Raw genomic sequence first — 140557 nt, forward strand, 5'->3', positions numbered from 1 at the left:
CTAGTACGTAAATAGTTATATTAGTTTGCTAGGGCTGCTGTAACAAAGTACCACCAACTAGGTGTCTTAAAAATAACAACCAGAAATGTATTGTCTCATATTCTGGAGTCTAGAGGTCTGAAACCAGGTGTTGGCAGATTTGGTTCCTGGCTATGAGGGAGAATGCTTTTCTCCTAGCTTCTGGTGGCTTGCTGACAGTCTTTGGTGTTCCTTGACTGTGGCAGCGTAACTCCTGTCTTCACATGTGCCACTGTCTCTGAGTCCAAATTTCCCCTTTTTATAAGTTCACCAGCCAGACTGGATTAGGGGCCCACCCTAATGAACTCATTTTAACTTGATCATCTGCAATAACAATATTTCCAAATAAGGCCACATTCATGGGTAATGGGGATTTGAACTTCAACATCTTTTGGGAAGACAGAATTCAACCCACAGCAGTAGTGGAACTGAGATTTGAATGTATAGTGTTGGTTGGAATTGGTAAGATTCATGGCTGTACACTGGAATCACTGGAAAAGGTTTTAAAAACTACCATTGCCACCCCGCCAGGCGTGGCTCGGCAGATGAGCATCATCGTAGGATCCAGGAGATCACGGTTTGATTCCAGGTCAGGGCACATGCCCGGGTTGCGGGCTCGATCAATGACTCTCTCATCATTGATGTTTCTATCTCTCTCTCTCCGTCTCCCTTCCTCTCTCTGAATCAATAAAGATATACTTAAAAACAAAACAAAACAAAAACTGCCATTGCCTGGGACCCACCTGCAGAGATTTGAACTCAGTTGCTCCAGGGACGTGCCCAAATATGATGGGTATTTTTTCAAAAGCTCCTCCAGGTGATTCTAATGTACAATTAGTGTTGAGAACTATTGAAATTACTGAATTGCCATCCCTATTTTACAGAAGAGTTAATCAAGGCCAAGAAAGTCAAGGTGACTAGCTCCAAAGGGGTTCAGTCCAGTTTAGCAAATATTTACTGGGCTTCTTGACACAGCTTTGTGTTGGGCTCTGGCAACACAGAGATAAGACATGGGGAGGAGGGAAGTGGAAGTGATTGGGAGGGGGCACAAAGTGGGCACAGTGAGGGCTTCTAGGATGCTGATAATGTCCTATTTCTTTTTTTCTTTTCTTTTTTTAAATATATCTTTATTGATTTCAGAGAGAGGAAAGGAGAGGGAGAGGGAGAGATAGAAACATCAATGATGAGAGAGTCATTGATCTGCTGCAGCCCACAACCCAGGCATGTGCCCTGACCAGGAATCGAACCCGATCGCCCGGATCCTAGGTCGACGCTCAACCGCTGAGCCACGCCTGGCCAGGCTGTACTATTTCTTTACTGGACAGTGGTAACAAAGGTTATACAGATGTAGTTGTTTTATGATAACTCATCGAACACTATATGCACTATATGATTTGTATTCTTAAGATATGCTATCCTTTCACGAAAAGGTATATTAAATTAATAGAGTGATGTGGTAGTGACTGAAGGTGCCAACATTAAACTGAATTCTCTGTACCTCATATTCTCCTGACACAGGCCCAGCCACTTGAGAGATGACAGAAGAGTCTAGAGGAACCTTCAGAGAAAGCCAAGGGCCTTGTGTCACCTGGGAACAGGTGAAAGGAGAACATCAGCTATACTGGAAATAACGAAAAAGAGGAACAGCACTTAGGGCAAGGATCAGAATAATGGTGGTAATTCCTCACAATGGTTCAGTCATTTATAGTTCACAACCAAATGCCCCAGGTTTATCAATGACCCAAGTCCTGGTGCATAGAGAGGGCTCAATAGATAGTAGCCATCTGGCCAAGGTCACACAACTATTAGGTAGCAGATCCAGAACTCAAGTCAGCTTTCTAACGTCTGAATCCAGAACTCTTTAAAAACACCACAGGTTTAATGTTGAAAAAGAAGAGAGGAACAGGGTGGGGCTAGGAGAGGAACTTTCCATAGGTGACATGGGGCCAGAACCCTGAGACCTCTAGTCCTTTCCAGTCTTGACTTTTCCAGTTTTGAGGACAATGTTCACTGTTGTGCTCCTGTCCTCCCTACATCCTGACTCTCCCTCACTCCATTCTCAGTGATTCCTTGGGAGGTAGCAGATCCAATGAAGGTCAGCCCTGAGATCCTCCATAGCCTGGAGAAGGTTGTAACATCATGACAGAACCAGAAAAGAGCCCTTGGGAGAAACTGTCTGGGACAGCCCATGGCCAAGATCCAGCCCAGATCAGGCAGTATAGCATAAGAGTTAAGTACAGGCGTGGCCTAATGTAGATAGCCATATTATCTAGGTTCAAATCCCAGCACCCTCACTTACTAGTTGCAAGACCTTAGGTAAAACAGTCTACCCCCCTGTTCCATAGTTTCTGCCTCCATAATGTGGGGGGCATGCCAATCTCATGGTGCTGTTATGAGGATATTAGCCAATGCACTTAGAGCAGCACCCAGCAAATACCACATATGTTTACCTGATTATCTATCATGAATGTAATGTATGTCACTTCTATCAATGACAGGCAACCTCTATCATGTGTGTAATGTATTATTTTGACACTTTAGTACCAATGTCTTCACCTCACACTCCCTTTCAGTTGCTGCCAAAAACGTGAGAGAATTGTCTTTAATGCCTGCATCATTTCTCTCCTCCCAGTCGCTCTAATCGAGTCCAATTAGGCTTTTATACCCATATACTGCACCTAATTTGCTCTTGTCAATGTCACTAACAACCTCCGTAGGGGAGGAAAAGTCTCTGCCTCCACCCATCTTAGGTTCTCCATCTGGGGCCCTTGCTATTGATTTTTCAGACACTCGGGGTTTACTGTTTCCTCAGAGCCTTTGACCTTGCTGTTCCCTCTGACAGGATTACCCCTAAGATATCTGGTTACCCCTAAGATATCTGCATGGTGTCTTGCTTTACTTCCTTAGGGATTTTGTTCAGATGTTATCTCTCAGTGAGGCCTTCCCTGACCCCCAAGCCCCTCTACGAGATGTAATACCCCCACCCCACACTTCCTTTTCTTTTCCTTCTTAATTTTCCTCCATAGCTCTCTCACTGCCTGACATACTACCTATTTTTCTGACCTGCCTTGCCCACACTAGAATGTAAGCTCCACAACAGCAGGGATTCAAGGCAGAGAGCACAATGGTTGGTAGGACAGACTTAGAGGCAGGCTGCCTGGATTTGAATGCTGTCTACCACTGCCTAGCCGTGTGACCCTAGGCGACGTACTTAACTTCACTGCACCTCAGTGTCTTCATCTATAAGATGGGGGTAATAAGAGAGTCTATGTCAAGATTACTATGAGGCTTAAATAAGATAATGCAGGTAAGTGAAGTGCTTAGAATTATACCTGTTATAGAGTAAATGCTACATGTGCTTGCTATTATTATTATTACTGAACGCTTGACTCATAGTAAGTCCTATACAATTGTTAGTTTTTATTGTTCTGTATCCTGAAAGTATATCTGCTGTATCCTCAGAACTGAAGATAGCACTTGGCACATAGTAAGTCATTCAAGAATGACCTGTTATATGAACGAATTAGGATACAGGTATACATAAACAATATATAGTATTTTTGAGTGTCGTTTAAATTTATATTAATGCCATATCATATACATCCTTCATATTTACTTTTTCACTAAATATTATATTTTTACATCTAGTCATGGTGATATATACAGATCTCATTTTTTCCTTCTAACTGCTCTATAGTAAATATTCCATCATATTAATATATCCCAATTTTAAAATCTCTTTCCCTATGGATAGACATTTGAGTTGTTTCAATTTTATGTTGTTGTAAACAGTACTATATCAAACGCCCTTATACATATCTCTTAGTGCACGTGTGTAAGAATTTTTCTCCCACTATATTTGAAAATGGAATTTCAAGTAGGGTTTGTACATTTTCTACTTTCCTAGACTAAATTGTTTCCCTAAAGTACCTTTTGCCCTCCTACCTGCAGGTATGAGAGAACCATTTTTCCATTATCTCCCTTAATACTTGTTTGAGCCAGACTTTTTATTCTTTGTTAATTTGATGGGTAGAAAATAGTATCTCATCTTTTTGTTGTTGTTGTTTTTTGTTAATCCTCACCTGAGGATATTTTTCCCATTGGTTTTTAGGAAGAATGGGAGGGAGGGAGGGAGGGAGGGAGGGAGGGAGGGAGGGAGGGAGGGAGGAGAGAGAGAAAGGGAGAGAAACATTGATGTGAGAGAGAGACATTGATCGGTTGCCTCCTGCACTCACCCTGACTTGGGGCTGGGGAATCAAACCTGCAACCCAAGTACATGCCCTTGACCGGGAATCAAACCCGCAACCCTTTGGTGCGTGGGCCGACGCTCTAGCCACTGAGCCACACCCACCAGGGCAGTATTTCATCATTTCTTATTTTTTATTTTTTAATGTATTTTCTTGATTTCAGAGAGAGGAAGGGAGAGGGAGAGAGAGAGATAGAAACATCAATAATGAGAGTCATTGATTGGCTGCCTCTTGCACAACCCCAATTGGGGATCGAGCCCACAACCTGGGCATGTGCCCTCAGCAGGGATTGAATCTTGATCTCCTGGATCATAGGTTGATGCTCAACTGCTGACCCATGCTGGCTGGGCTCATCATTTTTTAAAATAAACATTTTACTTTGGAATCTCTTTGGATCTACAGAAAAGTTACAGAAATTAAGAGAGTTCCCATATCTCACTCAACTTCCCCCAATGTTAACATTTTATATTACCATGATAGATTTGCCAAAACGAAAAAGCCAATATTAGCTTATTACTATTAATTAATCTTCAGCCTTTATTCAGATTTCACTAATTTCAGTTTTCCAGGATCCTATCCAGGATACTACATTGCAGTTAGTCCTCATGACTCCTTAGTCACCTCTGGTCTGGGACAGCTCCTCAGGCTTTCCTTAGTCCTATGACCTTGATAGTGTTGAAGAGCACTAGTCAGGATTTGTGCAGAATGACCCTCGATTTGGACTTATTTGATGTTTTCCTCATGACTGGGCTGGAGCTATGGGCTTAGGGGAAGAACAGCACAGAGGTGAAGCACCCTTCCCATCACATCTTATCAGGGGGCACGTGCTACCCACAGAACTTATTATTGGTGATGTTATCACCCTCAAACACTCAGTTAATGTGGTGTTTCCAGGTTTCACCACTGTAAAGTTACTATTTCTCCTTTTTCCCTACTCTGTTCTTTGGAGGTGGTATCTAATCATTTTAATTTGCATTTCCCTGCTGTTGAGAATTCCTCTTACGAGAATTGCCTGTTCATATCCTTGCCTATGTTTCAACTTGTTTGCTTGTCTTTAGTACTTACCGATATCTAGGTGTTATTTATATATAAATTACAATTATCTTCTCCCAGGGAATCATTTAGTATTTTAATTTTGTTTATAATGCCTTTTGCCATGTAGAAGTTTTTTATTTTAATTTAATCATACTTGCATATTATTTCCTTTATTCTTTGTGCTTTTGGAACCACCTTGTAGCACCCAGCCGTGACTCAGCAATCACCCTAATAACTATTGGTTCTAGTGACTATTCACATTACCCTTTTGCCTGAATGCCTTCCCTCCCTTTCCCTTCCAGGTAAGCTCCTACTTATCTTTAATGCCCTAAACCTAATGAAACCTCTTCTGCAAAGTCCCCCCCCCCCCAGTTCCCCGGGTAGAATGAAGTGGTTGCTCTCTCCACAGTGCTCCCACCTCTTGGCCCTATCTTTATTACAGCACATATCATATGCTATTATTTTTTCCTTTGCTTAATTGTTTGTGTGCCTTCTGTCCCACTAGATTGTTATTGCTTGAGGAGAGGAACGCCATGCAGTTCATCTCAGTAACCGAGCACTGGGCTTGATGCTGTCAGTGTTGACTGGATAAACGAATGAGGCTGTAATCTGCATCAGTAGTCTTCAAGTTTTTTACTCTTGTGCCCCCTTTAAGATTTTTTTAAAACTCTGCACCCTCTCTGTATTGTGAAGATTTCAGCAGGAGGCAAATGGCACACTCGAGACAATTGAACAAGGTTATATATACAAAGGAGCTAATTTAGAAGGTGCGGTCAAAGTGTAGGAAAATTACAAGGGATTATGCAGGAAGCTGGGATAAGCAGCAGCCAGGCTGTTACCACACGATTCCTTTGCCTTAAGAGCATTAACTTTCTGTCCAGGGACAGAGCCAGACTGACTAGAACTCCAGAGTTGGGAACCAGGGAAATAAAGACCCTGACCTCACTTTCTTCCCTCCCTCCAGCTCCTGCTAAGACTCCCCACTGGCCAAACCCACGCCAAGGCCAAAAAACACATCCAAGTCAGCCACCAGAGGAGAGTCAGGATGAAGGAAGGCAGAGACGGAATATGCATGTTCACATGCAGGGTATTTGGCATATTTTTAAATTGGCAGCTAAAATGTATACCATTACAAAGGATATGCTTCCTAGCATATTATAAATATTAATATTTTAAGTAGAACTGTTCCTTCATCAACTGAATGTAAGTATCATTGTGATTCGATACTCTCATTCATTTCAAGAAAATACTGGGACAAGCTCTACTTTAATCAACAGAAATGCTATGTTGTTATTTGTTTTCTTCTAAATGTGGAGTTACATTTTGCTTCTTCTCACAGAATGTTATTCTAGGATGATATATTTTATTCCTTTTTAAAAATTTTTTTATTGATTGATTTTAGAGAGGAGAAGGGAGTGAGAGAAACATCTATGTGTTGTTCCACTTAGTTGTACATTCATTGGTTGGTTCTTTTTTTTTTTTAATACATCTTTATTGATTTCAGAAAGAGGAAAGAGAGAGAGACAGAAACATCAATGATGAGAGTCATTGATTGGCTGCCTCCTGCACGCCCCCAACTGGGGATCAAGCCCACAACCCGGGCATGTGCCCTGACTGGGAATCGAACTGGGATCTCCTGGATCCTAGGTCGATGCTCAACTGCTGAGCCACACCCGGCTGGGCAATTCATGGATTGATTCTTGTATTTACCTTGACAGGAGATCAAACCCGAAACCTTGGTGAATCAGGATGATGCTCTAACCAACTGAGCTATCCGGCCAGGGCTATTTTATTCTTGAAAGTCTGTTATTGGTTAGCTAATTCATACTTCAACAGAAAATTTTATATATAGTTGAAATGTTAAAGTTTTGAAATTTAAAAAATTTTAGATTTCAATTGATTCTAAAGCTTGATGTCTTTAAATTTTCTTCTGGATTAAAGTATCACCAGTATTATTCTTATATTAGCATACAATTGACCAAAGCAACATAACATATATTTTTTGTTAAATAATTATTAAACAAAGAGTAAAATATAATTGGAAATTCCTTACTGAAATAGGTATTTTGCAATTAGTTTATATATTTATGGATAAATATTATTTATTGCTGGAATGAGGCTGGATTCAGCATCAATTTTAAGTTCATTTTGTATTTTTATAAATAGGATCACTGACAAACCATGTTCACATAAATAAGTAGATGAAAATGGAGGAAGTTTTGTTACAATAATATAAATTATTTTAATTCCTTTTGCGTTACAAGCCATAAAATCACATAGCAACCTATTATTAAAAGTTATTTTTAATGACAACAAAATTAGAATGTTCTTCAACTTTATTGAAAGCAAAGTACTAGTAGCTGCTAACTTGCAAAATGCTTTATTGTCCAGTTATTAGAGTCCTTCACCTTTGGTTGATGCCCTGAGGTTTCTACCTCTGGGGTAATGCTGGAGGAAACTGGGTAAGAGGTATACAGGAACTCTCTTGATTACCTTTGCCACTTTTCTATAAATCTAAAATTCCAAAGGAAAAGCTTTTTTTTATCTATCACGTATAATATATGATATGTGATACGTATGTGTATATTGTCAATGTAAGAACATCCAAACTTGTAGAGAACTTTTATAGGAGTTTATTTGAGCCGTACTGAAGCATATGCCAGGGAGCAGAATCTCAAATGCTCCAGAGAGTCACAGTTGTGCAGCTTCTTTTATGCATTTCAAATTAAGGAAGATTGGAGAAATCGTGGTGGGGATTGGATTAACAAGACCATGTGCTCTCTTGAGGGTTAATACCTCTTTCTAGGGGTATTACTTCTGGTATTTCAAAGGTGTGTTAACCTAGATGCACAAGGCCGATGGAGAGGCTTACTTAAGGCAAAGGTAAATCTTCTACTCAAGGAGTTATATGCCTGAGGCATGACTAGCCACCATGACCTGCCCAGTTAGGAACTTATGATCAGATCACCCTGCGCTTACTTTCCATAGAACCCCTTTTTTCTTCCACAACATATATGAAACCTAGGGGAGAAAGGCATCAAAAAAAGAAAAGGAAGTCTTGCTATTCCAAGCCGAGGCCTCTGATGAGGCTGCGTTGCAGGAAGCTTGGGCAAGGGATGGGGTAGAGTAGCAGGCCCAACCGAAATTGTAGGTTGGGTCCAGGTTAAGCCTATGGGACTTTATCCTGTGGCAGTAGCCTTCCTTTGAAGGCTATTGAGCAAGGGTGTGGCTGATTGCACAGTGATTCAGCCAAGGTCACATAGTTCAGCTTCCAGAAGCTCTCTACCCCAAAGCCCCTTCCTTCTTTGCCTGCAGAGGCCAAGCTCTGGCATGAATCTAAGTCACTAGCACAGAGATAATCACCTCTATTGCCCACCCTGACACCCACATCCCATCCTGGTTCAGTGGTCTTCAGAGGCTCAACATTTAGAATCTCAACATGCCACACCTGGTAAGGGCTGGAGCCACTCACCTGACAGAGATAGGAAGTTAAGGGGGAGCTTATGTAAAAGTCAACATGTTCTTCTAGGTTGAGTCATTTCTTCCACTCATTCCTTCCTCCCATAATGGAATGAAAGCAGTCCATTGGTGGGGGAAGAGAACTTGGAGGCAGAACAAGAGGAGGCTTCAAGATTGAACCTGGGATATGCCTCCAGGAAAATTCTCCATTATTGATCTCTCTTTAGCAGGCCTGCTTGAAACACAAATATGTCCAGGTGAGAAGCTGGGGGAAGGAATAGAGTGGAGAGAAAAAGGAGGTGAAGGAATGTATGGAATGTACCAGCAGTTGAGGCAATGAGAGTTCAATGCTGGAATGTATCAGATTCTCACACCTCAATTAAACCAGTTTCCTCCATTCTGTATCTTTTATCTTCCCATGGGAAAAAGAAAAGATTAACACTATTGAGCAATCTCCTCAACAGCAACTCTGTATTAGTATACCCATTTTATAGACGAGAACACTAAGGCTCAGAGACATAAGTGGCATGCCAAAGGTTATGCAGCTGGTAAGTGGCAGGGCTGGAAGAGAGCAAAGCCTGTTCAAGTCTTTAGAAGCATGGGCTCAAAAGATGATCTCAGGGAATTTTACCTTTTAGGGGAAGAGGAAATGGTTTTATGGTAAAATTCAATTTTTTTACTGGGTATTCAGCTCCCATATCTGACCTCACCCTCTGCCATGAGTAGAGTGGCCACAGCCTACAGAGACCCTCTCCTCCAATCCTTGCCCTTCGTTTTGCCCAGGAGGGTGTCCCCCCATATTCCTCCCTCTCCTCATTTGGGCCTCTGCCTAAAAATCCGAGAAGCCTTCCCTGATCACCCATATCCAAACGGCAGCCTCTGTCACCCACATCCCCTGACTCTGTCTCATTTGTCTTCATAGCACCTACCACATCTTGATATATTTATATACAGTTGACCCTTCACCAACACGGGTTTGAACTCTGTGGGTCCACTGGTACACAGATTTAAACTGTATTGATTTTTCTGCATATTGTTTGTCTCCACCTACTAGACCTTAAACTCCAGGAGGACAAGGATCTGGTCTATTTGGTTCACTGCTATAATCCTAGCGTCTGACACATAGTAGGTCCCAAACATGCTGAAAGAATAAAAAGGGGGAATTCTACTTTCTTCCACTGAGAGTACTTTACCTCTAACCCCATCAGCTGCTAAATTCCTCTCACCCTTAGAAGCCTCACTCCTTTACTCCCCCTTCAGAGATTGTTTCTCCTTCATCTTCCCCAGCCCCAGGATTGACACAGCTACCTAAGCAGCTGCTCCAGCCAGAAATCCGAAATCATCCTCAACTCCTTTCTTTCTGCCTGCCCCACCACCCCCCGTTTCCAATTAATCAGCTCCAGTCCATTTCTGCCTCTTAAATTGTCTCCCAAACCTGCCATGTTTCCCAATCCCTGCTCCGTCCCCTCCACCAGGCAGCTCTCCTTTCTTGCCTGGGCTGCAGCATCAGCTTCCTCACCAGTCTCTGCCTCCAGTCTGGCCCCTGTCGTTCAGTCTCCACCTTGCAATCAGAGCAATTGGTCTAAAGCTCAAATTGTCTGGATAAACACCCCATTGAGTTTTCAGTGGCCTGATATAAAGTCCAAGATCTTAATGTGGCTTATAAGGCCCTTCTCCGCCTGGCCACAGTCTCACTTTGAACCACACTCTAGAGGGTCCTGCCTGGTTGAACAGTGCTCATGTCTTCAAATGTGCTCGTGAGATTTCTTTTGCCTGAGAGCTCTGGCCAACTCCTGCTCATCACTCTGGGCTTAGACTAGATGCCACTTGACTTTGGGAAGCCCTCCACCCTCATCTGTCCCACCAGGCTGGGTTCGGAATCCAGTGCATAGAATCAGGACAGTCTCCCAGTAGAGGGAGCCCAGTGGTCATCTGGTCTCATTTCCCACCCTTTTCCTTTGCATCCCTGATGGGTATTACTGCTTGAAGAGCCTCCCTTGCTTCTCCAATACCTCTCACCCTTCAAGACCCAGCTCAAGTCCAGACTCATCCAAAAACCTTGGGAGTGAAAAAAAGGCTGCCTCTGAGTCAGAATGCCTCTAGCTCAAGTCCCACCTTTTCCACTGCCTAGTGCAACCTTGGGCATGTTATTTGGCCTCTGAGAGCCTCTGTTCCCTCTGTAAAATGGAGATGATAACATTAATATTCACCTCTGGGTTGTTATAAGTAAAATTATAGATGTTAAAGGACAGTGTAAACACTGAAATGTTATGTAGACAGGAGGATGGTTATTATTTTTCCTGGCACTGTGATCCTGCAGCACTCACAGGCCACGACCCACCATTTTACACTTAATTATATGCTGCCTCCAATGATCTGCTCTTGCTTCTGTGTGGCAGCCTGCTGTTGACAATCATCACAGAAGCTAGCTGGTATCACGTCTTCTACAGCTCTTCTGCATCCCCTAGAGTTTAGAAATCACTGCCGAGCAAATAGAAGGTATACACTATTACTGTGATTATAACCGACTACTATTTATTGACCACCTATTATGCACTAAGGACTTTCCATATTCTTTTTTTTTTTTTTAAACAAATTTCTTTTAAAAAAAATATGTATCTTTATTGATTTCAGAGAGAGGAAAGGAGAGGGAGAGAGAGAGATAGAAACATCAATGATGAATCATTGATCGAGCCCACACAACCGGGGCATGTTCCCTGACCGGGAATCAAACCCCATCGCCTGGATCCTAGGTCTACGCTCAACCGCTGAGTCATGCCCGGCCGGGCTCCATATTATTTCTAATTCTCAAAACTATCCAAGAGATAGGTATTTTTATCTCCACTATCTCCACCTTGTCCAAGGTCACAGAGCCTTGGGGACAGGGGCCTTGAGAACCTAGCACTGTCCCCCATAGATGTTAAGGAGCTTATGGCTTTCTGCCTACTGGCGCTTCTCTGGGTGATCAGCTGAGTTAAGTTGAGACAATAAGGGGGGGGGGGAATCAAACGGGGGCCTGGGCAGAGGTGGTGGCTGCCATGCCACCGATCAGACACAGACAGGGACATGAGACTTTTGACGTGTAAATTAAGTATGCCTCTACTTAGAGCACAGTCCCAAAGCCTTGGTCCTCTGGATGCAAAGAGTGAGAGACAATCAGGAAAAGCCCTGGGACATCTAGCAGCGTTAGCACTGAGCTGCTGCCCAAGTCTGTGTGAGGAGAGTAGATGGGAGTGGGATCTGATGGCCAAATCACTCACAGTAAGGGCGTGGTCAGCTCACTGGAGTTTTCATTCTCCTTGGCCAGGAGGAGGAAATGTTGGGGGGGGGAGGGTCCACAGTTCACCACTAGGTGGCACTATAAAAGGAAGAAACAAATTATCCAATGAGAGCAGTACCACACTAATAATCAGAAGGGGTTTTAAAGCAAGCAAACAGTAAAACGCCTCCCTTTACAGAAGCGATGTGAGGCCCAAAGGAGTTATCCAAGTTGTCCAGTTTCATGGATGGGTCAGCATCAGAGACCCAAGTCTGTCTGTTTCTAAGTTCAGTGCACTTCACCTTTAATGCTCATCAAATCACACCTAGATTGCCATCTACTCATGGTGTGATCTTACTCAAGTCGCTGACATTTTTCTGAGCTTCAGTCTTTCTGTCCATAGATTAGAGGATTAGTCTAGATCTGTGATGTCAATATGGTAGCCTCTGGCCACATAGGGCTATTTAAATTTAAGTTAATTAAAAGTAAAACTTAAAATTCCATTCTCAGTCACACTAGACATGTTTCAAGTGCTCAATAGTTATGAATAGTGCCTAGCATACTGGACAGAAGAGATATAGAACATTTCCATTATCACAGGTAGTTCTAATAGACAGTATTGGGTGGTACTTCCAGCTTTAGTATTCTGTGGCTCTTCTGTGAGAGCACTGGAGGTTGTAGGATTAAGTGCATGAGTTTTCCCAGCTCTCAGCCTGAGATTTTCTTATACAGGCAGAAGAAAATAAGATGTGGGAAAAGTCTTCCCTTCATGGAGTTGACATTCTAATGGGCCTAAAGCACTAAGTCCAAAAAACCACAGCTTCTGCAGTCAAGGTACCTTAGAACAGTGTGTCTTAAATTTTAATATATAATTTAAATGCAGTTGCTGAATCAGTAGGTCTGTGGTGAAGCCTATGAACCTGCATTTCTAACAAGCTCTTTGTTGACAATAATATTGCTGGTCCCATAGCACATTTGAAGTAGAAGGACTTGGAGAATTTTTTTTTAATGTATCTTTATTGATCTCAGAGAGAGGAAGGGAGAGGGAGGGAGAGAGAGAGAAACATGAATGATGAGAGAGTCATCATTGATCGGCTGCCTCCTGCATGTCCCTGACTGGGGATCAAGCCTGCAACCTGGGCATGTGCCCTGAGCAGGAACTGAGCCGTGATCTCCTGGATCCTAGGTCGATGCTCAACCACTGAGCCATGCCTGGCCAGGCAATTTGGAGAATTTTGTGAAAGACAAAATTGGTATGTGTGAGTCAACTAAAATAATGTGTTTATATTGTGGATCTTCCTGGGAGGCCTGAGTTCAAATCTCACTCTTGAGTGGCCCTTTCTTCATGATCCTCAAAACTAGGTTAGCAAGGCTCCTGTGGGCCACTATCATTCCTCATACTTTCCCTAGCCGGGGGGTTTCATGCTACATTGCCTTTCCTTTTAAAATCTTTGTCTCAGCCTTTCTCATGGAGCCACAACCTGTGTCAATCTCATTTACTATTATACCCCCAGCACCTAGCACAGTGCCTGCAATTTAGGTTTTCAGAGTTATTTGTATATCTTCTTTATATGTTTTCAATAAAAGTGCTTTATCAGATATGTGATTAGCAAATATTTTCTCCACCTGTGACTTGTCTGTTCATGTCACAGTAACTTTATAAGGCCAGAAGTTTTTAATTTCGATGAAGTCCAATTTATCAATGTTTTTCATTATGGATTATACTTTTGTTGCCATATCTAAGAAACCATTGCCTAACTCAGTCATAAAACTTTTTTCTTTCATTTTCTCCTAGAAATGTGTAGTTTTAGGTATTACATTTAAATTTATGATCCATTTTGAGTTAATTCTTATATATGGTACAAAGTTAGAGATTAGGATTCATATTTTTGGATATGAAATTCAATTGTCCTAGCGCCATTGGTTGAAAAGACTACCCTCTCTCCATTGAATCGTCTTTGCTCCTTTGTCAATGATAGTGAAATATAGTCAGTTGACTATATCTGTGTAGGTCTATTTCTAGGTCCTCTCTCTGTTGCATTGATCTATTTCATCAATACCACATTGTCTTGATTATTGCAGCTTTACAGTAAGTCTTGAGGTTTCATAGTCAGTTCTCTGATTCATTTGTGTTTTAAAATTTGAATTTCGTAATTTCAGTGTGTTCCATATGCATAGTACTGATTTCTACTTATAACTCTTGTCAAGTCGATGGTGGCATATGGTATACTCTATTTACAGAGCCATAAAGAGGCTAAATAACCTGCTCATCCAACAGGTCATGGAATCTTGGCTTTTCGGTGCCGGTATGCACGAAGCTGCTCCTTGGGGAAGAAACTTTGCTATAGTGTCTGCAAGGTTAACAACTATTCCCTGTTACGTTAAAACACTAGAATTCTATTTGATCTGTCTTTTGTGAATTTAATTAGCAGAAGTCATCTCCCTGACTTTGATTAATAGTAGGAATTCTGGCACCACTGAAAGTCTAACCATATGGACTGGGTTTAGCCCCTGGACTCTGAGTTCTGCCCAAAACTATCACCGTGAAAGGTTCTATGACAGATTACTCCTGGTTGGCTAGCCCAATATCTATTCATTAATCTCTTTTCCTTTGCAGTACAGACTGGAAATACTAAATAATCACTTTTCAGACTTTTCCAGACCTACCATTTAGGTGGTTATAAGACATAGCTCTGGCTGGTGAGATACAAGCAGAAATCTTTTAGGGGCTTCTAAAAAGTTTTTGCTTTCTTAATAAAAGGCAGCTAGTGCTGCTCCCTCCTCCCTATTCTTCATGCCTTGAACATAAATATGATGCTTGGTGCTGTAGCAGCCATTTCATTACTACAGTGAAAAACTAAAGGGTGCCGGAGCAGAAAAAAATAGAAATGAATTATGTTGAACAGCTGAACTAATTACAACAATCACCTTCCTCCGGACTTCTTGTCATGTGAGAAAACTCAACCTCATGTGTCAAAGCCCCTGCTGGTCAGGTTATGTATTACTTGCAGCTAAAAACAGTCCCAACCGATCTGCTAACTATTCTAATGGGGCCATCATCTCGTAGACGTTTCTGGAATGCTTCTTTTGGGAGTGCCATAGAATTCCTTGACACAGTCTCTTGCACATTCCCACTAGTGCCAATCAATCTTTGCCCCTTTTTTGGTACAATTTAAAAGAGGCGGAGACCTTTCATTTAGGAAAGAGAAGACAGTGGGGATATGAGAGCTGTATTCATTATCTGAAGTTTTTTAAGGGCAAAAGGGATCATTATGACTACCACTCCTGCTACCTCTCACCAGGGTGGCTCAGACCTTTACAGTTTACACAAATATCACCTCATTTAATACACAAATCTATGTTGCCACAGAGAACAGAGTTGAGACAAATAAGTGTAATATCTTTATTATTAAGAACTGCCTAATGATCAGAGTACAAGAAAGTGTGTTGCCCTGTGAGACAGAGAACTTGTTTTCCTGAGAAGGGCTGAACAGAGAACTGAGGGTGGTGAGCAGAGAGCAGATTAGGACCCACTTGATTCTAAATTTCAGACCCAAGTTTGGGGAGTGAGACTGGCTAATTCTTTCTTAGACTAGCTAAGTCAAAGTTTAGAGAAGGAACAAAAGATCAGTAAGATAAATGAGGGTAAGAGAGTGATTCCAAGTGGAGGCAACAGCTTGAACACAGGTGCTGTGTGTTTAAGACGATTTGGATACTCAGGTGTTTTTTTTAAATATGTTTTTATTGATCTCAGAGAGAGGAAGGGAGAGGGAGAAGGAGATAGAAACATCAGTGATGAGAGAGAATCAGTCGCTGCCTCCTGCACGCCCCGCACTGGGGATCGAGCCCTCAACCTGGGCATGTGCCCTGATGGGGAATCGAACTGCGATATTCTGGATCCTAGGTGGGTGCTCCACTGCTGAGCCACGCCAGGCCGGGCATCTTTCTATTTTTTTTAAGCTTCCAAGTTTTCAGCAATGAACATAGACACAGGCTACAGGAGTAAGTGTGTTTACTGTAGCAGTATATGAAATAGCAAATAATAATAATAGTAGAGACGATCTACTGGAGAATGGGGAAATTAGCTGTGATATATTCATAATATAAAATACTACAAAACAGTTAAAGTGATTAAACCAAAGGACAGGTATCAGCATGGATAAAACAAAATGTGAAAAAAGTTGCGGAAGGTTATATACAGCTTGATACCATGTCTATAAAATTTTTAAATAAGACAGACAACATTATATGCTATTTAAGGATTCATACATACATAGTTTTAAAAAATCATGTGGAAATAAAACCTTCAGGCAAGCAATTATGTCTGAGGAGAGAGGAAAAGGAATGGGTGAAAGGAGGGATACACTGGGGCTTAGAACATATCTCTGATGTTTTATTTCTTGAAAAAAATTGTAAGAAAATAAGGCAAGCCTGGCCAGGCGTGGCTCAGCGGTTGAGCATGGACCTAGGATCCAGGAGATCAAGGTTTGATTCCCGCTCAGGGCACATGCCCAGGTTGGGGGGCTTGATCTCCAGTGGGGGCAGTGCAGGAGGCAGCCAATCAATGATTTTCCTATAATTGATGTTTTTATCTATCTCTCTCCCTCTCCCTTCCCCTCCCCAATATATATATATGTGTATATATATATGTAAATTTTCATTCTGACAACAAATATTTACTGTCTGCTCTTTGCCAAAGACTGTGCTAGGAGTCACAGAAATCTCACCCACACTTCTGTTGGTATTTCTAAGATCCTCTGTGATAATGCCAGCATAGAACAAGGGTTTTAAATGAGGGTTGTGGATTCAAATAACCTGGGTTTTTATCCCAACTGTACCACTTTCTAGCTATGTGATTTGTGAGAGTATTACTTAATTCACTGAGAAGCACTTATCTCCCATGGTAAATATTCAATAAGTGTTAGCTAGTATTCAGTTTAATTGATCCAGTGACCATAACCAGGGTTTCAGCCTGAACCTGGGGGGGGTTTATGGATAAATGATCTCAAAGCTTTCTTCTTGTCCCAAAGTTTATGATTTTGTTATATTCAGTGGGACGTATGTGGAGGAGAGATCAGGAGGAATGACCCACAACATTTTCAGGAGAAAGGCATTTCACAAAGCTGATTTCACCAGGGTAAGTTCTAACTCCTCCAAATAGGACAAAATCACCCCTTGGGAGCTACAGACCAATTCATAATCTTCTTTAAGGATTAAAAAATGTTTTAAAATTTTTATTGATTTTAGAGGGAGAGAAAGAGAGAAACATCGATTTTTTGGTTCCACTTATTTATGCATTCATTGGTTGATTCTTATATGTGCCCTCACCAGGGAATGAACCCACAACCTTGATGTATGGGGACTACACTCTAACCAACTGAGCTACCCAGCCAGGCATAATCTTTTTTTAAAATCAAATAATATTAATCAAGTTAACAGTAAGCAGTAAAAGCGCAGTTACAGGAAAAGCCTCATGTTTTACATGTTTAAATTGTTCTTCATTGTCTTTATTTGTAGGGTGTTGAAGGGGGGACCCACTCCTGAATCTTCTTTCTGGTGGCAAAATAAGGTACATATTTTCTGGAGTGCCATTCATGTTGAATTTATGGTTTGTCCAAATGAACTTACTAGCAGTAGGCGGTTTTGTTGTTAGCAGATGATCGGTCATACAGTGAAGCCAAGGTACCATTCGGGGGCACCATGCTTCCACCCTAGAATGTGTTTTTGCCATCCATTTTAGTAGCATAGACAAACCCTCCAGACGGCCAAGAACTGCTTCTTGTCTTCATAGTATTTGTTTCCATATTTGTCTTCCCCCACTAATGTACCAACTCTCCCATCATTTGCCCTGAAGAGAATTCATCGATGGCCTCCGAGGCCACGGTGGCCACTGACCTGCTGTGGTCCGAGACTCAGGACCTGCAGGAGCTCCATCTCGTCCCACAGGCCCAGCTCGCGGTTTCACCCTGCAGAATGCACGGGGAGGCAGCGAACGCTCAGCTGCAGGAATTCTGGATGTGAGCAGCAGAAGAAAAAACCGAGCAACTCATGGAATGATAAACATGGGGCAAACACCATAAATACGAAATATGGACAGTCATGAGCCACATAACGACATTTTGGTCAACAATGGACCCCATACATGACAGTGGTTTCCTAAGATTATAATGGAGCTGAAAAATTCCTATTGCCTGGCGAGGTCGTAGCCGGCAGAAAATTTGTAGCACAGTGCATTACTCATGAGTCTGTGGTGATGCTGGTGTAAACAAGCCTATTGCACTGCCAGTAATATAAAAGTATAGTGCACACAGTTATGTACAGTACATAATACTTGATAATGATAGTAAACAACTGTCAGAGGTTTATGTATTTACTATACTATACTTTTTATTATTATTTAAGAGTGTACTCTTTCTATTTATAAAAAACAAGTATGCTGTAAACAGTATGTCATGTTGCTCTGGTAGTAGCAGCCTCATACATCTCATGCTTACCGCATCTGTTGATTATTTCCTCTTATGCTTGATTTAATCTCGTGCTTTTTGTATAGTAACACGTTGTACAGGCTTATAACCTAGGAGCAATAGGCTATACATTGCAGCCTAGGTGTGTAAACTGTACCAAATAGGTCTGTGATGTTGGAACAATGACAAAATCAGATAACGATGTATTTCTCAATACGTATTCCTATTGAGACAGGGCAGTAAGCCAGGACAAGTGGAATAGGGAAACTGAGACAGATAGCTGAACAAATTGACAGAGCACTTTACAGCAGATATAGGTCACCTCCCTAGAAAGAACATCTAGCCTCAGTTGTATTTCAGCTTCAGACTCAGAAAAGCAGTGAAACCAGATGGGCGACACCAGGACCAGCTTTGATGACTGACGACCCCTCCTGCCCTAACACTGATGAATCAGTGAAGATCACAACCCTAAAGTAGCACACCTAGGAAACTGATGAATATCCTGTTGACACCCTCTCCTAAGACTCCCACCTGCAAGAGAGAAATAAAAGCCTCAAGACAAAGGACCCAGCTGTGCTCTCTGGGGAGCAGGCCCCCCCTCATTCCCTTTCCCCTCTTCCTCCCCCACAGGCAGGCAGGCATCTCCTAAACCCTAAGGAGCCCCATGAAACTTCTAAACTGGGGAGCAATGAGCAGCAGCAACTCCTTGAAGGCTAGTCCCCTGAACCTGTTCCCAAGGTCCCCTTTTCTCTGACTTCCCAGAGAGCTAGGGCAGCCCAGCCTAGACTCTCCTGTTGCTTCTTCTGTGCTAAGCCCTTTCTTGTTTTACATCCCCAGCTTTTTATTTTATTTTGTATTTTTATTGATTTCAGAGAGTGGAAGGGAGAGGGGGAGAGAGATAGAAACATCAATGATGAGAGTCATTGATTGACTGCCTCCTGCATGCCCCCTACTGGTGATCCAGCCCGCAACCAGCGCATGTGCCCTGACCCAGAATCGAACTGCGATCTCCTGGTTCATAGGTCCATGCTCAACTGCTGAGCCACGCTGGCTGGGTCATCCCCATCTTTAATAAATGTTCCCTCGTCATCTGGACTCGTGTTGTGAAATTTTTCCTCCACGAAGTCAAGAACCCACACACTACTGGCTGGTCCTAGACAGAACTGCCAAGGGTGAGGTCCTCTTCCAGTAACACTATCATTAAGTATCTCAGGACTGTATATTCAGTCCTTCCTGAGGATGGGTGCAGCTTGGTTTTCACGGGAGGGAGAAGTAGTGTTCAAAAGCTCCAACTCTGGGGTCAGGCAGATCTGGGTTTGAAGCTCTACTTGGTTCCTTATCAGCTATGTGACCCTAGGCAAGTGGCTTTTAACGTCTTTATGCATCAATTTCATCTTCTGCAAAACACGTATAGTAACAGTACCTATCTAAGGAACTGTACTCAAAAGAGTGCTGACATAGTAAATGCTCAATAAAAACAAAGTATTGTTATCTAACAAATGGCACCCTATGGGTGAGTGACAAGTTTCCATTCTCAGAAGATGACACTGACTTCCTTTTCTGACTTGAGGCTCCTTATGGGTGGGGCCTGGTATCTGCCTTCAGAAGTTAAGCATAATTCCCGCCTTGTCCCCTTGGGAACTTCCTTAGAAAGGAGGTAAAAAGGCTCGAACTGCTTCTCTACCTCAGAAATGGGAACGGCAGTGCCTCCACCAGTCTCAAATGTATCTTGTGTCTCGCATCAGCCTGAGGGCTCCCAGAGTGTGTTGGCTGGCTCTCCTTCAGGCCATTCCGTGTAGAACTGATCCCTTTTTATTGTCTTCGTTCAGGCCCGGGAGAGTGAGGAATGTGCAGCCTCCCAGAGCAGAAAGGAAGATGCTGAGCCTTGCTGTGGGGAACCCTGAGGATCTAGCCTGAGGGTCCTGCAATTCTGGGACTCTGCGAAAGTCATAAGGAGGCTTTTAAAAGACTGTGTCGAGCTCAGCGGAGCAAAGGGTGAGTGCCAGGTTTCTCTCAGAAGCGACGTGAGGGAGCAGTTTACGTGGATGTAGGGTGGGAGGTGCGTCTGGGTAACTAATGGCAACTGGGCGGGGTGGGCCCACTCTGTGGGAGCGCTTAGACAGAGGAAAAACTACGACTCCCAAGATGCCCCAGGGCTGAGTCCGGCTTTCCCGCCCGCCCACTGGCTGCCGGTCCGGCGAGCGGCAAAGCGGATTGGTCGCGGCAGTGCGGGGGCTCCCACACTAGCAGGTTAGTGGGCGCCGCCGGCAGCAGACGTTGACCGGGCTCGAGTGGAGGGGAACCCGGCTCGCCATTCTGGAAACGGCCTGGCGCTCTCTTCGTAGCGTAGCCGCCGGCAGTGAGGCGCGGGGTGGGGGCGGAGACTACGTGGCGCAGGCGCGTTGCTGGGCTTCTCCTGGGTCCCCAGACAGCTGGAGGAGATAAACAGAGCAGGAGGAGGGAGGGGAGTGCGTGTGTGAGAGCGCGCGAGGGAGTGTGAGTGTGTGTGAGCGCGGGTGTGAGACGGTGCGCAGGGGCGGGCGGAGGCGCTGTCCGGCCCCGGCCAGGCGCCGGGCGGAGAGCATGGGAAGGGGCTAGAGCTGCCTGGGCCCCCGAGCCCTCTCCCCGGGATCCGCGCTCCCCCTCCCGGGAGAGGGGCCGGGCCCCCCGACGGACATGGGCTCCTGAAGTTGCACCGCCGCCGGTCCTGGGAAGAGGCCTGACAGGTACGGGTAGCTGCCGCCCCCTTCCCTGGACTGGCTCCCGCAGCCCCGGCACTCGGGCCGCTCGCTCTGGGCCGGCCCCAACCTAGCCGGCCCGGGAGCCTGAGCTCGCCTACCTCGGGGCTCCGGGGTGTCCCGAGACGGGTTCAGGCCTCGCTGGGGCGAAGGGCAGAGTGGGCCGGGGGCGGGCTGGACACGGAGGGCTGGCTGGGACGTCGGGGGAAGGCTCTGGGAGTCCGGAGAGGCTCTGCCGTGGGAGAGGTGAAAGTCGTCCCATCACGGGACTTTTTTTGCGGAGTTTTTGTTTGACACCTGATCTGGCGCGGCTCTCAGGAAGAAATGGGCAGGTGGAAGTGCCTAGAGGGCAACGTTTACCTTGCCCTCTTAGTTTCTTTCTTTCTCTCTCTCTCTCTTCTTTCCTTTCCTTTCCTTTCCTTTCCTTTCCTTTCCTTTCCTTTCCTTTCCTTTCCTTTCCTTTCTCCTTTCCTTTCCTTCCCCTTCCTTCCTTCCTTCCTTTCTTCCTTCCTTCCTTCCTTCCTTCCTTCCTTCCTTCCTTCCTTCCTTCCTCCTTCCTTCCTCCCTCCCTGCCTCCCTTCCCTTCCTTCCCTTCTTCCCTTCTTCTCTCCCTTTCTCCCTTTCTCTCTCTCTCTCTCTCTTTCTTTCTTTCTTTCTTTCTTTCTTTCTTTCTTTCTTTCTTTCTTTCTTTCTTTCTTTCTTTCTCCCTTTCTCCCTTTCTCTCTTTCTTTTCTTTCTTCTTTCCCTCTTTCTTTCTTTCTTTCTTTCTTTCTTTCTTTCTTTCTTTCTTTCTTCCTTCCTTCCTTCCTTCCTTCCTTCCTTCCTTCCTTCCTTCCTTTCTTCCTTTCTTCCTTTCTCTCTCTCTCTTTCTTTCTTTCTTTCTCTCTCTCTCTCTCTCTCTTTCTTTCTTTCTTTCTTTCTTTCTTTCTTTCTCTCTCTCTCTCTCTCTCTCTCTCTCTCTCTCTTTCTTTCTTCCTTTCTTTCTTTTTCTTTCTCGTCCTTTCTTGATTTCTTTCTTTCCTTCTTTCTCTTTCTTTCTCCCCCCCCCTGCTTTTCTCTCTGTTCGAGTCGGTCGGTGTGTCCCTGACCAGGCTCTGCCAGTCGCAGATGCCTTCAGTGACCTATCCTGGCACCAAACTGAACTCTGCCAAAGTATTTCCACCAGGCAACTGTATTGCCGGTACAAAGGGCCTTTACTTGGGACGGGGCAGGCTATTCAGTAGTAACTTCAAAGAGTAAATAGAAAGTGTGGAGTTGAAGAGAGCGAACCTGCAGGATCCAATTCTTGTTACTGAAAGCTGCAGTGGGACGCCCCTTTGCCAGCCAGGTTGAATTTGCTTAGTGCCCTCCCGCTCTCCTCTGCAGGTGTACTAACAGGGTCTCTTGAAAAGAGGTATGGGAACTTATGACTAATGTCTAACAGCCTCATTTGACTATATCCCCCAAAGTCCTTTTCTTCTGTGACTTTCTTTAGCTTCTTGAGGTAGAGGCGTTGCAACTTTAAAGTTTTCCTCTCAAGTTTGTGAGCGTAGAAGCCTGGCAGGTTGGCTGTAGCTTCCCCATTCTTCCCAAGGATGGGGTAGATGATCAGAGTAAAGTGACAGTTAAGAGTTTCTTTTTAATAAAGCCTGAAACAGTTTTGAGAATAAAACTATTCTGAGGGCACGTCTTGACTTACAGACATGAAATCCCTACCTAGGTAGGGCACAGGTATTCCCAATGGCCCACACTAAGCTTTTCTGTTCCTTACAGTCCTTCTTGAGTGGTCAGTCTCTGTTCACTAGATGAAGGACCTACTTAAGGCTGTTTCTGGTTTGTTCTGGCTTATTCTTCCTTATGATTTTTATTTTTTTTACCATTATTATTTTTTAATCTTCACCCGAGAATATTTTTCCATTGATTTTTTAGAGAGAGTGGAAAGGTGAGAGGAGGAGGGAGAGGGAATGAGAGAGAGAAACATCTACGTGAGGGAGACACATCGATTGGTTGCCTCCCACACGTGCCCGACTGGGGCTGGAGATCGAACCTGCAACCATAGTATATGCCCTTTACCAGAAATTGAACCTGCGACCCTTTGATCCATGGGCCAATGCTCTAACCACTGACCCAAACTGGCCAAGTTTGTAATTTTTATTTTTTTTTGTTTTTTTACTCCTCACCCAAGGATATGTTTTTCATTGATTCTAGGGAGAGAAGAAGGGAGAGAAAGAGAGAGAGAGAAACATCAATGTGAGATGAGAGAGAAACATGGATTAGTTGCCTCCTGTACACGCCCTGACCCAGGATCAAACCTGCAACCTGGGTATGTGCCCTGACCAGGAATCAAACATGTGACCCTTTGGTGCACAGGCTGACGCTCTAACTGACCGGGACATACTGGCCTGGGCTGTAATTTTTACATTTTTAAAGGAATTGAACTGAATCTTGGCTGTTGATAGATCCTCTGTGACAGACTAAGGGGTAACTGTTGGGGCTTCTTTGGGCTGAATCTGAAACTAACAATGGATTTCCTTATTACAGATTGTTTGTATTTCATTGGCAGGTAGGAAATTACCTTTCCTGCCATAGTTTGTGATCATGCTGCTTGAATAATTCTGGGGTCCTACTATCCTTCTTTCTTTTTTTTTTTTAAGAGATTTAAAAAATATATGTTTTTATTGATTTCAGAGAGAGGAAGGGAGAGGGAGATAGAAACATCAATGATGAGAGAGAATCATCCATCAGCTGCCTCCTGCATGCCCCCTACTGGGGATCAAGCTTGAAACCTAGGCATGTACCCTGACCAGGAATCGAACCATCATCTCCTGGTTCATGGGTCAGTGCTTAACCACTGAGCCACACCAGCTAGGCTATCCTTCTTTTGACCTATTGGGGGGCACTTATGTTCAAGTCACATCTCAGTTTGTAATAGCAGTGCTTTGGGTCAACGCTGCAGAATAATTGAACAATCCATATTTCTACCTGGGACTCCTTCCCTTAGGATTACTGAAGGAAAGAGAATATGTGTAGATTATGGTGGTGGTGTTAACATTTATGATTAGCAAGTTTTGAGTTTTAGAATTGTCACACAGCTGACAATTTTTCTAGCTGAAAGGAACTCAGTATTGAGTCCTGGGACATCCTATGTAGGGTATTTTCACACACCTGAACTTCAGGATCTTAAAGGATACAACTGAAGATCCTCATTAAACATCTGTGGACCTTGAGGGACCAACTACTGGGAAGACCCAGAACTGTGATTTTCATTATTTTTATTTTCTTCTCTCCTTTTTTTTTAAAAACATATCTTTATTGATTTCAGAGAGAGGAAAGGAGAGGGAGAGAGAGATAGAAACATCAATGATGAGAGAGTCATTGATAGGCCACCTCCCGCACACCCCCAACTGGGGACCAAGCCCGCAACCCGGGCATGTTCCCTGACCAGGAATCGAACCCTGATTGCCTGGATCCTAGGTCAGCGCTCAACCGCTGAGCCATGCCTGGCCGGGCTTGTCTCTCCTTTTTGAATTAGGAAATGTGGCTCACATGTGGAGTCCTGGGTCTAAGGGAGGAAGTAATAGACAACTTGTAATACGGTGATACTTACCTTTTCTTTTGGGTCACTGGTTTAATGATACGTCCCTTTTTCTTCTTTCATCCTCACCTTTCCAGATTCTCCACTGCATCTTTGGGCTGCCATTGCAGATGGCCCACGTAACTCCTAGGCTGTGCTTTCTTCATAGACAGCTCTTCAAAAACCCAAACCCTGGCACTTGCTGTCAGAAACCAATCCCATGGTGTTACATTTAATTCTTGAGTAATTTACTTGAGAGATATATACTAATTGACATACATCCTGAAAAGTGACTGTTTTATATTGGGCTCTGTCCTAAGTAGTGTTCTTCCTTTAACTAATTTAATTCTCATGACTGCCCTGTGAGGTTAAAATCATTTTCTGTATTATACATATGAAGATACAGGTTCAGAGATGTTAAATAACTTGCTTATGGTCACACAGCTAGTAAAGTCAAGGATCAGAATTCAGACCAAGGTCTGACTCTTCAGGGACTGTGACACATGAGGAAGAGCTGCAAGGACCAAAGCTAAGAGCCTGGGGAACATGATACCTGGCTTCAAATACTTGAAGAACAGTCATGTGGAAAGGGAACTGGACTTTCTCTGTGTGATTCTGAAGGCAGTGCTAGGATCAAAGGATGGAAATTCCAAGAGGGTAGACAGCTTGATAGGAGAGAATTTGACTTTCTAAAAACAAAATGGGCTGCCTTGTGAGAGAGTGAGTTACCCATTACTGGAGGTATTCAAGGAGAGTTTACCATTTCTTATCAAGGATATGTAGAGGAGTTCATACTTATGTAGGTAATTGAACTAAATTATTTTTTAGTACTTTAAATTCTGTTATGTGAAAATTATGTCAAAATCCTGTCATTGTCATCTGTAAAAAACTAACAGGCAGCCCTAGCCAGTTTTGCTCAGTGGTTAGAGCATCAGCCTGCAAGCTGAAGGGTCGCAGGTTTGATTCCTGCCAAGGTCACAAAACTCGGTTGCAGGCTTGATCCCCAGCCCCAGTTGGGGAGAATGTGGGAGGCAACCAATTGATGTATCTCTCTCACATTGATATTTCTCTCTCTCTGTCCTTCCACTCTCTCTGAAAAGCAATGGAAAAAATATCCTCAGGTAAGGATTAAAAAACAAACAAACAAACACACACACACACACACACACACAAATACCAACATGCACTTAATACTTACTTTGTGCCAGGCACTTGCTAGACACTTTTCCTGTAATATCTCACTTAATCCTCAGAAATCCCCTAGGAGGTAGGTATTATCATTATCTTCACTTTACAAATGAGAAAACAGATTCCAGAAAGTTAAAAAAATGTACTGGAGGTTACACAGCTAGTAGTAGTAAGGCTGATATTTGAGTCTATGTCTGCACTTTTTTAGCTCTGTGACCTAGGGTAAATCATGTCCTTGCTGAGCTAGTTTTCTCTGAAATGAGACTTGTGACAGCACCCTTTTACAATGGGTTTATGAGGACGAAATTATCTAATATACACTTTTTACTAGATCTCACTGGTTGCCCTCAAGAGTCCAGGCTTAGGTGTAAAGGGGTACCCCTTTGGCTTCTTCAGGGTAAATTCAGACCTGACTGAAACCCTGAGAGCTCTGGGGTTCATTCTTTGTGCTATTAGTAATAGCTGCTGACTCCTCGAAGGGCTTTGTGGCATTAGTGACTAATACCTTAGAAACTTAAGGCCTGAATAAGAGGAGGTTTCAGTCAACAGGTTGGAATATAGGAGACAGTGCCAGAGGCCTTGTAGAAAGAAAATTCTCACCCTACTGTAGAGTAAGATTGAGGGATCACTGTTTGTATTTTTATATTTAATGTCTTATTTTAGGATGAACAAGGTCACAATTGCTAGAGCTGTGACAGAGTTAGATGCCAAGAATAATAACCCTTAATCTTCCCTGTAGCCATCTGGGGAGGTATTAACTCCATTTCTTGGGGTGGGAGTGGGGGCACAGAACAGGATCAGACCTTGCCTAGGTAGCTACTTAGGGGCTCTTTGGAGGCAGTGTCAGGATCAGGACCTTGGTAGAATTTTGTTCTTGTTCATAACCTCCAGATTCTATTTTCAGAAAGCATAAAGCTGTGCTTGTCCCAGAACCTTTTAGAGAGCCTTTCTCAGAATGGGAGTCAGGCATTTCCGGTCAGGTAACTTCATCAGTTGAGGCCTGTTTGGGTGCGGATGACATACCTGTTCCCTCTTGAGCCAGACATTCGTGTGTAACAACAGCTACAACTGAATTAGAAGGAAGCATTTCCAAATTGATTGGCTTAGTTTTCCTTGACCTTTCAGCTAGGAGTAAAGTTGGAGGGTGAAACTTCAAAGGCTTTTTTATGAGAAGTACTTTGAATCATGGCAGGATAAAGATGCAAGCTAAAGGCAAAATTCAAGACTATGGATGTTCTTAAATTCAGTGAGAGGACAGCATTATCAAAATATGCTCCCTTTTCTCTTTCTGTTCTCTTCCACTATCATAAGGTAATTGTGGCCCTAGGAGGAAGCAGGTAAATTAGCTATGATCACTGAAAAGCAAACTTCTGAAAACATTAAGGAAATTAATTTCACAAAGCTCAAATGGCAGACCAGAACCTGTTCAGGCAGAGAAGACATCAAGGTTAGTTTTCATCCAGAGTTTCCCACAAAGTGAAGGATTTCTTAGGATGGACTTCCACAGAAAAAGCTTGTCGGCCCCATATGCACTCATTTGAGCCTGGAGCTTCAAAGATGGCAGAGAACTTTTCCAGTGATGCTTTGCTGTTGGGCCTGTCCTAGCAAACACACATTATTTAAATGCTGTCCTTGTGCCAGCTTAGTCCATGACCCTGAAATGCAGTCTTTAAATTTGTGTTTGATACCAGCAGAGTCAAGGTGTTTGTGATTCCTTAGCTTAACCCTAACGAATTGTAGGAGGCAATTTTTTTTTTTTTAATATATCTTTATTCAGTTCAGAAAGGAAAGGAGAGGGAGAGAGAGAGAGATAGAAACATCAATGATGAGAGAGTCATTGATCGAGCCCGCAACCCGGGCATGTGCCCTGATTGGGAATCGAACCCTGATCGCCTGGATCCTAGGTCGACGCTTAACCACTGAGCCATGCCCGGCTGGGCAGGAGGCAAAATTTCTATGCAAGACTACTTGGACGTGGTCTGATTACAGATAGTAACTATTTTTTAATGGCCAACAGTGTGGGTCTTACAATTAAACTATCTAGTTTGACTCTCCATTTAATGACTCTAACTTTGGGGAAATGAATTCTCTGTGCCTCAGATCCTTCATTTGTAAAATGAGGATAATAGTACCTGTTTCATAGGGTTGTTATGAGTAGTCATCAGATAACACTTCTAAAATGCTTAGAATGTTCAATAAATATTTACCAGGCTCAGTGGCAGGTATTTTACATGTATGGCTCTTCCATTTCTTAGCACTCTGCAAAGGTAGGCATTACTATCTCTGTTTTATAGATTAGGAAACCAAGGTTTAGAAATGCTGTCACACAGAAAGTAGGTGGCAGAACTTGAATTTGAACCTTCGGACTTCACAGCCCAACTCTTTTTATTTTATTTTGCTAGTTCCAATGACCTTTAGGCATTGGAAGTGCATTTATTTTTCTTTACTTTAGGAATGCTCCAATAGGAAAACCACTACAAATAGAGTGGAAGGAAACTTGCATACATCTTTTGCATAATTCAGAATGTTGAAAAGGGGTCAGTTGTCACTCCTGCTTGGGGCAATTCCCTGCAGTGGGAGGCAGCATGTCCAGAGGAAAGAGACTACAGATGATGTGGGTTCCATCTCCACTCTACTGCTATCTAGTAGTGTGTCCTTAGAATCATAGGATAGTGGCATTGAAAGGGGTTTTGTAGCTCATCTCAGAGTCTGCCTCTCATTTTACAGATGGGGAAATGGGCTGACAGAATGAAATGCCTCACTGAGGGTCATACAGCCAGTTAGAGGCAGAGCCTGGCCTGGAGCACAAGATTGTAGGTCCCAGTCCAGTACTTCTTCCTCAGTACCACATAACATTGTGCTTCAGTTCTCACTAGTTAAATGGGGATGATAATAGCTTTCAAGCTTTTTCACAGGATTGTTGTAAAGCTCAAATTAAAAGCATGAACAAAAGTACTCTGATAGGTATAAAACACTATATATATGTAAGCTAGTCGTGCTATTATTCAGTAAGTATTTATTGGCATCCTTTAAGCCCATATTACTCCTTGGAGACGTGGGAGGGGTAAATAGATGAATCAGGTGAAGAGATGGCACACAGGATGCTGTTAGTCTTTTAAGAAAGAGAAGTTAGGAGACAAAGAAAGGAAAGGGAGAAAAGAAAGGGTTTGGTGACTTCTTTATAATTGAGATATAATTCACATACCGTAAAATCTAGCCTTTTAATGCATACAATTCTTCAGTTTTTAATATATCCACAAAGTTGTGCAACCATCACCACTATCTAATTCCAGAATATTTTCATCACCTAAGAAACCTATACCCTTGAGCTATCACCGTCCACCCCATTTACTCCCATCTTCTCCCTCAACCCTAGGCAGCCACTGATCTACTTTCTGTCTCTATAACTTTTCCTATTCTTGGCATTTAATATAAATGGATTCATATAATATGTGTCCTTTTGTGACTTGCTTCTTCCAGTTAACATAATGTTTTCAAGTTTCATCCATGTTGTAACATGAATCAGAACTCATTCCTTTTTTTAGCTGAATAATATTCCATTACATGGATATACAACATTTTATTTATCTTTTGATGGACATGGACACTTGGGTTGTTTCTACTTTTGAGCTATTAGAAACAATGCTGCTATGAACATTCATGTGCAAGTTTTCATGTGGACATATGTTTTCTTTGGGGTGTATATCTAGGAGTGAAATTTTTGGTTCATGTGGTAACTAACTATCTTAAACTTTTTGAGAGGGAGGAGAGAGAGAGAGAGAGAGAGAGAAAGAGAGAGATTTGTTTTACTTATTTATGCATTCATTGGTTGCTTCTGGTATGTACCCTGACCAGGAATAGAGCCCACAACCTTGGCGTATCCAGACGACACTAACCAACTGAGCTACCACAGTAGCCAGGGCCAAGAGGAGACTTTCTTTTCATTTTTAATAGTTTATTGATTTTTAGAGAGAGAAGAAGGGAGAGAGAGAAACATCAATGTGAGAGTGGAACATTGATCGGCTGCCTCCTGCATGCCCCCTCCCTGGGATTAAGCCCGCAACCCAGGCATGTATCCTTGATCGGGAATCAAATCAGCAACCTCCTGGTGCATGGGTCGACTCCCAGGCAACTGAGCCACACGGGCCAGGGCAAGAGGAGGCTTTCTTAAGCAGTTTTTTTCTTCTTGGGAATAATACTGTCACTCACATTTAGTAAATTATCCAGTTGTCCTATGTAATTCTTACAACAGCACTATAGGTACTATTATCTTCATGTAATAGGTGAAGAAATAGCCGTTGTTTCTTGAACACTTACCACATGTCAGGTACTGTACTATTTTACAATGTATTATCTCATTAATGTTCCCAATAACTCTATGAGAGATATTATTACATGTATCTATGTGACAGGTTCAAAACAACAACAACCCAGGAGCTTAAAGCTAAATAGTTTTGCCCAGGATCACACACCCTATTGTATAGTAGAGCCAGATTCAAACTCAAGTTTCTTTCGGTCCAAAGCTGGTTCCTAACAGCTATTTCTATATTATTATAAAAGTAGCAAATGTTTACAGTGGAATACTTGGAAAATACAGAGGAACAGAGAGAGAAAAATCACCTGTTGTCCTACCAGAGAGCTAACATTTTTGGTGCATATCCTTCCTGTTAGAGCATTACAGATATATGTGTACTTTTTGGTTTGTCTTCCCCCCCCCCCCCAAGGCTGGAATGGCCATATATATGTCTTGAACCTAATTCTTGAACTATATATGATTAATGATTGTCCATTTCATTAATTACTCTTCCATGTTTTGAATGAGTCTATGAAATAAACATTTTTAAAAGGACTTTATTAGAGAGAATTCCAAATATATACAAAGTAAACAGAATAGAACAGAATAATAAACCCCTGTGCACCCATCACCCTATATCAGTAACTTAATATTCTGCCATTCTTGTTTCCTCTATACTTCCCCTGCTTTCTACCTAGCCCTTTCCATTTTTTAGGTAAAATTTACAAACATTAAAATTCACTAATCTTGATTGTACAATTTTGACAAATGGACATACCCATGTAACCCATCCATTCAGTACTCATATAACCATACTCCCATAAATATAGAACCTTGCCCGGCTGCCGTGGCTCAGCAGTTGAACACCAACCTATGATCCAGGAGATCGTGGTTTGATTCCTGGTCAGGGCATATGCCTGGGTTGTGGGCTTGATCCCCAGTAGGGGGCATGCAGGAGGCAACCGATCAGTGACTGTCATCATTGATGTTTCTATCTCTTTCTCTCCCTCTCCCTTCCTCTCTCTGATATCAATAAAGACATATTTTATATACATATATATATATATACCTATATCTATCTATCTATCAATCATCTATCATCTATCTATAAAACCTTTCTGTTATCCTAGAAAGTTCTCAGGTGTCCTTTCCTTGTTCATCTCCATGCTCCTAGGTAACACACTTCTGATTTTTTTTTTTTTACTACAGTTTTGCCTGTTCTAGACTTTCATATAAATGGAATCATATAGTACATACTTTTTTATGTCTGGCTTTTGTTGCTCAGCATCTGTGAGATTTATCCATATCTTTGCCTGTGTCAGTAGTTCCTTTTTTTTTTTTTTAAATATAGTAACTATTAGGATACAATTTACATATCATACAGTTCACCTATTTTAAATGTATAATTCAGTTGTTTTTAGTATACTCACAGATATGTGAAACAATTACCATGGTCAATTTTAAAACATCACTTCAAAAAGAAACATTGGACTGCAATGAAATACTACTTTATACCCTTTAAGATAGGTATAATTAAAAAAAAAAAAAGCAAGTGCTGGTGAGAATGTGGAGAAATTAGAACTCTTGTACATTGCTGGTGTGATTGTAAAATGGTGCAGCTGCTGTGGAAATCAGTTTGTCCATTCCTCAAAGAGTTAAACATAGAATTGTCATATGACGCAGCAATTACACTCCTAGGTATATACCCAAAATAATTGAAAACAGGTATTCAAACAGATACTTGTACATGAATGTTCATAGCAACACTATTCACCACAGCCAATGGATGAATGTATAAATACAAAGTGGCATAGCAATAATACAGCCATAAAAAGTAATGAAGTGCTGATACATGCTACAACATGGATGAACCTTAAAACATTATGCTAAGTGAAAGAAGCCAGACACAAAAGGTCAGATGTTGTAGTATTCTCTTCATATGAAAAACCTAGAATAGGTAAATCCATAGATACAGAAAGCAAATTGGTGGTTGCCAGGTACTGGTAGGAAGAGGAAATAGGGACTGCTTAATGGGTACGGAGTTTTCTTTTGGGGTGATAAAAATGTTTTGGAACTAGTTAGAGGTGATGGTTGTACAACATTGTGAATGTGCTAAATACTACTGAACTGTACACTTTAAAATGATTAATTTTTTTTAATGTGAATTTCACTTCAAAGGAAACACACATTCTTTAGCTATGACCTCTCTATCCCCCATTCCCTCCAGCACCAAGAAACCAGAAATCTTCTATTTCTATAGATTTGCCTATTCTGGATATTTCATATAAATGGAATTATATAATAATGTGGGCTTCCTCGCTTAGCATAATGTCTTCAAGGTTCATCCATGATGTAGCATGTATTTGTACTTCATTCTTTTTTATGGCCAAATAATGTTCCATTGTATGGATATACCATATTTTGTTTATCCATTCATCAGTTGATAGGCATTTGGGTTGTTTCTACTTTTAGCTATTATGAATAACGCTGCTATATATTTTGTACATATTTTTGTATGGAGTTCCTTTGTTTCCAACAAAGTCACTTCTTTTTTCCTAATCTTGATTTCAAAGCTAGCAGAGGTGGTAAAGACATCGTACTCTCTGTGCCCCACCATCCTACAATGGAATCCCCAATGTTAGCTTTGTCTCTCTGGTAGGGAAAAAAGAAAGGGAGAAATGTTGCAACCATGCCACTGAGCATAGATAATAGGAGTTATCAGGTCTTAGGAGAATTCAGATTTAGCTGCCATCTGTTGAGCACCTACTGTGATCCAAGTACTATTTTGTACTTTCATATATATTTCATAATTTATTCCTCAAAACAACCCATTGAAATAGGTTAGCATCCCCATTTTACAAATGAGAAAATTGAAGCCCTGGTCGGGTAGTCAGTTGGTTAGAGCATTGTCCCAATATGGCAAGGCCGTGGGTTCATTCCCTGGTCAGGGCACACGTAAGCATCAACCAATGAATGCATAAGGAAGTAGAACAACAAATCAATCTCTCTCTCTCTCTCTCCTTCCCTCTCCCTCCCCTATCTCTCCCTCTCTCAAACCAATTTTTAAAAATTCGAAAATTGAAACTCAGAAGGGTTAAGTAACTTGACTGAGAATGTACCAATTGGCACAATGAGGGGGATGGAATTCAGGCCTGAGTATTTTAAGTCTGTTTTTCTTTCTGCCACCTTATCCAAATCCCAAACAGGGACATGGCACACCTGAAATAGGTGGTTCCTGATATTTGTTTGGATATTAGCGTTCAGTCCCTGGTTCCAGATGAGTATTCACCAGTTATAGTTTGTTCTAAGTCTGGTTGACCTCAGGCTATAGTACTGGTACCCTTTGCATTATGAAGTAGATTAATTCCTCCAAATTGAACTGTTAATTGAATTTTATTTTATTTATTTATTCTTGTTGTTAATCCTCACCTGAGGATATTTTTTCATTGATTTTTAGAGAAAGTGGAAGGGAGGGAAGGGGAAAGAGAGAAAGAGAAGAGAGAGAGAGATGAGACACATTGGTTGGTTGCCTCCCCATGTGCCTGAACCAGGGCCAGAGATCGAACCTACAACCCAGGTATGTGCCCTTGATCTAGAATCAAACCTGTGACCCTTCAATGTGTGCCCAACACTTGAACCACTGAGCAACACCATCCAGGGTGAATTTTCTTTAATTAGCTCCCTTTATAATAGCAGAGATATGTCTATGGAAAAAAAGTTTCCCAGTAGCCTGAGCTAAAAGTTTGTAGAAGGGATGGAGTTAACTGGTGACATGCTAGGCATTTTAGAGCTCCAGGAATAGAATACCTTTTGGGAGGTGTAACATCTGCATCACAGCTCATACTTTCTTTATAGCATTATGTCATATGTTTTCCTCTGTGCCTTAGGAATTTTTGTATTTTTCATATTCCCAGCTCACAGAAACTGGCTTTCTTCTTTTTCCTTTTCACTGAGTACCTACAAGAGCTGGCCTGCAATATCCTAAATTACAGCAGATGCCGTTCTTAAACCTTTGTACTCTAGCTAGAGAAAGTTTTTATGGAGCTTTCATGATCTGCCAACAAATTAGCCCTCAATGTTATTAGAGCTGTGTTTGTGAATAAGGGTATATTCAGTTATATACTATTCTTAGAATGAAGAATATACATTAAAAGTTGCTTGTGGTCTGTTAAAATCCTTATTTTTCATTAGTTATTTCCAAATTTTTTCTTGCTCTACTGTCATACGTTTAGTTTATTTCCCCCATTGTCATTTTTGTGCTTTCTTCTAAGATGTATGAATAAAGACAAGATTTAATTTGTCATTCCATGTTGTTCCTTTTGAATTTACTATCCTAGTTATTAATTTTGGTCATTCAGTTAAATTATCCTTTTTCAGTCCCTCTGTGGAGCTCCGATTATACCAATAGTCTTGGTGCCATTGATATTCAATTAATGACAACTGTATTGTGTGTTCTTGAAGAGAAGAGTCTGTGTTTGGCTTGTTCTTTGCCATATTTTCAAAGTTAAGCAGAGTAACTGGCTTAGTAGGCTTTGAAAATTTTATTTTATGGATCCTTGAAGTCACTTATTTCAGTCTTTTTGCCTCTTGGCAGAACTGAACATTGTGTACTTTGCTGCACCAGATTGAAATCCCCTTGATGTAGCCCTTTTTAGTGTTTAATCATATATATAACTTCCTTTTGTCAATTCCAAGTCATTCATTCATATCATTCCATATCTATGAGTTAGTTCTTTACTCTGTAGAATTGACTGTTTCAGAGCCCTCCTTAAAATAATGCTTTTAAAATTTGACCCCGATTAGCCCTAGCCGGTTGTCCAGTGGTTAGAGCATCGGCCTGCAGACTGAACAGTGTGGGGTTTGATTTCCCAAGCCCCAGTTGGGGTGCGTGCAGGAGACAACCAGTTGATGTTTCTCACATTAATGTGTCTCTCTCTCCCTCTCTCTCTCTGTCTCTCCCTTCCACTCTCTCTGAAAAACAGTGGAAAAAATATCCTTGGGTGAGGAATAAAAAATAAATAAATAAAATAAAATAAAATTTGACCATGATTAAATCTTCTCATATTCAAATAACCATTTATTGATCTGATTATTTATATTTGAGAGACTTTTGGACTGAAGTATGACACTAGTTATGTTTCTTGGTAGATATGAGGGTATTCTCTCCTGATGTTAACCTTTTAAATAATCCCTACTTACAAGTATTTCCACTTGTGCTTGTCAGCCTATAAATGTTTGTGGAAAGGCACTGAATTCCTGTTTCCTTGTAAGGGGTGGGCTGTGACCCAGAATGAGCTATCTGCCAGTATGCTATCATTTCTTCTCAGGATGTGAACATAAGTGTTTACCAAAATGCCAACTGAGCTTTTAAATTTGATGTTTGGTTTTTGAAACCTCTGCATACTAGTCTGATATTATTTTATTTTAATCCTCACTGGAGGATAGTTTTTCCATCGCTTTTCAGAGAGAGTGAAAGGGAAAGAGAGAGAAACATCGATGCAAGAGAGACACATCGATTGGTTGCCTCCCTCTCACGCCAACCAGGGCGGGCACTGAGCCTGCAACTGAGGTACGTGTCCTTGGCTGTAATTGAATCCAGGACCTTTCATTCTCAGGCTGATGCTCTAACCGCTGAGCTAAACCGGCTAGGGCTAGTCTTAATATTATTTTAAAATTCCAGTTTCCATTTTACCATTTATCTACATTACAGTAGTTTTTTGCTTGTCTGCTTTTTCCTTCTAATATTTCCAAGCTACACACCAATCTTAGCTAAAGCCCATTGCCTTTGCCTTAGTATAGGTACTATGTCTTTCAGTACTGCCCCATGTCTAGTACAGTGCTTGATACTTGGTAAATTCTTAGTTAATGTATTTTATTTGTTGTTTTTTAAAAATCTTAGTGGTTTCTTTTTTTTCTTCTTAATATGTCTTTATTGATTTCAGAGAGAGGAAGGGAGAGGGAGAGAGAGATAGAAACATCAATGATGAGAGAGTCATTGATTGGCTGTGTCCTGCACACCCTCTACTGGGGATCAAGCCCGCAACCCAGGCATGTGCCCTGACCAGGAATCAAGCCACAATCTCCTGATTCATAGGTCGATGTTCAGCCACTGAGCCACACCAGCTGGGCTTAGGTAATGTTTTAGGAAAATTAATGAATGAGTAGTGACAATGTAGTTAGCTCTTTTGGTGGATTCTCATAGTGGTCATTACTCTAGGAAATTACATACCATAGTAGTTAAGAGTATGCATACAATTCTGAGTTTGAGTCCCTGCTCCAGCTCCAGTTTATTAGCTGTGTAGTATTGTGAAAATTATGTCATGTCCATTACCCTGTTTCATCATCTGTAAAATGATAGTAATAGCATCTACAATACAAGCTTTTTGAACCAGTCTTCATCTGTGGCCGTAGCACTAGTTCTCTCTCCTAGGAAGTGTCCTCCCCTAGTTGTTTGCGACTTCTTGTCATTCATGTTTCAGCTTAAATGTTATCTTCTCAGAGACCCTCTCTGTACTAGGTAGGATTTGTAGTTGTAAGCAACAGAAACCAACTCTGGCTGATTAATGAAAGGATATTAGGGAAACTTTACAAAATATCATGGAAGGCCACAAAGCCAGGCTTGAAGAATGGGCTAGAACAAGGGAAACTGGGTAGCAGCCAGGACCCACAGCCAGAATCATTCACAGAACCAGTTCATGAGATCACTGCTGCCACTTATATAGCTTACACCACTACCACCAGATGACTGGACCTTCATGGCCATTATAGCTGTCCCTTGCTGCCAGCATGGACTCTCTGTGTCCTCTGACTCTTTGACACCAGATCCCAATTAAGGTCTGGGGCTAATGTGCCAGGTTGGGAAAACCAGGGCAGTGTTCACACACTCTAGTTTCAAGGGAGCCTCAGAAAGAGAATTTCCGCCATTTTCACTTGATAGTAAGAGGGTGCTCTGCCTCCCACCAGACTCATTAAATGGGGAATTACCAAAATATAGGAAGGGGTTCAAATGCTAGCAGCCAGAAACCTCGACAAATGTGTACTGCATCTTCTTTGACCTCAAGTGTAAAAGTAGCCAATCAGTCTCTCATATCAACTTGTTTTGTTTTCATCATAGCACTTATCACTACTGGATATATTCTTATTTTATTTGTATTATTGTTTATTATATATCCTCTCCTGCTAGAATGCAAGTACCATGAGAGTAAGGAACTTGCCTGTTTTAGTCACTGCTGTATTCCCTGGGCCTGGAATAGTAGCTGGCATATAACAAAGCTTCTTGTGCTCATTTCTTGAGTGAATGAATAAATATAAAGCACTTAGCACAATTCCTGGTATATAATAAGTGCATAATATTAATTATTGTATTATTTTCCATATGAACAACTGTAAACCTACATTTGCCCCACCCTGTATTTCCTTTTTCCCCCCATTGCTTTTTCAGAGAGAGTGGAAGAGAGAGAGAGAGAGAGAAACATCAGTGTGAGAGACACATCAATTGTTTGCCTCCTCCACATACCCCAACCAGAGCCAGGATCAAGCCTGCAACCAAGGCACATGCCCCTGGCTGGAATTAAACCAAGGACCCTTCAGTCCATGGGCTGGTGCTCTAACCACTGAGCCAAACCGGCTAGGGCTGTATTTCCTTTTTAAAAATTAACTGTCATCACAAAAAGAGAGGCAAAGGATGGTATATGACTACTGATAAGATGTAATAAGTACACAGCATCCACTATGAGTAGTCTTGCCAAAAAACTGAACCTGCATCCTACCATCCCAGTTTACAGGAAATATAATATAGGGGATAGAGAGACATGTTAAAGGACTTCATAGAGGCGCAGTCAGTGGATCCAGAATGTGGGAAATTCTTCAGACCAAGTGACATGATTTCTCCAGCAAGTAAGTGACAGAAAAAATGAAGAAGAAGGAAGAATTGTCATGGACTAAAAGAGATTTAAGAGATAAATCAACACAACGAATGGACATTATTTGGATCCTAATTCAAACACAACCACTATAAAAATCATTTTTAAGCAAGTGGGGAAATTTGAACATTGACTGAATATTTATTTAATGCTACCAAGGAATAATTGTTAATTTTTTAGGTGTGATAATGGCATTATGGTTACTTTTATAAAACTGTCCTTGCCCTGGCAGGTTTGGCTCAGTGGTCCGAGTGTCAGCCCATGGACTGAAGGGTCCCAGGTTTGATTCCCGATCAAGGGCATGTATCTTGGTTGCAGGCTCGATCCCCAGCCCCGGTCGGGGCATGTGCAGGAAGCAACCACTCGATGCGGCTCTCTCTTTCTTTCTCTCATTCCCCTCCTCCCTCCCCTTCACTCTCTCTAAAAAAATTAATGGAAAAAAGTATCCTTGAATGAGGATTAAAAAAAACCTCCTTATTTCTCAGAGATATACACTGAACTGTCTATGGATGAAATACTATGTTTGAGAATTGCTTTGAAATAATACTTCAGGGGGAAACTTGGATGGAGTATAGGTAAAACCTGATCAGCTAGATGTTTATAATTACCAAAACTGGTGATGGGAATTTGGCAAGTCATTATACTTGTTATTCTAGTTTGTTTATGCTTGAAATTTTCCATAAGAAAAAGTTTACAAGAGAGAGAGATGACAATGAACAAAAAGATAACTGATAATATTATTTATTGAAAGAGCATGTTATTACGTAAACATTTGATGTGATTGATATAAGCATTTTTCTTTCATAGGTAGCATTTCTAATGCTGTATAATATAACATGGCTGCACATTGTTTAACCCTCTATCAATGGAAACTTGTAAAAGCAAAATTATTTTGCTTTTATAAAATATGATGAATATGCTTGGATATGGAACTTTTTTATTACATTTTGTGTTTTCTTATAGTAAATTATCACAAATGAGATTACTAGGTCTTTCTAGCCATCAGAATTGTAGAACAGGAACAAGTTGCTTCAAGAAGTTGTAAGATTGAAAGCATACCTATTGGGATATTGAAGAGGGATTTCTTTTTTTTTAATTTTAAAAAATATATCTTTATTGATTTCAGGGAGAGGGGTGGAGAGAGAAACATTAATGATGAGAGAGTCACTGATCGGCTGCCTCCTGCACACCCCCACCTGGGAATTGAGCCCGCAACCCTGGCATGTACCCTGACCGGGAATCAAACCTCGATCCCCTAGATCCCAGGCTGATGCTCAACTGCTAAGCCACGCATGGCCAGGTTGAAGAGGGATTTCTTTATCAGATTGGATCTTGGACATGGTGCCATTACAACTCCTGTCCTCTCTTTGATTCTGTGAATCTGTTAGAGGGTTCTGTGTTCTGTGTATGATACTAATTTGGTTTTGGTGAGAGCCAAGCTGAGGGTCAGAGATTTGAAGCATAATTAAAAGTTTCAGACTGGTTGCCACAGATGCATACTGAGCATGTGAAACTTGACATCATCTTTCTTGCTGTGTACCTTGTTCTTATTTTCAGGATATGCTTCCATCTTCCTTCATACTCATATCCAAACCCTCCTTTTCTGGTGAAGCATACATGACTTATTCAGTGTTTGTTCCAATACTTTCTGTGGCTGTGAGTCATTGTCTCCCCTCTCCCCTATGCCCTTTGCCCTCCAGAGGTTCTTCAATACTGTGTCATAAATCACAGGCAATAGCCAGTTCACCAAGTAGGCTGAGGGGCTGTTTTAGAAGTGAAATTGGGACTCTGAAGCCACCTTATTCCATCCTCCAAGGTTTGATGATTTTTTTTCTCCCCAGGTAATTAAATGTGTGTCGTGTGGACCTGGGCTTTGCTGGAATGCGCAAGGGTTCTGAAGATCTTTATATAGCTTCCTTCTGTTGAATCCATTAAGAGAAGATGGCAAAAGTCAACATAACTAGAGACCTCATTCATAGGCAGATCAAGGTAAGCAACCCAGACCTCTGAACCAGAGCATGAGATCCTTTCTTCCTCACAGGTTCAGTTTACAGACAAGGAAACTGAGGTTTAGAGTTGGTGACTTGCCTAAAGTCACATAGCTAATTAGTGACAGACTGGACTCGAACTAATGTCCCTTGGCTCCCACATTTTTACTCAAGAACATAGAATTCATGGAGACTCCTCTGTTCAAGTGTTTGTGCCCAGGCCACTGAGATTAATAGAGGCTGATGAGAGAGGGGAGCCATTAGTATGTTGTGCATGTGTGTGTACATTTGTGTATGTGTGTTTGTGTTTGCAGGTGCTTGGGCACGTGCGTATGTGTGTGTGAGGGGTTGTGCAGGAGTAAATGTAGCTTCGTGTTGCTCCAGCTGCTAAATTGAACATATAACAGAACCTGGGAGAGTCTTAGTCCCAGTTCAGCTTAGACTCCTTTTCTTCGTGGGTCTCCTGTACCAAACAAAGCCCGTACCCATCCTCTGCAGGATGTACATAGAAGACACTCCAGTACTGTGAGATGAGTGGATGACTGGGTAGTCAAGGTCATTTAGCGAGGTAGCCCAGACTTTGTCAGGGAAGCCCTCAGTAAAGGAGCACAGGAATTTAATGGAAGAGATTCAACCAAGACATGATGTGCTTCTCTATTAAGAACCCTAAGCTGGCGTCAGGAGCTTAACCTCACCACTGCCCTAATTAACTACCTGGAAGACTTTAGTCATTTACCTCCTTGGCCTCAGTTTTCTGTTGTTAAATGATAATAATGTCTGTCGCCTGCAGGCTGATCTTGAGAATGAAATCCAAAAGAACATGAGAAAGTTCTTTGAAAAGATTAAGTGCTAAAATATTCTTTTAATTAAAAATCTTTTAAAAAATAAGTGGCATGGCCATAACCAGTTTGGTTCAGTGGTTAGAGCATTAGCCCACAGACTGAAGGGTCCTGGGTTCGATTTTGGCCAGGGGCACATACCTTGGCTGCAGGCTCAACCCCCAGCCCAGGTCTGTGGAGGGGGGGCAGCACCAATCAATGTGTCTCACATCAATGTTTCTATCTCTCTCTTTCTTCCCCTTCTTCTCTTTGAAAAGCGATGGAAAAAATATCCTGGGGTGAGGATTAAAAAATAATAATATTGATGATAAGGAAAAAAAAGTGGCATGTAACATAAGCTGTGGTCACCATCCAGAAAGATTGAGTGTATGCCTCTGTGTGAGCCATGTACTTTGTGCATGTTAGTCTGTGTTTTATATAGTATTTTTCTTTGCATCCCTGAATCTTTTTGGAACTTTGTTCATTTGTGGGGGTGGTTTGTGATTTCATTAAACTGATAGCCCTCAAGGGCAAGGACCATTACCTAGAGACACAGAATCATAGAATTGGAGGGACCATGAGAGTTATTTTTTCCTTCACATATCTCACACAGTATGTGTCCTAAAGATGATGTTCATCTTCTCCAGCCTAATATGGAAACATTCCCTATTTTTTGTTTCCAATGTTTTTCTTTCCTTTTTTTTAATCCAGCAAGCACAATTTACTACTACTTACATACTCTCTTCTATTATTCTCTAATCCCTGCCTAAGTGTAGTGCAGGTCCCCACAAGCTGATTTCTTGTTATCTTTTTTAACTCCTGTGGTGCCAAGCACAAGTGTTGGATATATAATAGGCACATAATAAATCATGTTGAATTAAATCAGTGAAATTATGTGTTCATTTCTGCCCCCAGGAGCGGGGTGCCCTGAGCTTTGAGAGGCACTACCATGTCACTGACCCCTTTATCAGACGGCTGGGCCTGGAAGCAGAGCTGCAGGTAAGAGATCCAGTTTGCTTCCCTAAATACAGATGGCTGGCTCTCCTTTCTTTGCCTGCAGAGAATCCTCTTGGCATTATTCAAGTCATAAACAAGTTTTTCTCTGCAGGTCATACCTAAAGGTTACCTCTCCTTTCCAGCAGTTTTATTAGGTAGGTAAATCTGAATCAAGATTAGTTATTTACATGGTCATGCAGAAATTATTTTTGGGTCATATTATTTGCTTTGTGCTTGGAAATATTTTTTAATTGCATACCACTGTTTTTACTGTTGGCTTAAGACAATAATGATTCTTACCTTTATACAGGAATTAGAGTTTACAGAGTGTTTTCATACACACACACATGCACACACTTTCTCATTTTAGCTTCAAAGAAACTCTGTGGGAAGGTAGATAGGGACTAGGTATTACAAAAAAAATTAAAATAAAATAAAATAATAATAAAAACAAGTTTAGAAAGGCCAAGCACCTTGTCTAGTGTTGTCCTGTCCAGTCCATGGAGATCTAGGCTTTTTCAGTCAAGAATTTCTTCTTTTGCCCAGCCGGGCGTGGCTCAGTGGTTGAGCGTTGACCTAGGATCCAGGCGATCAGGGTTCGATTCCCGGTCAGGGCACATGCCCAGGTTGTGGGCTCAGTCAATGACTCTCTCATCATTGATGTTTCTCTCTCTCTCTCTCTCTCCCTCTCCTTTCCTCTCTCTGACATCAATAAAGATATATTTTAAAAAAAAAGAATTTCTTCTTTTCCACTGTGTCTGACAGAGACACTCCATAATGTTAGTTTCATTCCCTTTCTTGCTCAAGATCATGTTTTGAATCCAACTTTTAACTGTCCTATCCAACTTAGTGTTATCTGCAGGTTGAGTAAGAATTCTCTTTAGTTTCTTCAGATTAGTGTTTGTAAGTGATCATGTTGGTCTTAGAAAAAGACTAGAAAGAAATTTATTGAATGTTAACATTGTGTTATCTTAAGGTAGTGAGATTATAGATGATTGTGATTGCTTTCTTTTAATTATAAACTTTTATCCATTATAAAATATAACTACATTAATAGTAATATGGAAAAGATAAGTAAAAATTACTTCTTAGTCCTCCCTCCATAATACAGTTACTATTAGCATTTCATGTACTTTGTTTTATCTCCTGTATACTTTACATTGAATTTAAAAAAAAATAGTTTTATTGATTTTTAAAGAGAGAGGAAGCAAGAGGGAGAGAGAAAGAGAAACATCGATGTGAGAGCACAACATTGATTAGCTGCCTCCTGCACGCCCCCCACCAGGGATCGAGCCCACAACCCAGGCATGTGCCCTGACCGGAAATCGAACCAGCAACCTTTTGGTGCATGGGACAACGCTCAGCCGACTATGCCACACCAGCCAGGGCTGCATTGAATTTTTTTTAAGTTAACATATAATAATTCTTTTCTTCATGTTACCAAGTAGGCTTCACAACTTTTACTTATTTTTTTTTTCTGATTATAGAAGAAATATAGTAGCAAATATGGAATAGACAGGAAAATGTAGAGAAGAAAACAAAATCACGTTTAATTCTGTCATCTAGAGATAAACATTGTTAACGTTTGGTGTACTGTCTTTGTGTATTATGAAACAGAATACTCATTAAGAGATGGGCATTGGATGCCCGGCCAGGCGTGGCTCAGCGGTTGAGCATCGACCTAGGATCCAGGCGATTGGGGTTTGATTCCCGGTCAGGGCACATGGCTGGGTTGCGGGCTTGATCCCCAGTTGGGGGTGTGCAGGAGGCAGCCGATCAATGACTCTCATCATTGATGTTTCTATCTCTCTCTCCCTCTCCCTTCCTCTCTATGAAATCAATAAAAATATATTAAAAAAAAAAAAAAGAGAGAGATTGGCATTGGAGCCTCATAAATTTATTTTCAAGACCTATCTTCTCCACAGCTATATAGCCTTGTGCAAGTTACCCCTAGTTTCCTGATCAGTAAAATAGAGCAATAACTGAGAATTGTTTTGATGATTAAATTAGAAGGTTTGTGTGAAGCACTTGACAGTGTCTGGATCATAGCAAGCTAATTCAATAAAATAGCAGTTATGATTCTTAAATCTTCTAGTTTTTTTCCATGCTTATGTAATTTTTTTCCCTACAAACAGGGCTTGTACCGTTTACACAGTTTGAGAAAACCTTTTATACTTTTATATTATGATTGTTTTCCCATATCTCTAAAAATTATTTGAAAACATAATTTTTTATGTATTTTATTATTTATCCTTTTTTTTTTAAGTTTCTCTCCATGTTTCCTTTAGAACAAAGCTCAGTGCAGTTGGTGATGGGGCATGGGAGATTTTACCTCCAAGGGAACATTTGGCAATGTCCAGAAACAATTATGATGGTCAAAACTAGAAGGGTACTGCAGACAGATAGTGGGTAGAGGCTCAGGATGCTGCTAAACATCCTACAATATATAGGACAGCAAAGAAAGTGCCACAAAGAATTATGCAGCCCCAAATGCCAATAATGCTGAGGTTGAGATACCCTGCTCTGGTGGATGCTGAATAGACAGTGACCCCTCGCTGGCTGGGCTTCTCCTTTTAGCTGTGCCTCCACCCATCCCATATTATCTTTACCATCTCTTCCTGGTTTAATAACTTTGTCCAGAATAGATTGGAAACTTCTATGACTACAAAACAGGATCCCATCTATTGTTTTCCAAGGTCTGGAACTCAAAAACAATTATGTTAAGGTGAACTGTTCCAGTTTGCACTTGCTTAAAGGCCACCTTGCCCAGGACCTGTAAGTAACAGTGCATAGTATGAAGGAATGTACAGCTTTGCCTCTTATGAGACTTAGAGAAGTGAGAGCAGGTGGAAAGAATTGCAGGTTTGATACCCAGTCAGGACACATACCTAGGTTGTGGGTTCAATCCCCAGTCAGGGCGTGTATGGGAGGCAACTGATGAGTGTTTCTCTTGCACATCAATCTCTCTCTCTCTCTCTCTCTCTCACTCTAAAAATCAATAAAGATAAAAAACTAAAAAATAAAAATTTAAAAGTATTATATTTATTATATATTAACATTGATATATTTATCTCAACAGCACTGATATAGTTACTCATTTACTCAGTTTTACAGTATACACAAAATAGTTACAGAATTGCTACAGCAATATCACTACAAATGACAAATCTACTAATTAGGGTTCAATCAAGATTTCCTTAAAGTTTATTTTGTCTTTAAAATATACACGGTTGAAGAATATATAGTCAAAGTACTGTGTAAAAAAATTACTTGGGTTAGTTAGCATCCCATCCTCAGCTTTGTCAGGTATGTTAGTTTTACTTTTTTTTTTTTTTACTTTACTTTTTGCATGTGCAAAACCTCAACTTTGTTCTAAAAGTAAAAAATCTACAAAAAGGTCCAGAGCAGAATTACTCATACCCTTTCTCTACTCTTCACCCTATATCTTCCACCCCCTAGAGGGGACCAACTTCATTAGTTTCTGCTTATCCATTCTGTACTTGTGTTTGCAAAAATATGCAGGTACATATGTAAATTCTTATTTTTCCCTCCTTTGTTATACCAAAATGACAAAAATTATATTAAAATAGCCTTTAAACATATGGAAAAGATATTCAATTTCACTCATAAGAGAAATGTAACTTAAAACTATGTTGAGATGCCATTTTTCATCTGTCAGAATGGTAAAAAATTCAAAAGCTTAACCACACTGTCTGTTGGTGAGTTGTAGAGAAACAGGTACTCTCATGCATTGCTACTGGGAAAGCAAAATGGTGTAACTCCCAGTGACGGAAATTTGGCAATATCTAACAAAAACCACATATACATTTACTCTTTGGCCAGCACTCCCACTTCTGGGTTTTTAACCTGAAGATACATCTCCAGCAATAATAAAAGAAATGTGCACAAGATTATTTATTATGGTATTGCTATAATTGCAAACTATCAGAAACAACTCTTAAGAATCCATACATGAGAAATTCATTGAATAAATATTGGTTCATCTACACAATAAAGTGCTATGCAGCTATGAAAAAGAACTCTATGAACTGATATGAGAGATTTCCAAGATATATTGGTAAGTGAAAAAAAGGTATATAAGTCTATCATGCCGCAATGATTCTACATCCTCAACAAGTCCTCTTACATGCCACCTTATGTCTTTACTCCCTTCCCTATCCCCTTAAGAATCCATGACTCATTACTACAGTCATTCTCTTGCAACATTCATCTGATAAAACCCCAACCCCAGATGATCCTTTAGCTTTCCTGTATCTTTAACTTTCCCTTTCTCTATTGATTCTTTCCCCTTGCAATTAAATATGTTCAAGCTTTTCCAATCTAAGAAAGTCTTCCTTGATGCCAAAGCCATATCTAGCTATAGCCTTCCATTTCTCTTTCCCCTGAAAGACTGGAAGAGTAGCCTATATTCAGTATTTTCACTTCCTCACTTCCTAATACAGTCATGGGCTGCTTAATTACAGGGATACATTCTGAAAAATTCATCATTAGGTGATTTTGTCATTGTGCAACATCTTACAGTGTGCATACACGAAAGTAAATGGTACAGCCTATTACACACCTAAGCTACCTGGTATATCATAGTGTAGCGCGTGACTGTAAATCCTCAACCCCCTTCTATTTATCTGCACTACATACCACAAAACTGGCTCTTGCCAAGGTTACCATTGTAGCTTCCTTGCCCTAAGTCAATGGACACTTCTTAATCCTTACCTTGCTTGATCCAGCAGTATTTCGTAGCACGGGACACTTCCTCAGTGAAACTTTCTCCATCTGGGTTCTGAGGCATCACCCTCTCTGTTTTCCTTCCTACTCCTCTAGTGTCTTTCTTGATACCCTTTGCATGCTCTTTGTCCACCTGTCCCTTATGTTGGTCTTCCTTATGGCTCTATCCTAGGCTTTGTTCTCACTCTTCTGTAGGAAAGGAACCTCACTTTACAAATGAGAATAAAACTGCATTTCCAAGGTCACATAAGTGGAAGAAGATTAATATTTATATCAGGCCTGTCTGGCTCCATAGTTCATATTCTTTTTACTTCAACCATGTGTCTACTTTTTTTTAAAGTGTCTTGTATTGATTTGAGAGAGAGAGAGAGAGAGAGAGAGAGAAACATCAATGATGAGAGTCATTGATCGGCTGCCTCCTGCACACCCTCCCCTGGGGATCGAGCCCGCAACCTGGGCATGTGCCCTGACCAGGAATCGAACCGTGATCTACTGGATCCTAGGTCGATGCTCAACTGCTGAGCCATGTCAGTTGGGCATGTCTACTTTTTTAAAAGACTTAACAAATAGTTCTTGGCTTGGTGGTCTTATTCTCTTGCCTTATTTGTTTTCTTAATATTTTCCTTAAACAAGTTGCAAACATTATATATCTTACCTTCACAATCTAGTTTGATTGCTTTTGTTTCTAATATAATTTGAATATAAATTCACTGGAAACAAGTCATATCAAACTAGATTGGTTTCTTTCTTTTCTAAGGTTGGTAGATCAGAGCAGTTTCACATTGTAACCTGATTCTAACAGACTTGTCAGAGTTTTTTTTACATTATTAGTTTAGAGAAGTAAATTAGATACCAAGTTTATTAAATAATCACCCTCAAAGAAGAATATAGAGGGGAGACCTAACTTCATGAGAGATTTAAAGGACTATCCTTTAAATCAGGGGTCAGCAAATTATGGCCTGCAGGCCAAATCCAGCCTGCTACCTGTTTGTTGGCTTGTTTCTCAAGTTTATTTTTTATTTTATATAAGTATACAACTAATTCGTTTTTAGTATATTTACAAAGTTGTGGGACCATCACCACTCTAATTCCAGACATTTTCATCACCCCCAAAAGAAATCCTTTACCCATATTAGCAGTTATTCCCCATCCCCTACCCCCAACCCCGGCGCTAGCAATCTCTAATCTACTTTTTGTCCCTGGATTTTCCTATTCTGGATATCTCATATAAATGGAATCATACAATATGTGACATTTTTGTATCTGGCTTCTTTCACTTAGCATGATGTTTTCAAGATTCATCCATGATGTACCATGAATCAGTACTTCATCCTTTTGCATGTAGATATCCAGTTGTCCCCGCACCTTTGTCATAAAGACTATTCTTTCCCCCTTTGAATTGTCTTGGCACTCTTGTTGGAAATCAGTTGACCCTAAATGTAAGGATTTATTTATGAGCTCTCAACTCTATTCCATTTACCTAACTGTTTGTCCTAATGTCAGTACCATGCTGTTATAGAAAAAAAAAAAAAAAAAAAGATTACTTTAGCTTTTGTAGTAAGTTTTGAAATTAGGAAATGTGAGTCTTCCAACTTTGTTTTTCTTTTTCAGGATTGTATTGGCTCTTCTGGTCTCTTGTATTTACACATGAGTTTTAGGGTCAGCTTGTGAATTTCCATAGAGAAGGCAGATAGGATTTTATAGGAATTAGGTTGAAAATATCGCCACCTATTTTTATAAATAAAATTTTATTGGAACACAGCCATGCTCATTTATGTATTGTCTAAGGCTGTCTTAATGATTCAGCAGCAGAATTGCGTAGTTCTTAAGAGCCCATATGGCCTGCGAAGCTTAAAATATTCACTATCTGGCTCTTTACAGGAAAAAGTGCCAACCTCTGCTTTAGATGATGGAGTAAATTCATGCTCTGAAGCACCAAAGGGCAGAACTAGGAGTCATTCATTAATTCAGTCATATGTTCAAGCAAATACTGAGTGCCTACAATATGCCAAGAATGTTCTAGACCGTGGGAGATGAATACAGCAATGAAAGACCAACACAATTCCTGGCCTCATGAAGCTTCTTGCTGTGGTCTGTATGACCTCAGAATCTGGTCTCTACTCACCTTCCTGAGCTCATTTTGCCTTAGCCTGCCCCCTTCATCACTGTGCTCTAGCCACACTGCCTTCATTTCTGCTTCTCCAGCATACCAAACCTATCTTTGCACTTGTTCTTCCCTATGCCTGGCATGCTTTTCCTTTTGATCTTTGTTACTTTCTCCTTCTCAGTATTCAAGTTTTATTTCGAACATTACTTCATCAGAGTGGCTTTCCCTGACCACTGTATCTAAAATATATTCCATGACCATGGTTTATTTTCTCTTTGAGCTCACCTTACTGATTCACATGTTTATTTTTTCTTTGTCACCACTACTAGAGTTCTCTGTCTTATTTACCATGATAGCCTTTGCATGCAAAAGAGTGCCTAGCATATAGTAGATGCTCAAATTAAAAAAAATGAATGAATAAAGAGAATTTTCGGGGATAGATAGCAGATATAGACTCTGTATAAGGAAAAACTTTCTAATGTGAATTATGGTTGTGTGCTTGCCCCACTCTAGTTAGATTTTTAGGTAAAACATATAGAAATTGAAATATGTTTTAAATTGCTCCTTTTCATGACTTCTCGGAGGATTTTTTCCTTCCCCAGAAATCTTAGTTCACATCAGGCTGTATTATAAGTCTTGAATTATGGTGCAATTGAAAGAACATTCTTGGATTTGATTTTCAGCTCTGCCACTCAGCAATTAAAGCGACTAAAGTGCTTTGCAAACATTGATTCATTTTCTACAACTCTATGAGGTTACTTATAATTATTATTTCCTTTTTCATAGATGTAGAACCTGAGGTACAGAGAGGTTAAAGAACTTGCTCAAGGAAACACAGCTTATACACTTAAAACCACATTTACTGTACTTTATGGACAATTTAACATATTTTCAAGGGTGATTATGTGAAGAGGACAGGGCCTGACAGATAGTAAGCTAAGTTTAGTTATTCTTATTACTATTACTGTTCCATATAGTAATTCTTAGGCACAATAAAATTTGAGGAACCATTGAGACAGGTTAAAAAGCAACAAAAGGAAAGGTTTTATGGAGATACCTGGATATTCAGATCATTCTGCCTCTAAGATAAGTATCAAATCCTTACGTGAACAGAAGGTAAATGAAGAATTCTCGAGAGTTTTGTTTGCTTTCAGGACTCCTTCCATTCTGTTATAGTAATACACCTATATTATCTTAATACCTGGTAATAAACATGTACTGTGAAGTTATAGTGAACTGATATATGCGAAAGCTTAGCACTTACCCTGATATTGAGTAGGTGCTCAATTAATGTTTGCTGGATTTTAATCTAAATCTTGCTTGTTCAGACTCCTAGTCACGCTGTTAAGGAGTTATAGAGATGTCCATCTGCTTCCTGTCTTTCCTGGTTGGCATTTCTTGTGGAGGCTCCACTGAAATCTCTCTCAGGCTCTTTGACATTGAACTTTTAAGTAGAGTTTCGTTATACAAGGGTTTAGGTCTGAAGTCAGTGGATAAGTTAAATGTGTATATTATTGGGTTGCAATTAAGAGAGGGTCCTTACATGTATGCAAACTGGGTCACAGGCTTGGTCTGCAAGCCAGACGGTGTCCTCAAAGGTCCTTTAAATTTGTTCCTGGAGCCTGGAATTCCTATCTTCTTCTAGGATACCTTTCTCCTTCCCCTATTATGGTAGAACTTTGTCTCATGTTGCCATAAACATAGACCAGTCTTTGTTCATCCTGCTATTTATTCCCTTTTCTCCCAATACCTTATACATATGGGTATTGAATAAATGAATTTTCTGTTTGATCAGAGTCTAGAATAGCATGTTAATAGCTGCAGAAATAACCCTTTTTTAACAAGTAAGTAAATAGGAAGGAATCCAATTGTTTAAGACGCGTACCCTTTGTAAGTACCCTAGCCACGTGAAGGGGGTCTTTGAGAGTAGGATCTGGAAGAACATACAGGTTGGCAAAAGAAGATACCTTAGGACTAGTTCCAGGGAGCCAGCATTTACCAAAGTGTGCTGGGCACTTAGCATATATTGCATCATTTGATCTTCACAATGATCTTGTCAGGTGACATTATCACCATCCCCATTTCCAAATGAAAAATCTGAAGCTCTGGGAATCTTAAGAAACTACCCACATACTTAGGAAGAGGCCAAGCCAAAGTTGAACCCAGACAGCTCTTTCACTTTACAATTCTGCTTTTCACTGACCAGCCTCATAGCCTCAGTTTCCTCTTGTAAAAAGTAAATTTGGACAAAAGGATCCCAAGTTCTTTGGGCTATACCAGGATACACATTGATTTGCAGACTTCCTAGCTCTTTGCTTCTCTTTTTTTTCTTTTTCTTTTTTAAAGTATGTCTTTATTCATTTCAGAGAGCAGAAGGGAGCGGGAGAGAGAAACATCAATGATGAGAGAGAATCATTGATCGGCTGCCTCCTGCATGCTCCCTACTGGGGATCAAGCCTGCAACCCGGGCATGTGCCCTGACCAAGAATTGAACTGTGATCACCTGGATCATAGGTCTGTGCTCAACCTATGAGTCACGCCAGCTGGGCTACTTCTCTTTTCTTATTTACTTAATGCAGTGGGTCCCAACTTTTTCCCCTAGCAAGAATGACTTCTTATTTTACCCCTGTGGATCCCACATTTTGATAGATTGTTGTCTACTAAATCATATTTATTAATTTTTTCCATTTTAATGGATTTTTCCACACTGACCGCACATCTGAGCTCCTGAGTAGCATGAGATATACATAAGGTTACAACACAGATTTTGTATATTTCCAGTCAAATGCAAAAAGCCATGACATTGTTCCTAGTCTGGGCCACCCAGTCACCTGTAAATGTTTTAGTCCCACAGGACTTTTGAAACACATCAACTCAGCAATATTGGAACTAACCTAAGGCAGAAATAAATATGGTTTAACCTCTGGAGGAATATTCTATAGTTATTTGAAGTGATGCTTACAAGGAGATCATGATAACATGGGGAAAGGCTAATGTTCTATAGGTTTGGAGAAGAGGAGGGGAAAACAAAACCTCATCAGTTCTGTGAGGACTGGAGATGTATCTGTCTGACTCACTCTGTGAGCCCAGTACAATGCTGGCAGGCACATAGCAGGGATATAAGTTTTAAGAGAGACAGCCTAGAATTTTAAAAGGCAGTGTGACATCGTAAGAGCCAAGCTCTAGAATCTGTCAGACATGGCGTCACATTCCAGCCGTACTGTTTACACAATACGAGGTGTTAACCTTTTTCTCATCTGAAAACTAAGAATAGTAATGGTGTTTTCATCACAAGGTAGTTGTAAAGATTAACTAAAAGCATACATAAAGGGCACAATATTGTCCCTGTACGTGGTGAGAAAGTGCTTAGTGTATATTAGCTACTATTATTGCTATTATTACCTTTTTTCTCTTTCTTTATTGAGGTGTGATTTACATAAAAATAAACTGCACATGTCTCAAGTATTGCGTTAGATGAGTTTTGACACTTGTGTAACTGCCATTCACAACAAGATAGAAAATACGTACATCTCCCTAAAAGTTCCCCTGGTATCCTTTACAGTGACCCCTCCTATCTCAGAGCAACCCCATTTTGGCTTCTGTCTCCATAGATTAGTTTTGCCTGTTCTTATACTTTATGTAAATACAGTTCTATAGTACGTGTTTTTGTGTGTTTGATTTCTTTTGCTTAGCATGTTGTTTGAGCTTCATCCCTGTTGCGCGTATCTATAGTGTGTTCCTTTGTATTGACGAGTGGTGATACACGGGATGGATGCGATGCATTTTGTTTATCCATTCTCCCCTTGATGACCATTTGGGTTATTTCCAGTTTGGGGCTTTTAAAAATAAAGCATCCATGGATATTTTTAAACCAGTTTTTGTGAGACAAATGTTTTCATTTCCCTCGAGTAAATACCTACAAGTGGAATTACTGGGTCATAGTGTAGATAGATACAAGCTCAACTTTATCTGAAACTACCAAACAGTTCTCTAAGGTGATGGTAGCAATGAGATGTTTTTTTTTAATATAGGCAGTAATAGGGTGACATTTGAGGTAGTCCAACATAGCCACAGACTTTGGAGTTACATTGACCTGGGTTCCCATCTGGGCTCTGATATTTACCATTTGTGTGAACTTGGGTAAGTTATTTAATGTGTGAGACTCAGTTTTACCTGTAAAAAGAGAGTGATAATGAGACTGTGTATATTAATACCTAGTATTCTACCTAGCAGTAGAATACTAATGTGAGGACAGTGCAGGCTATAAGGGGGTACATAGTCTGTACAGAATTTAAAAGCAGTAATAAAACCAACTAAAAGTTCACTTTTTATCATCATTATGCACCTACAGTTCTACACAATGTCAGTGATAAAATGCTCCTCTTTGCCTCCTTCTCCTGTATACCATGCTACCTAGCAGAGTACAGGGACATATATAGTAATTATAATGAATATTTAATAAAGTTAAGCAGGAACTAAGAATTAGGTTGGAATTTGGAACTTAAGTGAGATTTGGAGCTTTTATTGCAGGATATTTTTCTGTGCACTTTGTTTCCTCCAGGTCCCTGATGTGCAAGGCTCACTCTAAGTACAAATATTTCTAGGATTCCAGGGAGGCACACAGAAGTCTATTCCTCTCTGGGAGCCCTTTCTAAACAGTCTCTCCTCTCAATTCCTTGAAAATTTGAGGTTTTATCCCCTTCTTTTTACCCACTTTTTAATTCTGATATGTCATAGGCATATTTTCTTCCATTGTATTCTTCAACATAATCATAAATCATGCACCTATATGTTATCCAGCCTTATCAAGGCCAAAATAACTCCTCTTAAACACTCTATTTCCCATAAAGTAGCTTCCCAAACACATGTTCTAACTTATAAAACCCTTTATTAATATTTTTTGTCAGTACAGTTGACCCTTGAACAACACAAGGGATTAAGGGCACCAACCCCCACACACAGTCAAAAATCTGTGTTTAACTTTTTGATTCCCCAAAACTTAACTACCCTCAGTATCTGCAGGAGATTGGTTTCAGGACCCCCACAGATACAGAAATTTGTGGATGCTTAAGTCGCTTATATAAAATGGTATTGATCAGTTCATATAGTCTACCCTCCACATCCATAGACTCTCAACCACAGATCGAAAGCAGTACAGGTACTTATTGATTTTACTTACTAGGTTACCACTTTATTATAAAACAATATAATTCGAGAACAGCCACATAGAGATGCATAGAGCAAGGTATGTGGGAAGGAGCACAAAACTTCCATGCTCTCTCTGCGTATGCCACTCCCCCCAAATCTCCACAAGTTTATCAACCCAGAAGCTCTCTGAACCCTATCTTTTTGGGTTTTTATAGAGGACTCATTACATGGACACAATTGATTAAATCATTGGCCATTGGTGATCTGTTCAACGTCCATGGAGGTCAGGGGGATGGAGCTGAAAGTTCCAATCATCCAATTATGTGGTTGGTTCCCCTAGCAGCCAGCCCCCATCCTTTGGTGCTTTCCAGAAATCACTTTATTAATAAACTCAGGTGTGGTTGAAAGGGGTTTGTTATGAATATCAAGACACCTTTATCGCTCTTACTAGGAAGTTACAAGGGTTTTAGGAGCTTTGTGCCAGTAACAGGGATAAAGACCAAATATATCTTATTATAAATCACAGTATCACAGTAGTTCAACCTCTCTGAACATTGTTTTTCTTTTTTGTGTGTGTTTTTTTGGTTCTTTTAATCCTCACCCGAGGATATTTTTTCTGTTGCTTTTCAGAGAGTGGAAGGGACAGAGAGAGAGAAACATCAATGTGAGAGAGAAACACCGATCAGTTGCCTCCCACACGAGCCCCTACCGGGCCAGGGATCAAGCCTGCAACTGAGGTACATGCCATTGGCCGAAATTGAACCTGGGACCCTTCAGTCCACAGGCTAACGCTCTATCCACTGAGCCAAACCAGCTAGGGCTGAACATTGTTTTTCTTAAAATGAGTTACAATACCTGTTTCTTAAACAAGATAATGGATACAGAGTGCTGTATTAGTTTCCTATTGCTGCCATAACAAATTACCACAAACTTAGTGGTTTAAAACAACGCAAATTTATTATCTTACAGTTCTGTTGATCAGAAGTCTAACAAGGGTCTCACCAGGCTAAAAGCAAGGACTTCACAGGGCTATGTTGCAGTTCCCAGCTTCTACAGGCTGCTACATTTCTAGGCTCATGACTCCCTTTTCCATCTTCAAAGCCAGCAGGTCAAGTCCCTTTCACATGTCCCTCTATTCTCTGCAGCCAAGAAAGTTCTGATTTTAAGGACTTGTGTGATTATATTGGGCCCACTTGGATAATCTGGGACAGTCTTCCCATCTCAAGGACTTTGACCTTAATTACATCTGCAAAATCCCTTTTGCCACCTAACAGAACATATTCATAGGTTCCAGAGGATCAGAACATGGACATCTGTAAGGGCCATTGTTCTGCTTACCTCAAGCACTTAGCACTGTGCCTAGCTCTTTGTAAGCCCTCACTTAGGAGCAATCTCTCAAAGCCTTTGGTACTCTGGGAAATTGCAAACTGAAGATGTGACCCCTAGGCACAAGTAATTTATAGCCTGGTGAAAAAAAATGAGAGGGCCAAGGACAGAAATTATTCTGACCCAGAAAGAGTGACCAAAGCCATGGGTGGAGTTTCAACCAAGTGCCGCAGGGAAGTGAGAGGCCTCAGGAGAGGAGTCAGGTCAGCAAGTACTCTGACAAGTTTGGATGGAGTAAATGTGTCTGCAGTGTGTGTAAGTGCAGAACCTGGAAATAAATGAGGTTCAACCCAGATGAAAATCTTTATAGAACAAAGGGTAAGAGGGAAAGAGAAGGAGAGGAAAATCCTTTTCTGACTGATAGGGAATTAGATTTGTTCATATCTCTTCATTCTTCCCATTAGTCCCACTGGTCTCATTTGTTCATTTATGCAACAGATATGTGGCAGGGACTGTAGCTGGCCTTGGAGATGCAGTGAACACAATACACAAAAGCCTGCTTTCTCAGGACTCAGTCCAGTGAAGCAAACAACCATGTCAACACAAAGCCATGGTACAGTGTGACAGCAGGAGCCCACAGGAAGGGTATGCCTCCCTCCCAAATTTACACGACAGGAAAGGCATCTTGAAGGAAGTGCCCATAAACTGAAACCTGAAGAATGAGTTGGAGTTTATCAGTTAGGATGCTCTGGGCCACAAGTAACAACCCAACTCAAATGGCCTTAAACAGTAATGAACTGATTGGCTTAAGCGGAAGTCCAGGAGTAGAGTAGGCATCTGGCTTGCTTACTGTGGTCATTCTGGCTCCATTTTGCTATGATTCCCTCATCTGGGCTTTTCTTTCTATATCAGTTTCATTCTCTGGCTGGCTTCCCTCATGGTGGCAATCCCAGGTGTCACATCAGTATTCCCAGCATCCAGAAGAAGAAAGGCATCTCTTTCATAGACTCTCTCCTGAATGAGAAAACTCCTTTCCTAGAAGCTCCCAGCAACTGTTCCCCTTGCACCTGATTGGGGTCACAGGCTCATTTCTAAGCCAATTCCTGTGCCCAAGTGAATGCCATGTCTAATTTGGCTTAGGCCTAAGTTTCTGAACCTATCACTGTGGAACGAACAACGGGTTTACCCTTCCTGCAACACATGGTCTCATTTGGGCAGGGAGATAATTCAGTGAAAATCAAGGTACCATTAGGAATGAGGGAGTGTGAGGGAACGGAAAGAACAGTGTGTAGGAATGCCTACTGACTTGTTTTCTCCTTTTCCCATGTAACACGTTTCTGACGCTTCATACCTTCTGCTTTCATGGATTCTGTTTCCTCGTAATTCTAGCTTTGCCATGATTTCTCTCTCTGCATGTTTTCAACTTCAGCATCTGTTAACTGCCTCACTGTCCATGTTTCTTAATTCAAATCCCCAAGCTCAAGACACTGACCCAATGTACCTTACTATACCAGGCTCCCCCTACTGGAAGTAAGCTCCAGAAGATCAGGGACTTTTATTTATACACTGCTGTACCCCAGCATCTGAACAGTAGCTGGCATGCAGTGAGTGCTCGATAAATTAAATATATGTCAAATGAATGAACGATCAGCCTTCTAGTTAATTGGCTGCCCTTGGATCAGATGCTTCTCTGGGCAAATTTTCTGTCGTCAAGAGGCTATTCCTTGAAGGGACTGTTGACATGTCGCTTCTAGTGGTAGGAGTAGAAATTTGGTTGGATCTCACTTTTGTTACTTATTATTATCTGAACTTCAGTTTACTTTTCTGCAAAATGTTATCAATGAAACCTGCCCTTTATCACTCAGGGGTACTTGGTATCAAGTAAGATCATGACAGTGAAAGTACTTTATATATTGTAAGATGCCAGGCAGTTTAATTCAATTCTGGTCACTCACATGCACCTAGAAAACATTGATGATGGAAAGGTTAGTTCACCTGTTCAGTTCTACTTTTTGGTGTTGAATTCTACTTGGTGTTGAGTTCCCCAAAAGAACCTCTAACTGGCTTTTTTATTGTCCCTTTCCATTTGCTCCCCCAGGGTCACTCAGGATGTGTCAACTGTCTGGAGTGGAATGAGAAAGGAGAGTAAGTATGAGCTAGAGCACCTAGGGGGTGCTAAAGAATGAGAGTGGGAGGCTGGGAGATCCTCTTCCTAGATGTAAGGAGAAGAATGGACCCAAGTGAAAAGAGACTGCTGCTCTCTGCCACGTACTTTAGTCCATCATCGTCGATACACAGTTAAACAGTGAAGCCCAGAGAGATGGAAGGTTGGATGACCATCCAAACCCTGTTTTTTGATAAACTAATGCAAAGTTTATGGAATAATGGCAAATTCTCAGGACAAATAGAAGAGAATCAACCAGTGTTTACAAGATAGCCTTAAATTCTATGGCATATACTGTTATTTAAGTCCTGTGCGGCCTAACTCCTTATCTGGGAACGTGGGTTAGGGGAAAATTGCCCAGGAACTTGATGTCAGAACCCCTCACTCTGCTTGCAGCTTGCTGGCCTCTGGTTCCGATGACCAGCACACGATTGTGTGGGACCCGCTGCACCACAAAAAGCTGCTCTCCATGCACACGGGACACACTGCAAATATCTTCTCTGTCAAGGTGAGCAGGATAAGCCACAGAGCAAGTGAACAGGGTGACTGGGCTGTGCACATGGTCATGTTTGCATATGTGTGTACCCCTTGGGGTCACATACACCTTTGTGATCTGAGCATCTGATGGTGATTCCTAAAACCCCACCTGTTTCCATATTCTGCTTTCTCTCTTAGAGCCAGGAGACAAATTCTAGATGAATTTATATTTATGTGCGTGGTGATGGTGGGAGATACCATTCTGAGGATGAATTTATATAGGAGGAATACCTGTGTGACTCCCTTATTTGCCTTTTATTTGTTTTTGTTTTTTAAAAAATATGTCTTTATTGATTTCAGAGAGAGGAAGGGAGAGGGAGAGAGAGAGTTGAAACATCAGTGATGAGAGAGTCATCATTGATCGGCTGCCTCCCGCACTCCCCCTACTGGGGATCAAGCCCACAACCTGGGCATGTGCCCTGACCAGGAATTGAACCGTGATCCCCTGGATCCTAGGTCGACACTCAACCGCTGAGCCGCGCCCAGCCGGGCTTACCTGCCTTTTGGAAGCTTTGTGAACTAGGCAAATCACCTGAGCGTGTTTGCTCATCTATAAAAAGGTAGTAGCTAAGGAAAATCCCTGATTCATGAATAAATGAGTGAATAAATAATTTAATTTTTAAAAAGGAAGTAGCAATCCACAGGGTTGAAGTTACTTGGCACAGGTGCTTTTAACTGTTCTAGCTTTTGTAGGAAATGGGTCTGCTGATTTGTTGGTGGAGCGGAGTTAAGCTGAGGACAGGTGGGAAAGGGACTTAGAAGTGTCCTCCGACCTCTGGAGACCTATTATGTGGAAGTGGCATGAAACTTTTCCCTTTTGATCCCAGAGAACAGACCTAGGATAACGGCTGTAAGTCCACAGAAGCAAATGCAGGCCTGATGAAGGAAAGAACTGTCTAAGGCTTAGAGCAATTTGAGAAAAGTAGAATGGGCCCTCTGAAGATGTAGTAAATATACTAGCACTGAGGTATTCTGCTTGTTGGGAACTTTATCTGCCAGGTTTAAAGTTGGAGGAAATGACCTTTAAGGACCTTTCCAGCTCTGAAATTCTATAATGGATGGATGTGAGAGTGAGGTTGTCCTTTCCTAATTAATATCAAGAGGAATTATAACATACCGGAAGAAGGCAGATTCAAGAGCTCAAAACCCACTTATTTCCCTAAACCCTACCTTTTTCCCAGGCTGCGATTCTCATCCCTGTCTGACCAGTCCTAGGTGAAGTTCTGCTATTTTAGAGACAGAACAGGAGAACCCTTGCTGATTCACCTCTTTCATGGCAAACAGAGACTGCTTTCTGCCCCTGAAAAGCGTTAGGTCCAGTTTGAGTCTGTGGGGTCAGATCTGGGGAAGGGACCTAAGCCATCAGTTTGGCATCATAGAGCACAAAACATTGAGTTCAGAGACCAGACTTTGACAACGGCCTTGATACTAGCTAATGGTAAGACTTAGAGCAAGGCAATTATATTCCAGACCCTCAGCCTTCTCTTCTGTTAAAAAAAAAAAAAAAAGTATGGAAAAGGATTCTTCTCTCTTCTGTTAGTAAAACACTAGATATACTTACAAGGGTGGCAGAGTAGGTTTACAGTTGTTCATATGGAAAACAATGCAATAATTAATAAATAATAATACAAGAATAAACGGCTTCATGTACTCATAACTGTAAACCTACTTTTGCTCACCCCTGTATTTAACCCACGAGTTCCCCCTGGTGGCTGCTACAGTGTATGACAAGTGTGGCAGCAGTCACAAGTTCTTCCCAAGAGTTCTCCTGTTACTTCTTTTGTGCATGGAGTACATGCTGTCTCCAGACAGGATTAAAGACTACTGGTTGTCCCTCAAAATTACTAAATTCCATCTATTTCATCTAGCCCTTGTCCTAGTGAGCCATTAGAGAAGCATATGTTGGAAGAGTGAATTGTTGCTTTTGTGTGAACATTTAAGCCAGGTGGGACTTTAGTTGTTTAAATGCAGAGTATTGCACTCCCCCCAGCACCCATTCAGCCTTGTTGTGGGTTGTGAGAAACTTTTCAATTCAGAAAAAAAGATAATTCAATCTTTTGAACCTAAGAGAGAAGAGAACTCAAGACCACACCTCAAAAATTTTCTTCCTCAAAACTGGTGATAGAATAGCATACTTTTAAAAATTACTATTCAGTCCTGGCTGGTGTGGTTCAATTGGTTGGAGCATCGTCCACTACACTAAAAGGTCATGGGTTCGATTCCCGGTCAGGGCACATACCTAGGTTGTGGGTTTTTGGGCATGTATGGAAGGCAACCGACTATGTTTCTTTCTCACATTGATGTTTCTCTCTCTCTCTCCCTCTCCCTATCCCTCTCTCCTCCCCTTCCCCCTTCTCTCTTACATATCCTTGGGTGAGGATTTATATATATATATCTTTATTGATTTCAGAGAGAGGAAAGGAGAAGGAGAGAGAGAGATAGAAACATCAATGATGAGAGAGTCATTGATCGAGCCCACAACCCGGGCATGTGCCCTGACTGGGAATCGAACCCCGATTGCCTAGATCCCAGGTCAACGCTCAGCCGCTGAGCCACTCCCGACTGGGCGAGGATTTTTTTTAAAATTACTATTATTTAAACTATGTGGCTGTTTTGTTCTTACTATTATGTCACCTAGAGTGTTTTGTTCTCCACCTCATCAGAATGGTGGGATTCTCATTCTTTCTTTTTAATTTTAGAGAGAGGAAGGGAAGGGAAAGAGAGAGAAAAAAACACCATAGATATGAGAAAGAAACGTCAATTGGCTGCCACCCACATGCACCCCAGTTGGGGATCAAACCTATAACCTGGCTATGTGCCCTTACCAGGAATCAAACTCACAACCTTTTGTTGTACAGGACAATGCTCCAACCGACTGAGCCGCACCAGCCAGGGTTCTTGCCTCAAAGAGATGTATCCTCTAGGTGCTCAGCCCTTCTTCTTTCCCCAAGGTCTGACATTTGAGCTTGTTCCAGCTTTTGTCATTATAATGAGTTCCATTTTTGCATAGATCCCTTTTTATTTTGGAATTATTTCTCAGAAGTAGAAGTTTTGGATCAAAAGATAGAAAGTTTTTCAAAAGATAGAAGTTTTTATCTTTGCTACCTATTGCCAGGTTGTTCTCCGGAAATACTTGAACCAATTTTAAATACCCACTCCCTTAAGACACTGAAAGTCCTTTTCAACTTAAGACTAATTTATTACTTAACCTCCAGGCTCTTAAGTAGTGGTCATGAGGCAGTATGGCATAAGGGAGTCAGACAGTCCTACTGAATGTTAATGCCAAACCTGAGTTGTTAATGGGATTATTTTATTTTAACTATCAATAAGATAAAGTACCTGCCCTGTTGTCTAGCACTTGGTAAATGCTTAGTACATGGTAACAGCTATGATTTTCATTCACTTAGCTCTTACCTGTGGAAGAATCAGAGGAAAATGTTTCCTTAGGTAGTCCAGCTTGGCATAGGTCAGGACTCTTCTGAAAAGCAAAGGTGAAGCCTTGATTTTGACCTTTAGGCCTGAGGACCAATGTTTGAGGTCCAAAGTTTTCCTGGTGGGTTATCTTAGATAGACTCATTTTCTTATCTGATACTGAAAGAGAAAGAGGGCGCTAATATGCAGGGCAGTCTCCTTCCGTGGCCAGCCCTACCTCCACTGCCTGCCAATGTCTTCTTCAATCTCTCCGGAGCAGTTCCTGCCTCATGCTGGGGACCGCATCTTGATTACGGGGGCAGCTGACTCCAAGGTGCATGTCCATGACCTGACAGTAAAGGAGACGATCCACATGTTTGGAGACCACACGAACAGGGTGAAACGCATTGCCACAGCACCCATGTGGCCCAACACATTCTGGAGTGCCGCTGAGGATGGGCTTATCCGGTAAGGGCCTGAAGCATTGATGGGGCCTGTACCTCTCACTGCATGTTGGCTCTTCCCTCCTGCCTGCCCATACCACTTCCTTCCACAGGCTTGACTCCTTCCTTCCAGCAGAGTTCCAGCCTCATTAGTCTGCCCAGAGCAGTCGTCTGTGGACAAGCTCACCTGGGAACATTTGCTTCCCCTACTCTCACCTTCCCCACTCTTTTCCCTTTCCTGTATTGCCTCCAGGCCTGCCGGCCTCCCACCACCTCAGATGCAGTCTGCCTCCTCTGGGCTTTCACACTGCTGTTCCCTCTACCTGGTTTTCTCTGTACCCAGCTCTTTCCGTGTATGACTCTTTCTTATCCTAAAGTGATCTGCTTAAGAATCACCTTCTCAGAAGAACCTTCTCTGACCATCCTAAAGTAGACCCTCCCTCATTATTCTTTGTCTCAGCACCCTATTGTATCCTCTATAACTCTAGTCATCACCTGTAGTTACTTTATTTACTTGTTGGTTCACTTTTTTGTCTGTATCCCTCCTCACTGAATAGTAAACTCTCTCAGAGCAGCTCCATGTCTGTCTTGTCCTTGGGTTGTATCCCTAGGGCCCAGCACAGTGCCTGGCACATAGATACACTTGATACATTTCTCTTGAATGGTTGGTCAGTGGGCATGTGCCTGTAAGGGGGAGAGTCATCCAGAAATGGTAGACTGTCCCTTTTTCCAGTGGCCAGTATTGTCACACCTTTGCCTCTGCTTCCCTTCATCCTAAAATGGTCTCATTGTCCTTCTTTAACTTGTCTCTTCAGATATGACTTTAGACATTTTTCCTTATCTCCCTAACCTGCCTTAACTGCCTCCCTTAAGAACCTATAGGATCTTGTGCCCTCTCCCCCATTACAAAGGAGGAGAGGTAGCTAAGTCATGTATAAACTGTAACACAGCAATTAGAAGCAGGGCACTGAAGTCAGACAGATCTGGGGTCAAGTCCTGCCTTTGTCACTCAGTGTTTGACTGGGGCAAGTCACTTAACTCCTGAACCTCAGTTTCCTCATCTATAAAATGTATCTCCCTTGTTGGCCTGAGCATTGAAATTGAGATAGTGCCAGTAAAACCTTAGCATAGTACATTAAGTCCTCACTTAATGTCATCCATAGGTTCTGTGACTTTAAGTGAAACGACACATAATGAAACCAGTTTCACCATAGGCTCATTGATATAAACAAGAGTTAAGTTCCAATGCATCTCATCAACATTATAATGAAAAACATTGAATGACAAAAAGACATTATTCAGGGACCTGCTGTACTTAGAAAACAGAAAGCACTGGGTTAGTGGCGAGTACAACTCTATGTTGCACTTGCTGACCTTGACTGACCAGACTGTCAGGGCAACAGGTAGAAGCTGAACATCAAGGGCCTTGGGTAGGAGCCTGAGCACTTCAACGCAAGCAGTCAGGGAAGGTGTCCTAGTTGAAGGTAAGCATAAACTGGCCTTCCAGAATAGACAGGATTTGGATGGGCAAAGAAAAGCAGAGGGGATTCCCAGCTTGAGCAGAGTTTTTAAAGGCAGGGGTAAACGTGGCATGTAAGGATAGAGAGTTCTGTAGTTGTAATTGACCCACGTTTAGAAAACTGAGGAACAAGGTTGGAGAGGGATGTGAAATCAGATCTTGAAAACCAGACTGAGGAGTTTGGTAAAAGTAAACTAAAAGTACATTCATGCTGAAAATATCGAGGAATTGCTGCAGTTTTGAGCTAGAGAGTTAGTTAGAAAGATAAGGCAAACAGTGAAGAGATCGTTGCAGATGTCTAGGCAACAGGTAGGTGAGCACAGGATGATGTACCTCCCACTCTCTGCTTGTGCCTGTGTTTGGGCAGCCAAAAAGCTCCCCAGGCTGCAGTGATGGGTGCGTGCTGCTGCCAGGTGGATGTTTGGCATGACCTTTGCCACCTAGATGGGACTCTTGGGCTTCTGTTGGCACTGGTGTTTCTAGGTAGCTCTTAGATGATCTCCAAATACTCTTTTTTTGTCACCTCCATACTTCTTTTGTTTCCTATAAGAAACGAGATTTACAATAAGAATTAGAATTAAGGAGCAGAGCAGTCTTAGGAAGCTATCCCAGCTCTGCATTTACTAGCAGTGTTGTCCCAGGCAAGTTATTTAACTGCTTTGAACCTCAATGTTCTAATGGTACCTAGGGATGGTGTGAGGATTTAATTAGGTAACATACACGCAACACTTAGGGACAGTACTGGACACAAAGCAATTTCTTACTGTGTTAGTAATCAGTAGTAATAATACTTAGTAGCAATAATACTGACATCTGTGTGGGTTTTTTTAAAAAGGTACAGTAGTGTTTACATTAAGGAGTTATGTTAGAATAAAACACTGAGATGCCTGCTACAGGGGCCTGGCACACAGTGGGCACTCAAGAAATGAGAGTGGTTTTTGACATTCTTATTATTTACAACAGGTCTAAGAGCCCCTCCCAATCACCTTGTATAACAGGGCTTTGGCTTCTCCCCTGCCTTCAACACAGGGGTCTGGCCCCCAGTCCCCTAACTCTGCCCTCTCTCACAGACAGTATGACCTTCGGGAAAACAGCAAACACTCGGAAGTGCTGATTGACCTGACAGAGTACTGTGGCCAGCTGGTGGAGGCCAAGTGCCTCACTGTCAACCCCCAGGACAACAACTGTCTGGCAGTAGGGGCCAGTGGGCCCTTCGTGAGACTCTACGACATTCGCATGATCCATAACCACAGGTATGAACAGCTCAGCCTCCTGCGGGCAAGTCCCCAGGAATCTGCTGCCCCTTTCCCTCATTACCATGCCCTCTTCTTTTCAAGGTGGGTTTTTAAATTTTTGTGATTTTTTTAAAATAATTTTTCTTTTTTATTGAATTTATTGGAGTGACATTGGTTAACACAATTAATAGAGGTTAATTTTTGTGATGTTTAAAAAACTGTAATTCATGCTTGTTTTGGAAATATGAAAAGTATAAATTAAAAATTACCCATAATCCATCACCTGAAAGAAATCACCATCTATAATATTTTCTGCTTATTCTTTTACTATGAGTGTTTGTACAGGGTTATAATCTTGTACATAATTGCTTTTTTGTACATGTAGTTTTATTTTGTTCTTTTTTTTTTCTTCAAAAACAAAAGTAAGATATACTAGAACCTCCACAGAAGTCCCAGACCTGAGCAGCTCTGCTAGCCTGGGTTTTATGGACTCCTGAGGGAGGTGCAAGAACGTCTGGCCTGCTTTACCTTCATTCATGGGTTTGGGCAACCACTGTTGCTCCTCACACGTTACAACTTGGATTAGGCCTTGGGCCCTAGCTTCCTCATCTGTAAAATGAGGGTAATGGGGTGGTCACAAAATGAAACATTGCGCAGGACCTGCTTGTTAGGTACTGTAATGTATGTGTCCACAGCTGTCTAGTTGGTAGACCTGTGGGGGTGTTGACATAAAGAAGAAAGGTACTTTCTGTTTCTCTCAGGGATACAAACTTAGATTTTCCTCTAGGGAGTGTAGTCTGATCTAGCCAGGGGTAGTGCTAAGCATTGTAACCTATATGGTTTGCCTTTCCACCAGAAAGAGCATGAAGCAGAGCCCTTCAGCAGGTGTGCACACCTTCTGTGACCGGCAGAAGCCCCTTCCGGATGGTGCAGCCCAGTATTACGTAGCAGGTAGGGCTCAGCCCAGCTCTGGCCCCAAACTCTTGGTGGGGTACTGGCTCACTCTGGGGCAGTGCAGGGAGGTGGCGTGGCACAGTGGTCAAGAGCAAGGGTTTTAGAGTCAGAAATACCTGGGCTTTAATTGACTGCCATTAATCAGCCGTCATGACCATTGGCAAATTACTGACCCTTGATGAATCTTAATTTCTATAAAATGGGGTTATAATGACTAAATGATATAAAGCATATAAAGCAGCCCAACACATGTAAGGGCTCAACACTTGTAGCTCTTTTTATGATGAAGATGATTGCTATCATCGTTTATATGGCTGACTTCACACAACTCCGTGTCCCTTTTTGGGGGCCCTGGGAGCCTCACACTAGGGTGACTGGACTGTTCCCTGCAGGTCATCTGCCAGTGAAGCTGCCTGACTACAACAACCGTCTGAGAGTGCTGGTTGCCACCTATGTGACCTTCAGCCCCAATGGCACAGAGCTGCTGGTGAACATGGGAGGGGAGCAGGTACGTATGACTGACTAAGTTGGCTCTGCCCCACCACCACCCCATACCCAGCAGCCAGGGCTGTGTACCTCATGTCCACTGCCATGATGCAGACAAGAAGCCTTATAGTAAATGATGTTATAGTGAAATGTGGGAGTCACATGGCATCACTGGAGGTCCCAGAGACGTGCCCTGGCCTGGTCTTTTTTTTTTTTAGCATAAGTTTTAGAACTGAGAGACCTGCCTTCAAATCCTGAACTTCTATTTACTAGCTGTGCACTCTGACTTTGAACAAGTCTCTTCTGAGTGTACGTTTCTGTAAAAGGGGTGATGATAATAGTACCTCTTCGTGGGATGGTTTTGAGGATGAAATGAGATACATCATATAAAACACTAAACAGAGCTCCTGGAGCAAAGTAGGAATTCAATAAATGTTAAGTAATAATAGATAATATTTACAGGGAAGTAACTAGCAGTGTTATTTTAGGTAAATTGTTTCTCTTCTCTGAGGCTTCAGTTTTCCCATCTGTAAAATGAGACATTTCTTTGTGACCTCCAAGGACCTTTTCAGCTTAAACATGTGATTCTAATTGATGACAGCATTTCCAGCAGGAACTGGGAAGATTTCTCTACTTGAGATTTGCTCCATAGAAACCACTCCTGGCCTTGCTCGATGGTTCCCTGCCCAACACTCACTGTGTTCCTGAGAGCCAACCCAGGCCTTACTCAGCCACATGCTTACTTCACAGCCCTCATTTCTTCTTGACCCCTCTACTCTAGGTCTATTTATTTGACCTGACTTACAAGCAGCGGCCGTACACGTTCCTGTTGCCTAGAAAATGCCACTCCTCAGGGGGTAAGTTCTCCATTAGGATGTCCTTTAGAGTATCTCTTCTGAGGAGCTTGAGTGTGCGCCACCTCTGCTGAGAAACCTTACCTTGGGCTGTGGCGTGATCCTCCAAAATGAGTATATTTTCTGAAATACACTGTCTATACAGTGAAAAAGAAGATAACAGTAGATCCCAGAAATCTGTCAGAAGGATTTAAACCACAGCCCTTTGCACTTCCCTCTGAAAAAGTAGGTTCTTCCCATGGGTTGGCTCTTGAGGACCTGAAGGAGTTGCCCTTCCTGCATTTTCCTGGATCAGTCTCCTCACTCATTTCTAACTGGGGCCTTAAGTTGATTTAGGCACCTCCTCACCCCCCCTCCCATCCCCATACCAGCTCCAGCTGAGGGTAATGCCAAGTTGAAGCCGTGTCCTTCTTCAGCCAGCAGAGGGCGCACAGGTTTTCTTTATGCCCTTGCCTGCTGGTCCGAACTTGCTTTCTGGGAATGGATCTTACTCTGGGAGGATGGCCTCACAATGGAACCATCAGACCCTCTGATGGAAGCTGAAGGGCTGCCGAGGAGATGTGAGGACCTCTCCCTGAGTTGTTGCTCTTCCCCTCTCCTCATCCTCCACCAGAAGTTCAAAATGGCAAGATGTCCACCAATGGTGTGTCCAACGGTGTGTCCAATGGCCTGCACCTTCACAGCAACGGCTTCCGGCTGCCGGAGAGTAGGGGACATGTCAGGTGAGGCCAGCCTCACTTGTCCAACCCTCCCAGTCCCAATTGCATCTCTAGACCAGAGGGTGAAGCATATCTTATAACCCTTCCTCCTGACTCCCCACCCAGGCACATACCCCAGAGTCAGGGGACTGGAACAAAGAATTTTCTGGAGGGTGATTAGTGGTCCCAATGCCATTCCTACCTGGTAGGACTCCAGTCATGCTCAGACTGAAGCTCTGGTCCCTTGGACCAGAAGCTGTGGTCAGGACCCAGAGGCTAAGTGCCTCTTATCACTGAGCTCCTTCCTAAAGGGTTCCACACAGATGGGCCTCTTTCATTATATTTTTCTCCATCACATAGCACCTTTTGGCCTCTATTCTCTGTCAGGCCCATGTGCTGGGCTTTCGATACAGAGGTGTTCAAATCCTCTAGCCCTTGAGAAAAACAGAATTCTCTCTAGAGAGATCCATGGGAGGGACTTGGGTGGTCACAAGATTTAGCTCACCGTGGAGGCAGGTGGTGTCAGCTACTATCATGCTCAGGAGTTTGGTTAAGAATGGCCTTAAACCTATCCAGGACAGCTTCATTTCTGCCTCTCTTGTTTTTTACTGGCTCAGAGTATCTAGAATTGTATCTATTACCTATCACAGTAACTCAGGCCAAGAATAGGAGTGGTCCCCTCTTCTAGATGACAGTACAGATCCCAAAGGCCAAGAAAGCCTGGGTGACCCTCAGACAAGGCTACAGACTTCTTGAGGGGCTGCTCTGACCTTCTTTGGCTGGCCTGACTTGGCTTTGCCTCCTCTATAGCCCCCAGGTAGAGCTGCCCCCATACCTGGAGCGTGTGAAACAGCAAGCCAATGAAGCTTTTGCCTGCCAGCAGTGGACCCAGGCCATTCAGCTTTACAGCAAGGCCGTGCAGAGGGCCCCTCACAATGCCATGCTGTATGGGAACCGAGCTGCTGCCTACATGAAGCGCAAGTGGTGAGTGGGTCTGGGCCAGGGTGAGGAATGAAGGCAATGAGCCTGACGGAGCCATGTTACTGAGGCATCCAAGGAAGGTGGTAGTGACATGCTGCAACCCCTTAGGGCTTCTTGGGCCCAGGCCTCTCCTCCTCACCTCTAGGCTGGTGGTGGGCAGGCACCTGACCTATTAGTCAGGATGTCTCAAGCACCAGGAAAGCTCACAGTTAAGTGGAACATGTGCACGAGTAGCTTCAACATGGTGCTTTGTTATTAGTGCTGTGGCCACTGGGGAAGTAGGAATTGAGAGAATGGTTAATCTAAACTGTTGGAGAATTGGGCCTTGAATTGGACTTTGAAGGAGCAGCAGAATCTTGCTAGATGGAAATGAGGCGTTTGGTGAATTCAGTTAATATTTGTCTGAAACAATTCTGCAGCTCCTTGACCTTGGGGAGTGCTTTCCTATGCTTTTAGACCCTTTGGACCAGGCACAAGCAAAATCCCAGATGTCTGAAGCTGGCTGTGGGTTGTGCTAGGTTGTAGTGGCCAGTAATAAAGGAGTAGGTCCATATCGTGAAGAACCCTTTATCTTTGGGGAACCTCAGGGCCCCCAGCTTTTCTGCCTGCAGCACCAGCAGGCAAGCAGACAGGCAGACCCCATCCCCCAGCCAGGGCCAGGACTAGAGATGGATAGAGCTGGGCCCACAGCCATTTCTGCTCCGTCTGGCATCCGTCGGCTCTGCCCAGACAGACAGGCCAGCTGGTGTGCCATCGTCTGGCTGCAAGTAGGCAGGCCAGAGAGGGAAGCTTAAGAAACCCACCCAAGTCAGCAGGATGGTGGATGGGGGTTTGGGAATATGCTATTCTCACAGGCCTTAGCTTAGGCAACAGGAGTTTGCCAAGGGCTCAGATGGCAGCCAGACCCAGGAGATGATGGTTTGTGGGGGGGGGGGGGGTCCTGAAGTGTGTTGCCTCTTTTCCCCAGTAGTTGGGTGGTTCTCATCAGGCTTTAGCCTGAGAGCTGTTTCACACCTGCATTCTTGCTGAGAGAGGCTGATAAATTCCTAACCAATGGGTGCCCCTGACATGTTCTCTGTTCTCCTCCTGTGCACAAAGTTCTGTCACTCTGAGTTCTTGTGCTCTGGAGTCCCCAGCCTCTGGACAGGGGACAAAGACAGGGACATGGTCTGTCATCAAAGAGGCAGGAAGCAGTAGATCTTTTTGAATGGTCAGGTGAAGTGCTGACCAGTCAAAGAAAAGTTGGGTCACTATAGTTTGGGATCGATCAGGAAAGCATCCGGAAGATATGGTGCTGCATGGGCTTTAAGTGTAGGCAGGCTTAGACAAGGAGATGAAAAGGAGGAGGGGACTGTGGGGGAAGGACATTCCCAGGGAGATGAAATGGTGTGAACAAAGGCATGGGGGTGGGGAACTGAATGAAGAGCTTGTTTGCAGAACAACAAATCCATTTGGCTGGAGCAGAGGGTTCGGGAAGGGACTGGCAGGAGATGAGTCTGTGAGGTAGCCTGGGGCCGGCCTGGGAAGGACTTGGAATGCGGAGCGGTGGCAGTGTTTTGGCCTTGATTCAGTGGATGATGGGCAGCTACTGAAGAGTTTTGAGTTTTGAGCAGGAGAGGGATGTGCTGAGGGCTGTCCTTTCAGGGAGATTGATCTGGCAGTGAGTCTGGATGGGTGAGCCCTGGGGCCAGTCTGCTCTCTCCTCATTCTCTCTCACATGCCTGCCAGTGACCCCTAGAATGTCACATTCTGTCCCAGGCCAGTCTCCCCAAGGCTGCCATCTGCTCCTGGATGCAGTGGGAGCTGTCACCCTCTGGCTTCTGGCTGGTCTCTGGTCTGGCTCTCCCCAGGAGCTCTGAGGGGCACCTTGCAGGCGGTAATTGAGTTTCCTAACAGCGCCTGCTCCCTCATCACAGCCACTCGTTCTGACACTGGCCATGCCATGGAAGCACTCTGCCTCCTGCCTGTCCCCACACTGGCTGAGCTGCTTCTTCTTGGTCTGAGCATGGCTGCTCCAAGGGCTGGGTACACCCTCAAAGCGTTGTAGGAGAGGAGGGTCAGGAGGACATTTCCCATGTCAGGCCTGCTTTGGCCCTGTTCAGGAGAGTTGTGAGCTTTGCTTTGGTGGAGGGGCCACCAGCTCTGGGTGTGCTGCTTGGCATAGTTGGGTCTTAAGCCCAGAAGGATGAAAAACAGCTCCCAAAGAAGTGGCTCCTGTGATGTCTGGGTCCAGATGAGAGGTGAGAACCAGTCTATTGGTGCTGGGGGAGTGCGTATCTTATATTCTAGCACAGGGTGGGAGGAGGGGCTTCTCCTTTGACCCTCCCCACTTACTCCCCCACAAAGAAACATTTCCACTTCCCTTCACCCATGCTTTGGGAGATTGGAGAAGTAAGCAGGGACGATTTGGAGCTCCTGGTGTGCAAGCCGCCACCCCCCTTCACCATCAGCTTCCAGAGAGCTGACTCTGCCAGTCTGCCAGGCCCCATCCTCCAGCCCCGGAGGTAGAGGCCACAGATGCTGTGGATCAGTCAGCCAGGACAGAGGGGGGTCTGGCTGAGGGCTTGCTGCCTGCTGGTCAGACCCTAAGTCTCCAGCCTGGCACTTCTGGCTTCCCCAGACCACAGAAGTGTCTTTGAGGGCCCCCTGCCTCGGACATGGCTTTGAAGGCCAGTCAGGGGGATTTGAGGAGGTGGATGGAGGAAGAGAGAAGGAGGGCTTGGGGAGCCTGAGATGGGCAAGATGCCAGGCCTTCTGCTGCAGAGCTGCGGGTGCCTGGGGTGAACGGGTATGCAGTTACATGCTATATCCAGCAGAGGGCAGCCTAACACTGGGTTTTGCTACACACCCACCTCCCACCCCACCCCCAAGACCTCAAGGTTCCTGGCTTGCCTCTTGAATATACTCTGGTCTCCTGGGGAGCAAGACCTGGGCTGAGCCAAGACTCTGTTCATCCCCAAGTACCATTGCTCTGAGACTGTCAGAGGTGGGCTGGGGTGGCCACAGAAAGCAGGGACTGAGTGAGGACAACTCTTTGCTTGCCATGTGGCCCCACCTCCAAGCCACACTCTCCTACCTTATCCAGGGATGGTGACCACTACGATGCCCTGAGGGACTGCCTCAAGGCCATCTCCCTAAATCCATGCCATCTGAAGGCACATTTCCGCCTGGCCCGCTGCCTCTTTGAGCTCAAGTACGTGGCTGAGGCCCTGGAGTGCCTGGATGACTTCAAAGGGAAGTTCCCGGAGCAGGCCCACAGCAGCGCCTGTGATGCATTGGGCCGTGACATCACTGCCGCCCTCTTCTCCAAAAATGATAGTGGTGAGTGGGCACTGAGGAAGGGCTGCCCTCACTCTTTCTATTTGAGGTGCTACATGACATTCTGGGGAGGACATGGTTCTGGGATTGGAGAGTCCTGGGTTCAGAGGCTGATTCAGAAACCATGTGACCTTGAGACACTCCTTTGGTTTCTTTGAGACTCAATTTCCTGATCTGAAAATGAGGAAGGATAGCACTTCCCATTCAGTTTCTATGAAGGTTAGCAGTAGTCTGTTTAGAGCACCTGTGTGATGCCCGGGAATCAGGATAAGAGGAAGCTGAGCCCACTCAGGCCATGTGGCTTGCAGGACACACTCACCCTCTCACAGACAGGGCCTTGGGCAGCTGGGGTTGTGCTTGTTCCCATTGGCACCCTTGCAACAGACAGCAGCAGAGGGCAGTAGAAATGCCTTGGGTGCGGGGTGTGGAGCCTCAGGTTCCAATATCAGCTCTGCCATGTAGTGAGCATATGACCTTGGTAAAGCGCAGCCTCTGTGAACCTGCTGCCTTACCGCACAGAGAACATTCAAAGTCCTGCCCAGCTCACCTCGTTAGCTTTGGAGAAAAAGCTGGGTGATTGTAGTGTGGGCTATAAACATGAAAGGTGAGCTCACTGGAGGCAGACATGGACTCCTATCTCTCTCCTTTGCAATTTACTAACCATGCAGTGATTCGTTTGTTCGAAGTTATCAAGCTTCTACCATGTGCCAGGCACTGTGCTGGGTCCTGGGAATACAGCTGTGAACAAGTGAGATGGGATTTCTGTAGTCATGGAGTTTACAGCCTAGTGAAGGAACCAAGGGATGAAGGAGAAACTAAGAGCATGAGGAGTGCCATGGCGACCTGATATGGTATAGGTGTATGGGGGAGGGCTTGACAGCAGTCTGGGGTTCTTGAGGGAGACATTTAAGCTGAGATCTCAAGGGTGAGAAAGAAGAGTTGACCAGATACAGAGTGTAGCTATGGGAAGTGAATAGTTCCTGGCATAGGGACCAGCACATGCAAAGGCCCTGAAGCAGGCAGGAACAAGGCACTTTTAAGGCACTGAGAAAACTGGTGTGATTTAACCCAAGGCCCTTAGCCCATCAGTGCTTCACTTGGTATCCATGATAACTTGTCTTCCAGAAAGGAAGGGCTTGGACCTCACTGCCTTCGGAGCTATGGATCTATTTAGAAAAATCACCCCTTCAAGCTTTCTTGGTAGTGCTTCTCACCTCCATAGAAACAGACCTTGGGTCTGTGTATCCTTGGGGCCTCAGGGACCTGAGCCAATGCCTTCCTGGCATCAGAGGTCACCTCTTGAATATCCTGAAGGGTTAGGTCCAAAAAAGCTTCTCTCCCAGTCATTCCCAGTTTTCCAGGTTAGGGGTAGAGGGCAGGTAGCCTACATTGCTAGTACTTGGGCTGAAAACAGGACTAAGGGAAGGGGACAGATGGGGGAGGGGAAAGAGAGACAGGACTCTTACATTTCCTTGCTCTCTGCCCCCAGAGGAGAAGAAGGGAGCTGGTGGTGGCGGTGGCGGCCCAGTCCGCCTCCGCAGCACGAGCCGCAAGGATTCCATCTCCGAAGATGAGATGGTGCTGCGGGAACGAAGCTACGACTATCAGTTCCGCTACTGTGGCCACTGCAACACCACCACGGATATCAAGGAGGCCAATTTCTTTGGCAGGTCCGAGGCCCTGAAGAGGAGCAGGGCACAGCCTGGTTGGGCAGCAGGAGGTTGGGGGACATGAGGGCACACTTTTTCTAGAAAAGTCTCAAATCCCAGCTCTGCCTCTGTACACTTGGGCAAATGGCTTCACCTCTGTCGGCCTCAGTTTCTTCATGTATAAAATGAAACCCTAACCCCCACTCATGGAGCCATAGTGAGCAGGACTAATGGGATAATTCATAAGAGCATCTAGTGCAGTACCTGGACTATTCCTCCATTCCCCACCTCCTCCCTCTGTCTCCATGTATGAAGCTTGGTTTCTTTATCTGGGTGCTTGGAGTCTCCCTCTGGAGGTATGAGGCAAGGGCCCTGAGAAGCTGGCAGTCTTGGCACACCTATCATGTGCCCCATGGTACTGACGCAGAGCCTGTGTCCCAGATACCATCATCCCCAACCCTCCTTTGTAGATGTTGCACTTTCTTTGGTAGGTAAGACACATGAACATGGATTGAGAATCTCTCCACCAAGATCCACCTAAATGTTCACGGTGTATGTAGGATTTGGGCATCTCGATCCAGTAGGCTAGGACTACTGAAGGAACGCTTAGACCAGGGCGTTCCCAGAGACACAAGACCCAATCCTGACACCCAAGAAGCTTAGGATGTACTCTGAGGGATAGTAACTTGGAGGGACCCAGGCAGTCCCTGACCCTGAGTTTAAGAGAACAGTTAAACAGTAACTGGAGCTCTGCAGTATGGAGAGAACTACCATGTGCTGAGTCAAGTGAAGACCCTAGAGTTTGGGGTGCTGAACGGATACAGAATTCCCTACTCCCCCTTGCCCTAAGCCACACAGCCTCTCCTTGAGGCTGTAGGGCAGTACCCCACCTGATCTCCCTGCCCTTTGCCCCTCCCGCCAGCAATGCTCAGTACATCGTCAGTGGCTCTGACGATGGCTCCTTCTTCATCTGGGAAAAGGAGACCACCAACCTAGTCCGCGTACTCCAGGGGGATGAGTCCATCGTCAACTGCCTGCAGCCGCACCCCAGCTACTGCTTCCTGGCCACCAGCGGCATCGACCCTGTTGTACGGCTGTGGAATCCTCGGCCAGAGGTGAGGGTGTAGACAAGGTGGCCGAAGCTAGACATGGACCCTGTCCATGGGTAGGGATGGACCCTATGCTGGGCCTCTGGCTGAACCTGTGAGGGTTGGGAAGGGAAATGCATCACACAGAGGGTAGAAGCTGCTAGGGTGAGTTCTCCCTCGAGGGCCCAAGGCTATGTGAAGGTGGGAGCCATTGAGTTCTGACAGTTCCAGATGCAGTGAGAAGTCCCAGAGCCAAGAGTTGGCTCCTGCCTTTGAGGGCCATAGTTTTGAGCAAGCTGTGAAGATGTGTCTCACATACAGGACACAGTATCCAAGGGCAGGGCAGAGAGGGAACCAGACCAGCTCCAGCATGTCATGAGAATGGGCATTCAGGCTCCCGGGGTACCCTTCCCCTCATATACCACTGTGGTGTGTTCCCAGACGCCGTATAGAGGCCTCTCCCTCCGTCACGCGGAAGTGTTCAGGCTTTAGAGTCTGGTGGGCCTAAGTTTGAACCCTGGTCCCTTCACTCACTGCCTCAGGAACTTAACCATCTCTGACCCAGGTTTTTATCATCTCCACACTGGCATGGGAGTGACAGCACCTCTTCAGAAGGTTGCTTTAAGGATTAAAGAAGTGATGCCTGTGTGGTGTCACTCAGAACAGTGTGGTCCCTTCCACTTCCAGGGTAGGTAGCCACGTGGGCCAGCCTGAGGCTTCCAGTGCCCTCTGCCCCACCTCCTCCCTCTTCCCAGCTGGCAAAACAGAAGGCAGGTGGTGTATCTAATTCCAAAGTCAATTTTCTTCAAATTGTAGAGAGCCCCAGGGCCCTTCCTTCAGGGGGGAGGAAGAGAAGGGCAAAGGGAGGGCTATTGGGAATGGCAACAGCAAACGGGGGTGGGGCAGTTGTGTCTGTCCTCCCTCACACATGCCCATGTGTGGGCCCCTATGTGTGAGTCCTGATGTGCTATATCCCCATCATCTACTGGTGCAGACCACCCCATGTATACCCTGGTGTGTGTGTTCCCCCCACTATCCCAGCATGTGCATCCCCCACACATATCCCAGTGTGTTGTTCCCTCCCATGTGGGTGTCTCCTCACGTATGTCCTGGTGTGTGTGTCCCAGTGCATATCCCAGTGTGTATGTTCCTTTTACCCATGTACAGGTATAGACAAACTGATATAAACCCACAGATATCTGGTGTGCACATCCCCCTCCATATGTATAGCTCAGTCTGTATGTCCCACACATATATCCCAGATGTATGTGTCCCTCCCCCCACAGAGTGAAGACCTCACAGGCAGAGTTGTAGAAGACATGGAGGGTGCTTCCCAGGCCAACCAGCGGCGCATGAATGCAGACCCGTTGGAAGTGATGCTGCTCAACATGGGCTATCGGATCACAGGCCTGAGCAGCGGGGGTGCTGGGGCCTCTGATGATGAGGACAGCTCCGAGGGCCAGGTGCAGTGCCGGCCCAGCTAGACCCTCCTAGCCCTGGTCCCCAGCCCCTGCTACTGGCTGGACCCTCTGCCCTGGCAGGAGGTCAGGGGGTTCTGTTTTGGTTTGTCTTCCCCCTACCCCATTTTTTCTTTTCCCCTGTTTTCTTTGTTAGTTTGGCATTGGGGATGGGGGTTGCTACATTTTGCTGGCTTTCAGACTTTTGGGCAGATTGCCCTTGACTGACCCCAGCCCTGAGCAAAAGAGCAGGAGGGAAAGCCCCTCCCTATGCCCCCCACCTCCCCCTCTCAGGTCCCTGGAGGGCTCTGGCCTGCCTCAGGTGTGGAGGCAAGGCTGAAGCTGTCTTCAAGGACTGCCCTACCCTTTGGTTGGCAACAGGAAGGGGATTGGAATTCCCAGTCCATAAGGGCTAGCCTTGACCTGTTGCCACTCTTGCTCCCTGACTGGCAAGGCTAGCTTCCCCGTGGTCTTCAGGGAAGGTTCTGAAAAAACAATGGGGAGCCCTGGAGTGGGTAAGGCCAGGCCACTGTGCCTGCTCTTACTGGCCATCTCTGGGGGCTCAGCCTTTCCTGAGGACCCTGGCAAGGGTGGGGCACCACACCGTACCCTGCCCACCCATGCCAGCCCTCCCACACTACGGCCACTCTCCTTTCTCAGGCGCTCCTGGCCTCACTGTGACCTTTCTGCCAGAGCTCCCAGCCAGGCCTACTTTTGCTAAGGTGGGGCTCCCTGCTAAGGGCCCTTCTCGCCCTTTCTGCCCTCCCTTCCACCCCACATGCAGAGCCGCCACAAAGACCAAAGAAGTGATGGCTTTTCTCTGTCCCCTGCTGCTCTGGGGGGAGGAGGGTGACTCTCCTGAGCCACTCAGATGGGAAAGTCCCTAACTCAGTCCCCTCCCTCCTCAGCAGCCCCAAGCTTTACACTGGATGCAGCGGTCACCCCACCTCTCACCAAGCCCCCCTCTCTCTGCCCCCTTGGCTCTCAGCTCAGGAGCCGCTCCTGGTAGTTGGTTTATCCTTCCTCCCCTCTCCCTCCTCCTTCCCCTCAGTGCTTACTTGGCTCCAGCCCTCCAGCTGCAGCCTCTGGGGAGAAGCAGCCTCCCTTCTTTTTCTCCCTCCCTCCCTCCCTCCCTCCCTCCCTCCCTCTCCTTCCACCCCTGTCTCTGCCAGGTGCCTCCTCTCAGTCAGGCTTCAGAGCAGCCCTGGAGACAGGAAGGCCATGTTAAAAGCTTTTTCACAATTTTAAGAAGACGGGGGTGAGGATAGTGGTGGGGGGTCTGGCACTATCTCCTCATTGCTTTAATCCCAGCAACACAGGTGGCAGCTTCTCTCCCTCCCTCCCACCCCAATCCCTCTTCCCACCCCTCTCTTCTAGCTTGGTAATGAAGTATATTTATTGGCGAAGGAAACAGCTGCTGCTGCTTCTCCTGCTGCTGGGACTTGCTCCCCTGTCACTTCTTCATGACCTTTCTCTAGCCAGGGAGGGGAGAGCTTGGAGTAATGGGGCTGGGCCCTGGGGCCCACGGACCAGCAGGGGCCCCTTTGCTTTCCTGTGTTGGAGCTGCCCACCATTTCCTCTCTCCCTGCTTCCCACCCCCCCACCCCCCCCACCCCGCCCCCGTGCCCTGCCTGTCCAGCCCTGGCCCTGCAGTGTGGAGAGACACATAAGCCTTACTGTCCTCTGGGGGCAGGAGCCGAGCCTTTTTGTTGCTCCGCTCCCAGGAGAGTGAGGGTGACGCAATTGATTAAAACCGTTTTGTTCTAGGTGTGGCTAGTGGCATTTGTGGGGTGCAAATGGGGTCTTGGGACCAAAGTGAGGGTACCTGATCTCTCACCTCTGTAAATCTGTGACTTTGAGTAATTACGCCTCTACCAGGCAAAATGAGGCATGCCTTGGGAAGGACCCTGTGAGCAGTGGCTACCCAGCCTCGCAGGGCTGAGTCCCCAAGCCCAGCACTCAGCACTCACAGGTGGCTGTGATTTGCAGTAATCAGCTTTCACTCTCTGGGCTGTTTTCTCACCTGTAAAATAAGGAGGTTGGGGTCTTAGTGTTTTTTTCAAACTTTTAAATTAGAACCCAGACAAGAAATAGACATGTTACATTGTGACCCAAGATAACCTATGCTTATTTGTATGTATATAATGAACATACATTTTATACAGTAATACCGTTGCTACATGCACTGTGTTCTATCTACCATTCTATTTTACTGAGGAGAAAAAATGCTGGTTATAACCCACTAAATTTATTTCACAGCCTGCAGGATCTTTTTATGTGTCCTGGATTAGAGGGTTTCTTAGACCAGAGGTTCCCAAACTTTCTCAGCTCACACCACTTACCCCCATCATTAGTGTATTTTTTTTCATGGAGCCTCTAACCCAAAAGAAATACCTCAACAGTAGTTAAATCAATAAGAATTTATGTCTTACCAAGTCAGTCGTCATTTAAAAAATACTACATATAAATGAGATGAAATAATATTTTTATTTATTTCTTAAATAACTAATGGGATCTGTGTGCTTGTTGGGCACTGAAAAATGTGTCAAACTTTCTAATCAGATTGGAAACCACCACCCTCATTTCCTGTTGCACATTGACTTTTATTTGCTTTTTATCACAGCAACCACTAAAAGCCCAGCTTCTCAGAGAGGACAATCAGAGGAATGTAGCACAACCTAATGATGGAACTGAGCTACCGTGAGCTAGCAGTTCTCTCCGCAGCCAACAGATGTCAAATATCTCAAATTTACAATATCCTGCTGCACCCCCTGTAGGTCTGATGGGGCGCCCTAAGGTGTCTTGATGCACAATTTGGGAACTGTGGTTCAGTACTGTGGGAGCAATAGTTTCACTACAGAAATTTTGTTATTTTTCTCTTTGCACATTTGAAAACCAAACTGGGGCCAGCAGGCTATGGTCGGCTTAGTACAGGAGACTGACAGGAAAGAGGTCTTGCCAGAAACACAGTAGGTGGTGTTCAGAAGCAGGTGCTGTGGGCTGGTATCATTCCTCTGTGTTCCCAAACTGAAGTCTGCAGAAGCTTTTTCAAAACATTTGCAGACCAGGCAAGGAAAAGACAATGTTCCTTTCAGGCCAAGAGAGGCGTGCAAAGACCCAGAATCCCTGATGGAGCCTGAGGGCTTCAGTTCAGCTGCATTGTAGAGGGAGGGGTGCACCCGCCCATGGACTGAAGGGGAAGTCGAATTGTGAAGGACTCCCTGTGCTTGGTGAAGGAGTAGGCTTAATCCTGAAAGCCTTTGGAAGACTTCACTGGGGGCTCCTCCTTTTCATTTGGAGTTGTTACTCCTTTTTAAAAAAGTAATAGACTCTATTTTAGAGCAGTTGTGAGTGTACAGAAAATTAGGCAGATAATACAAGAGAGTCCCAGATACCTCCTTTCTCCCTGGCTCAGTTTCCCCTATTATTAACATCTTGCATTAGTATGGTACATTTGTTATAATTAATGAACCACTATTGACACATTATTAACTAAAGCCTATAGTTTAGGGTTCACCCTTTATATTGTACAGTTCCGTGAGTTTTGACAGATGTATGTCATGTATCCGCCATTACATTATCGTACAGAATCACTCATCGTGCGCCACCTATTCAGCCCTGATCAGCACCCCCTCAATAAGTAAGAAGTACTTAGGAATAAATCTCACAAAATATATACAAGACCTATATAAGGAAAGCTACAAAGCTGATGAAAGAAATCAAGAAAAATCCAAATAAGTGAATAGATATTCCATGCTAATGGACAGGAAAACTCAATATTATTAAGATATCATTTCTTCCCAACTTGGTCTGTATAGCTTCAGTGAAATCCCAATCAAAATCCCAGCAACTTATTTTGTGAATATTCACAAACTGATTTTTTTTAAGTTTATATGGAGATGCAAAAGACAGAGAAAAGCCAACACAAATAAAAAAGTCAAAGAAGAACAAAGTTGGAGGATTGATGTTACCCAACCTCAAGACTTAACATAAAGCTACAGTAATCAAGATGGTGTGGCCTTGGCAAAGGGTTAGGCAAATCAATCAATGGAGTTAATAAGGGCCCCAAAGCAGACCCACACAAATACGGTCAACTGGTCTTTAACCAGAGAGCAAAGTCAGTTTCATGTAGAGAGGAGGCCTTTTCAACAAGCAGCGCTGGGACAACTGGACATCCACGTGCAAAAAAGGATCTAAACACTGACTTTACACTGTTCACAAAAATTTATTCAAAATGGACCACAGACCTAAATGTAAAAAAGTGTAAAATTTCTAGATAATGAAGGAGGAAATCTAGGTGACCTTGGGTTTGGCAGTAAGTTTCTAGATACACCATCAAAAGCACAATCCATGAAAGGAAAAATTAAGTTGGACTTCATTAAAAACTGCTCTAGGAAATCACTGTTAAAGAAAATGGAAAAGACAAGTCAAGGAATGAGAAAAATTTTGCAAAATACATCAAATAAAGGACTTACATCCAAAATATATAAAGAACTATTAACAATATGAAAACAACCCAATTTTTAAAATGGGCAAAAGATCTGAATGGACACCTCACCAAAGAGGCTATACAGGTTAATAAACATGAAAAAATGTTCAGCATTCTTTCATTAGGGAATTACAAATTAAATCAATGAAATACCACTACACATGCCTTTAGGATGACTAGAATCCAAAAGACTGACAATACCAAAGAACAAGAGCAATAGGCACGCTCACTCATCGCTGGTGTGAAGCAAAGTGGTACAGCCACTTTGGAAGACAGTTTGGCAATTTCTTACAAAGAAATATAGCCTTGCCATAGGATCCAGCAATTGCTCTCCTTAGTATTTACCCAAATGAATTGACAGCTTGGGTCCACGCAAAAACCTACGTGAATGTTTGCAGCAGCGTTATACATAATTGCCAGAATTTGGAAGCAACCAGTAAGCCCTTCAAACCGTAAATGGATAAACTGTGGTACAGCCATACAATGGAATAGTATTCAATGATAAAAAGAAAGGAGCTCTCAAGCCACAGAGACATGGAGAAAACTTAAATGCATGTTGCCTAGTGAAAGGAACCAGTCTGCAAGCCACACTGTATGACTCCAACTATATGACATTCTGGAAAAGGCAAAACTATAGACAGTAAAAAGACCCATGGTGCTCCATTTTTAATGTGCTTCCGCATGTGTGACTCATCCAGAGCTCTCACCAGCTCTGCGGATAGAGAGCCCGGGGCTTAGATAAGCCTAGACAGTGAGTGTACAGCAAAACAGACATTAGAATTGGGCCCCCTGTGTTTGCGGTGGGCAGGTGTAGCCCCAGAAGCCTGCTGCCAGTCTTTGTGCTTGGGAGCATGCTGAAATGTGGTTGCAGAACTTAAGAGGCAGTAAGAGATCATCTAGCTCGGAGGTTCTTAGCTCTGGCTATACATCAGAATCACCCAAGATACTTTAAAAACTACATGCTCCACCCCAGAGATTCTATTTTAATTGGCCTAAGGTGGGTCGCAGGCGTCCACCCATTATTTTAAGCATCCGAGATTCATTCTAATTACCAACTGAGCTGGAAACCACTGATTGAGTCCTATTCCCACACTGTACAAATAGGGACAGTGAGTTCCAAAGAGGGGCGGGAAAGGGATGGGCTGCCTAAGGACCCCAGTGGATTAGACGCAAACCCAAGGCTGGATCCCTAATCTCCGATTCCTTGTCCAGTTCTTTAAAAACCATTTTCTTATTTAATATACTTTTTGAGCTCCTCTTATGTGCCTGGCACAGGCCTAATGAAAATGCACACAACAAATGAGTCCCTGCCCTCCTGGAGCCTTCACAGTATCTGGAAGATGTGGAATAGCAAATATGGGGGTTGTGCAAGATCCCTGCATGTTGTATTTCCTCCCCCATACATTTGCCATCAAGTGCCCTGCTGTGTGCCAGGCTCTGCGTCTGGCAGGGGAGAAAGGCATTCTGATGGACACAGTGGCAGGCATGAGGCATTCTATTGTTTGGCCTTGTTCTGCTTCCTGCTCCCAAGCCATTTTTTAAAAAATATATCAAAAATCGGTTCTGGTCCTAATGAGGCCATAGTTTGCACCTATGTTATAGTGATTTACAGAATCTCAGGCTGGCCTCATCCACTCACTTAATGGCCCTAAAAGAGGTAACCAGGAGAGAGCCCCGCTTTGAGATGCAGAACCCCAACTCTAATATATGCTTAGACCTCAGGAAAGTTTCTGAACCTCTCTGGACTCATTTTCTTCACTGGTAAAATGGGTGTTATAATACTGTTCTAGTTACTTCACTGCATTGTAAGGAGGCTCCAAATCATAGTGAGATTATGCATATCAAAGTGATTTTTAAGTGGTTGAGTCCTACAACGATGATGTGTAGTTTTAACTGCTGTAATAGTGTTTATTTGGGGTCAGTAACTGTTCAAGTATAGCCTATCAAACCTTACAAAAACCCTACAAGATGTGAATTTCCCATTTTAGAGATGAGGAAACTGATGCCCTGAGAAGGGTCACTTTCCTAAGGTATGGTTGTTCAAACACTGGGCTTGCTGGCTGACTCTCGAGTTCACATGTTTAACCATGGTGCTTTACTGTTTACCTGGGAGTAAGAGACTCAGATTCTGGTCCTAGCTGTGCTTTCTATAATCTTGGGTATGTTTGTCCATCTATAAAATAGAATGGAAAAGAAAGTTGTAAACGCTGATGTCTAAAGCCTCAGAAGGTCTGTTCTCAAATGATCCCCTCCTCACCGTGGAAAGGTTTGGAGCCATCCTAGGAGACATTCTAGGGCTTCATGGGGAGAATCCCAGTCTCCAGGAACCAGAGAAGGTAATGAATGGAACAGAAGCAGAAAGGCTGCAGAAGAGAGGACACTGCCCTCCCACACACCACACACACTGCATGACACCCAGCAGCTCCTCCAACCTGCAGCCTTTGCTCCTCCAGCCTCAGCCCTGCTTCCCTGGATTATTGATTGAGGTGATTCTCCCCCAGAGCCTAAAAGGAGGCCATCTATGGTCAACAAATAGCTGCAGTGACATTCCCTGAGCACTGCCTATCTGCCAATTGCTGTACTGAATCCAGGAACCAATAGATCGAGTCAGTTCCCTTCTCAAGGAGTTCACAGTCTCTTGGGGGAGACAGACATGTAAACAGCTAATGCTAATGCAACTACACATGAATATTCAATAGGTAGAAACAGCCTCCGTGCTCTGGGAGCAAAGAGGGAGCATTTGCCAGAAACCTTGAAAGTGGCATAGGAGACTAGGGGAAGGGCACGCTGCTGAAGGAACAGTGTGAGCAAAGACATGAGGTATGCAGTGCAGGGCTCCATTCTCCGATGGGCAGACATCCCAGTGAGGTTAACTCCAAGCAGGTCCCAAGGGAGGCAGAGATGAGGCTGGAAAACAAGGTTGGAGCTTGGGCCAGATCAGGGGGGCCTTGAATGCCAGGGTGAGGAGTGAGATGGCCTGAGGGAGGTGGTATGTGATCCCTGGGGACTCATACATGGGGCCAAGTGAGAGGTGTCCTGACTCCCACCACGAGAGAACGTGCCCTGAGTTCACCCTTCAGACAAGCAACATCTTACCCTCCAAGCTTTCCCAGCTTGACAGTTCCAGCTCTGCCCTCCTTCCCTCCCCCAGCCAGCCCTATAAGTGGATCCAGATGGTCATTCCTATTTTAGGTCGGAGTGTGTGTTGGGGGAGGGGTAGCTATGAGCCCTATCAATCCTTTCCTGAGCTCTCTGTTAGAGGAGCTTCTTCCAGGACCCTGCTGTGATCCGGAGCCTGGAAGGAAGTGTTAGTCTTTGATGGAGATTTCCCATCTGTCTGTGGGTGATAGGGGTGGCAGCCGCAGAGGAGGCAAGGGCACAAGCCAGGAAGGTTTTCACAGTGGGTGAGAGAAACAAGGTGATGTGTATGTGTGAGAGGGGGCCCTGTAGATGGGCTTTGGTGGGGAATAAGCCTGGGGTAGGAGACCCAGAGGAGTCAGAGGAGGAAGTAGCTTCTCCCTCCAGGTACCTGGCCCTCCTCATGTGCCTGCCTAGGCCATGCAGCTGTCTAGGCCAAGGGTAGGATGGTGCAGGCCACAGGGAAGAGAGTTAGGGCTCTCTGGTCAGAACCTACTTCAGAGCATTGTGCCAATCAACCTCCTTGGACCGCTTTAAAAAGCTTGGGGCACCAAGAGGTAGCAAGTGACAAGCTAGGTTCCTGCCCTTAGACTGTCTAGCCAGCACATGACACCAGATTATAAGTATTTGCCATTCATTCAATTTAGCAAATATTTATTAAGCAAGTGCTATGTGCTAGACACTACTAGGCATTGGGTTTATAAAAGTGAACAGGGAGTTTCTGCCCTCAAGGAATTTCCAGTTTAGTGAGGGAGTCAAATATATACAGCTACAAATGTGCTGTGAAGAAAAAGAACAGGGTGTCCCAAGGGAGATTGCCAGGGGCTTTCTCATTTAGATTGTGTGACCAGGGAAGGGCTCTCTGAGAAAGCAACATTTAATCTCAGATGAATGGAAGCTAGCCAGTTTAAGTGTTGGGGGGAAGAGGGGATTTCAGAGAACAGAGTATGCCAAGTTCCTGGGTATGAAAGAGCATGGCACATGAGAGAAACTGAAAAAAGGCCAGGGTGACTATAGTATAGTGAACTAATAAGAAAAGGGCATGCCCAGCCCTGGCCAGTGTAGCTCAGTTGGTTGAGCAGGATCCTGTGCACCAACAGGTTGATGGTTTGATTCCAGGTTAGGGCACATGCCCAGGTTGTGGGCTCAATCCCCCGTAGGGGGCATGCAGGAGGCAGCTGATCATCATTGATGTTTCTCTCTCTCTCTCTCTCTCTCTCTCTCTCTCCCTTTCTCTCTCTCAAAAATGAATAAAAACATGAAAAGGGCATATCCAGATGCAGGGCCTTGTAAACCATGGTAAGATATTTGTATTTATCTGAAGAGCTATAGGAAGCCACTGAAGGTTGTCAGATTAAATGCAGTACTTGTGTTAGTGCTACCCAATTTGTGGCAGGCCCTAAGAAAGACAGGTGGTTATTCATCCATACACACAATAAGTACTTAAAGGGCTAGAATTATGTGTTGACAGTAATGGTAGAGGAATGTCTAAGCCACAGACCTTCCTCAGAGCCTGTGATTCAGAAGAAATTAGATAGCTATAGTGACTGAATTGAGAAGTCATGTAATTTATTCATTCGACCAACACATACTGGACACCTAATCTATTCCAAACCTGGTGGTAGATGCTGGTTGCTGCCCTTCAAGGATCACACACCACACATGGGTCACAGTAGAGGCACAAACATACTCAAAGAATTTTGAGTGAGTTAGAATCATTTTCATCTGTGATATCTATGAGGCCTTTATAAAACATCCATTCAATCATTCAATAAATCAATAAACATCTAGTGGGCATCTGCTCTGCACTAGGAACTATGCTAGCTACTGAAATCAAGGACCTTACAGTTCCGTAAAAGAGACAGACATATCCCTCAAAATGCATTAAAATATTAGGTGTTAAAAAACAGGACAGCAGCCTTTATGTAGATCAGCATTGAGGGAGGTATTTAATGGAAGAAAGACCTTCCCCAAAAGGCGTAACTCCCACCTTCCTAGGTAGACTTGTCCATATAGCCCTCTGGCCTGGTTTTTAGTTCCTGTTTTCCTTCTTGTTACCCAGCAGATTTTTTTTGTCTATCTTGGCATCATTTAAAAAACCCAAAGAATCCAAGATTTGAGACTAGTTTCTTCATATGTTTGTGTGTGATCTCAGACAATTACGTAACTTCCCTGAGCTTCGGTTTTCCCATTTGTACAATGAAGGGATCGGATGGCATCTAAAGCTCAGGGTTTACTCCAGCCAAAGCGATATTCTCATTCCTACATGTTGAGCTCTGCAATGCCGTTCTTTGCACCACTGCACGAATCCCTCCACCCCCACCCTCCACCTCTGTGCCATCTGGCAAATATCAAGACCCAGCTCAAATATCTTTAGGCAAGTCTTCCCTGTTTCGCCACACACAATATTTTAGTCTGTCCTTTATGCTACCACTGCCTCGTGAGAGATCAGGGAATGAAATGGACAAAGGAGACACAGACCTGGGTTTGAGTCGTGGCCACTCACCTCACCCCTTGAGCCTTAATTGCTCACTTGTAACCTGGGGGAAATACCTAAATTCGCGTGTCTAACCAATTTATGGGGATTAAAAACAATATATGGCGAGTGCTTGGCACGTAAGAAGTGCTCAATACATAGCGACTGTATCACATCTTTTAGGAGCGAGCCGTCAGCTTACTGATTAGAGTTCTGGGTCGGTCTGGGGCGCTAGACTGCGCGCTGCCTGCGGGCATCCCTGCCGCTGCCGTTCACTGCAGGCGCAAACCCGGGGGCTGGCGGGCGCCGAGGGCAAGGGGCCAGGCACCCCGGCCCCAAGGGATGCGACTCCAATTCCCGGAGGGAAGGCCAAGCTGGGCGGACCCCAGTTCCAGGAAGTGACGCCACGCGGAGAGCAGCGACCGAGCGGGGGCCGGCCGGCCGGAGCGGGGCGCGCGCAGCATGGCGGAAGCGGAAGGGGTTTCGCCTCTCCTGTCGCCTCGGTCACCCCCGCCTGGAATGGCGGAAGTGGAGGAGCCGACGGCGGCCGAGACGGACAAGAAACAGTTTAGCGGCTCTGGCGGCGTCGCCATGGATGTGGAGCGGAGCCGCTTCCCCTACTGCGTGGTGTGGACGCCCATCCCGGTGCTCACGTGAGTTTCCTCCATTATCCACTTGTGGGAGTTGGAGAGCCTCGGTCCGCTCGGAGTCCTCGGGCCGCCCTGGGCCAGCCTCCGGCCTCAGTCCACAGCAAGCCCGTCCCTTGGGTCAGGCCAATAGGCCTTGCCCGGCGCGGTGCCAGTTTCTGCTGACGATGGGACGTGCTCCCCGCCCTCATTGCACCCGTGTAGTCAGGGAGAAAGACAGTTGTAGACCAGCGGGAAAGGTTCTGTGGCCGGGAAGCTCGTACACAAGAGGGGCCCCTAACATGGTCTGAGAAGACATCTTCATTCATTCAGTGGTTTATTCATTTCTTGAGCAAATGCTTGCTGATCACTTCCTGTACGCAAGATAACCTGCCCAGTCTGGAGGAGTTTGCTGGGATCGTACTGGCTCCTGGGTTGTCAACATTGTTAGGGTCCCCAGAGATCCGGGAGTCCAACTCTTTGTCTTACAGATGAGACTGGAGATTACACACCATCTCAGTTGCAAAGCGTGTTTCCCTCCCAGACAGAGGTTCTTTCTGTGTCATTAGCTTTTGTCAGGAGAGAAAGCAGGTAATGCTACTGCCTTTTAGCAAGAAGCTCCTAGTTGGGGGGAGCTGGTTTGCCTTCCTGCTTCAGCCTTGACACCGATAATAACCACTCCTCACAGTGTTGGACAGTTGCCCAAGCTCTTTCTCACCCATTTTCTCTGAATTTTGCAGCCACTTTCTAAGGTAGGCATTACCTTCTCAGATGATGAAGCTGAGCTCTTTGTATCATTAAATGCCTTGATCAAGTTCACACCCCACTAAGCAAAGGTATCCCAAACTCAGTCTTCTGACTCCATAACTTGCTCTCTTTTGACTACATCCTATCCTCTCTCACCTGATGGGATAGACTTGTTTCCTTTATCAAGAATAGCTAACTGGTGTGGGAAAAGGATCATTTTTACCTTATATGTTGCCGATCCTAAAATGACCTTAATTTTTGTCTTATGTAAAAATACTTCAATTGTTTTGCGTTTCCTCTTTTTAAAAATTTTTTAAATCCTCATCTGATATGTTGTTGTGTTTTTGTTTTTAAGTATATCTTTATTGATTTCAAAGAGAGGAAGGGAGAGGGAGGGAGAGAGATAGAAACATCAATGATGAGAGAGGGTCATTGATCGGTTGCCTCCTGCACGTCCCCTGCTAGGGATGGAGCCCACAACCCAGCATGTGCCCTGACGCAGAATTGAACCTCAATCTCCTGGATCATAGGTCGATGCTCAGCTGCTGAGCCACGCCGGCCTCACTGTTTTGTTTTGTTTTTTATTGAGAAAGAAACATTGATTGGTTGCCTCCTATACATGCCCTGACCAGGAATCGAACTGCCATCTTTTGGTATACAAGACAAGGTTCCAACCAACTGAGACACACCAGCCAGGGCTTTCATAGTGTTTAAATCATAGTGGAAGGAGATAGTAAACAAGTAAACTTATAAGAGAACTCAGAAAATAAAATGTTAATGGAAGAATGAATAACTGGAAGGGACAGGGAATGTATTTGTTTTGCTAAAACCTGTCTTGTTATCCTAAGATCTCTTTGGTTTTTCTCTGTTCTCAAAAACACATTTGTGGAGTCCTCTGCTCTTTAAAGAGCTGATAGCAACATGAGGTAGAGGCACCATAATCCCCAGTCATCTGGGCCAAGAACAATTCACACCCCATTTCTATTCAGATCTGTGTACAGTGTTCATAAGACCAAGATGAATATACCAGAGTGCCTCATCAAAGGGCTCATGTTCCCATAGAAAGACACCCTCCAGCAGAACTACCATCCTCATACATTGTGATGATTGCTGGTCTAGAGCACAGAACTAGGAATAGATGTGGCACAAGGAACTGTCATCTGTCTTTGGATGAGGGATCAGAGAGGAGGCAGCTGAATCCAAAGATGTGTCCACCCCCTCAGAGATGTTGATAATTCTGCATGAAAAGTCAGATAATAGCTACTATTACTAATAAAAACAACTAAGATTGGATACTTACTCTGTTCTAGGCCAAACATTTTATGCTCACCCTCATTCAGTCCTTACATCAACCTAATGAAAATAGATACTGTCATCCCATTTTATAGATGAGGAAATAAAGGCTTAGAAGCCACCATGGGGCTTTTTGCATTGAGATATTCTATCTTCCCAGATGGAAGCTCCAACATCAGTAACTCATTCACTCATTCATTCATTCATTCAATAAATAGTTATTGAGGACCTAGTATGTACTAGATCTGCATAGAAAGCAGCTGTGGAGCTTGCCTTCATGAAGCTTCCGGACTGACAAATACTTTTGAGAGTTTCTTCTTTGGGGCTTCCCTGGGTACAGGGATCTGTTGTCTCCAGCCTTCACTCTTAATTTCCATCAGCAGATGCTGGCACAGCTGTGGTATGTGGAATACTGGTCCCAGACCCTCTCCCTAACTAGATGAAAGGAATTGAGGGGAAGGAGGGGCCTGAGGTTAGGGTCTCACATAATTCTGAGTGTCCATCCTATGGCCACTATGGGTCTTCAGCAGCTTACTCTATGCCAGTGCAGCCAATCAGATAGCAAGTATTTATTGAACACATCATGATAACAACATTGAGCAACTACCAAGTGCAAGGAAGTGTGCTAAGCACTTCACAAAGTATGTCCCTATTTAATCCTCACAGTAGCCCTTCGTTGAAGTGATATCGTTACTGCCCGCCTCTCACTGGCAGAGATGGGAATGGGTAACTCCTGCCGGCGGTGAATGAGCATCCAGCTGCTCCCCATCCTCACCCACTCGACATTATCATCCTTTCGTCATAGCTGTTCTGTGGGGCTGGGGTGGTATCCCGCTGTCCTGTTCATGTGCACCTGCCCCTCTTCTGTGCTTCCCTGGCCCCTCCAGCCACCCTCTGGCATACATCACACAGTGTTACAGTCACATGCTCTCACACTAGATTTAGTGTCCCTGGCGTCTGTCTAACCAGCTGAAAGACCCTCTAAGCTCAGCTCCTTCCCTGTCCTTTTCTCGCAGGTGGTTCTTCCCCATCATTGGCCACATGGGCATCTGTACATCCACAGGAGTCATTCGGGACTTTGCTGGCCCCTACTTTGTCTCGGTGAGTCCCCCTTCTCCCCTCTGGAGGGTTTCAAGGCTTAAGTGGAAGGTTGGCCTCTCTTGCCCACAGACAGCTTCCTGTCTCCCCAAGACCCAAGAGAATGCAGGTAGCACACAGCCCCGGCCCTGGTCCTCTGCTCCTCACCAGTGACCCCTTTACCCCTTCTCTTGCCTCCAGGACAGGCCAGAAGGGCAGTGTGGCCAGAAGGATTCTTAAGTAACTGACCCAGCCCTTTGCCCACCCCTTGGGTACTGAGACACGGGTAGGGGTTAGAGGCAAGAATGGAGAGTCAGATCATCCAGGAACCACATCTCTGGACCTTCAGAAGGTGGGAGTCACAAGGTGGGGGCACAGGGGAGGCTGACATGATTCCCTGGGTATGGCCATGGAGAAGAGGGGGTGGACCTTCTATAATGAATCAGCTATGTTCTCAGGTCTTTTGGGGGGGATGTGCCAAGATGGGTGTAGTGGGCTTGTTCCAAATACGTAGGCAGCATCCTATCTATTTCGAGATTGCAGCTTCATCAAAGGCTGAAGTAAAAGTATATGGTGGCTTCAACGTGTTTATATTAATAGTTGTCATGATCATCTTAACACAAAAAGGGCTTTCATATCCATTGCTTTCACTGTCATATACTTTTATGGTAATTCATCTTTGGCCAGCTGTCAGCAGATTCTGAACCCAGAATCTGACCCTGCATCACTCCCATACCACACATCTTATATGGTAGGTCTAGGAGTTGGCTGAAATGCCTCCCTCATTGAAGGCCCCTCTAGCCCCACCCCCTTCCGTGTCCTGCTCTGAATGCAGTCAGACTTGCAGATGCAGAGACGGGCTCTCTGTATGGGCACTGCTATTGGGTCAGGAGGTCAGAGGGTGTCCTCATTCATACCACAAAGGAAACTGCCTCTCTGTGATCAAAAATCAGAAATTGACCAGAGAACTTGGAGAAAGTGAGGCCCAGAGAGAGTGAGAGAATTAACTTGGAGCCACACCCAGGGGCAGTGTGGCTGGCACCCAGAGTCCTTGTCTTGGTGTACAGTGCTCTGTACACTCCTACCCTGCTGCCTTCTTCCCACAAACATGCTGCTACTGGCACTTCACATACTGAACCAGCCCCAGAGCAAGGCACAGGCCCCATTGCTGCCCACCCAGCACCTCCTAAGTCACTGCGCTTCCACCACCAACCCAGGTCTATCTTCCGGGCTGGATGCGGGTTCCCCACTGACCTCTCCTCTTGTCTCTCAATAGGAAGACAACATGGCCTTTGGGAAGCCTGCCAAGTAAGTGATGAACACCCATGTGACTGGTCCTACGACCAGGTTCCTCCTGGCTGGGTCCTTTATCCACAGGCCAGCTAGGCCTTGCCTCAACTCTTCAAGTCATGTTTTCAGCTCCATTGGAAGGGTGAGGAAAGGGAAGAGACTTGGTCAAGATCACACAGGAAGTGGCAGAGCTGGGACTCATACCCAGGTCTGTCTTACTCCAAAACCTAGACTCTTTCTCCTGCCTCTGAAGGAGCAAACACTCCATTTAAAGTGTAGGGGAGGCATTGTTTGGACTCCTCTGGAAAGTTCTGGTTGGCAAGAATTAAAGCAGTTCAAGTCCTCCGGGAGCTATTGCTAGTTTGCTTTAATTTTTTTCTCTCTTGGAGGGCCCATCTCAAATGTGGTTCTGGTTACAATGCCTCTGTCATCTGTATGCTCAGAACAGCATCAGGTGCCCTGTTGCCAGAGGCTGCATTCAGAAGAAGCCGGGGCCCAGGGAGGAGTTGGTGTCCCACGCAGCAGAGGCAGCCTGCTGGCTTCCTCAGGCAGGTGAAAATGCGGGCCTAGGGCCTCTGAGCTGGGTGTCTGCTGCCAGGCTGCTGTTTGAGGCTCCTGGCATCCATTTCTGGGCAGGAACCCTTGAGCAGCCCCTGCCCAGGCCATGTTGCTTTCTCACTGGTCCCCTGTCTCTAAGCCAGCGATTTTCAACCTTTTTCATCTCCTGGCACACATAAACTAATTACTGAAATTCTGCAGCACACCAAAAAACATATTTTTTGCCGATCTGATTAATTCACACCGGACAGCTGTTGTGTTGACTGTGATTTGTTTTTCTTTGACAATCTAATGGAAAAGAAGTCAGTGCCCTCACTAAATAGTCAGGTATTGCATGTTTTAAAAATTCTTGGGGTGCCCCAGCTGGTTTGGCTCAGTGGTTAAAGCATCGGTCCACAGACTGAAGGGTCCCGGGTTTAATTCCGGCCAGGGGCACATACCTCGGTTGCAGGCTTGATCCCTGGCTCCAGTCAGGGCAAGTGCAGGAGGCAACCAGTAGATGTGTCTCTCACGTGGCTGTTTCTCCCCTCCCCCGAAAAGCAATGGGAAAGATATCCTCTGGTGAGGATTAAAAAAAAAAAAAGTGTCTTGGGGCAGACCTTTGAAAATTGCTACTCTAGGTTTCTGTGCCCAGCCATTCCACTCACAGCCGGAGGGGGCACTGACCCCCCAGTACCCCCTCGGGGGTCTCACCCAGCTTGAGGCTTATGAGCTTTAGCTTCACCAGCTGCTCTCCCACCTCACCCTAACCTCCCATGTGGGGAGACGGGGGAGAATGCTTTCTGATGGATAAACTCCTCAGAGTGACATTCAAGTCCTCTACAACATGGCTCTGCTATATCTCCAGCCTCACCGTCCAGTATCTCATCACCCTGTTCTTCCCCTGTTTCAGCTGTCCCCTCTGCCTAGAATACCCAATCCCTGCTCTGTGCCTGGCTGACTCCTCTTCCTCAGGCTGGGCTCACTGTCACCCCAGGAAGCCTCTCACACCCCCAGCTGAATTCATGTCGTCCCCAGGATCCACGTGGCATTGGGCACATCACACTGTTACACGGACCTGGAACTGACTCTTCCTTCCCTGGACCTGGCTTACCCCTGCAATTTCAGCACCCAGCTCAGGGCCCTGCACAGAGTGGGCATCAGAGAACACTGGTCGAGCTGAGCCAGTGTCCAGAGCCTCCCTCTCCCCTCAGGTACTGGAAGTTGGATCCTGCTCGGGTATACGCTAGCGGGCCCAATGCGTGGGACACAGCTGTGCATGATGCTTCTGAGGAATACAAGCACCGCATGGTAGGCGAGCCACTCCTGAGGGTGGGAACCAGGATGGGAGCTTCCCCCTAGCCCGGCCTGACCCCGCCTTCCTGCATCTCCAGCACAACCTCTGCTGTGACAACTGCCATTCACACGTGGCGTTGGCCCTGAACCTGATGCGCTACAACAACAGCACCAACTGGAACATGGTAACACTCTGCTTCTTCTGCCTACTCTATGGAAAATATGTCAGGTGAGCTACCCACCCCCCACTGTCCCCTGGGGCTGCTCTCCCAAGGATCCCAGCAGGGCCATTTCTGGAGTCCTGCAGCTAACAAAGCAGATGTTGGTTGGAGATGTTGAAGGTTCTAGAACAACTAGCTGAGTTCCTGGTGGAGAGGGAGGTGGCTGTGCTGAAGGTCAGCTCCACCTGGGTATCAAGCTCAGCTCTGTCACTTGCTCACTGTGAGATCTTGGGTAACTGCCTTGGCCTCTCAGCTGTTCTTGGTAAAATGGAGATAAAGATTCTGGCTCCTCAGGGAGGCTGTGAGTGCACAGAACCCTGTGTGCGGGTCAAGTGAACAGGTAAACATTCATAGGAGAATGGGTAACTGCCCCACGTGGTCCCTTCCCAGCATCCATCATCTGAGGCAGGGTCTGGGCAGGTGGGCCCCGGTGGTGGCCTGGGAGGACCTTGGAAGCCACAGCCTCATGACCTGTAGGGTCAAAGGTATTAGTCCCAATTCACAGGTACAGGCAACTCAGAGAGGTTGAATGACCTGTCCACTTGGAGCCAGCACGCACCTAGGCAGCCAGGCTTTACTCTAACTGCCCTCATCATTAAGAGCGTCTGAAAAGGAGGCTCTCGAGCCTTTTTAGTCCAAAGGCTTTTAGAGGTCCCCTGAGAAGAAGTCTATAACTGTGGTCACACACACTGAAACAGAGCCGGAGTTGTACCCAGAGCCCTGACTCCAGCCACAACAATGCTAACGCTTGCTGACTCCTCCCCTCCCCGGGGGCCCCATTATGAGAGCTGTGGGCAGATAATGCTCCTGGTTTTCATGCCCAGACAAGTTCCTGGTCCTCTCATTGGAGACCTCTCCCCAGAGACTGGGGTGATTGTAGATGGAGCCAATAAGGCCTAGAGAAGGTGGGCACATCTTCTGTAACCCACCCAGAGAGGTGTCACATCTCCACCTGGACTAGCTCCTGCCCAGGACTATTGTTGGCAGTGCTCCATAGTGGGCACCATGCCCAGCCCAGTGACCAAATTAGAGAGTGAAGGTGTGGTTCCAGGAGCTTCCTCAGGGACAGGAGCGCCTCCTGGGTTTGGATGGAGGGGGCTCTGGGTGGCATGCTCACTCACCAGGCCTTTCCACCCATGCTCCCCTCTCCCCCATTAGCGTCGGGGCCTTCGTGAAGACCTGGCTACCCTTCGTCATCCTCCTGGTCATCATCTTAACCACCAGCCTGGTGTTTAACCTTCGGTGATGGCTGCCTCGTGGCCCTGGACCCGCCACTCCTTTCAGTTCCAGATTCTTTCTCCTCACCCCAAAAAGCAGGGATGAGCCTGCTGCTGGTTTTGACCCAGGGGTCTGGGCTAGGTGGGATGGCATAGGGCTGAGGATGAGCAGGGGTTGGGGTGTGTAGTTAGTTGCCTGTTGTGTCTCCCTGGTCACTCAGAAGTTCCCTGACCCTTCTTCCCAGGCTGGTGAGCCCCGTGCTTGAAGCACCCTCTCTGTTCATCTGTTGGAAAGGCTTTAGCTTTTCTCTGTAGAGCTGCTCCTGTGCTGCCTGCTGGGCTTCCACTGCCTCAGTTTGGTGCCTGGTGGGGGAAGGGAGGCCATTTGGACCCACCAGACAGGGCCAGAGCTGGATTTGGAGCCTGTTCTCCTGCCAGGCTCTGATCCTGGGGTGGGCGGGGTACACTAGGAAGTCCCAATAAACTAAGCTGCTCTGGGGCCCTCACCACTGGCCTCTAGAATGGTCCAGTTGGGCTGGATGGGCCCTCCTTTGGCCAGAAGTTGCACTAGGGGTAGTTTATGCCCCATCTCCTGGGGCCCTCCAGACCATGCAGCCCCTCTTCCCATTCTCCCAGGGCCTCCAAGCACTTGGGCCCATCTCCCCCTGCAATTCAGGGCCTGGGCTCCCCTAGTCAGGCTGGAGAAATGAGTGACACTGATGTGTCCAGAGTGACATCCTGTTCATCAGAACAGTAGAAACAAAGCCTGGCCCTGGCCCCAGGTGTGGACCTCATGCTGGTGATGGCACCCCTTGGGTCCAAGATGTGGGGGCCATAGAGCAGCCAGAGCCATCAGGGAGCTGAAGGGGAGTGGTTTCCTCCCACCTACCTTGGCTCCCTCTTCTATTGTGTGAAGGGCCTGTGCTGCCCCCTAACCTCTGCCCCGTGGATTCCTATGTGTGGGGCTCCCTGGATGGGACAATAAAGAGTTTTAACTCCAGAAAGTGCCTTGTCCTTGTTTTCCCCCTTCATTGGTCCCTTCACCTCTTCAACTTATATCTCCTTGGTGTCCTTGGGTACCTCTTCCCCTGGCAAGGGGTCTGGTTAAGTCTTTACCCAGTGCCTGGCTTATAGGGGCAGAGCATCCTTCAAATATATCCTGCCCTGGGCCCAGGTCTGGGAGTTCCCACCATTCCTCACCTACCATTCCAAAGCTTTCTCTTCAAGGTAAATGAATGTTGAAATTCCTTCCATACTCCCTGTTGGGAGGAACTTGACAGTTGGGGCTGAGCAAACCACAGCCCAGGGGTCTACAGTTGGGATAGGCCAAGAGAGCCCTAGCCCCTGACTCCGGCCATATTCATCATCAGTCATATTGCCAAGTTCCTTGTACTGACCCCAGTGATCCAGTCACTGTCCTGCTCCAGCAAGCCTCCCCTTCTCTGTGGCCTTCAGAGCCCCGCATTCTCCACTGTCCACACACCCTGCTCTCTAGCGCCTGCCTACCTCCAGTCCTGTGCTTCCCGCCTGCTGAAATCATGGCCTTTCTTCCCAAAGCCCAGCTGAAAACTAAGTCACTTTCTTGAGGTGGTCTTTCCTAACCTTGCCCTTGGTCACGCGTCACTTAGTTGAACTAGCACAGGATTTGGTCTCCAAATCTTGAGCCCTTCGGGTTCATTCTGAGTATGGCCTTGAGGACAGCTCCTGCTGCTCGCCCTCAGAGCCCTGGGTCAGCCATCAGCTCATCCCAGACCCTGCAGTGCTGTGGTCTCCAAGCCTGAAGTTTCTCCAGGACAAGTTTCCCCCTCCCCACTTCAGAAACATTCCATTTTCAAAAATCTTTCTTGCATATCGGGGTCCATCAGAGCTGGTTGGAGGCAGGGGGAGTTCCAGTACAGAGGAAAACCACAGCAAAACAGATAGAAAAAAGTTTTAAAACCTGCTTCTGCCTAGCAGAATTTTCAGTTCACCTTGCAGAGACAGGACATAAACAGGTGCTGTGAGAATCACCCAACAATTATTACTGAGTATTTACTATGTGCCAGGCCTTGTCATAAAGCCCTTTTGAGGTAAGTGTATCATCCCTATTTTACCAATAAAGAAAGAAGCACAGAGAAGTAAACTGATTTGCTCAAGGTCACAGAGATAGGAAAAATAGAACGATGTTCAAACCCAGCAGCTTTGCTCTGGAGCCCCCACTTGGAACCCCCTGTGAGATGGCCTCACTGGAGCACAAGGAGGGAAAGTGGAGAGGGGCTGTTTCTCCAAAGGACTGGGGCAGTATCACAAGAGAGAATGGACGCTGGAGATCAGAAAAAGGAAACTTGTAAGATAGTCCTGTGAGATGGCTGCTGTTTTCCCTGTTCTAAAAAGGGAGAGAGTGGGGCTTCCAAAGATTATTGATCCAAAGCCATGGAGGGCCATGTGGCCCTCCAGGAAATTTTAACCCAGATCTGGGGCTTCTTTACAATTTAAAGTTGCCTAGAAACTGGCCACAGTGCATAGGCATTGAGCCCCCAGCGGGTGACAGCAGGTGGGAAAGCATTCTGCAGTGGAGAATTAGGGAGCACAGATGGCTAGGGGTACTGAAGGAACAGGGAGCAGAGTCTGTAGTAAGGTTCTAAGGACAGTCATGTGCATATGTATATTTATGAAGGGCCTGCAGGGATCGCATTGAATTGTGAAAACCATCTGAAAAGGGATTACCCCCATTTAACAGATAAGTAAAAAGTCAGAAAATAAGATTGACTTGCAAAAAAATAAATGGGGAAGGCTGGACCTTGGGCTGAGGTAGCAGAGGGACCCTCAGGTGCTCAGAATGGTGATAACATTACTGGAGCCAGTTCTGATGAGGAAGGAAAGGAGTGGGGTGTCATTTAGAGTCCTCTCCCTGTCCCATCTCCTCTCTTGGGGGTCTGGGAGGTACCCTCTGATCTTTAATCCATACCAAAAAGGGGAACACAGCAGGACAGGCAGAGTAGAATGAAGCAGACTTCTGGGGATCCTGAAGCTTTTGTGTGGCCTTGGTCCATGGTCTTAAAGCAAATGCAATCTAGGGCCCAAAGCATTGTCAGGGTGGGGCAGAATCTGGGAGAATGGGGTGCTCAAAGGGATTCCTCAGGCACAGAGGGTCCCCTCACCTCTACACACACACACACACACACACACACACACACACACACACCCCTAGTGACCAGCACTTTCCAGGAGGCATATGTGGACATGGAGGGGCAGTGGTTGTCAAAAGGGACTTTGTTGGAGAGGGAACAGCTGGTACCCATTCTATGCCAGCTTGTACCAGGCACTTTTATTTCCCTTAAATACGCTCTTTGCACTCCGCTGCCCACAGTTTGCATTGAAGGAAGTTGCAGGTCAGAATGGTGAAGAGACTTGCTCAAAATCATAGTGGAGAGCAGAAACTCTGCTCAGGGTTGTCTAACTGCAGTCTGCAATCCTTCCATTACCCTGGTTCTTAGAAAGGTTTCTAACTTTGCTTTCAAAGCAAATACCCATCAGCTCCTCAGAGGACAGATTGGGGCTGCTACCCATTCCACAGATGGGGCAGCCAAGGCCAAGGGGTGACAGGAGTTACAGAGTAAGTCGGCAGTGGAGCTGGAGCCAAGTCCCAGGCCTCTGGGGCCCAGCAAATCGGCTCTGGGTTTTCTGAAAGCAGAGGCTAGGCGCACGCCTGGGAACCAGAATCCAGGCCTGGTTTTGCATCAGGCCCTCCTGAGAAGGTGTTTCCTCCTTCTAGTGGGGCAGCTACTCTGCTGAGCGAGCTGAGCCACGGGTTGAGTCAGCCTTAGTCCCTCACTGCTCTTCTCCTGGTCCCTGAAACTCGGCTGCCAGGGGAGCTGGGGCCACCCTACGAAGGATCCATACTGGATCCCTACAGGTAACATACCTCAGGACAAGGGTCCCCTGCTAGTGTCCCAAGGGGCAGGCACTGCCACCTGGTATCCTGAGCAAACTCTGGGACCTTGGGTGGGGGAGGCGGGAGTGTGTCTGGGACTGGAACAGCCAGACAGATGGATAGACCCTTGTATTGACCAATGGGTCTATCCCATAGTGTTGAAACAGAGCAGAGAGGACCAGACTCTTGATTCTGCCTCTGGAAGGAAAGGGGACTACAGGAAAGCCTGTGCTGCTGGGGACTCTGGGCTCAGGTGCCCACAGCCCAGCCCCAGGAAGACCTGCAAGACAAGAACAGGGTCATTTTTGCAAAATGTCCTCTCACCTCTACACACACACACACACACACACACACACACCCTGGTGGCCCTTGGGGTACCAGAATACATACCACAGCACACAGCTCAGTTACACTTACAGTACAGTAGGAAATACACAGTGCACACACCACACAACACTGTCACCCAGAAAGTCACTGAGCACATCACAGAGACAACAGTCACCCAGTCAGCATCACACTGTGACAAGACACACAGGCAATGATATGACATTCATGCCGGCAAAATATACAGGCTCATAGATCCTCAGTACGCAGGCATGCCTGCTGGACCGACTGTCAAAACAGCACAGCTCAACGGAGACATCACTGTGGGCTCACACACCAGCCACAGAAGGGCCCAAATTGCATTTGCAACATCCAATACCTTGAACACAGTAGGTGTGCAGGAACTAGTGTTAACGCAGGGCATGCAGGCCCTCACACAGGCTATATACAACACGCCTGATGCAGACATGCAGGAACCCAGGCTCCCAGGTGAGGGTGGGGCAGCAGGGGAGAGGGCTCCCTTGGGCTTGGACACTGACTCAGCTGGGAGGGCACAGGGCGCAGGCAGCAGGGACAAGCCAGAACCTGCCTTCCCATGCAGCCCAGCCTGGTGCCCTCGAATGGGAGGGGACAGGAGGGATAGGAAGGAGAGATTGTCCAGTGGGCTCAGGCCATGGCTCTGCTCTGCCCGTGGCCCAGTCATGGGCCCCTTGCCACGTCCACACACCCACACGCCCCTCAGGCCTGGGCAAATGTTTTGCTTCCGGAGTCACCACTGTACCTGAGCAGCTGGAGCTGCTTTGTCAGCACTTAGCCTCCACCACTGGGACCCTAGCCAGGTCCTGTGTCAGGGAGATGGGGGACCCATATGGCCAGAGCAAGGGGCCCAGGGGGTCTAGACAAGAGGGCAGGACTGGCAGCTGGGGCATTCCTGGTCTAGAGGCCTGAGGGAGTGGGTGGGTCCCGCTGTTACCTCGGTGGGGGGAAGGGGAGGAAGTTGGGGGTGTGGGCTGGGAGGAGGTTGCCTCAGACAGGAAGGCCAAATGGGCCAGGGCAGGGTGGAGGTGAAGGGTAGAGGGAGGGGACCCATGTTGGGAGGTTCCAGGGCATGGAGGTGAGCAGATATGTGTGTGTGCCTATGTGCATGTTTGTATGTGTTCATTCCCCAGGTGTGTGCAGATGTCTTTAATTCATCAAACTTTTAGCAACCATCTGTTGTGTGCAAAGTACTGGCTTTGGGGGTGAGGGCCTGTCCTTACTTCAAGGAGCTCACAATCCATTTGGGGGGTGGTACTGTGTGGAAAAAGACTGTGTGATGGGGATATCTAGGAACAAGTCTTTGTCCGAGGACTTTTTTTTTTTAATGCTTATTTATTTCATTTTGTTTGTTGTTTTTTTAATTGATTTCAGAGAGAGGAAAGGAGAGGGAGAGAGAGATAGAAACATCAATGATGAGAGTCATTGATCTGCTGCCTCCTGCACGCGTCCTGCTGTGGATCGAGCCCACAACCCTGGCATGTGCCCTGAGCAAGCATCGAACCACAGTCTCCAGGATCATAGGTTGATGCTCAACCACTGAGCCACACTGTCTGGGCCCAGGACTTATTCTTATACAGGTGAACCCACCCTGTGCTGTGGGTCCTGCCTGCCTTTGTGTGCAGGTTTAAGACTATGTTAGATCCATCTCTTGGTTTGGGCATGGGTCTGGGCCTGTGACTACTTAGGGCCCTTCATGGAGGAACAGGTGTGTGTGTGCCTGTCCTTATACAGGCATCAGTGTGCATGTGTGACTGGAAATACATCTCAGTGTAGGCAGTTGTGTTTACAGGTATCAGTGTGTGTGCATGTGTGACTCTGTATATGTCTTCAAGTGTGTCCCTGAGTGTGTTTATGGGCCAGTGTTTGCATGTGTCCATGGGTACATCTCATGCCACCTTGACCTCAGCCTTCCTGGGTTGTACCCTGCCCACCACCTAGCATATATTTGGGCAGAAAGGGGCAGTCAACTCCAGGATGTGCCCTATATTTGGGCAGGGCTTGACCTTCCCCCCATCTGCCCTCAGGGAGCCATGTGTGCCCAGTGGGGGCACTGCCCCAGCTGATGCCCCAGAGGGGCCACCCATCTCAAGAGGGGCTCTGGGCTCCTCCTTACCTCCTCATGGCGCATGAGCCAGAGCCCAAGGCCGATGGGCTGTTGGACCTCAGCTTCCTGACAGAAGAGGAGCAGGAGGCCATTGTCAACGTCCTGAAGCGAGATGCCCACCTGCGCCAGCTGGAGGAGGGGCGGGTCAGGTGAGGCAGGGAAGGAGTAGGGGGCCTCAGGCACTGGGGGGCTCCAACCCTGCCCCCACCAACATGCAGCCTATCAGATATTTGAGCAGTTCTTGTTTTTGCTTTTTGGTTCCCTGCACGCCTGGCCAGCTCAGCTTATCACCTCTCCCAGGGAGGCTGCATCAGCTCCCTGCTAGCTTCCCCTCCTCTAGGCTTGCCTGCTCCAGCCAACCCACCATATCACAGCTGGAGCTCCTCAGATCTGTCCTTAATATGCCTTGCTGAACCCTCTCTTGGCTCCTCAGCATCTTGTGTCAGGGGCAAGCTCCTAAGTGTGGTCCACAAGGCCTGCCTGATTGGTCTCTGCCAGCCTCCCACATCTCATCTCCTACCACCACCCCTGGTGCTCCACAGGCCCTGAACACACCCACCTTTCACTTCTAGGATGTTCCTTCTTCCTGGAAGACACAGTGGCAAAGGAGCATGGGACTTATAAGTAGTGCTTGGGACAGATACCTCCTAGCTATGTAACTTTGGGCAACTCATCTGACCTCCCCAGCACCACTCTCCTCAACTGTAAAGTGGGGCTAAGGAATCCTACCTCATAGAATTAGGAGGGATTATGCATAGTAGTCATTTTAATAAATAAATTCTTCTACTTCTCTACCTGGTGAAATCCAATTTGTCCTTTAAGAAGCAATTCAAATGCTGCCTCCTCTGGGAAGCCCTTCTGGATTCCCACAAACCTGGCACCTTCTTATATTCATCTTGGCACCTACATCACTATAGTGTACTTGTCTATTCTGGACTTGGTCTCCCCACCAGCCTGAGCTCCTCCAGAGCAGGGATCAAGTCTGATTTGCTGTTTTGTCACTGGCCCCAAGTACAGGGCCTGGCACATAGTGAGTGGCAGGAATGTTGGTTGGATGAGTGGTAACAGCCATGGCCTCCCCTATCCTTCAGCAAGCTCCGGGCTTCACTGGCAGACCCTGGGCAGCTGAAAATCCTGACGGGGGACTGGTTCCACGAAGCACGTGCCCAACGGCACCACCATGCCCATCTTGGCTCTGACCTCGTCCGAGCCTCTATCCGCAAGAAAAAGAGCTCCAAGGGTGAGAAGAGATCCTCAGGGTAGGGCAGGCCTTGTGCAGGCTGGGGTACCCAGTATATGTAGACAGGTAGAGGACCCCTGAGTCCCAGTCCCAGCTGCCCCTGGTACTGTGTGCCTTTGGCTGGGTACCACCCCTCAGTGGGCTATGGGAGGTGGGTATCATTTCCCAAGGCCAGACTCTCTGTGAAGGGGGGTTCACAGAACTTCTCACCTGTATGTAGGAGAACAGACTCTGGGTAGCAATGGGGAAACTGAGGCTGCTGGGAAAGAGACTGCAGAGGAGTTGGAGCCCAGGTGAGTGTGCATGGCAGGGAGGGGAGGGTGCCTACCAGTCATCTGGGTCCTGTCCCTGACAACCACCTCTCCCTACTCCTAGGCTCCTCATAGATGAGGCCCCTGAGGAGAGGCTCAGTGAGGCTGAGGTGAGTATTGAGTGACTGAGTGAACTAATAAAGGAACATAGAGTGGAGTAGAGGTGGGATGTGTTGGGAAAGAGACCCAGCCTGAGAATCGAGAGACCCTGGTCTGTCACCCTCTTCTGTCAAATGGGAGTATGGACCCCTAAGAAAATCTCTAAATCTGGCTATTAGAGGCCGAGTAGCAACTGAGCAGGTCGAGGTCCAGGACTCAGAAACTACTGGCTCCCACTGCTGGGACCCTGGGAGTCAGGCGGGGCAGGCACTGAAGGGTGAAGCGGTGTGGAGTACAGGTCCAACTGGTCCTGCCGCTGGTTGCCAGCCCTGCCCCGATGGCTGTGCTAACCTAAAGCGGGGGCAACCTTAGCTGGAGCCTCTGACCTGTGACCCCATCATAACCTTTTAACCTTTCATCACTAGTCCCCACTGTGACCTCTACCCCTTCTTTTAGGGACCCGATTTCCCCTCACCATATGTCCCCCCAAAGGCTTCAGATCATGAAGAGGAGCCCCAGCCCCAGGAAGGTAAGTGGGAGGATGTGTTGGGGAGCAGAGAGGTTGCGGGGATCAGAGGCAATTCTAAGCGTTTCCAGCCACCAGCGTTGACCTTCCTCCACCTGCGCTGGGGGGAGGGGGTGGCGTGTGGTCTCTAAGGACGACCCCGGGGCAGCACTGGGGCCCCAATCTTCAGGGGGGTGGTAAACTAGCCCCTACAGATTTGCTCGGGACGGGCTCGGAGATGCCCGTTCAGCAGCTAGTGCCCCACCCCAGCCCCTGGCCCCGGGGGTACACAGGTTTACGAGGACGAGGCGGACCCAGAGCCGGAGCCCGGCGCTCGGGAAGAGGAGGAGCCGCAGCCCCGCGCAGCCCAGGTAGGCGGGAGCGGCCCGCGGCTGCTCTCAAGACCCGGAGCGGATTCCGGGCCGGGAGCGAGCCGTCCGGGACGGAGCGCCGTCGGAGAAGGGGCTGGAAAAAGCAGGGCACCCGCGTCACTTTCCCCCTCCCCAGATCCAGGCGGCGACCGAGATCCTGGAGAACGGGGAGGAAGCCCCGGGGCCCGGACTCTCACTCGACCGCATGCTCAGCAGCAGCTCCTCCGTGTCCAGCCTCAACTCCTCCACGGTGAGGGGAGAGAGAGGGGAGGGCGCCCCCCTCCCCACAGCCTGACACTTAGCCCCTACCCGACCTCTCCCTCGCCCCGGGACCTGACACTCCAGCCCCTAGGCAAGCTACCTCGCAGTGCCCTTTACCTCACCTCACTTTGCCCCCATAACCCCCATCTGAACCTTCCACGCTCCCGGGCTACGACGTGAGCTTGCCCCCCGCCCTGACCTCCTCTCCCCGCCCCCAGCTGAGCGGCAGCCTGCTGAGCCTGTCGGGGGAGGCGGAGGCGGGTGCGGTGCAGGTGCGAGGCTCCGTACAGTTCTCGCTGCTCTACGAGCCGAACGCCGCCGAGCTGCGCGTGCAAGTGATCCAATGCCAGGGCCTCGCCGCCGCGCGGCGCCGCCGCTCGGACCCGTGAGTGCCCCCTGCGGGCGGGCGGGGCGCCAGGGAGACTCACCGCGCAGCCCCACCACCTGTCTTGGCCGGTTTCCCGAGATCTCCAAAATCGTAGTGACAACGTTCTTGGGAGGCGTGGGGTTGAGTGAGATGACTCCTGTAATGAGTTGCAAGAGGCCTGGCACGGGAAGCTGTGTTCCAGGCTGTGGCTGGGAAAGCTCTTAGGCCCGGGAGGAGGTGCCGAAAGGACCCCCCCCTTATCTCTGGTCCTCACCTCCCCCACCCCAGCTACGTAAAAAGCTACCTCCTCCCGGATAAGCAGAGCAAGCGCAAGACGGCCGTGAAGAAGCGGAATCTGAACCCGGTCTTCAATGAGACTCTCCGGGTAAGTCTGTGACGACGAGGGGAGCTCCTTCCTCCCCCCCCCGCCCCTGTTCATGCATCGGACGTCCCTTCCTGAGGGCTCAGGGTGGCAGGGGCAGCCATAGTGTCGTCAGTGCCCGTCGCTCCAGTCCTCCATTCTGCCACAACGGCAGGGAATCTAGTGGTGGGCTCGGCATTAGTCCAGACTCCCATTAATGCCCTTCGGGGCTCCCCAGGATTCCACCCTGTAAGGAAACTGGTGGAGCAAGCCCCAGTCCACACTCCCGCAGCACCGAAGCCAGGGCCATCAGCGACGCTCCATTAACGCGCGCCTCCTGTCCCCAGTACTCTGTCCAGCAGGCCGAGCTCCCAGGCCGCGTGCTGAGCCTGTCTGTGTGGCACCGAGAAAGCCTGGGTCGCAACATCTTTCTGGGCGAAGTCGAAGTGCCCCTGGATACTTGGAACTGGGACTCCGAGGCCGTCTGGCTCCCCCTGCAGCCCCGGGTGAGGCAGCTGATCCGCGTAGAGGGACTCGCGGCACAAATCTCCGGTTTTCACCCCACCGAGCTTTCCCGGAGGCCCCTCAGACTGCGCCTTCTGCAGACCCTCCTAGGCCTGGAAATCTTTCCACTAGATGCAAAGACCTGGACCCCAACGGCCAGGGTTTTTTTGAGGCTCCGCTCCTACAGATCCCTCCCACCCTGCTAGCCATACCCTATGGGTGCCTGGAGACTCCACCCCCTTGGGGCCTCTTTACTTGAGTCTGTCCCCTTCCCTGACCAACCGCCTCTCAACTGCCTCTCCTAGGTCTCACCCTCTCCTGATGACCTTCTCAGCCGAGGGCTGCTCTCTCTGTCCCTCAAATATGTCCCCGCTGGCTCTGAGGGTGAGTGGCCGCCCAGGAGAGACTAAGCTGGAAGGGCCTCTGGGAAGCAGGGGACTTCTGTCCCACAAGAGGAGGGCTGTCCATGGGGCAAAGTCTGAGCCCCACTTTTCCACAGGCGCAGGACTGCCCCTGAGCGGGGAGCTGCACTTCTGGGTGAAGGAAGCTCAGAACCTCGTGCCTCTTCGTTCAGGGTCCCTGGATACTTACGTACAATGGTGAGGGGCATTGGGAGCTCCCCACCCCCTTCTAATCATCCACCCTTGATCCCCCCCAGTCTGGGCTTTGACCTCTGAGCAGGGGTGAAGGGGACAGCTTGAGTCCAGAGAGTTGAGGACACCTTTGAGGAGCTGCATTTCAGTGACGGGCACCTATAGGACTTGTTGGAGAGCTGAGGCTGAGACCCGGGAGGTCATGGGGGCCCTTCCATGGAAAACCTGCAAGGCCAGGCTTTGGGGCCTGCAGTTCAGTGGTTTTCAAAGTAAGCTCTGGGGGACCTCTGGTGGTGTCCCCAGGTTCTGCCCCACCCTCAGAGAGTGAAATGGAGGTAGGCCAAACAGGTTCTAAGATCCCAGCCCTGATTCAAACATTGTTTGTCTCTTAGGTTTTGTACTTCTGAGCAATATTTTTATCTTGCAGAAAGGGCTCCAAGGCTTTAAAAAGTTTGGAAACTACTCTGGGGGACAGCAGGAAGTCAATGAAGGTCACTGAGCTGGGGAGTAGCAAAATTCCATTTCAGAGCCGTTACTCTGGCAGGAGACCTGAGAGGAGGCTGCTGTAAAGGTCCTAGGGTATCGAGGGTTTGAGGCCAGGTCTCAGGTGGGAGCCAGGGGGCATGGACACTATGAGGGAGTATAGGTGGGACTCTGACTGGTTGGTTCTCAGGAGTATGATCGGGTAGCTACTTGATGCCAGCCCACCTTCCCCATAGCTCAGTGCTGCCTGATGACAGCCGGGCCAGCCGCCAACGGACAAGGGTGGTGCGAAGGAGCCTCAGCCCTGTGTTCAACCACACCATGGTTTACGATGGCTTCGGGCCTGCTGACCTGCGCCAGGCCTGTGCTGAGCTTTCCCTCTGGGACCATGGGGCCTTGGCCAGCCGCCAGCTTGGGGGCACACGCCTCAGCCTGGGCACCGGTAAGTGGGGCAGGACCCTGGGGGCAGCCCATGCTGGGAGGCAGGGGCTTAATGTGTGGCCATGGGCAGTTTTCTGCCCTTTTGTGAGCTTTAGTGTCCACTGAGAACTGCGGTGTCAGTGCATAATCTGGGATCAGGCAGGTTTTCCTTGGGACGTGAGGTGTCTAACATGCCCATGACCTCCACCCTTGCCCAGGCAGCAGCTACGGGCTCCAGGTGCCTTGGATGGATTCCACACCTGAGGAGAAGCAGCTGTGGCAGACACTCCTGGAGCGACCGTGCGAGTGGGTGGATGGCCTTCTTCCCCTCAGAACCAACCTGGCCCCCAGGACATAGCTGCCTGACAAGCCTTACCAAACCCCTCTCTGGAACATCATCTCAGGGCCTGCCCTTGGCAAACGTCAATAAAGTATATTCTAAGGGCAAATAAGGAGCTGATATCTACTTGGGGTTGGGGGGATGGGGGCATGACAGGAAAGAGTGAGGGGAGTGTAGGGGGGCAGGTGAAGGCACTTTAGACTCAGACATAAAGACCTTAGAGAGCTGGTCCCAGGACCCCTGAATACCTCGGACAGAAATTGCCAAGGCCCAAAGGTACAAAAGTGTTCTGTTTAATAGTCTGTCTGGTGGTGCTCGGTGAGCTTGGGCATCTCTGTGGTTGGACTGCCCCCCACCCACCTGGCCTCCTCCAGTTGCCCCTGGGCCCTGGGGTGGGTGTGCCAGAAGTTGCTCGCGTCTTCTCCATTCACTCATCCTCGGGTCTGGCCTCTTGCCTCTGATGCCCTCATTCAGCCTCCTGGGGGCCAGGGGTAACAGCCGTGGATCCCGCTCGCTGCGCCAGAATGGCTCTCCAGATGCGGCACACCATCCCTCCCCTGGGGGCAGCAAGCTCACTGTGGCTCAGCCGGAAGACCCTGGGCTCTCTCTGGTACCCACTGTCTGCCTAATGCCCCCTCTGTCCCCAAGGGACCCTGGTGTCCCTGTAGTTTCCAGAGAGGAAACTAGGCAAGCCTGTAGCTGGGGGTCAGGATCTGACCAGCATGATCCCATATGCATGGGTCATCCTGGAGGGTGCAGGACATACCTGATGCAGGTGTAGGTGAGGTCATCTCTAGTGGCACAGGTCAGTAGGGCATGGAGGGTGAAGCTGTGGTTCAGCAGCTGGTTGTGGACAAAGACCCGCACACAGAAACAGGGAGAGATTAAAATCAGAGAAAGCTGTGTCCAGAGAATCAGAGGCTAGTTCTGTTTTACTACCAACATTCTAGGGGCAGATCCCACCCTTTCTGGGCCTCATTTTTTTCATCTTCACAATGGGAGGGGTATACTAAGTGTTCCTCTAATGTTGAGATTGAGATTCTCTGCATCAGAGGGGAAAAGTGAGAAGAGCTGAAAGATGGGCAGAGGTGGAGTCTTTGGTTGGTAGAGGTCAGGGGTAGCCAGCACTCTGTCCCTCACTGTCTGAATGGTGACTGAATCCACGTTCAGTTCCTGTAGCCACCGCACCAGGTCCTGGTCCACTGTTTGAGCAGCTGTCAAGGAGAAATCAGGTGAATCCAGGGACACCTCCTGCCAGAAGGTGTCTCACACCACCATTAGTGTTCTCCAGCCAGTTCTGTTCACCTGGGGGCTTTGAGGCCAGGGAACAGGTCCTGTCCTCACTGACCCGCTGTAGAGCTTGTTGCATCAGAGTCTGGCACTCCCATTCCTTCTCAGCCAGGACATCTCGAAGCCTGTTGGATGGCAGAAGGCTAGTAGAAGGGAGGGTGGAGTGGGGGTGAAGCTCACACAGAGGCTATGGATGGGTCCCAGGGGCCTTACCTATCAGTCTCTGCTTGCAAGAGGCCCAGCTGCACCATCAAAGGTGGGGGGCTCTGCTCGGGTTCCCTTGGAAGCAAGTTCTGCTGGACTGGGGTCTCCTGCTGCAAGGGTTGGGGCTCCTCTTTACTGGACTCTTCTGACCTCGGAGGGATTGCAACCTTCTCCACTTCTACCAATTAGAGTGAGTGATCTTAGGCTGGGCAAAATGCCCATTTGGGACCCTCAGACACAGGCAGAGGGCAGAGGGAGCTCTGCACACTGGCCAGGCAGTGTCAGTCTGGGAGGTGTCCATTTGGTCACACCCCCACCGGCTCCTTCCTCACCCAGGTTAAGGGTAGTGATCACACCCCCTGCCGGCTCCATTAGTGATCACACCTCCAAGGGCTACACCCTCACCCACAGGACGCTCCGTTCCCCGGCCTACCTGGGCTCAGCACCGCCAGGGCTACCCCTACAGCATGGCTGAGAAGCGAGTCCAGCACGAACATCCAGTGTGGGCGGATCTGGCGCTGGCGGAGAATCTGCTTCACCTGGAGAGGGAGGATGGCGCCGCTAAGACTGCTAAGCCTCAAATAGAGGTGGGGCTTGAGTTGGAAAGGCCTAGAAAGTCTTCTGCCTGAAGCAAGTGGGTGGACAGGCTTGGAGTCAAGGGAGGGCCTGGCAAGCTAAGGACTGGGCAGATGGCTCTTCCCTAACAGCTCTATCTTCACAGAGAAGACATGGAATCTTTCAGCATCAAGTCCTTGCACATTCCCAAACACAGGGAGCTCTTCTTAGGCAGCCCTAACTGTGAGGAAGCTCCCTTACTGCATTAGGGAAGGCAAAGAGCGGTCCTTGCAGAAGTGCAGGCTCAAGGCCCTGGGCCTGCAGCTGCTCTTGCAGTGTCCGCAGCTCCTGGGCCAGCTGCCGGCGGTTGGGAGTGTGGATATGTGCCCCAAGGCAGCACAGTAGCTGTTCCACAAGATTCCTGCCCAGACGGGGACCCTGAGAAAGAGGAGAGGGGTCATCAACAGGTATTCCCTCTTGACCCAAGAGAGAGGCTGGTATGGGGCTGGGGTTGGGGGAGGCCATCAGTAGGAATCCTGTCGGTGCTCTGCCACCAGGGGGCGCTGGGCGGGCTGCCCACCTGTTCCTGTTCCAGGCACAGACTCTCTGCCAGTGTGGGCAGCTCCTGCTTCAGCACCGTGGCCAGCATGGCCCGGCGCTTGCTCTCTTGATGCAGCAGGCTCGACCCCGAACTCTCCTCAGGGGATGCAGGATCTTCGGCTCCGGGCTCCTCAGGCACCCTGGGAGCAACGGGGAGCAGCCAATGGAGGGCGGGCAGCCGCACCGTCCAGCCGCCTCCACTCTAGGGTTTGGACCCTGACTCTGTCCTTGACTTTCAGGCCTCTCTCACAGGAATAAGAGAGAAACCTGGCACTGAGGGGGCACCCTAACTAAATACAAGTAAGAGTATTTGGGAGGTGGGCACCAAGTGCCATCCTTGCAAGTGGTTAAGATGCCCAGGTCTGCAAAGAGGACTTATTCTGTAGGGAGTACAAGGGCAGAACTAGATAAAGTAAACCCACCCCAGGACCCTGGGCTCTCACCGGAGCTGGCTGGTGTCCCCATAACTGAGGCAGCGCTTCGGGGGACTGGGCGGGTGTTGAGAGGGTGCCTGAGGGCGTGGGAATGTCTGAGACTGGGTGGTCGAATCAGCTGAAGGAAGATGGCTGGCTGAAGGGGCATCTGAGGGAGGGATAAGACTGTCAGCTGCCTCCCCCCCCCCCCCCGCCCTTCAGCCCTGTCAGCTCCACAGCTCCTCTGCCCTCACCCCAGTGTGTTCACTGTCTCTACTTGCACAATACCTGAGGGTCGTGGAGCATGTTGAGGGGAGCCTGGGCTTCGGCTCCTCTTCCCAGGTTGCAGGAAGGGGTCCCCCAGCAGTGCTTGAGCACTGGCTCGGAGGTGGGGGTCTGGTTCAAAAGTTCGCAGGAGGAAGGCTTGGGCCTCAGCTGACAGAGAACTGGGCATTGGTGGATGTACTTTGTACATGCCCACCTGGGAGGGGACAGGAAGGGTAAACATGGGTTAAGTTTAGAGGTGTTTAGGGTACAATCTGTCCCCACCCCACCTCATGAGCAGGGCCTGAGGGTTCTCACCTGAAACATGGCAGCCTGTGGGCTCCCTAGCTCATGGAAGGGTGGGCGACCTGTGGCCATCTCGATTACAGTGCAGCCCAATGACCAGATGTCAGCTGCTTTCCCATACCCTCGTGGGCCCTGGTCAATGATTTCTGGGGCCATATATTGTAGGGTCCCTAGGACACGAACAGTAGCAATAATGCTCATAGAGGCTTTATCACTAAAGGAGCAGCAGGGGGCTCCATCACCCTTTGGCGACCTCTACCTGCCCTGAACTCTATCATCCAAACAGTTCCCATCACCTATCCTTGTTGTCAAACATCTATGTGGGTGTCCTCACTCATCTTAGGCTCCATCACATCCATGGATTCCATCACCTGCAGTAGGTTCCATCATATATCCTGGATTATATCATCCACTCTGAATTCTATCACCAACTTTGGTCCTCACCAACACTTTGGGGTTCCATTTCAGGCACTAAACTCAATGTCCTCAGCTATCCAAGCTCCAATTCTAGATTCCATTACCTCACCCCTGTCTCAGTCAGCTGCCCTGGGTTTTATCCCCCATTAGGACTCCATCTCCATGCCCAGGAGAAGCACCATTCCCTGGAAGGTCCCCAAGAGTTCTGCCCCAGGTCAGCATCCCCACTCACCACCCCACACCTGTTACCTGTGAAGGTCTCAGTGCAAGGCGTGATGCCTGCCAGCCGCTTGGAAGTGCCAAAGTCAGAGATCTTGAGTAGCCCACTAAAGGTGTTGATCAGCACATTGTCCCCCTGAGTAAAGTGGACATTTCACTCAGTGGACATTAGGCTGTGGTCCTGACACCAGAACTGGATCCTATCCCAGGATACCATCTCCTGGGAATCCTGCCTGACTCTGCCTCTATCAACCTCCTCTCCCTGCCATCCCACAACGCCCCTGGGAGCTGGCACCTGGATTGGCTTCATATCTGATCTCTCCTCTAGGGAACCTGCTTGATGAATCTCCCACCCTTTGCAAAGGATCAACCCACTAAGTCTAAACTGCCAGCCTCTGTCTGGGGCCATATCTCCTCCTTCCTCCCTACCAGCAAGCCAGGGTGGGCCAGCTACAGGGCTTACCTTGATGTCACGATGCACAATTCGGTTGTCATGCAAGTAGCTGAGTCCCTGCAGGATCTGGCGGGTGTAGAAACTGATGGTGCTCTCGTTGTCCTGCAGGGGTCCCCACACTGACCGCAGCAAGGAGGACAGGCTGCCTGGGCAGGTGCAATCCAAGGTCATCATTGCCACCCACTTACTTCAGCTCAGAGCTCTCTGCTCACACACACCCACACCATGGCCCAGACTCCATCACCCAATTGCACTGCGTCAGCTAATTCTGGGCTACACCACCCACACACGCTAGCATTCATTTCCCACAGGGTTCTCCACCCCAGCCTGGCTCCATCCCCACGCCCCACACCTCCAGTCCCACTCCCACCCCAGCAGGGCAGGTACCTCCAGGCACTTCCTCCATGAAGATCTTGAGGTAGCCGCCCTGGCTGGCTGAGCCCAGGTAGCGCACGATGTTTTTGTGGCGCAGGCGTTTGTGCAGGGCGATCTCTTCGTGTAGAGGCTGAGAGAACCTAGGCGCAGGTAGGGAGAGGAATAGGCCAGAGTTGGGCAGAGATGCCTAGGCGACTGCAGCCCTAGCCAGCCCAGCCCCCGGGATCTGCTCTGCCCACAGTACCCTCCCCGACCTCCCCCACCTTGTCACCCAGCCCATAGGCCCCTCGGGCCGTAGCCCGTAGCCCGACCCACCAGGTCCCAGCCTTTCTGCCCGCGGGCCAGGGCTTACTGGGCTCGGACTCTTACGTCCCAGAGCCCGTCCGCTTGAGCCGGACCAGTAGGGCATCGGCTCTCCCCTCCCCGCCCACCGCCTCGCCCACAAGACCCTCTCAACTCAAGGTCCCACCCGCGTGACCAGCCCCAGAGCCCTTGGCCCACGGCCCGCGCGCCCCACCTGCTGTCTCGTTCGGGGATCTCCTTGATGGCGATGCGCACCCGCGTGTGCCGGTCCCGGCCCGCGTACACGACACCGTAGGTCCCCTTGCCCAGCACCAGCCTCTCACCCGTCTCTGTGTACTCGTAATCAAACTGCGGGGAGGAATGGGATGGGGGGTTGGCAGGGTTCTCAGCCCTTTCCCCTCCCCGAGCTCCCAGCCCCCCTTCCTCACCTCCAGCACCTCCCCCACACCCTCTGCCTCCTCCGCGGGCGACCTGGAATCTGGATTCGTCACCAAGGCCTGGATCAGGCCGCAGAACCTGAGGGCGGGGGAGGTCAGACTGACCTGAGGGGTACCTTGGGTGCAAAGTGTCCCCCACTATGCCAAGAATATCTAGGGGACACATCCCTTCCTTTCCCTCACCCCCCCCCCCCAGGGCATCCCTCAGTACCCCGACCCCAAGAGGCTGCGCACCACTGGCAGTGCCCTACGCTGGGGAAGCACAGCTGGAAGTCCTGAACCGGGGGCAGCGAGTAGAGGAAGCAGCAGCGCTCATCCCGCTTGGAGGTGCTGGGAGGGGATGAACAACACTAGTGAGCGCCAGGCCAGCCAGCAGCACCACCCACCCCACCCCACTGCCCCAGGCCTTGCCCCTCACCTGATACCGCAGACGGAGGAGTCTGAGAAGGTCCAGCTGGAGGGACCGTCCTGTGAGAAGAAAGTGAGTCAGAGGAGGGTGCCAGGGAGTAAGAGAGGTCTGAGGATGGAAGAAAGGCTCAGGAGAAGGGATGCTTAGTGGTGAGTGGGGGGCACTCAGTGGTGACTTCACCTGGGTCTCAGGCTCCAGCAGGCTCAGGGTCACTGCTCTCACTGGGTTCATACCTTGAACCTCCAGCCTTGCAGGCAGCAGCACTTGGTTCATCTCCAGGACCAGAACCTGCAGGTGACAAGGGGGTGTGGGGGCGCAGGTCAGAAGGAGCCTACCCCTCTCTCAGGTCCCCCACCTCCACGGGCCTCACCAAGCACTGGTCCCCTTGGGGACCGGCTGTTTTGATTAGCTGGCAGGACTGTAGTAAGAAGTGGAGCCAGAATTGAGCACGGCGTGGGGGTCCTCCAAGGGGCTCTGGTGTGGGTCTGAAGTGCTGATACAGCAGGAAGGTTTCCATCATGGACACCAGGTACCTGCAGGCATAGCATTGTCTCCAACTCAGCCCAGGCACTAGCTAGCACTGCCAGGGAGAGCAGACTGAACGGGGGCATTAGGTGTCATGGGCACTGGTCTGGAATAAGCCAGGTCATTGGCCCAGGGCTCAGGCCAGTTGGACATAGGTGCAGGAGCTGACAGCACAAGTCAGGCCAAGACTGAAGAGGGGACCACTTACCATATGGGGGCATTGAGCTTGTATAGCTGCTCTGCAGCCAGTGCCACCTGAGTGGGGTCATTAGCAAGGATCTGAGCTCCCAGGTAGAAGCCTACATCCCAGTAATATTGCATCTTCTCCACACAGCCTTTTCGGGCCAGCAGGCAGCCCAGCTTCATACCTGGGAGTGAGGGGCATGGGCCCTAGTGAGTGTGGTTCCAGTTGTGGGCAGAGCCCAGCTGTGGGCCACAACATGCATGTAGGCAGGAACACAGATGTGGGTGAAAATGTAGGTGTGGCATGATCTCAGGGGGGAGTGGCTCATAAACAGGTGAGGGCTTGAGAACAAGTGTATGTGGAAGGAACACAGATGTAAGCTTAGGAACAAAGAGTCATAGACTTAAGGGCTCATGAGGGCCCAGGACAGGCATAAGGACTCAGGTGTGGGTTCAGGCAGAACAGGTCCCAAGGGAGATGAACTCCAGCCCAGCGTTCTTTCTCCTTGACCTGAGCTCCTGTTGGGGGGAAAGGGGTGCAGGACTAGGGCTCACCGATAAGCCGGAGCTCGCTGGAGTCCTCAAAGCGCTGCCCAGCAGCAATGAGGAGCACAGCAGCATTGATGCCTGAGTGAAGGCTGGGCTCCACATCAAAAGCCTTCCGATACCTGTGAGTCGAGCAGAGGGATGCAAGGCTGGACTGATGCCCACAGCTCCACACCTCAGCCCACTGTCCACTTGCTTGTGCCCCTTACCAGTGATATGCTTGCTCCCGGTGCCCAGCATCCTGAAAGCCAGAGCTAAAGAACATGTCCTTGTAGACACGGCCACACATGCAGTATAGGTCAGGTGCCACAGAGCCCTCTCCCTGTACCAGTGGCAGCAGCACAGCTAATGCCTTCTCCTGGTCTCCAGGCCTGTTTCTCCTAGGGTAGGGGGAAGATGGGCTGGGGACCTGCCTGATGGCCCTGTACCACTATGTCTGGGGATCCCCACGTGCTGAATAGCAGGGACCCTTCCAGGGACCTGATAGTAATGAATACAGAATGGCAGTGACTTTGGTCAACACTGACCTTTCTAGAGGTAGTGATCCCAGATGAAAGTGATTTCTAGCTGCAATGACTCTGAAGAGAGGTGACCTTGGACAGCTGTAACCTCTCCGAGGGTACCACCTCACCCCACCCTGGGCAGCAGTAATGGAACAACAGGACCATAACATCAGCATGACCTTAGTCAGCAAATTCCCTGAACAGCACTGATCCCAGACAGCAAAGACCTCACACAGCAGGGACGCGTGGCTATGACCTGAGCGCTACTCTGCCACTCACCGGTTGAGGGCAAATGTATAGTGGAAGCAGATGTTGTGCTGCTCAGCCACATCACAGGTGGGCAAGGCCTGCAGCGTCTCCACCAGCTCAATGATGGCTGAGTAGTCCTGTGCGAAGGAACAGCATGCCCTGACACGATGGCCTCTGGTGGGTCCCATTGGTCCCAGCTGAGGAACACCTTGAGCTGGGGGTCCCTTCCCACCCCTGACACCCCACCTTTCCACCCACCATCCTCTGCACACCTCCCTCAGGCCTGGCAGGTAGTGCAGACACCACACCTTACATGGAGAACCCACTGTGTGCCCCAACCTCACAAATGCCCTGGGAGACAGTGACATGATCATCCCCATTACAAACTCAGGCTCAGAGATGTCAGGTAATTTGAGCGGCACAGCCAGGAGCTGACCTTGGGTTTGTCTGACACCGAATGCTATGCCCCAACTGCCACTCTGAGCACACCTGCACATCTCGGTAGGAAAGCAGCAGGTTCATGATGATGTCAGGGCTCAGCAGCTCCACACTGTCCAGTCTCCGCTGCAGGCGAGCCAGCTCCTGCCGCAGCCGCTGCCCCCTGAACCGCTCCCGGGCCTGCCGGATGTCCTGCCGAATGGTCTCCCGGAAATAGCCACTGATGCCCACAGCAGGAGAGGGAGGGAAGGAGTGGGAATGGTGGGGTCCGTCCCTCAGCGCAGGCCACTGCACTCTCCAGCCTCCTCGGGGTGCCCCTTCTCGCCCAGCCCCTTACCAAGAGTCCGTGGGCGTCGCCTCCAGCAGACCAGCAAGCCGGCCCACCAGAGGTGTGAGCAGGGCCTCAGTGTTCACCCCGGGCTGGACTAGCCCGTCAGCCAGGCCTCTCAGGAGGCCTGCATCACCACATAGCACTCGACCAGTGGCTGTCACCACATAGGGGATCAGCGTATAGCTGCCAACACAATCCTGATGGGAGGGAGGCAGGAATCGTAGAGGTCAGAGATCAACACCAAGTTCGAGAGAGGCAGTGAGGGAGTCAGAGGTCAGCAGCGATGGGAACTGGAATAGCAGGGAAGGGGCACACTGCACGGAGGAAGGCACTAGGGAGCAGAGGGTCACACAGATGTTAAAGGGTATTAGGGGGATTAGAGGTGACCAGGAGGCCAGGAAAGGTAGTGTGGGGGGGTCAGAGGTCATAATGGAAGTCAAAGGGCACGCTGGGGTGAGGGGTGGATTTTGCTTACTGAATTCTTCTGAAAAATGTCCTCCTGAAAGGAACAGACAGATACTGATGTTCTGGGTAGGCCCTACCCCCACCCCGTGCCTGCCTCCACTACCCACCTGGCCACCTACCCGAAGGGCCTGCAGGTCAGGGATGTCAGCCTGGGAGCAGAGAAGCACATTGTTGGTCATGCTGAAGCTCTCACGCACACCAAGGTGGTAGAACAGGGAAGGCTGTGCCAGGGAGCTGCTCACCTCCAGCACCACCACATCTGCGAGCACATAGGTAGAGACCCTGAGCCCTGAAGCCCAGCTTGGAGGGGAAGGAGGCTGGGATCCATCCTGGCTCAGCCTGCCTTCCTGGGTGACTCCAGCAGGATCAAATTTTGTTCCTGGCCTCAGTTTCCCCCTCTTAGGGTCCTTTTGGCTCTTACACAGAACTAGTATCTGTGGTGTTGCAGGAGAGGAGTTGGGCTCAATGGGCTAGGACCCTCATCCCACTGTTCAGAGCCTGTGGGCACTGGGCACAGAGGAGAGGAGGCTGTGCACCAGCCCAGAGCCTGTTCTAGGCCATTTGAGGAGCAAGAGTTGGGCAAACACGCAAGTCCTCTTCTCTGGGTCCTCAACACTGTGTGTGTGTGTGTGTGTGTGTGTGTGTGTGTGTGTGTGTGTGTGTCTGGGTCCTCAACACTGTGTGTGTGTGTGTGTGTGTGTGTGTGTGTGTGTGTGTGTGTGTGTGTAGCTTACTGTGACTGGATCTCTGTGTTTGACAGGGTCTGTGAGGACCTGTGTATTGACATATACGTGGCTCGTAAATCCATGACTCTGTGTGTCTGGGTCCTCGAGGGCAAGTGAGCCTTCATTTTTTAGCTTGCAATTATTTTATGGACGTCGGACTAGCGCTGGCGCCAGGATTGTTGGATAAACAAATAAGTATTCGGAGGCGGGCGTTAGGGTTGGCGGAAGGAAGAGGTGGCCCGCCGGGGAAAAGCCGCCAGCCAGCCCCACCCCAGCCGCTCCGCCCCGCCCCCGCCCCGCCCACTGTCTCGGGGTTGCGGAGCCCTCTCCATCTAAACTCCCTCGCCCAGAATCCAGTCCATTGGGTCCCATCGCGCCGCTTTCCGCCGCTCCAGCCCGACCCTCAGAAGTAGTATGCTAGGACCCCTGAACTCCAGCCTCCCTTGGAGAGCCCCTTTCCGAGTCCAAGCCCCACCTCCCAGGAGCTCCGCGCGAAATCACCCCGACGCGGAGTTCTCCAACCCAAGTCCTAGGACACCGCACGCTGCCCGGCTCCCAGCCGCGGCCCAATCCTAGCCCCTCTCCCTCCCCGGTGCCGACTCCAGAGTGCTTACGTCCCAACCCCGAAACCCGGAGCCGGGCTGGATCGGCTAAGTCCTAGCCAGAGCCCGGCGGCGCTCCAGACCCCTAAGTTCCACTGCTGTCAGGCCCCCCAGAGTCCCTCAGCTTGAGCTCGCCTCAAACCTCCCTGGACCTCGCACCCGCCTGGGTCCCTCCCGGGCGCCGCCGAGCCACGCCCCTCGGCGCCGCAGCCCTAAGCTCCGCCCCGCGCGGCCCCGCCCCAGCGCGCTCACCCGCGTTGTAGAAGGAATCGAGCGCCGCCGTGTCTCCCAGCGCCAGCGTCCCGAAGGGCAGGGTGCGCAGCTGCGGCCGGGGCCGCGGGCCCGCGAGCTGCGCGCAGGCCTCGCGCAGGCAGCGCAGGGGCAGCGCCTCGGCCTCCGCCGCCCCCTCCGGCTCCCCCTCCGGCTGCGGGTCCCGGGTCAGCACGTAGACCACGCGGAGCGGCCGGCTTCGCGCGCAGCCCCGGCCGAGGGGCGCCGAGATCGACCGGCCCCGGCTCAGCGCCTCGGCCAGAGGGTCCTGCCAGCAGCTGCCCGCGCGCTGCGGGCACGGCCCCGCCATGCGGGGGCGCTCGGGCGTCGCGCGCGTTCTGGGCACCCCGGGCAGGGCAGGAACCTGGGACGACGGATCCAGGGGTCTCGAGACCGTGAATCTCCTACGGGATCTGCAGATGCGAAGTCCCGCCGGAGGTTCCGTTCCTCGGGATCTGGAGTCCAGGGCGAAATCCAGGCTCCGACTTGGAAGGTCCTGAGGATCTGAAATCGGGAATTGGGTCCCAGGAATCTGGGGCACCGGGTGATCCGCGGCTCAGAGTCACGTGGGAGGTCCCGGGAATGGGTCGGACCCCGTACGCGGCACAGACTCCGCGGGAAAGCGTCCAAAGTCGCTCTCTCCTGCCCTCACTCGTGGGCTGGGCCCATCCCTTTCCTGGCCGATCTAAAAGCTCCACCCTCGGCCCGGGGGCAGCACCGCTCCCTAACTGCCCCGGACTCGGCTGCTCCCTTTCCTTCTCTCCAGCTAGAAGTTCTGAGTCCGGCCACTTCCGGAACAGCCACTTGTGTCACTGTGCACGCCGCCCACTCTGGGGCCGGGGCTAAGGGAGAGGTGTGCTTCGCAGGCCCTGCCTGCGGCGATCTGTTGAATGAATGGGTCTCCAGAGGCGTCGGGTGTGCGGGAGCGCGGAGAAGAGTGCGTTTTCTCCAGGGAGTGGCTGGAATGGGGGAAGTCTACCCTCCACCTGCCAGGAGGCCATCAGCCCTAGTATAGGGACTGGCACCTGAGCCCCCACCTTTGCCCTCTTGCCAGGAGGTTGCTTTCCCCAGAAACCAATCTGCTGATTTTTGACCTCCACTCAAAGTGACCACGCAACCTGAGAAGAGTCTCCACACAAACATTCCTTTACCCACCTGAAGAAGAACCCCAGAACCCCAGCCCTTCAGCTACAACAGCTTCCCATCTCCAAATTCCCAAGAATCCCTACCCTTTTAGTGTGAATTAGTGAGGCAGCGACTGGTGTAAACCTCAGTGGATCGTGAAATCAGGAACTGGGGACTTAGGCTGAGTACTTTTTCCAAGATCACTCAGTCACGTGACAGAGCAGGATGCAATCCCAGGACTCCCTATCAGAATGCAGATATCAGACTCTTAACTACTTATTGCTCTGCCACTTTCTAGAATGTGGCTCTGGCAAATTAAGTGCTTGATAAATGCTAGCTCAGCAACTGCTGTTTCACTACCTGTGGCCCATTCCTTGGTTTGACCCTGAGTTTAAACCAGCTCCTGGTGGAACCTGTGAGAAGAAGCCAAGGGTGAGAATTTGGTTTACAACACAGGCTGGGGTGGAAAACAGATAACCTAGAAAGGACAGGCATGGGCAACAGAGAGGTGAGAAAGCTCAATTAACACAAAGCCACCCACTTGCAGGATCCAGAGGGCCCAAGGGCACTGTCAGGGAATGCTTGAATTCCAAGCCCTTCACTAAATGTTCCCCTGGCCTTGGCCTGTCTGCCTCCAGACTTATGAAGCTGACCCTTCCATCTTCTTGACTGAAAGAAGTCTTCCTTGAATGGAGCTAAAACCTAGGTACCTACTCTGCCCTCTTTAGTTTTTCCAAGTAACTGGAAGAGTCCTGCAAGCCAGAAAAGGGTTAAAATTATTTTATTTTTAAATATGAACAGAACAGAGGCAGTTAGCAGTGGGGAGTAGCTGAGCATCCGGAAGCTGTACAGGAGAGATAAGGGTGCTCATTGCCAGGGTGCCCTAACGAGGCATTATGCAAACCCTGCGGTAAGGGTGGCCCATGCCGAGGCCTGAGGACCAGTCCATGCCATACTTGTGGACAGTGGTGGGGGACATCGCATAGCGTCTGTTGAGATTAGAGTGATAGCAGGCTTCGTACCACCAGGCACCATGGACAGTCACTGCACACTTGTTCTCACTTGTGTCATGGTCAGCGTCACAGGTGCTAAAGGACTTCCCATTGTGAAAGCTCAGGGAGGGAATGGGAGGCACATTGGTGCTGGCACCATGCCTGGCATCTCTGAAGAGATGACCCCACAGGAGCCTCAGAGCAACTGAGAGGCGGGTGTTATCAGGCCCCATGAGAAAGCAGCAGTACCAAGAAGCCAGGGTATTTGCCGCAGGGTACTCAGCTAGTCACAGGGGCATGGGGACTTGAACTCGGGACTGTGGCTCCAAAGCCCCCAGGTCCTCCCATTGCCTTGTCCCCTCACAGAATCCCCAGCCTCCCCCCAGCTCCTCTGTTTCTTCCTAGCTCCCATCGGCAGCCTGAGCACCCCTGTCAGGGAGAGCTGAGAGGGACTTCTCAGATGCCTGGACAGGAAAGGGGGCTCCCCTGAGGCAACACCTCATAATTACTTCCCTCTTTCAAGTCTCTCCTCAACAGTTGCTGTTTCTCTGAAAAATGCGTGCCCTAGTTCCTCTTCCAAAGCAGATAATGCTGGCAGAGCCTCAGACAGTGCCACAGCCTCCCTCCCTGCCTCTTTGTTGACTTTACAGTGCAGGAAGCTGAGGCTCTGACATGGAAGGGCCTTGCCCAGGTCACATAGTTAGTAAATGACAGAGCTGGATTCAAATTCACATCTGTTTGCTTCCAGAGCCCAAATTCTTTATTCCTATACCACCTTGGCTCATGAGTGCCATTTCTTAGATGAGGACACTGAGGCCCACAGAGGAGAAGGAATTATCCTAGGCCATTATGGAGGCAGTGGCAGTGCTGGGCAAGTACCCAGCCTCCCTCACCTTTTCCTCTTACTCCAGGGCCCCACCTTAGGATTGCTCACCTGCAGTCCCTCTAAGACTTGCCCAGCACCAGCTGGTAGTGACCTGCCTCCCCAAGGAGGCAGAAGGACCCGTAGTAGGCAAAGGTGCGGTGGCCGTTGAAGTCCTCCAGCTCCAGTCACAGCTCCCAGGTACCTGAGGGTGGGGGGCAGGGAGGAGGAATCCTCAGACCCCAGAATGCCAGAGGAATGCCCCTCAGGCTCCCCGGGCCCTGCTGGGAACTTACCCTGGAGAGTCTCATCCCCCAGCCAGAATTCAGACTCCTGACTCCCCAAACCTGCTTTGCAGGACCAAGAGTGGGAGAAATCCACAGAACCATCCTGTCGCCTCTGGAGCACCTAGGGAGGCAGAGAAGGCCAGCCCACCGGCATCACTCTGAGGTGTGGGCAGACACTCCCTGCCTCTTTGGACTGAGGGTTTGTTGACCTAGTGTGCGTCCAAGTGAGCTTCGCCTGTGACTATACTGATGAACTCTATGTTCTCTTATTAACTTTAGTGTCAGGAAAATAGTTAGTGACACTCAACTTCACACCAAAGTCTTACAAGCCCTGGAGGAGACTGAAATGATAGAAAAATCGTTCCTGCTTTCTGGAAATGGTCAGTCCTGCGGGGGTCAGATTTAAAATAACTTGCTTTAATTTTCTACAATAAGAACCAAGATAGGTCACCTCCAGAGGCCCAAGCTGGACTCTTTGCCTTACCCATACTTCCCTTCAAGCCAAGCAGTCCCCAGGCTCTGTAGAATTTCCCTCCTAAATATCTTTCAGCCTAAGTGCTTCTATTTCCATTGTTGCCACTGCCCACTATCTTCTCCTGTCTGGACCTCTGAAGCCCTCCTAACCTGGGTCCCTGCCTCCACTCTTGCCCCGCACTGCAGTGCATCTTCCACATTCTCATCTTTCTAAAGCATACATCTGACCTGGCAATTCCCTGCTTCAAACTCTCCCATGGCTCCCCATTTACCTCCATGATCCTCAGTCCGTGCCCTCCATGAACTGGCCTTCACAGAGGCCTTCAATCCATGCTTGACCCACACCAGTATTCCTCAGCCGACCACTCATACCTGCTCTCAGCTCACTCACATGCCCCCCCACAAACCCTCTTGTACTGTCCTGCCTCCCTGGGTTTGTCTTTCCCTCTACCTGGAATGCTCTTCTGCACCTCATCTGTTTTGAGAATTTCTGCATAGCTTTCAAGGCCCTGTCAAATGTCACCTTGTCTGTGAAGCCTTCTCAGACTTCAGATGGCCTGGGAGCTGAGTAAACTTTTATCAGTGAATTACTCTAAGAAATGCCTTGGCTCCAGTGGGCTCTGACTCCCCCTAGGGGCCAAGGGGCAGAAGTGCCCACTGGGCCTGGCCTGTGAGTCTTCTGACACTCACCAGCCAGCCACCTCCTAGGGTGTCCGTGTCACAAAAAACTGGAAGGGCTCTGTCTTCAGGTGGGCACAGGTGGTACCAGCTGCTCAAGGTGGCATCCCAGCTCAGCATCTCCTAACAGTTCCTGGGGCCTAAAGAAGGGGAGATGGACTGAGGGCGCCCCCAAGTTATGCCCCACCCCCCACCCCATGGGCAATGGAAGAAGCTAAGAGTGGGACCTCAGGAGCCCTCTCTGCTCCTTCAAGTCCCTGAAAGGGGCTCTGGAGGTGGACCATGCCTGGTGGTCCACTAACACCCCAGCACAGCCTGGTTCCAAGTTCCTGGCTCCTGTGAAGGCTACCTCACCCTCCTGGCACCAGAGCAGGTTTGCTGGATCTCCTGCCACATGGAAAGACCAGGTGTTGGTTCTAAGGTCTGAGTACCCCCGAGGGGATGCCTGCAGACCACCAGAGAGGAGAGTGCCCAGGCTCTTCTCCTAATCCTGCCCACTCCTCAGCCTTCCATCCCCCTGCGGGAGGGCAGTCACAGGCAGTGGCTGAGCAGCAGTCCCGCAGGGCTCTCTCCCTCTCTAGCTGAGGGACAGGGCAAAGAAACAAGAGGCCCAGGCCCCACACACTCACTGGGCTCACCCTTGGGGCCCATCTTGCCCAGTGGTCCAGGTTGCCCTGAAATCCCAGAGACAGATGCTGTAAGTCCCACTCCATACCCAGGGTCAAAAACAACAGGGACTTGGAGCCAGAAGTCCAATACCAGCTGCACCCTTCACTGACTGTAATTTTGGACAAATGACTTATCCTCTTGGAGCCTCACTTTCCCTGTCAGTAAAATGGGGAAAACTCTCTACTTACCTCATAGAGTTGATCTTTGGATGCTGGGTGCCCAGTCTGGAGCCCGGCACACAGTAGGTTCCTGCCCCTTTGTCATGGCCTCTTAGCATAGACAGTTACTACTGCACCGCCAGCCTCCCCAGTTTACCCCAGGTCCCTGCCTGCTCCCTGGTATCTCTCACCTTGAGGACCTGGAGCTCCCTTCTCCCCGGGACTTCCTGGGGTTCCAGGACAGCTGAGCGGGACGACAATTTTGCTGGCTTCCAGTTCCCTGGGTTCTGCAGGGAGACGCAGGGCTGGTTGGGCACAAAGTAGCCATAGGGGGAGTGGGCATGTCTCTCTCTCCCAGACCCCTCTGCAGTTCCCTTTCCATCTCCCAGATTCTAGCTGTTGGGATACTTGCCTTCAAGAGTTTTCAAGGCTTCACACTGTTTGCCTCTATTTACAGAGCCCAGATTATAAAATTCCCACCCTCTCTTTGAGGCTAGTGAGCCTGCGTGAACACCCAGGGAGGGAATGAGAGTGAGTTGGTGGGGAGGGGCACCCGAGGACCCTACCCTGACAGCTGGGGCGGTCCTCAGTCCTCAGGCACACAGGCTCCCTGAGCAACAGGAGCAAAGGGAGTGGAGTCCGCAGGAGGCCCATCTTGCTGGTGCCCTGGAGAGGGGATGATGCCAGATTATAAGGGCCAGGCTGGTGGAAAAATGTGGAGAAAGGCTTCTGTCCATTGCCTCTCCCCATGGACACTCCGCGCAAGTTGGAGCCAGCAGGAGGTGGGGGCATTTCCTCCCTCAGTCCCAAAAGAATGGGTATTATCCCTGCCCTGTTCACCCAGGATGGAGTCTGACTTCTGACCTGGCCGCCAGAGCTCCCCAGCATCTCTCCAAAGCTTTGCATTCACAGGGGACTCTCCACCTTTGAACCTTAGCTCATCCCGAGCCTTCCATCCGGAATGCCTCTCTCTCTTCATCTCTACTATGAAGCTCCGCCTGTCCCTGAAGTTCCAGCCCTAATGTCATCACTAGGAATCCTTCCCCAGTCCTGTCAACAGTGTTAACGACCGCTGCTACCATTGGCACCTACTGCACTCCACAAGTCTGCTGGGTGCAGCTTGTGTGTCGCCTCTGATCCTTACACAGCCCTGCTCACAATCATTGTTATTGGCCCTGGGTTATAGGCCCGGCACAAAGCAGATGTGGAATAAATACTGGTTAAATGAAGGAACAAGGAAGGGAAACTGAGACCCAGAGACGGGACATGGCCAGTGCTCTCTCTGGCACTTGTATGCCCAGAGCCACAGAGATTTTGCCTAAGCCACATGCCCCCACCAGAGAGAGGCACCCTTAGCAAAATGACTTCATGCCCACCCTCAAGTCCCTTGGGGAGCCCCTGACTGGGCCTAGGGAAGAGCTGCTAATATAGGCCAACTGCATGAGTGGCCCAGGCAGTAAGGAGGCAGCAGCCATGATCCAGATGTGAGGAATGAGGTGTGAGCTGGAGAGGGACCTCAGGTGATAGGGGAGGGGAGGGGAATCTCATTCGTTCATTCATTCATTCATTCATTCATTCATTCATTCATTCATCAAACCCTCCCTGAGGGCCTCCTCTGTGCCAGACCCAGAGCTTGTGGGGGTCAGGGGGGTTGAGGTACAATGGGGCATCAGGAAAGGGGGAGGCCAAGTTTGCCATACCAGGTGGATCCATGAGATGGATGCTCTGAGGTCCCGCAGTTCCAGTTCTGGAAATCTGCCCTCCCCAAACTCTCCCACTGGTGTGCCAAGATCTGTGGGCAAGCCTGTTTATCATGACACGATTTATAATAATCAATGTGGAAATGACCCAACTGCACATTGATGGGATGCAGGCAAGTAAGTTATCATCGTGTGGACAAGTCATAGGGCAAATCTGATGACAATGAAAGGGGCAAAGTTGCAGAACAAAATGTATAGCACTTTGCATTTAAAGAAAGCTAAATGTAAATTCACAGGAAAAGGTCTGAAAATACTGTGAACCATAGTTACTTCTGGGGAGTGAGACCAGTGGGATAGCAATTCTCACTCTTTATATAAACTTCTGTATAGTCCTTTTGTTCCTTACAGGCATTTATTACTTTTGAAAAAGAAAACATCCAATGAAGAAATTTTCTTAGCTGAGTGGAAAGCCAGCAGGAGTTGGGGGCATTTCCTCCCTCAGCCCCAGAGAATGGGCATTATCCCGGCCAGCTTTTAAGTGCTGGTTGGAGAAGCGAGAAGCCAAGGAGAGTGAACCAAGCAGGAGACACTGCATGTGCAAAGGCTTGGAGGAGAGAGGAAGACAGGCTGTGTAACAAGAGGTAGATCCATGTGGCTGGAGGCTCAAGGGGAGGCTGTCTGAGAGGATTGTGGGCGTTGATTGAAGTATGTGCGTGTGAGGAGTGGGTGGGCTGTTTGGCATGTGGATGATGGTGTGATATGTAGGCAGGTGAGCCCTCTGTGAGGCCAAGGTATAGCCGGAACTACCTGTGGACTTCCAGCAGCAGCTGGAGACCCTGCAGGGAGGCTAAGCCTGGAGAAGAGGTACAGAGGCTCTGCTGCAGCTGCACAGCTGGAAGGGTGGGTGGGTGCCCTGGCATGAAGCCGATGGGGCACATGCACCTGCTCTGAATCTTCCCCACACCCTACTGAGATGGACACTGCTGTTCCCCCACTTTACAGATGAGAAAACTGAGGCCCAGAGCTATTAAATAACTTGCTCCAGTTCACACAGAGCAGTAGGCTCCACAGGCTGAACTCTCAGCCATTACTCTCTCTATTGCCTCTCAGCTTCCTAGGACAGTCCTGGGGCTATATATCAGACTCTCAGCCACATGCCTGGTTCCGAACATGTGCCCCCTCAGTGGGAAATGTTATTAGTCAGAGAAGACTTCTGGGCCCAGGGATGGGGGGGTGAAGGGTGGGATGAGGGCATGGGTGGGGCTTCCCAGGAGGGCCTGAGTGAGGAAATGGCTGTTGAAAGTTCTGGGGTATCTCCACCTTGGCACTGGGGCAGAGACATACCGTAAGGAGCTGAGAGAGCCTTGAAGATGCCTCTGCAGGGGAATTCTGAAGTTTTGCTCACTCTGGAGCTAGAAAAACCTGGATTCAAACCCCAGCCCTGCCCTGTCCCACTGCGTGATCTTGAGGAAATATACTTACTTTTCTGAGTCTCTGTACTCTCATCTGTAAAGGGGCAGGGAAGGGGGTTAAAAACGTATAACAGATGAAAATATTTTTAAAGGTGACAGCAACAGTCCAAGGCTGAATTCCCACTAGGAGGGGATAGCGGCCATTCCCTCGCCCCACCCAATCCACACACAGTCCAAGACACGGGACACAAAGCACAGCGCTGGAAAGAGTTCCTTTATTTGGGGGCAGTTCTCAGGCCACGTCAGTGGGAAGAGGCAGGCACAGAGCCAGTGCCAAGCAGGGGGTCTGGAGGGGGCCCACAGGGATGACAGATGAGACAGGTGGTGGTTGAAGGATGCTCTCAGCTGCAGATACCAGGCCCAGGTACTGACACTGAGACTGCTCGGTGCCTTCAGGGGCCAGAAATTGGTGGCCAAAGTTTTTCCCATCCCCAGTGCCCCCAAGGGGGCCCAGCAGGCAGCCTCTTCAACCTCCTTCCCCTCAGTGGAATCCAGGCCTGAAGGGGGTCAGATTCTGCAGAGGCCAGACAGAGAGGGCACTCAGGGCAGTGGCCCTGCCTTGGCAGGGGCCAAGGACCCCACCCCCAGAGAGCAGCAGCAGCTGGAAGAGCAAACACTTTAATGGAGGCTGCAATGACCCGCCCCACAGCACACACGGCACACAGGGGCCTTGGAGCAGCTCCCCTTCCAGAGGAAAACCAAACCGCACACACAGCCAAGGTCCTGCCAAGGCCACAGAGCTGCAGGCCAAAGTCTCGCCTAGGCTATCACCTACTGGTTCTCCTCCCTGCTGGCAGCATGAGGGGACAAAGACAAGTGGGCTCAGCTGGGCTCTCAGACACCAGGCCCAGGCTGAGTCAATACCTGGCAGAGAGAACTCCAAGACTGGAGGAGGGAGAGGGGTGTGGCTCACATGGGGGACACTGCTAGGGGGTCACTGCCCTTAGGGCTGCCACTGTCACTTAAGGGGACCTGAGGGGCAGGAGTGGGGTGGGGGAAGTGAGCCAGACTCTGCAGGCTGGTCAGGTACTCACAGTGTCTGGTAGGTGCTGTCCTTGGCCTTGAAGAAGCGCACCACAAAGAAGGCCACTGCCTGTAGGCTCAGCACCAGCACGATGCCTCCAATGAAGCTGGCCCCATCGAAGCCAGGGCTGTGGGCCTCAGGGACAGGAGGACTGCCTGCAGGGTGGAGGTCATGGCAGGACACTGACGACCAGGATCCCAGGCCTACCCCAGTAACCCACACAGGTCACCTGGAGACGCCGGTCCTCACTATGGGAGCCTGAAGAAGCGGGCTCAAAAGTTCAGGCAGATCTTGCGGGCAGTTGGGAGGTGCCTGGTGGGAGGGACAGTGCCCAGCTGGGGGCCAGGGCCCTGGCTCTGCTCCTGAATTGCTCTGTGACTTGGTGCTTCTCACACCCTCTCTGGGCCTCTTGATCACATGGACCAGATGGCAACTGAGCTCCCTTCCAGACTCCCTCTCCCACACTGGCCCAATAGAATGAGAGTGAACCCAGAACTCTGGCATCCAGACCCCTTTCGACTTTGGGTTTCAGGTTTCAAAGCCCAGATACAGATGATATGGTTCCCTTTCAGGACTTCTGAGACCCTGGAGCTACCCCATGTCAGAGCCCTGACTTAGAAAGGGAAGGAGCAGAGGAAGAAGCAGTAGCCCACACCTTTACCTACCACAGAAAATGGGGACTAGATGATATATGTCAGAGGGAGAAGCCAGGCTCTGAGGCCCAACCTGACTAGAGTCACCTCACAGTTAGGATAGAGCCAGACTTACACAGTGTCCCCTAGCCCCTTCTCCAGCCCCACTGTAGGGACCATAGTTGTTAGGCTGAGCCTGGGCGGCTCCCAGCTGTGCCACATTAGCCATCAACTCTCAACAGGGATTTGATTTCAGGCCCTGGGCCCGGTGCCCAGGACAGGGCAGGGCTGGTGGTGGGAGATCATTCTGGGGCAGTGGACATTGGGCCCCGCTGGGAGCTGGGTCCACATCCTGGAGGGGGTAGCTTGTGTAAGGAGGTCTGAGAATATGAAGGGCAAAGGGTGGTCCCAGCTGCAGCTCGGGGAGCCCTTTCTGGGGGAAGGGGAGCAGAAGAGGAAAGAAATGAGCTGCACAAGACTGATCTGGGGCTTGAGCTGGAGGGAGCTGAACCATCAATAATTCAGCCTCTGAGATCACGTTTCTGGGTTTAATTAACCAAGAGCCTCTTCAGCCATCCCTGCCAAGCCTGCTGAACTCCAGGCCCTGAGGGGCAGCGGGGGCCAAGGGGTGGGGTTCTTGCCTCTGTTCTGCCAGGAATCTGCTTTGTGACGCTCTCTGGACAGTAGGTGGTCACAGTGGACATCTCATTGGCAACCTGAGCCATACACCCTCAGCACCAAGCAGAGGTCCTTGAGGGGGTCACTCTGAGTTCTCAGAAATGGTGTTGCGGAGAAGGGATTGAAACCATCATTTCTTGATTGCCTTCCTTGCATCAGACACTGGACTAGGTGCTACATACCCTTTCGTAAAATCCTCATAGCAACAATGTAAGGTGGTACCCAACCAATGTTACAGATGTGGAAACAGGCTCAGAGGGAGAAGTCACAGGTCTGAGGTCACAGAGCATGTCAGTGCCTCAGCCCAGCTCTGTCTTTCCCTGCACCTCTAGTCCTGCCACTGCCCAGTTCCCCGAGGCAGTACCTACCTGTTGTGATTGTCTTCGGTTCATAGGTGGGGTGGTGGTGGGCAGCTAGAGAGACAGGAATCCATAAGAACCCAGCTTTTCCACCCCCTGACTCCCATAGAGATGATCCCAGGCCTAGCCAACAGCTGGAACTCTGACTCAGGTCCTCTGTCCCAGGTCCAGACCCACCCAATATACTTTCAGGCCTTAGCTCACGCAGTTCCTTCCACCAGATGTGCCCTCTCTCCATCCTGACCTTTAAGTGTCATCTCTGATGCTACCTCCTCCACAAAGCCCTCCCCTGTTCCCTTCTGAACTTCCAAAGTCCTCACTATGCTTTAAATGAGAAGAGCTAACTCCCCCACCCCCTCCACACCCCTGTCCTGGATCCTCCATCTGTACCAATTTACAGATGAGGAAACAGGCCAGAGAGGGGAAGGGAATTCTTGGTGAGCTAAAGGCAGAACTGAAACTGGACCCAGGTGTTCGTAGGCATGGTCCACTCCCCGAGAGAGACAGATTTCTCCTGGAGGGCAGGCTCTGGCTGGGGACACCTCAGCCCCCTTCCCCCAACTTGGCTTAGGCCAGCAGGAGCCCCCTTACCTGGACATGACTCTGAGTGGTTGTAGACAGAGCAACCTTCCTTGACCACCTCAGCTTGGTCCACACAGTGTCCTGGTGGGAGAAGGTGCAAGGGAGAGGTTTGGGGGGGCAAGGCCCTGGGGTTCAGAACGAGGGCACTCAACTTGGGGTGGGCCAAACTCCATACCTGGCTCCTCGGGCTGACATTGTTCCCACACGCAGCCAGAGAGGTTGTGCGCTCTGTCCCCCTCCACACAGTGCTCACAGAGCTTCAGCTGTGTGCAGGTCCCTCGGACAGCTGGCCAGATGTTCATTCGTAGCAGGGCTCCCCGCCCAAAGCCTCGAGCTCCTTTACCTGGGAGTGGGGTGGAAGCAACTCCTTGAGTCTGAGCTGCACCCCCCCTTCCCCATTACTGTGGTTCTCACCCTCTGCACATATACACTCACCTGGATCCCCTAATCCCCACTACATACCTGGAGTTTCCACAAATATGATAACACACACCTAAAACCTCCCTGACATTCACCCAGAGTTCCCTCCCTTTGCATATACCTGGGGTTCCCCAGATACATTTGAAGCTGCGTCCCTCAGACACACCTGAGGCTCCCTACAGTATACATACACGGGGCTCCACACACAGCTAGAGCCCCCTTTACGCACCCCTGGAGCCCTACACGCGTCAGGAAAGTCCCCTTTCGCCCCCTACCCCGCCCCTCCCAGCCCAGACTGCTCCTGGGCGAAAGTCGCGCTCCACCTGCCCCTGCTCCTAACCAGACCCTGGCCCGCGTTACCAGCCACAACGAGCTGGGCACACAGGAGGAGGCAGCAACAGCCACCACAGAGCGCAGCCCGTAAGGCTCGGGGTCCCGGCAAGGCCATGGGCGCCGGGGCGGGGGCTGGGGGTCGGCGGAGAGCAGGTGTGGCGCGTCCCTTCTGGACTCGGCTCCGCCAGGTGGTGGGGAAGGAGGCCCGGGCGGCGGGGGCGGGGCCAGGTGGGCGGGGCCAGTGGCGCAGCCAGGAGGGGCGGGGCTTGATGGTCCGGGGTGGAGCCGGATAGGGTGTGGCTAATGGGCGGGGTCAGGTGGGGCGGGGCTCTGACAAAAGAGGGCGGGGCCCAGGACTGGAAGCGGACCGGGTCCCTGGAGGCGCCCCCGCAGCAGCTTTGCAGAAACTGCTGAGTAGCGAGCTATCCCTCCTTCACAGGTGAGGAAACTGAGGCTCAGAAAAGGTGAGCGACTAGAGTTAGTGGCAAAATCTGTATTTGAAGCCAGGTCACTCTCCTGCCTCCCAGGGTCGGCGCCGGCGGGGCCTTGTGGCGCGCACCCTCCATCCAGGCCCCACAACTGCTGACCAGCTTCCGCTGGCCCCTAGGCCCTGGCTGTCACCTGGCTTTGATCTTTGCACCCTCCTCTCTTCTGCCCCTCAGCCCACCATGTCTGCCTCCAAACCACCACATCCTCTGACCAAGTCACAGGTCTGTTACTGGGGCAACTGAGCCTCTTCACAGTTTTCCCTTCTGTCGCGGCTCCCACCCTGGCACCGACCTCTTCTGGTTCTTCTCCCACCACAGCCACCTCTCTGGTTCCTTAGAGGCTTCCTCCTCTTCCTCTTCTTTCTTTTTTTTTTTTTTAATTTTTAGGGGTGAAATTTTTAGGGCTGCCTCCTGCACGCCCCCTACCGGGGATAGAGCGGGGCATGTGTCCTGATGGGGAATCAAACCAGCAACCTTTAGGTGCACAGGACGATGCCCAACCAACAGCCACCACGGCCAGGGCCTCCTCTTGCTCTCTCCCCTCCTCCTTTTCTCTTCCGCTCCCTTTCTTCCCACCCTGCTTCTCCTTTTCCTCCTTCAGGATCATCATTGCTAGTGGCCCAGCTCAGTCCTGAGCCCTCCTAGGGTCAGCTCAGTCATTCCTTTGCCATCAGTGCCCATTTGAAAGCCCACAAATATCTCTCCATCTCCAGCCTAGTGTTCACTCCCCAGCTGCCACACCCGTAACTAATGATACATAGTTAACAATTATTGACCCCTTACTATTAGCAGAATGTACATTCTACTAAGAGCTTTTATTGCAGCTTCTCACCTAATGTCCCACTACCCTCTAGGTATGGGTTTTGTTAACCCCAAATTGCAGGTTTCGGAAGTAACATCACCTACCCAGGGGTACACAATCACAACGGGAGGGTCAGGATGTAGCCCAGGATCCAATGTGGCCAGAGGCTGCTCTCCCCTCTGCTGTGCCTCCTTTGGATCCATCTGCTTCCTGGGCATCTCCACCTGAGTGTGTCTCAGGCCCCTGAAACTGCCTGGTCCCTCTTCCCCACCCAGAGAGGCCCCTTCATCCCCTAAGACACCGGATTGGAAACCACGGTCTCATCTTTACCCCCTCCCTTTGTCTCCCAAATTAAAATCCTGACTGGTGTGACTCAGTGGTTAGAGCATACTGAAGGGTCAAGCACTCAATGCCTGGTCAAGGACACGAACCTGGGCTCATACAGGAGGCAACCAATCAATGTGTCTCTCTCACATTGATATTTCTCTCTCTCCCCCCCTCCTCCCTCTCTCCCTTCCATTCATCTAAAATCAATGGAAAAATATCCTCATGGGAGGATTAACAACAACAACAACAAAAATCCTGCAGATTCTGCTTCTACATATCTCCTTGGTCCTACTCCCTTGTCTTCTCTTTGCTGGCCTCACTGCCTCTCAGCCTCTGGGCCCTTCCCCAAGTTGGCCCTCACAGTGCAGTACTCTCCTGAAACCATGGATTTGACCATGTCACTTTCAGTTCATAATGGCTTGACCTCCACAACCCTTTGATACCTGGTCCCTCCAGCATGTCTTGGGTTCACCCCAACACCTTCCTACTCTCCAAGAAGATAGAACAGCCCCTCCCCAACACACCTTGCCTTTTATACTTCCTTGCCTTTATCCTATAGCTGTTCTGTCTCCTGGAGGGTCCTCTTTCACCCCTGACTCCATCTGTCTGGCCAACTAATCCTTCATGACACCACTAAAGAGCCACCTCCTGCAGGAAGCCCTCTGTCACTGTCTCAAAGCAAGGCTGAGCTGCTGCAGCACTCATCCCAGCTGGTAGATCTGAATCCATCTGCTTTCCTGCACCAGAGCCCTCACCTCCTCATCATCTCTTGGCTGGGTGACTGCAGGCCTCCTAGTAGGTGGGGCTTCTGCTCCTGCTCCTGCTCCCCCCCCCAGTCTGTCTTCCACTCAGCTGTCAGAGCAATCCTTTGAAAATGTAAGTCAAATCATATCACTTTCCTGCTTATGCCCACCAATGGCTTCCATGACTTACATGATCCTTCCCTCCCCACCCCACTCTCCCACCCCACCTACCTCTCTGAGCTCAATTCCTACTCCTGAGCTTATTTGGCTCCAGACACATTGGCCTCCTCCCTGTTCCTTAAACACACATCGGAGACTTTGCACTTGGTGTGCTCTCTCCTTGAAACTCTTCTACTCTCCCTTCAAATGGCTCACTCTGTGGCCTCCCTGCTTAAAAGAGGGCTCCCGGATATTCTACATCCTGACACCTCCTTTTGCCTTCAGAACATGTATCATGTTCTTCATTTGTTTCCCAGGCTATAAGTTCCACGACGGCAGGGACAATGTCTACCCTCTTCCGTAGTTAACTCCCTGCACACATAGGGCTAAGCAGGTGTTTATTGAGTACCCATACTGCACCATGGTGTGACTGTTTGTGTACGTGTTTGTCTGTCCCACTGATCTGTGAGACCCTCACGGGCTGCCTACTCAATATCATATTAAGTATCTATTTGTGATTGTCCATCTCTCCCCATTAGAATGGAAGCTCCATGAGGAAGGCAGGAATTTTTGTTTATTGCTGTATCCTCTGTACCTGGCAAAGAACAGTGCCTGGCAAATAGGAGATGCTCAATAAATATTTATTGAATGTTGAAAATGCAGGATGTGGTCAGATCATCTCTGTCCATAGCACCCACTCAAACCCAATCCCAGGGAACTGTCAGTGAATATCGGCTGAATGAATGGGTCTGTGCTAAGAATGTGTGCACTGACGATACTCAGGTTCTTCAGGGTTGGACAAGGAGTTTGTGTGAATCTTATCTGTGTCTCACTCACACAAACCTCCCTTGAGAACCTAGGCCCACAGGAAAGAATTCTTACCTGGAACTGATTACTCACAGCCATCTGGTGGTCACCTGGGGAACTTCAGATATTGTCAGTCCTGGTCAAGTATCACTTCTGGGGAGACCGTGATGTTAGGCTAGAATGGGAAGGCACACTGGACTTGGTTAGATAGCCTTGGCTTCAGATCCCAGCTCTGTCATTTACTGTGTGATTTGGAGCAGGACTTTCTGCTTCTCTGGGCTTCGCCTATGAAATTGGGATACAGGGTTGTTGTAAGCACTGGGCTCTGTTTTGGCACCTGGTAGGTGGGAAAGATTGGAGAGGGTATTGACGGTGGGGAGAAGCAAGGAGGTAGGGTACAGAGCCTGAGGGGGAGAGAGAAGGAAGGGCTGCCTCTTCCTCTAGACAGCAGATATTTGAAGACCAGAGACCTGGTTGGCAGGGATGGCCTCAATTGTCCTGTTGGCATGGGGTGGTTTTGGAGCATGAGAGTGTGTGGGTGGAAATCCATAGGCTCACTTGAGTCTCTTGGATATTAGGGTTAGAGCTATCACTGCACTCTTTTCCTCCCTGGCCACCTGAGGATCGACCTCTACCATGAATGACACAGTAACTCTCTGGATCAGGAACTACTGGCCAACCAATTACTTTGGTGGAAACATGGTCATCCATGTCCTCCCCCTGGGAAGGCAACAGTACCTAAGACAGAAATTTGGGACAAACTAGCCAAAATATACAAGACCACACCAGATTTCATCTTTATATTTGGAGTCAGAATCCATTTTGGTGGTGGTAAAACAACTGGCTTTGATATAATCTGTTATTCCTTGGATTATGTAAAGAAAAATAAACCCAAACACAAGCTTGCAAGACATGGCCTGTGGAAGAAAAAGACAGCGAATGGAACTCAAGAACAGAACGAAGAGAGTCAGGGCTACGGGAAAGGCCAATGTTGGTGCAAAAAGGAGTAAAGATTCTGCAATGACTTTATATGTGGTGATTGTGCAGATTTTTCATGAGATAATTAGTAAACTGAAAAATTTCTTAAAAGATCACTGCCACTCAGAATACCAGAAAATACTCTGTTATACACCCCTTTCATGCCAGCCTCCCATCAGCTTTCACTCTTCTCTGAGACAAGCTGGACAGCTCTTGGGACCCAGCTCTGATGGGGGAGAAAGTAGATACCTGAGTTCTGGGGTACCGATGCCCCTATATTTTCTCTCTTTGGCACCCTCACCTTCCTTGACACCGTGGATATTGCTACTCTCTGTTTTCCTTCTCTTTCTCTAGATGCTGCTTTTTAGTTTAATTATCCAGTCAACAAATATCTGTCAACATCTACTACAGGCCGGGGGCTGGGAGAGTGCTAATCTAGGGTAGAGGACAGGAAAGCCTGCTTGGAAGGAATTGACTTGGGTGCAGAGACTAATGAAGTGAAAGGGTCTAGGTAGCGGGAACAGCCAGTGCAAAGGCCCAGGAACAGGAACACTTGCATCCATAGGCTATGCCCTTAATGGTGGGGTTCCCTGAGGCTCCTCACTCTCTGCTCCCCCCAGGTGATGTCATCTACCCCTAGAACCTCAGTCACTACCTGCATACCTATGCCTCCTGGGTGCCTTCCTCCTGCCAGATATACTGTTGGTAGCCCACACAGCCACCGCTGACAACGTGCCAGGCCCTTCCCAACAATCCTATGAGGTAGATACTAACATTATCCATATCTTTTTTATGAGAAAACAGGCAAAAAGAGTCTAACAGCTCACCCAAAGTCACACAGCTAGGAAATGGAGGAATTGGGGTTTGAATCCAGTCTACACTCCTGACCACCTCTACCTGTGAAGCACCCTGAAGTCACTGTATCCAACCTGAGGTGCATTATCTTTCCTAGCCCAGCCTTCTCCTCTTCCCATGTACCCTGCCACTGGCCTGTCACTTCCTTTCTCCTTGCTCACACAAACTGTGGGAACTGCAGTGGTGCTGTGTTGAGGGAGAAGTTTGGTGGGGCCTGGGATCTGGGCCCCTCTGGTTTCCCAAAGTCCTAACCTGATCCCTTCCCCCTCCCCCATTCCACAGGGCCTGGATGATTTCAATGATCAAAGCTAGAGAGAGGGAGGAGAGCAGCCAGCTCCTCTCCCCCAGGACTGGCCTTATTTGTCCCATCTGGAGAAATCTAGGACTAAGAACAGACAGGGTTGGGGAAGATAGAGCTCCTTCTCCATGCCCTACCTGCCAGGATGCCTGAGACAGGAGGTTGAGAGGGGCCTGCCCTGGGACTGAGCTGCCAGGTTTTCTGCTTCCAAGTTCTTCCTCGCTTCTCCTCTCCAGCTGCTTCGGGGAAGTGCCCCCCACCCTTTTCCCCACATATACACCATGCTGCTGGCTTTCTAGATTCTTGAATAAATAATTCAGCTTTTGAAATCTTGCCTAGATCAACCCTCCTGTGCTGTGAGGGTGCTATTGAGCTGACATAAGTGAGGTCACCCAGCTTCTTATCCCAGCCTCAGCATCATAAGACCTGCCCTGGAAGCAGTTTACCTGCCTGATCACTGTCAATCCTGTCCCACCCACCCCGGAGCCCACTCACTATAGTCACCTGCTATCTTCATTCAATCCCACAACCCTCATCACTTAAGTAACTTTGTCACCTCAGTACCTCAGGGTCATGGTGACCTGAAGTCCCATCACCTGCACACTCCGTCTTCCCTTGCCACTGCCTCTGCCACCCTGGGATCTCTGAACCCCATCATGCCACAGAGTCACCCTCACACTGGTATGGTTGCCCTGGAGGCTTCCCTCTCTACATCAGCATCCCTCAGCCACCATCCCCCAAGATTCTGTCACCATGCTCTTACCGTCACTGCCACCCACCTCCCTCGTGCTCCTGTCACCATCACCTAATGGCCTCTGTCATCCTCACTAGGGAGGCCCATTCAGCCCCATCCACTGGGTCTCTGTCACCTGAATTTCATCAGCCTATCTCTGCTACCCGAGAGTCCCATCACCCCACAGCCTATCCCGGTCTCTTTTCCGCTGCCCCCTCCCCCCCGCAGCCTCTCTCAGACTTTTCTAAGGCTCTCCCACCTGCGCCCCGAAAACCCCCCGCCCGCAGAGGGCGCGGGGTCAAGGACAGCTCGGGCCGAATCGGGAGGGGCGGGGCCGCGGCCGTGGCCACGGTCGCTTTTTATGAATGGGGGAGCGGGCGGTGCGAAGCCTTATTACTATGCCGCGCGACGCGCTCTGCGCGCCAGCGCGGCGCGCCCATTGGTTCGCCGAGCCGCTGACGTCACCGAGCCGGGGGCCGGGGGCGGGGCGGGGCGGGGTGACTCACGCCGCCTCTCCCGCGGCCGCGGGGGCCTGGAGTGGTCCGCTCACACTCTGCATCGCCCAGACCCGACTGGAATCTTCCCGCGCGGCCCGGCCGCGCCCGGTCCCGAGAGGTGAGTAGCGGTCCCCGCCGCGGTCACCAGGCGTCCGGGAGGGCACGCAGGATGCTGGGGCGCTGAGCTGGCTGTCAGGCACCCAGCGGCGGGCCAGGGTCGGAGGTCAAGACCTGAAACCCAGATTCTGGGCTAGCAGGTGGGACCCATTGTCTGGGTGCTAAGCGTCCTCAGCGAGGTGAACCCGCAAGGAGTGAGCACTCCTACAAGGACCCGAGGCCCTGGAGGGGACTGATGGTCATCTGAGGTTGGGCTGGCAGGAGGCGGCTAGGACTGGGACTAAGGAGTCTGAGAAGGAGGGTGTCTGACTTAGGGATGCAGACTTCCGGGCAGGAGGCGGGGTCAGGCCCAAGATTCGGGAGTCTGGGCTGGAGGGGTCTGACTCAGGAATCCAGGCTTCCAGCAGGGGGTGTCTGATCCAAAGACCTAGAGGTGTAGGCAGAAAGAAGGGTCTGGCCGGGGACAGAAGTCTGGGTGGGTATGTTTGGGGGTGGGGCTGAGTTCCCAGGTGTTGTTACCCCAGGAGTGCAGGGTGGGGGCTGGCGGGAGCTTCACGCGCGCACTCCCTGGGGGCGGGGCCTGGGGCTGGCCTTTCTGAGAATCCTGAGGGGTCTGGCAAGCCTCAGAAACTGAGCGTCATTCTCCCTGAGGGGGAGGGAGCAGAGCGGCCCTCAGTCTTGAGATGTGCGCCCCTCTCGCCACCCCCACCCCCCCAGCCCCCAGTCCTGGACTTTCGCAGCATCTCCCGGATTTTACAAGTCTCCATTCAAGGTAGTCCTTCATCTGGTTCTCCTCTGGTCACACACGTGGGAGGAAGAGGCCTGAAGGACCCAGGGAGTTGGAAGGGAGATGAAGAGACCTAGGACTGGGATTCCCAGAAAAGGAGACCTGGGCATGGGAGAGGAAAAAAATATCCTGGAAGGAATCCTGGGGCATGTGTAGGGGGACAAGACATTGGGACCCAGCTAGGTATCCTGAGGAGAGACTCCCACCAAGTATCTGGAGAGGCACCTCAGCTCCTGCAGACCCCTCTACCCAGAGCCTAACCCTGCCAACTTCTCACAGAGCCTTTCTCCTACAGGTACCAAGATGTGGGGTGCAGGCAGCCCCCTGGCCTGGCTCTCTGCCGGCCCAGGCAACTTGAACGTGAGCAGCGTGGGCTCAGCAGAGGGGCCCACAGGCCCAGCTGCACCGTTGCCCTCACCCAGGGCTTGGGATGTGGTGCTGTGCATCTCAGGCACACTGGTGTCCTGCGAGAACGCGCTGGTGGTGGCCATCATTGTGGGCACTCCTGCCTTCCGTGCCCCCATGTTCCTGCTAGTGGGCAGCCTTGCCATTGCAGACCTGCTGGCAGGCCTGGGCCTAGTCCTGCACTTTGCTGCTGTCTTCTGCATTGGCTCAGCGGAAATGAGCCTGGTGCTGGTTGGCGTCCTGGCAATGGCCTTTACTGCCAGCATCGGCAGCCTACTGGCCATCACTGTAGATCGCTACCTTTCTCTGTACAATGCCCTCACCTACTATTCAGAGACAACGGTGACTCGGACTTATGTGATGCTGGCCCTAGTGTGGGGGGGTGCGCTCGGCATAGGGCTGCTGCCTGTGCTGGCTTGGAACTGCTTGGACGCCCCGACCACGTGCGGCGTGGTATATCCACTCTCCAAGAACCATCTGGTGGTCCTGGCTGTTGCCTTCTTCATGGTGTTTGGCATCATGCTGCAGCTCTATGCCCAGATCTGCCGCATCGTCTGCCGCCATGCCCAGCAGATTGCCCTCCAGCGGCACCTGCTGCCTGCCTCCCACTACGTGGCCACCCGCAAGGGCATTGCCACACTGGCTGTGGTGCTTGGCGCCTTTGCCGCCTGCTGGCTGCCCTTCACCGTCTACTGCCTGCTGGGCGATGCCCACTCCCCATCTCTCTACACCTATCTCACTCTGCTCCCTGCCACCTACAACTCCATGATCAACCCCATCATCTACGCCTTCCGCAACCAGGATGTGCAGAAGGTGCTGTGGGCCATCTGCTGCTGCTGTTCCTCTTCCAAGATCCCCTTCCGATCCCGTTCTCCCAGTGATGTCTAGTTGTGTACTGGTGACCCTTCAACCCTGACCACTGCAGAATTCCAGAATGTTAGATCCTCCAGGGTTTTGTTCCAACCCCCAGCTCCACACCCCGAAGACCCAGCTGGTTCTGGAGTTCTAGGACATTGGGTGTTTCACAGGATTCTGTTCAGATCCCTGCAGAGCCCAGCTGGCTCCAGGATTCTAGAATGTTCAGATGGTCAGGGTTCCACTCAGAAATGTCCCACAGCCCAGCTGGCTTGGAGTTCCAGAATGCTGCTGGGTGTTTTACAGTGCCATTCCAAGTCCCTGGGCTTCCCCCTCCCTTGACCTTGTCACTTTGAGTTTCTGAGCTAGAGTTAGAGATGTTAGCCACTCTGTTGCCTAGATAGGAGAAAGAGAAAAAGATTTATCTATATATATGTGTGCACATATGAAGAGAATATTATTTATTTATTTATGAATTTATTTATAAGTATAAGGGGGAAAAAGAGACCAATACCTTGAAATCCAGACCATACCAGGGTACTCCCAGTCCCCACACCCCCATTTCTGACCTCAGTTCCTGGGGGGGGGGGGGGGAGAAAGAAACCACGTATTTTGTTAGTATTTTTGCTTACTTTTTATTGAAGAGATCATAGAAACCAGAGCCTCTTCCCCAGGCCCGCTCCTCTGGGGTTTGTGAGGGGAACACACCAGCCTCTGGTTTTTTATTTTTTTAAGAAGCCATCACCTGAGCAACCGAGAATTCCTCTGCGCTGGGGACCTGCTGCCCTCTGGTGGTGGTTTGAGGAAAACCAGCCTGGCCAAGCAGCCAGGACCAAACGTGGCAACCCCAACTCCACTCCAGCCTGGCGTCCAGCGCCACAGCCATGGCCTGGGAGCCAGGCCTCACTTTGAGGTGCCCTTAGAGGAGGCAGGATGCGAGCCAACACCTGACCCTCTCTGCCAATCTGGGTATGGCCCCCAGTGTCCCCTATTCCTGTCCCCAACCCAACCCTTAATAAAAGCTGATTTTGTAATATGTTTCTGTCTTTGTGTGTGGAGGGAGTGAAGTGGGGCCTGAGGTGGGAAAGCATGGAATGGGAGGATTAACCCACACCTGGGTGCCTGTTGGGGGCTGGAGATCCAGGGTGGAGTGTGGCTGGCAGGTGACACTCCCATCCCAGGATGCCAATCCAATGGGCCCCTCTGCTCATACCCGGGCACCACCAGACAAGGATACCACCTCCCCCTGGGGGATAGGAACCGGGATGCTGGACCTTCTTGGGTTGAGAATGTTCACATCCTGCCAACCTTAACTTTAATTTGGGGCTTTAGCATGAAGTATGTACTCAAAGCCTGTTAATTTCCTTTACAGCCCCTTTTAATCATGGTTGTGTACTGTGTGCTAGGCACTGTGCTAAGCATACTACACGTGTTAC

The 140557-nt window shown here is 48.0% G+C and overlaps 7 protein-coding genes and 1 pseudogene across 11 annotated transcripts; 4 read left to right on the top strand and 4 right to left on the bottom strand.

Annotated features, from left to right (window-relative positions):
* Positions 1–17525: 17525 nt before the first annotated feature.
* On the bottom strand, positions 17526–17952 carry LOC308560472 (NADH dehydrogenase [ubiquinone] 1 alpha subcomplex subunit 12 pseudogene; annotated as a pseudogene). The gene has a single exon. The product of its transcript is annotated as an NADH dehydrogenase [ubiquinone] 1 alpha subcomplex subunit 12 pseudogene (transcript).
* A 2937-nt stretch (positions 17953–20889) lies between these two features.
* On the top strand, positions 20890–77866 carry WDTC1 (WD and tetratricopeptide repeats 1). 2 transcript variants are annotated; one of them, XM_081146076.1, is made up of 17 exons: positions 20909–21208; positions 40019–40166; positions 41899–41982; positions 42092–42134; positions 57405–57451; positions 57867–57978; positions 61699–61886; positions 64451–64633; positions 65472–65566; positions 65962–66077; positions 66837–66912; positions 67523–67631; positions 68418–68591; positions 71674–71909; positions 73396–73576; positions 74478–74670; positions 75930–77866. In XM_081146076.1, the coding sequence occupies exons 6-17, from the start codon at positions 57940–57942 to the stop codon at positions 76125–76127; spliced, it is 1788 nt and encodes a 595-aa protein (XP_081002202.1). In that variant the 5' UTR covers positions 20909–21208; positions 40019–40166; positions 41899–41982; positions 42092–42134; positions 57405–57451; positions 57867–57939; the 3' UTR covers positions 76128–77866. The 2 variants fall into 2 exon arrangements, with proteins under 2 accessions (XP_081002201.1, XP_081002202.1); XM_081146075.1 differs by lacking the exon at positions 42092–42134 and having other exon boundaries at positions 20890–21208.
* An 8724-nt stretch (positions 77867–86590) lies between these two features.
* On the top strand, positions 86591–95513 carry TMEM222 (transmembrane protein 222). Its single transcript, XM_081145976.1, has 6 exons — positions 86591–86856; positions 89886–89970; positions 91223–91254; positions 92988–93084; positions 93168–93298; positions 94449–95513. Exons 1-6 carry the CDS (start codon positions 86666–86668, stop codon positions 94534–94536), a joined length of 624 nt encoding a protein of 207 aa, XP_081002102.1. The 5' UTR covers positions 86591–86665; the 3' UTR covers positions 94537–95513.
* Positions 95514–98274: 2761 nt separating this feature from the next.
* SYTL1 (synaptotagmin like 1) lies at positions 98275–106848 on the top strand. The gene is made up of 15 exons (XM_081145169.1): positions 98275–98402; positions 100808–101036; positions 101979–102127; positions 102348–102420; positions 102503–102548; positions 102994–103066; positions 103313–103413; positions 103550–103663; positions 103893–104059; positions 104330–104426; positions 104750–104908; positions 105212–105290; positions 105406–105505; positions 106219–106424; positions 106621–106848. The coding sequence occupies exons 2-15, from the start codon at positions 100846–100848 to the stop codon at positions 106758–106760; spliced, it is 1695 nt and encodes a 564-aa protein (XP_081001295.1). The 5' UTR covers positions 98275–98402; positions 100808–100845; the 3' UTR covers positions 106761–106848.
* A 164-nt stretch (positions 106849–107012) lies between these two features.
* On the bottom strand, positions 107013–118368 carry MAP3K6 (mitogen-activated protein kinase kinase kinase 6; the record flags this gene model as incomplete). 2 transcript variants are annotated; one of them, XM_081144827.1, is made up of 29 exons in its annotated part: positions 107013–107299; positions 107509–107585; positions 107883–107956; positions 108048–108157; positions 108246–108414; positions 108670–108775; positions 109053–109229; positions 109372–109531; positions 109835–109973; positions 110093–110285; positions 110387–110544; positions 111041–111146; positions 111474–111610; positions 111852–111979; positions 112357–112490; positions 112571–112658; positions 112814–112909; positions 112998–113047; positions 113169–113276; positions 113359–113521; positions 113722–113881; positions 114252–114364; positions 114452–114622; positions 115025–115131; positions 115484–115652; positions 115770–115960; positions 116239–116262; positions 116348–116487; positions 117808–118368. In XM_081144827.1, the coding sequence occupies 29 exons, from the start codon at positions 118133–118135 to the stop codon at positions 107209–107211; spliced, it is 3867 nt and encodes a 1288-aa protein (XP_081000953.1). In that variant the 3' UTR covers positions 107013–107208. The 2 variants fall into 2 exon arrangements, with proteins under 2 accessions (XP_081000953.1, XP_081000952.1); XM_081144826.1 differs by having other exon boundaries at positions 107014–107299; positions 109835–109943; positions 117808–118135.
* Positions 118369–119833: 1465 nt separating this feature from the next.
* Positions 119834–123862, bottom strand: FCN3 (ficolin 3; the record flags this gene model as incomplete). Its single annotated transcript, XM_081144356.1, is given in 10 exon segments — positions 119834–120147; positions 120899–120992; positions 120996–121009; positions 121101–121212; positions 122256–122366; positions 122370–122383; positions 122598–122630; positions 122873–122917; positions 123262–123357; positions 123637–123862. Coding segments are annotated over 10 exon segments (1059 nt in total).
* A 2577-nt stretch (positions 123863–126439) lies between these two features.
* On the bottom strand, positions 126440–130457 carry CD164L2 (CD164 molecule like 2; the record flags this gene model as incomplete). 2 transcript variants are annotated; one of them, XM_081145882.1, is made up of 6 exons in its annotated part: positions 130298–130457; positions 129693–129860; positions 129527–129598; positions 128945–128989; positions 127277–127421; positions 126440–126756 (listed from the first exon to the last, which is right to left on the bottom strand). In XM_081145882.1, exons 1-6 carry the CDS (start codon positions 130383–130385, stop codon positions 126750–126752), a joined length of 525 nt encoding a protein of 174 aa, XP_081002008.1. In that variant the 5' UTR covers positions 130386–130457. The 2 variants fall into 2 exon arrangements, with proteins under 2 accessions (XP_081002008.1, XP_081002009.1); XM_081145883.1 differs by lacking the exon at positions 126440–126756 and having other exon boundaries at positions 127273–127421; positions 130298–130427.
* Positions 130458–136998: 6541 nt separating this feature from the next.
* On the top strand, positions 136999–139243 carry GPR3 (G protein-coupled receptor 3). Its single transcript, XM_081145884.1, has 2 exons — positions 136999–137075; positions 138157–139243. The coding sequence occupies exon 2, from the start codon at positions 138165–138167 to the stop codon at positions 139152–139154; it is 990 nt and encodes a 329-aa protein (XP_081002010.1). The 5' UTR covers positions 136999–137075; positions 138157–138164; the 3' UTR covers positions 139155–139243.
* The last annotated feature ends 1314 nt before the right edge of the window (positions 139244–140557 follow it).

Source organism: Miniopterus schreibersii (genome assembly GCF_964146895.1).
Source record: "Miniopterus schreibersii genome assembly, chromosome: 8".
In the NCBI taxonomy this organism is placed as follows: Eukaryota; Metazoa; Chordata; class Mammalia; order Chiroptera; family Miniopteridae; genus Miniopterus; species Miniopterus schreibersii.

Coding starts and splice junctions, on each gene's coding strand:
- WDTC1 (XM_081146075.1), top strand. CDS start 40,119: ATGGCAAAAGTCAACATAACTAGAGACCTCATTCATAGGCAGATCAAG. Junction 57,979..61,698: donor CAAATATCTTCTCTGTCAAG/GTGAGCAGGATA, acceptor TCTCCGGAGCAG/TTCCTGCCTCATGCTGGGGA. Junction 66,078..66,836: donor TGAACATGGGAGGGGAGCAG/GTACGTATGACT, acceptor CCTCTACTCTAG/GTCTATTTATTTGACCTGAC.
- GPR3 (XM_081145884.1), top strand. CDS start 138,165: ATGTGGGGTGCAGGCAGCCCCCTGGCCTGGCTCTCTGCCGGCCCAGGC.
- TMEM222 (XM_081145976.1), top strand. CDS start 86,666: ATGGCGGAAGCGGAAGGGGTTTCGCCTCTCCTGTCGCCTCGGTCACCC. Junction 86,857..89,885: donor ACGCCCATCCCGGTGCTCAC/GTGAGTTTCCTC, acceptor CTTTTCTCGCAG/GTGGTTCTTCCCCATCATTG. Junction 91,255..92,987: donor GCCTTTGGGAAGCCTGCCAA/GTAAGTGATGAA, acceptor CTCTCCCCTCAG/GTACTGGAAGTTGGATCCTG.
- SYTL1 (XM_081145169.1), top strand. CDS start 100,846: ATGCCCCAGAGGGGCCACCCATCTCAAGAGGGGCTCTGGGCTCCTCCT. Junction 104,427..104,749: donor TCTTCAATGAGACTCTCCGG/GTAAGTCTGTGA, acceptor TCCTGTCCCCAG/TACTCTGTCCAGCAGGCCGA. Junction 105,506..106,218: donor CTGGATACTTACGTACAATG/GTGAGGGGCATT, acceptor CCTTCCCCATAG/CTCAGTGCTGCCTGATGACA.